Raw genomic sequence first — 132081 nt, 5'->3', positions numbered from 1 at the left:
TGGACACTTTGCTAATGTTTAGTGATTTATTATTATATATTTTTTATATATATATATATATATATATATATACATATATATATATACATTTTTTTTTTTATTATTTTCCTTTTTTTTTTGTATTTTTATACCATTTTTCCTGTAAATGAGATGTGTAGTGCTCCTCTCTTATCAGAATGTTCGTCGATGCACTAGTTCAGACAGTTTTCCCTGTTACTTGTTCTTGATGAGTAAAAAAAAAAAAAAACTGCAGGGAAATAAAAACAAGAAGAAAAAAAAAAAAACAAAACATGAAAAATCTCAGATATTTTTGCACAAATTTATTTTCTGCCACCGTAAAACATTTGAGGTCACAATGAAAAGATAAAACCAACGTTCGGTATTTTTTTTTTTTTTTAATTTAAATAAAAGTCTATTCATTGTGTAATGAAAAGTTCTGTAACTTTTTCCCCAATGATCTCTTCTTGCATCAGGAAACCTGCGCCAATCATGATTAACTAAAAGGTTTTTCACAAAATTGCATCAGTGATTGAGGTCCGGGACCCCCCCTCCCCCCCAACTCTGCGGAGCCCCTTCTTGACTGGGAGCGGAGGTACCGTATCCTCCCTTCTCTGTTCGAAAAAGTCGAGCAGCTTAACATTCACTGACTGCAAGCAGAGATCTGTAAAGAGACAGACGTAAAAAGGGTGACATTTATTTATTTGGTGCAAAAAAATAAAAATAAAAATTGTAAATTTTGCCGCACGACCTTTTTGCATTACAATTTACAATTTTTATTTTTTTTTTTGCTGAGGTCGGGCTCCACAAGAGCCACTATTGTCTCAGCAGAGTTACTGCACTAATTACATTAGTTGAAAATGTTAATATTTGGTGCATGGACAGCCAAAGAGATAACAAATTTAATTAAAGGCTTTGCACCTCTGAAATTTGGTGCATCTTACTCCATTGCTGCTTCGGTAAATCCTTCCTATGGTATATTGCAGAACTTTTTATTATGCAACAATTTAAAGACGTTTTATGACTTTAGACCACAGCGCCGCTCTTCTCACGGGCTTGTGTCTGGTAATACATCATCTTTCAAATGAATACTGCAATACCAGACCTTGCCACAGACAGCAGTGGCGCTGTTTCTGATGAAGAAAAAAAAAAAAAAAAAAATCAACTCTTTTATTTACATAGAATCAGAAAATCCCTTTAGAATGATACGTATTGTATAATGAAATAATTACCCGTCTATAAAGCTACTTTATATGTGTAATATAAGTTTGCTGCCGGGTGTGTGGATTACGATGGTAAATGCTCCACCAGTGATACGACGTCAGCCCGACCCACTGGCACCTGATTTATTGCAGTGAATTATTCATCAGATGTTCTATGAAAATGTGATATCGCCGAAACGGGCGGCCGCCAATGTGTCAGCTTCTTCCTATAGACTGCTCTTTCAACTTTTGGCCGGTGGGGGTTGTAGTTTAACAACTTTGTCCTAAATTAAAGGGGTTCTAAAAAGTGGTGTCATTCCTTCTGACACCGTGGCCCTGTTCTGATTTTAAGGAGTGAGCAGAGCGCTGCATTTCCTTCCTTATTTTTTGGTCACCTGGTTGGGCGAGACCCTGCAGCATAGCCCTAAGTGATTGGGGTAAGTTGCACATACGGGTGGGGGTTCACCGGAAGAACAGCCGCAGTGTAAATCGATGCTGCCATGCCTTCGTTCTCAAGAGCGGTCCAACTCTCCCTGATGATAAAGTGATGGGATATCCCATCACTTTAGGAGATGGAAAAACCCCTTTAATTTAGAGCATGGTTAGGGCACAGTCATATGGCCATAGAGAGCGGACCGCAACGCAAGGAGCGGCCACTGCTCTCCTGACCCGAGAATGACAGCTGCACAGAAATATATGAAGCTGTCACACTCTGGTCAGGAAAGCCGCGGCAGTCCATGCCGTCCACATTATACGCCCTGATGATCGGTGGAGGTCCGTCTGAACATGCAGGGGGCCCTCGGTGCTAGGTGAGCTCCCTGCTACCAGCTTGTAAACGGAGCCCACTTTGCTGAAGATCCCGACCCAGGGGGGCACAGCGCTGAATCTGCAATATCTTCACTTTCAAGATCGATGGGAGTATCGATTTCAGACCCCCTGCTGATTTTTATAGTGATGGCATATCTATCGTATCAAGATTGGAAAACCCCCTTTAAGCAAATATTTTGACAACCTTCATACAACCAGTAGGGGGCACTATTCCATTAAGATTATAAAATGTTGTTCCAGTTATAATAGCAAAATCCTCCCGGAGTCATCTAATTCCCATCCAGGTGATATAGTGAAATTATTAAAAAAAATAAAATAAAGAAATCAAATCTTTACACTGCTTGTATATTTTCCCCAATTTAATGCCGGGTTATGAAAGATGAACATGAATTTCTTTTCCAGAAATATTTTAATAAAAGAAATCCTGTCTGAATAATACAGCTGGAAAATCTGTGTTATTATCTGTGCTTATATCAGATACCAAAAATAATGTAAGATTAATAGCATCTGAATATAAAATTAAATATGAAGCTGCCTGCGCTCCATGATGGATGGTACAAGAGTTAGGAATCGAGAGACAGAGGATGATGGTGGTGGTAGTAGTAGTTGTGATTGGATGGAGCGGTGAGGATCCAATGACACCTGGGGTTCAGAAGGCCTTATTTACAGGGTTGTAGTTTTGGTTAATGTTACTGATCTTTTTATGGTGGATTCAAACATGCAAGAAGAAATGGGTTCACACACTGCAAAGTGAAATAATAGTTCATGTGAAAGACAATAAAAGTATATATACGGGACACCAATCCATGAGATACCCAATAATAAATCTACATTATACTCGGCCTCATTCATTTCATCTGGGGGAAGCCCCTCTTATACACAAGCACCACAATTTTATCCAGTGAGGGTAGGCTTAACGCTCTGCACACTTAGTTTAATTTATGGCTCATTTTTTTTCTCCAATCAAAACTTCTATATTGTTGATGCTTTGGGGGCGATTCATTAAGATTCAAGCGCTCCCTGGAGTACAGAGACCCAGCGTGCGCTGTCGCCAGAAGTGCTTTTGACGTGTGGAAGCACTTCCCAAGCCTCTGTTTCTATTGGACTGACAGCTGCTTTAGGCCACGGCCCCACTATCAGTATTTGGTCAGTATTTTTTCCTGGTAGTGGGTGATAAATGCAGAATTGGTGACTTGTTTCTATTATACCTTTTCTCTGATTGTTCCTCACCTGGTTTTGGCTCCCACTCCTGAGAAACAATACTGACCTAATACTGATAGTGGGGCTGTGGCCTTACGGTGCAACTTGAAGGAAGGGAGCCGTCAGTCAAACAGTAGACGGTAGCGATTAGCGGAGACTAGAGCTAAAACGTCAGAGGTCTGGGAAGTGCTTCCATATGCCCAAAGCACGTAAGCCTCATTTACTTATCGATTTAAACGCTAATTTCTCAGTAATGGAGGAATGGACGGTCTAGCTAGAGGTATGGTTGGACTTGTCTTTGCAAGACTTACGTGCACATATATATAGTTTAGGTGGTGAAATCCTGCTGACACATTCCTTTTAAATACTTTGGAATGTCCTTGTTCTAGAATATCTTGTTACATACAATTAAAGGGGTTGTCCAAGATATATTTTTTAGTTTGTCCCTAGGCTCACCCACAGTGTGCGATCCCCAACTCCTCTCTTCCGCTCTCAGCGGGACAGAATAATTAGTTGGATCACGCATGTGTAATTTTCGCTTGTTGCAGGGATCGTGCATCAATGAATGAGGCGTGCGATCATCGCTACTCTGGACTCCTGATTATCTCTGCCCAGCTGCAGATATTATGCTCCTCATTTATTCATGTATGAGAGATATACACTGCACAATGTGGCTGAAGGAAGAGATGTACTGCTATATAACATCCTTTACTGCAGAAAGGGGATGAGAGGAATGATGTAATGCAGGATGGTACTGTATACAAAGATTCTGAAAGGAATGGCTGAGAGGAGCCATGTATTGCAGGATGAGGTCTACAAGAGTGATGTACTGCACGATGGTACAGTAATATAGAGGGGCTGAGCGGAAACTATTTGTTGCAAAATGGGGCTATATAACAGCCTGGGAGGAGCGATGATCTGCTTGATGGGGCTATAGAGCAGTGATTTTCAACCAGTGTTCCGCGGCACACTAGTGTGCCGCGACACATGGTCGGGTGTGCCGCGGGGAAAGTTCCCCAAACTATGGTGCCCCCTGTGTTTTGTTTCCCGGCAATGCGCTCGATGCGCAGTCACGCCTTCTTACAATGTAGGAGACGTGTACAATAACACATGCGCAAGCTTTGAACCTCGCGCGACTTAATTACGTCACCGAGGCCGGCGCGTCATCCTGAGAGCGGAGAGACTCTCGCATTTGCCCGCCACCAAGGTAATGTCCACCAATAATGCTGACTATATGAGCTTTTGCCTGAGTATATGAACTGTTGGCAGAATACTCAGCATATGAGCTGGTACTTTTAGTACTCCAGCAGTATACTGCATATAACAATGAGAAATGTAAAATGAGAAATACTACAGTCATGAGGCTGGAGTACTACAAGTACCAGCTCATATGCTGAGTATATGAGCTGGCACTTGTACTCTGGCCTCATGGCCATAGTACTTCTCATTGTACCCCTTTATATTGCAGTATATGAGCCACATAATAATCAGCACCATATACTGTGGCGCTGTACAGTGCACATCACCACAGTATATGATGCTGATAATCATGTGCTCATATACGTGGGACTGTATTTATGAGGTTACATGGGATTGAATATATGAGGGGGTTATCCTTTTTTATTTCACCTTTTTAAAATAAATAATTTATTGAAAGGACCTCTGCCAGGCATATTTCACTCTTGAGGGCTAAAAAAAGTAGCTCTTGTGGTGGTAAGAAGCTGATTTAAAACCCCCAAGAGTGAACTCCGTGCGAGTTGTATGTATGGAATAATAAATGATATTAGTACCGTTCTTCAGCAGTCATGTCCTGCTTGAATTGACTCTAGTGGCGTAGCACTTGGCAGCCGGCTCTATTCTACTTATAGAGAAAGCTGAGTGCTACGTCACTAGTGTCAATTCAAGCAGGAAATGCAGACCGTAGTAATAGAAGTTATTATCACACACATACAGCGCTCGCGAAGTTCACTCTTGGGGGGTTTAAATCAGCTTCTTGTCACCACGAGAGCTGCTTTTTAAGCCCTCAGGAATGAAATATGCCTAGCAGAGGTCCTTTAAGTGTGGCAGATAATGTAATACTCTTCTATTTTAGTGTGTGGCTGCGCACACTATCTCAGCAGTGATGGAGAAGTATTTGAGAATGGAAAAGGCAAATGCCGAACAGGACCCTGGACACAATTCTAACCCAAATGAAGGCCCTAGTATGAGAGTTCGACAAAAGAAAAAAGACAAGACGGTGAGCTCAAGGCAATACAGTGAAAGCTATCATTCATTTGGATTTACTTCCACTGGGGATGCGACAGCACCAACACCACTGTGCTTGGTGTGTGGTGAGAAGCTTTCCAATAGCGCTATGGTGCCAAGCAAACTTAACCGCCATCTCCAAACGAAACACCCTTCCGTTCAAAATAAACCGATGGAGTATTTTGTACGCTTACGTACAAACAATGAGAAAGGGGCAACTTTTTTGAGAAAAAGCACAAAGGTAAATGAGAGAGCCCTCAAAGCTAGCTACCTTGTTGCTGAACTCAGCTAAATCAAAAAAGCCCCACACTGTGGCAGAAACATAAATACTACCAGCTTGTAAAGCTATTGTAAATGAGATGCTTGGCCCTGAAGCAGCTAAAGAGATAGCTAAAGTGCCTCTCTCTGATAACACAATTGCCAGACGGATTGATGACTTGTCTGTGGACATTGAAACAGTTGTTTTGGAAAAGGTGCGCATCAGTAAGAAATTTGCCTTGCAACTTGATGAGTTGACGGATATCAGTGGACATTGTCAGTTGTTGGCCAATGTGTGTTTTGTGGATGGTGAAGCCATTAGAGAAAACTTCCTATTTTGCAAGGCACTGACAGAAAAATCAACAGGAGAGGCAATATTCCAAGTCACATCGGAATATCTTGATAAAAGTGGACTTACATGGGAAAACTGCACAGGTGTCTGCACTGATGGAGCCGCAGCCATGGTCGGGCGCATCAAAGGCTTTGTAAGTAGGGTTAAAGAAAGAAACCCAGATGTTCTTGCTACCCACTGTTTCTTGCACCGTGAGGCCCTCGTTGCAAAGACCTTACCAGCAGATCTAGCTCCTGTGTTGGATGATGTTGTGCGCATAGTGAACTTTGTGAAGACGCGACCTTTGAGATGTCGCTTATTTGCGTCTTTGTGTACAGAAATGGGAGCGGAACATAAAATCTTATTGCTCCACACGGAGGTCAGGTGGCTGTCACGCGTCAAAGTGCTGGCCCGTGTGTATGAGTTGCGAGAGGAACTTAAAATATTTCTTACAAACGAGAGGTCCGATTATTCAAAGCTGCTTGCAAGTGATGAGTGGTGTGCAAAGCTGGCATACCTGGCTGATATATTTCAATATCTGAATGAACTAAACACACGGATGCAAGGTCGAAATGAAAACCTGCTTACAAGCACTGATAAAATGAACGGATTCCGTTTAAAGGTGCAGCTCTGGCAACAACATGTGCAGGGTGGCAACCTTCAGATGTTCCCACTCACCGAGAAACTGCATGATGACAATACTGCTGCAATGTGCGAAGCGATTGGCAGACATTTGAAAACTCTTGAGGAGAAGTTATCGTTCTATTTCTCTTCAGCCTTCACAGAATGCCTTGACTGGGTTAGGGACCCATACAGCTCATTATCCGTTGCTGGAAAGGACATGACTTTAAAGGAGCAAGAGGAACTCGTTCTTTTTTAAGCTTTTTTCTCTGTTTTCAGAACATTAACAATAAGAACATGGAAGAGTCCAGGAGCCATTTGGTGAGCTGCATATCCTGCTACATGTTCACAGACTTGCCAGTGGAAAAGCCAAACTTCACATGCCAGAAATGCAAGCTTGTGTCCCTGTTGGAGGAAAAGTTGCGAAATCTAGAAGAGAGGTTAACTACCTTGAAAATCATTAAGGAAGGTGAAGAGTTCTTAGACAGAGCAGAATTATCTCTTCATGATTCAGAAAGAGAAGAAATTCGAACTGCACCTGACGAAACAGAGGAATGGAAGCATGTGACCCACAGAAGCAGGAGGATCGAGAGGCAGTCAGCACCCATACTGCTCAGGAACCAGTACCAGGCTCTCACGCAGGAGAACCATGAAGAAATACAGCAAGATAAGACTTTGCCAGCAATGAATAACCTTGTAAGCCCTCAGAATCCTCCTGGATGGAGAAAGAAGAATGTTGTGAAGAAAAAACGGAGAGTGGTGGTCATGGGGGATTCCCTGTTAAGAGGAACAGAGGCCGCTATCTGCAGACCAGACATAACCTCAAGAGAAATGTGCTGTCTTCCAGGAGCAAAAATTAAAGATGTGTCTGACAGGATATCAAGACTCTTCAGACCTACAGATCACTACCCATTCCTGCTAATACATGTGGGGACAAATGACACCGCAAGAAAGGACCTGGAAACCATCTGCAGTGACTTTGAAGACTTAGGCAAGAAAGTGAAAGAATTGGGAGCGCAGGTGGTCTTCTCATCCATCCTCCCAGTGGATGGCCATGGAACAATGAGGTGGAATAAGATTCTACAGGTGAACAACTGGCTACGTCGATGGTGCCGTCAACAAGGATTTGGATTTCTGGATCACGGAATGAATTACCTATATGATGGACTACTTGCTAGAGATGGGGTGCACCTTACGAAGACTGGAAAACATATATTTGGAAGTCGCCTTGCTACACTCATCAGAAGAGCTTTAAACTAGAACAATGTGGGAAGGGAAGCAAAAGGCCACAAAAAGCCATACAGCTGACAAATACTATTGAGATCTCTGCTACTGGAAGTGGAAAAGAAGAACAAAGACAAAAAAATCTAAATAATAAAAATATGGGAGGAAGAGAAACCAATCACAAACTAAAATGCTTTTATACAAATGCACAAAGCATGGGCAACAAACAAGGAGAATTGGAACTACTAATGCAGGAAAAGGAATATGATGTCATTGGAATCACTGAAACTTGGTGGGACGATACACATGATTGGAATAAAAGGCTAAAAGGATACAACTTATTTGCAAGAAACAGACTTGATAAACGAGGAGGAGGTGTTGCATTGTATGTTAGAAAAGCGTATATCTGCACAGAGATTGATGCTTCAGAGACTGGGAGTTCTGTGGAAACTGTTTGGGTAAGAATACAAGGAGAGAACAACGGAAAGGACACCATTGTAGGCATTTACTACAGGCCACCTGGGCAAGCTGAAGATATGGATGAACTCTTTATGTATCAAATGACCAAGTTCTCCAAAAAATATGACGTAGTGGTCATGGGAGATTTCAACTATCCAGACATTTGTTGGGAATCTCTCTCAAGTAAAACTAACAGGTCAAGCAAATTCTTATCCTCTCTTGCTGACAACTTTATCTTCCAAAAGGTAGGGGAGAAAACAAGGGGATCTGCTACTTTGGATCTAATCCTTATAAACAGGGAGGAAATGGTTGAGGAGGTAAAGGTGGCTGGGACCCTAGGAGGCAGCGATCATGCTATTATAGAATTTTGGATAACTAGAGGAGGAAGACATGTGAAGACTCAAACTTCAAGGTTAGATTTTAGAAAGGCAGATTTTAAGAGACTCAGAAAGAGAATAGGAGGGATCCAATGGCTGGATGTCCTTAAGGACAAAAATGTCCAGGAAGGATGGGAAATTTTTAAAAATGAGATTCTCAAAGCACAATCGTTAACAATCCCGAAAAGTAGGAAGAATGGGAAGCATTTAAGGAAACCAGGATGGATGAACACAGAACTTAAACACATGCTAAAAAGAAAGAAAGAAATGTTTATTAAATGGAAAGAGGGAGGCATATCTAAAGAAGATTATAATGCAGTCTGCAGATCCTGCAGGGCACGTATCAGGTTAGCTAAAGCTGACAATGAATTAAGGCTTGCAAGAGATGTCAAAAGCAATAAAAAAGGATTTTGGGGGTATGTCAAAAGTAAAAGAAAAGTCAAAGATGCTATAGGATTTTTACAGGATGAAAATGGAGAAATGGTAAGAGAGGATGTTGAGAAGGCCGAACTTTTTAATTCCTATTTTGCATCTGTTTTCTCTCAGAAAGAAAATGTAACATCAACTGATCTTCACTGTCCTTTTAAAGGAATAGAGGAATCCAAGTTATCTGTAAACAGAAAGATTGTGAGGGAATATTTAGCTAACATAAATGAGTTCAAGTCTCCAGGTCCAGATGAATTACACCCCAGAGTACTGAAGGAGATCGTAAAAGAAATTTTAGAACCACTCTCCATAATCTTTGAAAATTCTTGGAGAACAGGAGAAGTCCCAGAAGACTGGAGAAGAGCAAATGTTGTTCCTATCTTCAAAAAGGGGAAGAAGGTGGACCCAGGGAACTATAGGCCGGTGAGTCTGACTTCTATACCAGGAAAGATCATTGAACAAATTATTAAACAACATGTATGTAAGTACATGGATAAGAATGAAGTGATTAACCAGAGTCAGCATGGGTTTGTAACTAACAAGTCATGTCAGACTAACTTAATTTCCTTCTATGACAGAATCACTGACTGGGTGGATCAGGGAAATGCTGTAGATATAGTATATCTTGACTTCAGCAAAGCATTTGACAAAGTATCTCACACTATCCTTATTGAAAAAATGACCAAGTATGCAATGGACCAGGCAACTGTTAGGTGGATTCATAACTGGCTTAGTGATCGGACTCAAAGGGTGGTTGTAAATGGCTTCACATCCAGCTGGATGAATGTCTCAAGTGGGGTACCACAGGGCTCCGTCCTGGGACCTGTATTGTTCAACATCTTTATCAATGATTTAGATGAAGGAATTGAGGGTAAACTGATTAAATTTGCTGATGATACAAAGCTAAGAGGGATAGCTAATACTAGAGAAGAGAGAGAGAGGATTCAAAACGACCTAAATAAACTGGAGCAGTGGGCAGCAACCAACAGAATGGTTTTTAACAGGGAAAAATGCAAAGTGCTACATCTGGGCAATAAAAATGAAAAAAGCATATACAGAATGGGAGGAATAGAGCTAAGCAACAGTACATGTGAAAAAGACTTAGGTATACTAATAGATCATAGACTGAACATGAGTCAACAGTGTGATGCAGCAGCAAAAAAGGCAAATACAATTCTGGGATGTATTAACAGAAGCATACAGTCTAGATCACGTGAAGTCATTATCGGTCTTTACTCCTCTTTGGTCAGACCTCATCTGGAATACTGTGTACAGTTTTGGGCACCACATTTTAAAAAAGACATAGACAAACTGGAGCAAGTTCAGAGAAGAGCGACCAGAATGGTGACTGGTCTGCAAACCATGTCCTATGAGGAACGGTTGCAGGATTTGGGAATGTTTAGCTTGCAAAAAAGAAGACTGAGAGGAGACTTAATAGCTGTCTACAAATATGTCAAGGGCTGTCACATTGTAGAAGGATCATCTTTATTCTCATTTGCACAAGGAAAGACTGGAAGCAATGGGATGAAACTAAATGGGAGGAGACACAGATTAGATATTAGAAAAAACTTTTTGACAGTTAGGGTGATTAATGAGTGGAACAGGCTGCCACGAGAGGTGGTGAGTTCCCCTTCAATGGACGTCTTCAAACAGAGGCCGGACAGACATCTGTCTGAGATGATTTAGTGAATCCTGCTTTGAGCAGGGGGTTGGACCAGATGACCCAGGAGGTCCCTTCCAACTCTACCATTCTATGATTCTATGAACTGAAGCAAGATCGCGGTTTAAAGCTAAAGTTTGCTGATCTTCCTTTGGACAGTTTTTGGTTATCTGTTGCCAAGGAGTTCCGCATTCTGGCCAACAAAGCTATTTTGACATTGCTCCCATTTTCAACCACATATCTATGTGAGCTGGGTTTCTCAAGCTTGACTGCTATAAAAACTAAAAACAGGGAGAAACTGAGAACTGTTGAGGAAGAGCTTCGTGTGTGTCTTTCCACCATTCCTGCCAGGATATCCCTTTTGTGTTTATCGAAGCAGGCCCAGGTTTCACACTGAGTGAGTAAAATAAATTTAGAATCTATATTATTAACTATATGTATAATATGACTGTTTTAGTGTCATTTTGTGCTATTTTGGTTGGTGGTGTGCCCCAGGATTTTCTAAGTATAAAAAGTGTGCCGCGGCTCAAAAAAGGTTGAAAATCACTGCTATAGAGGAGCAATATTCTATAGGATGGTGCTGTATTTAGAGGGTCTGAGAGGAGTGATTGTCAAGAAAACACACTTGGTCAGATCTTGCAGCCCTCTGGCGCCCCCTTATCCTGCTGGTCAAACACGGTATTGACCGAGGATAAGCACGGGCGCAGCTGCTCTAATTTATGTCGACTATTGTGGCACGTGATGTGACAGGACGTATATATACCACCCGTTCCTTCCAGGAACGTATATATACCTCCGTCCAGCCACCCTCAAACCACAATATCACATAAATACTGGTATACTGCCACCAGCAATCGCTTAACAGGTGGATCGGGTACCCGTTAGGTAACGTGAATTAGCGGGTGAGGAACGTGTTTGCTCGACATAGGACAAGAAGAACGAAGCTGGTAAATAATAATGATTTACTCCCGGAAGTGGGCAGTGTTTACAAAAGATATACAAGATATTATAAAAGAGACAATTTACATATATGCATAAACAGTTATTAAAATAAAAGGGATAAGTGATAGCAAAACCTGCGCCACGAGGTGATGGTCTCAGATTCTTTGGGGGGGATGGCTCCCCGGAAATTAAATGTGATTCTTCCACGCAGCGAGGAGGGCATGCGTCTGACGTCCCGGGCAAGAATGAATTAAAATGGCCGTTCTGGTTTTTAGTAAGGGGCCAAAACATTAGGAGACACCCATGTTGTTCACCTCACACGGGGCTCGGTTTTATGAACCCACCCAGCTGCATAAGACATAAAAATCCTTCAGATTTCATATCTTGGTATGGGGGGGTCCCACATCCAAGATGAAGACATCATGTTTGCTGTCACCACTATTCATGAAGTGAATATATGATATCTCTATGACGCTCAGAATCCATTTCCCCGGTTCCTGGTGGTCTCCCAGCCACGAAAACCACACCATCACAATTGGAAAAAGAAGAACATCTCAAAAATGTGGCCCCTGTGTTTGTGACAGTCATGTGCATTATTAAAATCGACATTAAAAGTTTGTACAGTTAGACAATAGGATCTTGGAGGGAATTTCCAGTTTAAACCAGAATGCTTGTTCTCTTTGGCTGAGGGTTTATGGGGGTCATAACAATTCCTGATTTGGGGGGGAGCAAGAGTGAGTTCTATGTCGGTCTCTTCCAAATGAGCAGGGGGTGGAGATTTAAGACATCTCTCATTTTTAAAACTAGGACAAAAATACATTTTGCCTGACAGTGATGTACTACATAATGGTACTTTATGTAGAGGGGCTGAGAAAAGTAATGTACTGCAAGATGGGACTGTTATCTAGGGACTGAGAGGGGTGATGTATTGCAGGATGGTACAGTATATAGGCTGAGAGGAGCAATGTTCTCTAGGATGGTACCGTATATAGAGGGGCTGAGCGAAGCGATGTACTGCAGGATTGGATCTTATATAGAAGGACTAAGAGAAGTGATGTACTGCAGGATGGTACAGTATATAGGCTAAGAGAAGCGATATACTGCAAGATGGGGCTATAAATAGAGGAGCAATGTTCTATATGATTGTACCGTGTATATAGGGGCTGAGAGGAGTGATGTACTGTAGGATGGGGCTATAAATAGAGGAGCAATGTTTTGTAGGATGGTACCATATATAGAGGGGCTGAGAGGAGTGATGTACTGCAGGATGGGGCTGACTTCTGCAGGGGGCCAGAAGTGGAAAGCAGCGGGCAACAGAGCATTGGTGACAAGGGCTGTATAGAACTTGGGAGGGGGGAGGTGAAAGGTCTCAAAAGGAAAACACTGGTAGGATACGTTTGTGAAGACACAGGAGCGCGCATCCTCGGATGTCTGCAAATAACGGTGAGGTTGTGTTTACCTGCATAAAATTATTTTCTCACTATATAAAATATAAGTCCTGAACTTCTGAATATTACAGGAATTTTGGAATTTTTTTTGATTTTGACATCTGTATCAGAAACCGCCCTTTACAATCACCTTTCTTAAAGATGCCCATACACCATAGAAAAGTGGCTGAGCCCGACCACCACTGAGCAAACACAGAAGTACAAGGTGTTCAGTGCAAAGAGACAAGGCCGAAGTGAGGAGGCTGAGCCCGACCACCACAGAGCAAGACACAGAAGTACAAGGTGTTCAGTGCTCAGAGACACTGCGGAGGTGAGAAGTCTAAGCCCGACCACCACTGAACAATACACAGAAGTACAAGGTGTTCAGTGCTCAGAGACACGGCGGAGGTGAGAAGTCTAAGCCCGACCACCACTGAGCAAGACACAGAAGTACAAGGTGTTCAGTGCTCAGAGACACTGCGGAGGTGAGAAGTCTAAGCCCGACCACCACTGAACAATACACAGAAGTACAAGGTGTTCAGTGCTCAGAGACACGGCGGAGGTGAGAAGTCTAAGCCCGACCACCACTGAGCAAGACACAGAAGTACAAGGTGTTCAGTGCTCAAAGACATGGCCGAAGTGAGAAGTCTGAGCCCGACCACCACTGAGCAAGACACAGAAGTACAAGGTGTTCGCTGCTCAGAGACACGGCGCAGGTGAGAAGTCTAAGCCCGACCACCACTGAGCAAGACACAGAAGTACAAGGTGTTCACTGCTCAGAGACACAGCCGAGGTGAGGAGGCTGAGCCCGACCACCACTGAGCAAGACACAGAAGTACAAGGTGTTCAGTGCTCAGAGACACGGCCGAGGTGAGGAGGCTGAGCCCAACCACCACTGAGCAGGACATAGAAGTACAAGGTGTACAGTGCTCAGAGACACGGCCGAGGTTAGGAGGCTGAGCCCGACCACTACTGAGCAAGATACAGAAGTACAAGGTGTTCAGTGCTCAGAGACATGGCCGAGGTGAGGAGGCCGAGCCCGACCACCACTGAGCAGGACATAGAAGTACAAGGTGTACAGTGCTCAGAGACACGGCCGAGGTTAGGAGGCTGAGCCCGACCACTACTGAGCAAGATACAGAAGTACAAGGTGTTCAGTGCTCAGAAACATGGCCGAGGTGAGGAGGCCGAGCCTGACCACCACTGAGCAAGACACAGAAGTACAAGGTGTTCACTACTCAGAGACACGGCCGAGGTGAGGAGGCTGAGCCCGACCACCACTGAGCAAGACACAGAAGTACAAGGTGTTCAGTGCTCAGAGACAGGGCCGAGGTGAGGAGACCGAGCCCGACCACCACTGAGCAAGACAGAGAAATACAAGGTGTTCAGTGCTCAGAGACACTGCCGAGGTGAGGAGGCTGAGCCCGACCACCACTGAGCAAGACACAGAAGTACAAGGTGCTCAGAGACACGGCCGAGGTAAGGAGGCTGAGCCCGACCACCACTGAGCAAGACAGAGGAGAAGAGTCAATACTGAGCCAAGAAATATCTGATACAGATTGTTCACAGGTTTTACGACTGATGAGATGAGTGTGACTCTTGTTGGAGCAGATGGACGGACTGTGGCTGGATCAGTACCGGGCACAGACCTCCACTTCCACTCAGGCACCAGCGAGGTGCAGGTGCGCTCTGCTACGGGCAGATATTATTAAAGGTGAGCTCGGACTTTTCTGGGTTGAAGATGGACTCATAATCACCTCCCAAACCTCCTGCCGGTGTTTAGAAGACACTTTCTTCCAGAAGTGGAACAGGGAAAAGTCTTCAGCTTTCAAGAAAACCAGGATTGTTCTCCAGGACGAGGCTCCATCGCAGCATCGGAGTCTCCACTGCTCGGGGCCAGGAAAGGCCTTAAAGATGGAGAATAATGACCGGCCCCATCCTCACCGGACCTATACCCTAGTGAGAACTTGTGGCCTTTCTTACATGGGAGATTTACAGTGAAGGAGAACAGTCTCTGATCAGTGTCTTGGGCTGTGGACGTCAATATTTCTCCTTGTGACATCCATGTTTTTACGAATAGCACTCGCACCTTTGAAAGTCTCAGGGCCTGTTCACATTTCCAATTTTTTTTACTCGCATCGAGAGGTCTGTACAAAATCATAGACTAGCCTGATATTGATCCAAGTGTTAGATCAAACCGCCAAAGCAAAAAATAAATCAGCAGGAGGTTTGTATAAATCCCATCCACTGTGCCCGCTCGGATGTGTTTCGCCCCCTCCACCCCGGGTGCACAGCTCACCAGAAATAGTTAAAAAATTACATCTGATCCCTGATTGGCTGCTGAGGCCGTAAAGACCAAAAGACCGTTCTGATCCGCTCCAATACTTGGGGAAAAAAATAAAATAAATGCAAAAAATGCCCAAGTGCGGAAACGCTGCGTATTTTCTATTTATTTAGACTTTTTGGGGTTTTACTTTTTTTTTGTAATTTCCTTTTTGATGCGTTTGACGTGATGCAACATTTTAATGATTCATTTATTGGTGAAAAAACGCTGAGATTCGGCACATTCGCATTTACAACATTTTCCCATGAGGCTTTTGCCCCTTCTTTCCCATAAACAGCAATGAGGGAAGGGGAGGACTAAACAGCGCAGAGGTAGGGGGCGCTCACAGAGCCACATCCACTACAGGCATGAAGAAAAGCACGGAAAAGTGTCAAAAATGTATAATAGAAACGCAACATAAAAACGCTGCAAACATGCAAAACTTCAAAAAATACTGGAGGTGATGATGGCAGCCAGGACAATTTACCTGCAGTCTGATCTTCTCCAACTGCTGCAAACTGCAGCCCCTGATGAAAGCCGTCAGCCGGCGGTGACTGTCCGCAGACCTCTGTGTAGGGCTCTGTGCACACGCAGCCTCTGCACCTGTCAGTCACCGCCCAGACTACACTTCCCGTCGTGCAGTGCGGGAGGCGGTGCTGTGGGCGGGGCCCGGGATGCAGTCAGGCTGTGGATGAGGCTGGTGCTGATGCAGGATGGCTGCGCTGCTGCTGCTGCCGGCGGCTGCTGCTCTCAGGCTCTGACCGCTCACACCGGATCCCGGGGCGGCTGCTGGGGGCACACGGCTGCTGGGGCCACACGGCGCCGGCTCTGACACCAGGACACATTGATGCGGTAATTGACTCTCAGGGAGGATGGCAGATCCCGCCGAGTGCAGCATCAAGGTGATGTGCCGCTTCCGGCCCCTGAACGGCTCCGAGATCCAGAGAGGAGACAAGTTCATCCCGGTGTTCAAGGGCGACGACACCATCGTGGTCGGGGTGAGTGCGGCGGCGACGTACGGCCAGTGTGCACAGCAACCTGCGGCGGCCGCACCGTCTGCACTGCCTGTGTGTGCGGCTGTGTGTGATGTATATAATGTATGTATCTGTGTATGATGTGTTTTATATATATATATATATATATATATATATATATATATATACACACATATGTTATATATAATGTAAATAATATATAGTGCAAGGAGCTGGCATATATATATATATATATATATATATATATATATATATATATATATATATATATACACACAGAGAGAGCGATATATCTGCAGGCTGGATGGATACACAGATTCATCAGCTATATATTGGCAGCACCTGTGTGTGTATATATATATATATATATATATATATATATATATATATATATATATATATATATCTGCCTTACAGACAGACCCCTCCTTTATATAGCGCTAAATTCATCCTCAACCCTATTGGATGTGGCCATTCCTCTCTTTCTCATATAATATATATACACAGCATCTATGCAGGAGAGAGCTTGTGGCCGAGGGAGGGGTGCAGATATCCACCAGGGCCTGGGATGTATAATACCGGGGTGTGGAGTATATATACATTGTATCCAGCACATCAGGGCCTGTGCTGTACAAGGCAGGGAGGGTGCAGTCACCTATATGCAATATAGATGGAGGGGGCTTCAGGGACCTGCGCTGTGCAGGGGAGGGCTGCAGACATAATGCAACTGTCTATAAAGGGATGGATGGTGTATATAATGGAGGCGGGCATGACTTGTATCTGGATGCTAGTGTGTGTGTGTGTGTGTGTGTGTGTGTGTATATTATATATATATATATATATATATATATATATATATATATATATAAAATAATATAATGTGTATATATTATATAATATTTCAGTGCCTGGCCTGTAATTGTCATGCACTTAAGTAAAATCTAGATGTAGTGTGTACAGGGCCTGTAAGGGATGCAGAGCTACTGACACAAATCTACATAAAGTATTGTACATATCATTGTATCATAGTCTATGATGGATATCAGGGGGAGGCAATGCTAATACACCTGCATTTAAAGGGATGGATGCCGTGTATATATCTTGTATGCGACAAGTGTAGATATGTGTTTATATCACCCACACACAGCTATACTTGTCTCATATAAGGCCGAGGTGCATACACAATATATACACAGCATTCATCTCTTTCATATATATGATGTGTACTGTATCAGTGAAGGATATAGCCCCCATGCTCCTGTATATAATGGTGTGTGCACTATGATGTACACCTATATGGGGTGGTGTGGTATATACCTGTGCTATATATGGGGCTGCATCTTTCTGCTTGTATATATTTTGTTTATATATATATATATATATATATATATATATATATATATATATATATATATATATATATATATATATATATTATAATGGGAGTGTAGGTGTCACTGGTTTATATAAGATCCGCCTATGTAACACAATTATATAACCTTCACTTACATCATATTCTTCTTATATTGGGGGAGGGGGGGTTTCTGGCTCCTGTATGTGCGGACGACTATACATTGTGTAGAGAGCGCTGGGTGCATTGTTTTTCGCTGGGGTTAATTAGAGGAGGGGGCTGTTTTTTCTTTTTCTCTTGTATTGATCATACAGGGGTAGGGGATTTTCAGGCTTTTCTTAGATGGGGGAGGGGGATGGGCAAAGTACAGAGGGTGCTGTTGTGAAGTAGGGGTTAACTGGGCGACAAGGACAGTGAGGCCATCAGAGATTTGGGACCTGAGCTGCTGACTAGTATGAGGCTGTAGATAGATAATAGCTTTCAGCCGGGTTCTGGGGCCACATGCAGGGCTAGGGGCCACAGGCATCCTCATTAGGACAGTGTGACCTTCCATAGGAGGGATGTAATTTGTATTGCTCTGAGCTCCCTTTTATCTTGGGTGCATGAGTCGGGGGCCACGCTGTCCGGCATTGTGTGCTGCTCCTCATCATCAGATTATTCCCTGGCAGCTGGAGACGTTCTGGCTGATTCTGCTGCAGCTTCGGGATGAAGTCATAGAGCTGTGGGCATGCTCAGTGCAGCTCCTGCGGAGGACCAGCTGATCCACACGGGGCTGCCAGGATGTCCGCTCTGTCCTCATAGTGTTCAATATTTTCAGATAATAACCAGCCACAAAAACACCAAAAATACAACTGTCCTATGAGCAATATCTAATAATGACATAACACAATATTAATATTTCTGATATCTTTCCAATAGCGTAAATAAAGTTTCATTCTTTTAGAATTTTTCAACTGTCTTTAAAAAAACAAAACAAAACAACAGCTCCCACCCGAGTCCTCACCATGATCTTTATTTGCTCTCTGAGAACAGACAGGAACATTTGTTACATTTGTATTCAGGATGTTGATACATTTTCCCTATACTGATACATTGTAACTAATCCGCTGATTATGGAACCATTGTATAGACTAGATACAATTGTCTGTACAATTTTTAACCCCAGGATATAAATTTAAGTTCGGTTCACACATTCACTCCATTCTGAAGCTTTGTTTCAAGTTCCGTTATTTTTGCCAGAAAAGCTCTTTACAGACATCATTACTGTCCCCATTGGGGCTCACAATCTACATTCCCTATCACTATGTCTTTGGAGTGTGGGAGGAAACTGGAGAACCAGGAGGAAACTCACACAAACATGGGGAGAACATACAAGCTCCTTGCAGATGTTGTCCTTGGTGGGATTTGAACCTAGGACCCCAGTGTTGCAAGGCTGCAGTGCTAACCACTGAGCCACCATGCTGCCCTTATATGCCATTGTAGTAAATACGTTCCATCTGGCTCCATTTAATTCCGTTGTTTGTTTTTTTTGCAAGAGTTCTGTTTTTATATTCCTTCTCTAAAAATGGTGAGCACGATTATTCTCTGAAATGTTCAAAGAAAGTTTTGCCGTGATTTTCCCAAAAAAGCAGTAAAATAGCCCAAATTTTTACTGTGCTTTTGGAAAACCTCGGCAAGTAAAACACATTGAGGACGCATCCAACTTAAGAACAGATCTTCAAAAGGGAAGGAAATGAAGCACTGAGAAGTGTCCGGAATGTTGCAGAACTTTTCCTACTTTGTGGATTGACATAACTTCATGATGGGTGGGATACTCACTGCCGGGACCATCTACAGTTATTGCCTTATGTGAATGCACTTTTAAAGGGCTCCTCCTGTTCTAGTTCTCAGAGATCAGTATTTTATTGAATATACAACTTGTAGCACTCAGAATATCTTCAGAAAATTTTCAAAATTGTCTTTCCAACTTATGTGAAGTTACCCTAAAGTTTTCTAAAGCAGTTTTTTAAAATTGCCCCCATAGTAAAAAACAAACAAACAAAAAAAACCTGCTGTTCCATCACCACCGCCCTGATGGGCATCATCATGGCCTGGTCATGAGTTATGTGTCTGTGCTGGGCTGAAGACAATAACCACAGCCGTCCCCTCTCTACTGGCAGAATGCGGATGCAGGTTATGGCCCCAAGGAAAACAGATGTGAGGAACCTGATTTCCATCTTCCTGCTTTTCTTCATTAGTGGGCTGGTAAAGGATGCAATTACTGTAATACATTATAGTACAATTTCGTTAATCCTGCATTTACTGGACTCGATGGATCCTGGAAAGTCCGATTATATTTTAAAGGGGTTTTCCACTTCTGGAAAATCCGTGTTTCTCCAGCTGCAGTTTATTTAAAAAAAAAAAAAAAAAATGCTCCCCCCTCCCCAGGTCCAGTGCCGAGTCTCCGCCCTTACTCCCAGTATCTGTTATTGTCTGCGGTGCTGACAACACGTCGACAGCTCAGCAGGTAGTCCCTGTGCTCATTTTTTCCCCCCAAGCTGATGATACAAGCTGCAAAGAGCAAGATTGGCTGCAGCGCTTTTTTTGTGACATCAGCGCTTATGACAATATCAGACACAGGGAGTGGAGGCAGAGACGCAGCATCGGACGTGGGGAGGGGGAGTAAAGCGCAGTTTGCTTTTAAAAGAAGCTGGGGAACAGGGGTTTTGGAAACTGGAAACCCCCTTTAATCACCTCTCTAAACCTGCACTATAAGTGAATAAAGCCCCATGATTTGGGCCCTGCTCTATAAAAGATCCGCAGCTGGAAAGGGGGGTTCTAAGTTTTGGGGCATAAGTGACAAGTGCCCACTATAAAATGTGTCGTGCCCCTTTGGAGCTGTTGTCCTTTTCTTGGAGCAAGATGACTTTGCTGGCCTCAGCCGTTCTCGCTGCCTTTGTGACTGTGCGCGCTGGGACTGGGAAGATTAGTTCTGCACAATAGGACCGTGCTGGAGCCTCAACCGCTCCTTCATTTCATTTTTACTTAATGATTTTTATTTATTTTTTTTTTTTCAGCAAGGAAAGCCATATATCTTCGATAAAGTTCTGCCTCCCAACACAACCCAAGAGCAGGTGTATAACGCCTGCGCCAAACAGATCGTCAAAGGTAAGCGGATCACTGCTCACAAGGGTGTGGGAAGGTTTTTGCTGGGTCTTCACTGGACATAGTTGTTCCTGTATGTAGCAGGGCGGAGGGACAGATGCTCTGCAAGGGTTAAAGAAATGCTCCTCGCTCCTGCTGTGATGTAATTTAGATAATAAGGACAGCAGTGATCCTGTATCTCAGCTTCCCAGATCTGCTGTGCAGGAGCGGGATATTGTGGATAATGCAGTCCCCTGATGTGCAAACCTGGTAACGATTATTACAGTGTACCCCGAGAAGGGGGAGAAGCACAAGCTCCTGGTGCAGAAGCAGCCGTACAATGCCGCCCGAGCAGCATTAACTGAGCATGCTCTTATCTGGGCAAAGGTCATTGTAAAGAGAAGGAGGAGGTGAGCTGTGACATCACCTATTGTGAATGGTGGATCCTGTGTTATCTACTGTATATAGAGGTATTATCAGTCATTGTACAGGAGGAGGAGGTGAGCTATGACATCACCTATTGTGAATGGTGGATCCTGTTATCTACTGTATATAGAGGTGTTATCAGTCATTGTACAGAAGGAGGAGGAGGTGAGCTGTGACATCACCTATTGTGAATGGTGGATCCTGTGTTATCTACTGTATATAGACTGTCTGAAATAATGACACTGCAAAGTCATTTGTACAGAACATGTAGTGAAGGTTTAGCATAAGGTCTAGTGGGATAATAGTAAGAGTTCTGATTTTTACATTTTTTCAAAACAACTGAAAAAATATAATTTATTCTAAAAACTTAATTTAAACAATAGGTCATTTTCTAATAACAGGTTCACAGTGTCCAGATTGAAAAGCATAGCTGCCATCTCCCAGTAATTGCGCCACACCTGCCCGTACCCGGCGTTGCAGCTTTGTTACACTGCGGTGCGTGGTGCTGGGCTGTGATCCATCGTACAGTCTGAACAGGTGCTAGAGAGCCGCCTCTGAGACTGAAGATTGGGCGGAAGAGAAACATTTAGGTGCACTTCTGTGGGGAGACGTCTTCATGTAGCTGCTGCAGAGAAGCCACTTAGTAATTTGATTTGCGTTTTTGCTTCTTCGGCTGTTTCTTCTTCCGTGGTCCGGGGATGTGGCTGGTGGGATTGTCTGCTCTCCCTCTTTACCAGGTAGTGTCGGGGCCACGCTTTGCCGGTCATCTCACTGCTTATGATCGGATGAATTATACAAAGATTAGCTGCATAAGAAGAGATTTAATGTAATTAAAGGGATTCTCTTGGTGAAGGAGGTTACCTAGCAATGCTGCCGCTCTGAGCCCGGCCGGAGTCAGGGGAGCCCTTGTGTAGGATAATATTCTAGCAGTGAGCCCCCCCGTGTGCGGCAGTTATAGGGGCTTCCAGTGTTGTTAGACCACAGCCTTTGATGTGAGTCTCTGTGTATGCCGGCCATGATTTCCTGAACTGGTTGATAACAGTAAACAATAGCTTACATGGCTGCAGCTACCAGGGTAGTGAAGATCGCAGCTGTGTGTTTTTTTTTCTTATGCTGTGATGTCCACAACATTTTTGCTTAAGGCCATTTTCCTGTTTTATGATATCAATCTGCGCGTCCCCTTGGCCGTGGCATGGCTGTGTGCGTCGTCCCCTTGGCCGTGGCATGGCTGTGTGCGTCGTCCCCTTGGCCGTGGCATGGCTGTGTGCGTCGTCCCCTTGGCCGTGGCATGGCTGTGTGCGTCGTCCCCTTGGCCGTGGCATGGCTGTGTGCGTCGTCCCCTTGGCCGTGGCATGGCTGTGTGCGTCGTCCCCTTGGCCGTGGCATGGCTGTGTGCGTCGTCCCCTTGGCCGTGGCATGGCTGTGTGCGTCGTCCCCTGGGCCGTGGCATGGCTGTGTGCGTCGTCCCCTGGGCCGTGGCATGGCTGGCTGCGTCGTCCCCTGGGCCGTGGCATGGCTGGCTGCGTCGTCCCCTGGGCCGTGGCTTGGCCGGCTGCGTCGTCCCCTGGGCCGTGGCTTGGCCGGCTGCGTCGTCCCCTGGGCCGTGGCTTGGCCGGCTGCGTCGTCCCCTGGGCCGTGGCTTGGCCGGCTGCGTCGTCCCCTGGGCCGTGGCTTGGCCGGCTGCGTCGTCCCCTGGGCCGTGGCTTGGCCGGCTGCGTCGTCCCCTGGGCTGGGTGCGTTGTCCTCCTATTTCTAGGGGAAGGAAGTCGCACACTGAGCTCCACAGCCTGGAGACAGGAGAAAGCTTGTACAGTTTCAAGGGCAGAGAACACGGACTATAACATGAAGAAGAAATTATTGCAGCATAGAAGCTTAGCTGTTGTATGAGCTGATAAAGACAGCAGTACCCTGAGTGTACACACAGACCTCACATCCAGCCTATATTAATGGGAGGAGACACTCAGACCTCACATCTAGCCTATATTACTGGGAGAGACACACACAACTGACTTCCAGCCTATATTACCGGGAGGACACACGGGCCTCACGTCCAGCCTGTATTACCGGGAGGACACACGGGCATCACGTCCATCCTGTATTACCGGGAGGACACACGGGCCTCACATCCAGCCTGTATTACCGGGAGGACACACGGGCCTCACGTCCAGCCTGTATTACCGGGAGGACACACGGGCCTCACGTCCAGCCTGTATTACCGGGAGGACACACGGGCCTCACGTCCAGCCTGTATTACCGGGAAGACACACGGGCCTCACGTCCAGCCTGTATTACTGGGAGGACACACGGGCCTCACGTCCAGCCTGTATTACTGGGAGGACACACGGGCCTCACGTCCAGCCTGTATTACTGGGAGGACACACGGGCCTCACGTCCAGCCTGTATTACTGGGGGGACACACGGGCCTCACGTCCAGCCTGTATTACTGGGAGGACACACGGGCCTCACGTCCAGCCTGTATTACCGGGAGGACACACGGGCCTCACATCCAGCCTATATTAATGGGAGGTGACACTCAGACCTCACATCTAGCCTATATTACTGGGAGAGACACACACAACTGAGTTCCAGCCTATATTACCGGGAGGACACACGGGCCTCACGTCCAGCCTGTATTACCGGGAGGACACACGGGCCTCACATCCAGCCTGTATTACCAGGAGGACACACGGGCCTCACATCCAGCCTGTATTACCGGGAGGACACACTGGCCTCACATCCAGCCTGTATTACCAGGAGGACACACGGGCCTCACATCCAGCCTATATTAATGGGAGGTGACACTCAGACCTCACATCTAGCCTATATTACTGGGAGAGACACACACAACTGAGTTCCAGCCTATATTACCGGGAGGACACACGGGCCTCACGTCCAGCCTGTATTACCGGGAGGACACACTGGCCTCACATCCAGCCTGCATTACCAGGAGGACACACGGGCCTCACATCCAGCCTGTATTGCTGTTTGAGATACTCTAAATCTGAAACTTGGATCAGACTGAAAACTCATTATCAGGGCATCAGAATACAAATAAAGGAGTGAAGATTTCAGACTGAAACTTAGCGGTTATCTTTAGTTAATAAAATTGTACTAACATATGTAAGAATAACTTTTTTAAAGGCAAATCTATTCAGAGCAGGGGAGGTGCTGCTGACAACATGAAGCTGCATGGGGACAGAACGATAATATTAACAATTGGTCTTTTCCGTCTGTTTTTTTTTTTTTTGGGAGACGCGTGATTGGGCCAATAAGTGATCGCTGATTGACTTGACGCCTAGTAAATTCCATTGATTTCATATCTGGGTCTTTCTAGATTTCCATTCTTTTAGTTTGGAAAATAGCGCAATCATTGGCGTCAAACGTTACGGAAACTATGGTGCTGGTCGCACGTTGTGAGTGTAGTCCAGTTAAGGTCGGGTGTTCACATGCTAGGAGTTGTAGTTGTATGACATTGGATAAGGACGTGGGGGGAGGTGATGGTCGCTTAGTCCCACTTTTCGCATCGTCTCCATTGTCTCGGGGGTAGTTTCCTAAATCTGCTGTATAATGCGTTTCTCCTCGCTTGCTAAATGTTAATTATTTATGTGCTCGGCCGCGTCCTCTCCTGCTTTACTTACTGCTGACGTAGCTGTTGTTGGTCGTCCCTCTCCGCCGTCGTGTACGACCATTTTCTGGAAGATAATAGGCCCCTAATTACAGGTGGAAACTGCTATTTTGTGCATAATATAATGGGGCGGGGGGATAGAATTTATGCGCATTTCATTTTGTCTGATGTGGCCATTGTTGACCGCTCTCCATGCTGACACACGAAGGAGGCGAGACCTCCGAGATAAATGCAGTGCGGGGGTGGGGGTCTTCCAGCCTGTGGGATCTGATAGCAGGTTCTGCGGTGAATATTGCACTTGGCTGTAAATCAATGATGCAGAAATGTCGCTCTTTGTTCCTTTCTGGAGACGTTTCAGGAGACGTTTCAGGAGACGTCAATACCAAAGCCGTTGACAGGCGGCTTCTCATATCCGATTTCAGCACCTGTCAGAGAGCAGATTCATTTCTCGCGGCGGCGGGGGGACGATCTGACACCAGATGGGTTTGCTACTTGTTTTCAGAAATCTGAATTATGTGTTAGAAATGCAAATTCGGCTTTCACTACCCCCGAGTAATGGCCTAAGGGCTAAAATAGTGGTGCCCCCCAGAGGCTAAAAACTGTCTTACTTCTCTTTTATTCGGGGTGTTCAAGTCTCAGCCCTTGATGCCTCTTCGTGGCATAACGACGTGTTCTGCAATTTTCTACTATACTTTGTATTTCAAGATCTCTGCTTGCTGTCAGTGAGTGGGAACCATCATTCTTTTCCGATGGTCGGTGGCGATAGCACGCGGTGCTGGGATTCCTGCAAATAATGCAACAAAATATTGCACTTAAGTTTCCCATTCAATGACTTCCAGCAGAGTTGCTGAGCTCCACAAGGGATTGACTCCTGAATTATTTTAGAAAATTTTATAATCTTTATTCAACCTCTAGTGAATGTGAAAGCCCCCTTCACCCAGGCAGGGGAGACGTAGAGATACGTCCAAACAATCTCCCATTAAGCTCATTTTTACCTACTCAGAGGATACATGGATGGTATGATCAATGGGGATCCGATGCTGGCAACCGGGGGGTGGGGGATCTGATGCAGGCAACCGCTGGGGGGTGGGGGGATCTGATGCTGGCAACCGTCGGGGGGTGTGGGGATCTGATGCTGGCAACCGCTGGGGGCTGGGGGGATCTGATGCTGGCAACCGTCGGGGTGTGTGGGGATCTGATGCTGGCAACCGTCGGGGAGTGTGGGGATCTGTTGCCAGCATCGGTCGGGGGGTGTGGGGATCCGATGCTGGCAACCGTCGGGGGGTGTGGGGATCCGATGCTGGCAACCGTCGGGGGGGGTCTGGGGATCCGATGCTGGCAACCGTCGGGGGGTGTGGGGATCCGATGCTGGCAACCGTCGGGGAGTGTGGGGATCTGTTGCCAGCATCGGTCGGGGGGTGTGGGGATCCGATGCTGGCAACCGTCGGGGGGTGTGGGGATCCGATGCTGGCAACCGTCGGGGGGGTCTGGGGATCCGATGCTGGCAACCGTCGGGGGGTGTGGGGATCCGATGCTGGCAACCGTCGGGGGGTGGGGGGATCCGATGCTGGCAACCGCCGGGGGTGGAGGGATCTGATGCTGGCAACTGCCGGGGGGTGGGAGGATCTGATGCTGGCAACTGCCGGGGGTTGGGGGGATCCGATGCTTGCAACCGCTGGGGGGTGGGGGGATTCGATGCTGGCAACCAGGGGGTGTGGGGATCCGATGCTGGCAACCGCCGGGGGGGTGGGGGTTGGGAACTGATGCTGGCAACCGGGGTGGATCCGATGCTGGCAATGGGGGTCCCGACATCCATGGTGTGAAAGGAGGAAAGGAGCAGTAGGGTATATAGTGAGACAAACGAGCACAGCTGTAGCCTCTGAGACCCGTCCTCCATTCGCTGCCAGGTTCACGTTTGTACACACATATATATTATATATATGCCACATCTATGTGTAAAAGAAATATCTTTTTTATTTTTGCATTTGCCTTTTTCCCTTTCAGATGTTTTGGACGGTTACAATGGAACCATCTTCGCCTACGGTCAGACATCATCTGGAAAAACCCACACAATGGAGGTAAATGTATTAGAGATTTGTGATGTCTGTCCCAGTTTCTATCCCCACGATAATCTGACTGCTGGGACCTCCATCGATCCTAAGAGTGCAGGTGTTTGACCCCCTTCCATCTTTCCCGGCACCACTCTATTGAGTGACTGGGGGGGTGTCCCTTTGCAAGGATAAGTGGTAAAGGGAGGCACTGCGGTAAATCAATGCTGCGCCCACTTTAGTCTCTGGATTGCAGAGCTCTGACCTTTACTGATCACAAAGTGATGGCATATTCTAGTGATACAACGTCACTTTATAAGAAATGACAGCAGACGGCTGACGTCCTAAAATGATGACACCGATCACCGTTTGAACGGGACCTTTGCCATCTTTGGTGTAGTTAGAAGGTGGAGAAATGGAAGCTGCTGATGTGCAAATCTCATGGGCTTTGCGGCCCCTTTCGGTGGGGATTTCGAGGGCATTGTATGTTTTGTGTGTGACTGTATCCAACAGGTTTGTTTTCTTCTATGAAATGGTATTTTATTCTTCCTTATGGTAATATATGGGAATAATGGACGTAGACCCAAGCGTCCGCCATGTATCCTTCTTCCGCTAACGTCCCATTTATTCTCTTCTCAGGGGAAGCTGCACGATCATCAGCTCATGGGAATCCTCCCGAGAATCGCCCGGGACATATTCGATCACATCTATTCAATGGACGAAAACCTAGAATTTCATATAAAGGTAAATCTGCCATGATTTCTGCCTCAGTCTGCAGATGACAGATCACACACAGATCCAATGATTGGAGTCGGTGATGACGGAGCGACCCCGGCCCCCTTATCTGCACATGTTAGTAATAATGGATGTCGCCTTGTGCCCGCGGCCGTCATACAGCCTCACTTTTTTTCTTACAGGTCTCTTACTTTGAAATTTATTTAGACAAAATCCGGGATTTACTGGATGGTAAGAAGCTTATCTGCGCGTATCTGTGGTGGCCGGCCGGGGGGGATGATGGATCAAGGCTGATGAGTTGTTTTTTTTTTTCTGATTTTTAGATAATACTGACTGTAGAATTTTCTAAATCTTTTCCCATTTTATTTCCGTTTTTATTATTTCCCCCCCACAGTGTCTAAAACCAACTTGGCTGTGCACGAAGATAAAAACCGCGTCCCCTATGTGAAGGTACGGGCTAATATTTTTAATGGATTAAATAAAACGAATATTTTTTTTTTTTTAGCATGGAAGCTGGATCCCTCCTTACTTACAAGCAGTATATTAATGTCTGCTCTGAGCTCGTCGGACCGTGTTCACATGTAGCGTAAACTCTACGTGTGCAGAAAAACTGTAAAGCAAAGTGGATGCGATTTCATGAAAACTCCTGCCCCCCGTTAAAGGCGCTGGTGAACTGTGTGTTTTGTTTGTTTTGTTTTTTTGGTGCATTTTTGATTCTTTTCCTATCTGTGGGAAGCCTGAAAAAAAAAAAATGCAGTTACATTTTTAAAGTGTCTGCACTAAAAAAAACCCCCAAAAAAAACTGCATCAAAATGAATATAATAAAGTAATAATTGCAGCAATCCCACTGTCCTAGATGCAAAACTAACATAGCAGATGCTTCATATGATGTGGAACTGTCCTAACCTGGGGTCCTTTTGGAAGAGTGTTGTAGCAATGATTAACAGGGTTTATTCAATTGACGTAGAGCTTTCACCATTAGTATGTATACTGGGATATGTTGAAGATCTGACTATTGATGAGTCCGGCAAAATTGCGGCGGCACGTATGTTATATATGGAAAGAAAATGGATAGGCGAAAAATGTATCGCAGATCAGAAGCCTATGATATCAGAATTTATTGATAAAGTTAACCGGCTAGTAAATTTGGAAAAAGGCATATACCTAAAAAGAGATGCTATCTGTAAATTTGACAAGATCTGGGGTCTATGGATTGATGGCTCGGGTTTGACATCTAGGGAGATGAGGGGATTTCGTCTCGTCTTGCTTTGAGTTACGTTTATATGATGCCTCAAATTAAACTTCTTTGAAAATTAATTAAAATGTTATTAGCACTTCCACAAGTTCTATGTGATTGGATTGACTATTGTTACTATGTCCAGATATTTGTTCATCTAGTTCTGCTGGTTTTCCAGAGCCAGGATGGATAAGTAACTCATGTTTAATGCTTCTTAAGGTTGGGGGGTGGAGACCTGTTTCTCCAATGTTTGTCTGGTTGTTGTTTTTTTTCCTTTTTTTTTTTTTTTATTCTTTCCTTTGTGTAAATCTTTATAAAAATCAATAAAAAACATTTGATTTAAAAAAATAAATAAATAATATTTTCAGCAATAAAATGCAGCAGAGCGGATCACTATTGTGTATTTTGGTGCAGGAGAATTTTTTTTGCACTTGTGAACGTGGACTTAGACCTCGGGGGTCTCTAAGCTTCGCTTCTTATAACTGCTCCAATGTCGGCAGATCATGTAGCTGCTATGGGGGTCCGTGAGTAGAGGTGGGGTCTTTTCTGCTGTCTACATGAGTAGTTGTATGGAGAGGGCTGGCGGGTGACGGCTATCTTTACACCTGCCAGGATCGGCTGCAATTGGAGCCAGCTTCGATCACGCCAGTTTAACTCCTTAAATGCCATGGTGAATACTGACCATGGCATCTGAGTGATTAGACGGAGGAGGGCATCCCTCACCACCTCCCATGGAGTCCCCCGTAAGGCAATCGCAATAATCCGATGACATGTTGGCAAGGGGACTCGTAGCAAATATCTAAATTTTGGGGGGGGGGGGGGGCTTAATATGGACTCTCTATGGGCCCCCATATTCTCTTGTTTCTGGGTGCTACGGTCTTCGTTTCCATTAATGAACGTCTTGCCTGTCTTCTGTTTTCTTTCGTTTCCTCTATGTTCAGGGCTGTACGGAGAGGTTTGTGTCCAGTCCAGAGGAAGTGATGGATGTGATAGACGAAGGGAAGGCGAACAGACACGTTGCGGTCACAAGTGAGTTACCGCTGACCCAGAAATCCTGCACTGACATTAATACATTAAGAGTCACACAGTGTCTGGTATTTCAGCTTCGCTCCATGCAAGTGAATGCAATACCAGGCAAAGCCTGAGAGCAGGAGTGGCGTTGTTTCCATGGAGAAAAAACAAGAAACAGACCTTTTTACAAACCCCTTTAATTGTAGCATGCTTTGTTGGATCCAGTATCTTTTTTTAGTAGTTTTTCCCCAAATTATGAAAGATGGAGCAATGCCACTTGTGTGGGGTAAAATAGGAAGAATTCATCAGTACTGTGCAAACGTGGACTAGATCGTCTTAAGGTGCGGATTTATCACAGCGGCTTTTGCATAATTTACAATTGTCTAGTATAAGTTTGAACTTTATTATTTTTAGGTCACTTTGTCATAAAAATTTGAAAGCATTTTTTTGCGCCTGTTGTCGCATGTTACACCATGCCCCTTATCGGACCAGACTACGCCCACTTGTCAGACAAGGAGCAGAAAGTCTTTAAAACGCATGATAAAGGGTGCACATCATTAAAGACAGGTGGGTTTTTTCTTTTTCATCGGCTCATTTAGTTTGATAAATTTCCTCCAAAGTTTTCAGATTCACAAGAGCCAATGAGAATCTATAAATTGTGTTATAACTTTACTATCAAATCCAAGAGTTCCCCTTTAAGGACTTCAACTATATAAATGGATTCCCAGACTAATATCAGGGTCGGTGTTTCGCTTGCAGATATGAATGAGCACAGCTCCAGGAGTCACAGCATTTTCCTAATTAACATAAAGCAAGAAAACATTGAGACGGAGAAGAAGCTCTGCGGGAAACTTTACCTGGTGGATCTGGCGGGAAGTGAGAAGGTGAGAAGGCCCCTATGGCGAGAGGCCGGGCTGCCCCTATGGCGAGAGGCCGGGCTGCCCCTATGGCGAGGGGCCGGGCCGTGGTCTGCCCCTGCGGCCAGCGCTGTCCTCCTCTACAGGGCTGGAAATATCCTTCTTTCCTCTGGGTGGATTTAATTGATCCATTACGGTTCTGTCATCCTTTTAGGTCAGCAAAACCGGAGCTGAAGGAGCAGTTCTGGACGAAGCTAAAAATATCAATAAGTCTTTATCTGCGCTGGGCAATGTCATCTCCGCTCTGGCAGAAGGAACGGTGAGTGCTGGGATCATGAGTAACAGTGGCACGGCTTATCAAAGTGTGACGGCCTCTGCCGAGTACTGCAGCACAGCTTCTATGCAAAAGTGCAGGAACTGATCTGTGGTACCCAGCAGCGGCCACTACATTTTGATCAAAGTTCCATTCAACGTGCTTTTACATCCAGCTGCTACGGGAGCAAACTAAGAGCTGATCTGTTGGGGTGCCGGGTGTTGGACCACCACCTATCTGCTGTTTGATGACCTATATACAGGACAGGTCATCAAATATCTATACCCGGACAACCCCTTTAAAACCCTTCATTCTCAGGATTGGTGCTGGATATCAGACCCCCACAGAGAGAAATGGAATATTGTTGAAAATAGTATTATTACTATATTATTGCTAGGATCTGGGGATCTATCTTCAAAGACCTACCCAGACCCTTAAAATGAAGTGAATTGGGCTGCAGCAACAGTAGAGGGGCTGCAGCAAGAGTAGAGGGGCTGCAGCGTGACCGCGGTGCTGCATTCCCTTTATCTTCAGGGTGGCATATCCTTTCATTACACTATATCTCAGCCTCGTCCTCTCCGCTTCCTAGAAAAGCCACGTTCCTTACCGAGACAGTAAGATGACAAGGATACTGCAGGACTCCCTTGGTGGCAACTGTCGGACAACCATCATCATCTGCTGCTCCCCATCCATCTTCAACGAGGCCGAGACGAAATCCACGCTCATGTTTGGCCAACGGTAAAAAATCCATTTCTATACGGCCCGTAAAACCGCAGCGCGGCTCTCGTCCTCGCCGTTAATTACAGCATCTCTTGTACCAGGGCCAAGACCATTAAGAACACAGTGTCTGTCAATCTGGAGCTGACGGCCGAGGAGTGGAAGAAGAAATACGAGAAGGAAAAAGACAAAAACAAGTCACTTAAGAACATCATTCAGCATCTTGAGATGGAATTGAACCGGTGGAGAGGCGGTAAGGAAATTGCATTAGAAAATGGATAAGTATGAAGGACACATTTAAAGAGTCCATTGTCATTTTTAATTTTTTCTTAAATGAAAAGTAGACCTGAAAATAAAAAAAACTTTGTAATATGTTTTATCGGAGAAATCTGCTTCTTTCTCCTCCTGGACTGGATCATTCATTCTCAAAATTCTCATTTAAGTGGTAAAATGTGTCTTCAGTGAACACACTGTCCCATTACTGAGATGACAGTTGGTGCTTATAAAGTTCTATGGAGAACTGTAACTGTTATTTTAGGAGGACTTGCAGCAGAATATCTGTGTCTGCCTCGAACTCCTCCCTCTCCATAGAGTCTAATAAGCACCAACTGTCAGTAATGGGAAAGTCTATCTTGTTTGCAGAAGTGAACGTAGCCTTGAAGGAGACTTCAACATTAGTGTTGAGCGAGTATGTTCTATTAACCCTTTCGCCGAGTATGCTCGGGCCGAGCTTCGAGTATTTACAGCTGCTTGGAGATATGGTTGAATCGCTCCCGTGTGCATGATTTGCAACTGTTTGACAGCTTTATTACATGTGAGGAATGACTATTTCTTACACATTCCTCACATGTAATAAAGCTGTCAAACAGTTGCAAATCATGCACACAGGAGGGATTCAACCATATCACCGAGCAGCTGTAAATACTCGGAGCTCGGCCCGAGCATACTCGTAACAGAACATACTCGCTCAACCCTATTCCCCATTAATTTCTGAATGCATAGACCAGCCATAACTTTGATCAGAGACTATGATGATCCATGTTTTTTTTTGCAGCAGTGATTTCCCCCTATGCAAAAATCTCAGCTGCTTTTTTTTCTGCCACTAGATGGCGATCTGCATACAGCTCTATGTACTCGCACCGAATCCGTATAACGATAAGTCGCCACCTAGTGGTGGAAATGGGAAAATAAAGTTGTAACTTTCATGAATGTTGGGGACGGAGTCGCTATATTCAGACCTGACTTTTCTTCCCGTACATACTGTGCCGGGGGCTAATAGCCGATAACACAATCCCAGCTGCCACCATGGCAATGTATGGCGATCTGCTCTCAGATTTATTGATTGGCGGTAATGTAATAGTCGTGTGTCTGCGTTTTGCAGTATAAGAGGGTGACATATTAACATTTAGGACGCTTTAAAAGAAAAAAATATATTTTTTTCTTTGCTTGCGTTACGTTCATGTTTTTCAAGGACAGCGCTGTCTGGGGCGGGGGAGGGGGGCTCTCGCTGACTGTATAGCGGTGGATGTTTTTCTCTGATTAGAGCAATGATGTTGCCATGGCGATGCCGGCTGCCGAGAATATTCCACACCGATGTGATTAGGGGTTCAGTGGTATCTATCGCATATGACAAAGCGGAGTAGATTTCCATGAAAGTTTCTCCGTCCCCAAAGGAAGTAAAAAAGAGGAATTTAAACATTAAATATAAAAAAAATAAAAAATAGTGTATGTGTATATGTGTATATATATTATAATTTGTTTATAATTATAATATGTTTCTTCCATTGTGTGTGTAATAAATATATATATATATACAGTACAGACCAAAAGTTTGGACACACCTTCTCATTTAAAGATTTTTATGTATTTTCATGACTTTGAAAATTGTACATTCACACTGAAGGCATCAAAACTATGAATTAACACATGTGGAATTATATACTTAACAAAAAAGTGTGAAACAACTGAAAATATGTCTTATATTCTAGGTTCTTCAAAGTTGCCACCTTTTGCTTTGATGACTGCTTTGCACACTCTTGGCATTCTCTTGATGAGCTTCAAGAGGTAGTCACCGGAAATGGTTTTCACTTCACAGGTTTAATAAGTGGGATTTCTTGCCTTATAAATGGGGTTGGGACCATCAGTTGTGTTGTGCAGAAGTCTGGTGGATACACAGCTGATAGTCCTACTGAATAGACTGTTAGATTTTGTATTATGGCAAGAAAAAAGCAGCTAAGTAAAGAAAAACGAGTGGCCATCATTACTTTAAGAAATGAAGGTCAGTCAGTCCGAAAAATTGTGAAAACTTTGAAAGTGTCCCCAAGTGCAGTTGCAAAAATCATCAAGCGATACAAAGAAGCTGGCTCACATGAGGACCGCCCCAGGAAAGGAAGACCAAGAGTCACCTCTGCTTCTGAGGATAAGTTTATCTGAGTCACCAGCCTCAGAAATTGCAGGTTAACAGCAGCTCAGATTAGAGACCAGGTCAATGCCACACAGAGTTCTAGCAGCAGACACATCTCTTCAACAACTGTTAAGAGGAGACTTTGTGCAGCAGGCCTTCATGGTAAAATAGCTGCTAGGAAACCACTGCTAAGGACAGGCAACAAGCAGAAGAGACTTGTTTGGGTTAAAGAACACAAGGAATGGACATTAGACCAGTGGAAATGTGTGCTTTGGTCTGATGAGTCCAAATTTGAGATCTTTGGTTCCAACCACTGTGTCCTTGTGCGACGCAGAAAAGGTGAACGGATGGACTCTACATGCCTGGTTCCCACCGTGAAGCATGGAGGAGGAGGTGTGATGGTGTGGGGGTGCTTTGCTGGTGACACTGTTGGGGATTTATTCAAAATTGAAGGCATACTGAACCAGCATGGCTACCACATCATCTTGCAGCGGCATGCTATTCCATCCGGTTTGCGTTAAGTTGGACCATCATTTATTTTTCAACAGGACAATGACCCAAAACACACCTCCAGGCTGTGTAAGGGCTATTTGACCAAGAAGGAGAGTGATGGGGTGCTACGCCAGATGACCTGGCCTCCACAGTCACCAGACCTGAACCCAATCGAGATGGTTTGGGGTGACCTGGACCGCAGAGTGAAGGAAAAAGGGCCAACAAGTGCTAAGCATCTCTGGGAACTCCTTCAAGATTGTCGGAAGACCATTTCCAGTGACTACCTCTTGAAGCTCATCAAGAGAATGCCAATAGTGTGCAAAGCAGTTATAAACTTTTTTATAATTATAATGTTTCCTCCATTGTATATGTATGTGTGTAAAATATATATATATATATATATATATATATATATAATGATAAGATAAGTTTAGAAATCTATAAAAATTAATTTGGTGCATTTTGTTTGCCAAATTTGAGAGAATCCATAAGAGAAGATTTTTAGCTGCATTTTCTGATTGTATTTACTCCTGTTTTCCTCCCGCACTTTGCTACAAAGTTCCGAATCCTCTGTTCACCATCGCATAGTCAGACCTTGGCTTCCTTCAGCCACCACTAGAGGGAGCTCATGGAAAGCTGATGATGATGTGTACAAATCCTAATGCAGAGCGCTCCCTCTAGTGGTTGTATCATGAATTTTTCTTATTTAGCTTTCTAGTACGAAGTAGATTTGTAGTTCAGTAAAAAGAAAAATAAAAAAAAAAAACAGTTTCTTTTATAAGTTATTTTGGTCTGTTACTCTTGTTCTATATCCGTTATAATGTGCCTTTGATCAATATAACATAGGGGAAGCTGTGCCGCTAGATGAACAAATGAGTTCGAAGGATCAGAAGAGCCTGGAGCCGTGCGACAACACTCCCATCATCGACAACCTGTCCCCGGCTGCTGCCTGCATCTCCTCCGAGGAGAAGAAGAAATACGATGACGACATCGCCTCGCTGTACCGCCAGCTGGATGACAAGGTTGTGGCGCTGCTCAGTCTGGTCTTTGTGTCAATAATGGGGAACAATTACGACATTTAACAGGAGGCAAATATAATGCACATTAGTAGATGTCAGTGGATTTCTGCTCATATAGTTGTGGTTTGAACCATGTGTTTAAAAACAAGATCCGCTTATTAGGACGATGCATTATTAGGTTTACCACCACTATCTGCAGCTCCTGGTGGTGTCGGTGTGTACACACATGTCCGGCATCTCTACACAAGAGCGCCATCTAGGGGCAGCAGCTGCAAACGCTGGGTGATCTGGAATACTTTTGTAGTTTTAAAGCTTCTTTTATAGATATTCTATTATGGAATTTTGAGTGGAAAAAGGCTAAAAAGTGCAGCTCCGGGGACCCGTCCGTGCACTATATGGACAGTGCATTGATCTCGATGAGTACTGTGTAATGTAAATGTAATTTTTAGTTCTGTTATTATGACCCATTTTGGAAGCATAACAAGTTGTTACAGCAGTTTGTATCCCTTCCTTCTGCTATCCTCCATTTACTAGATGAACTGAAAAAAAACGTAGCCTGCATAACTTTTTTTTTTTTGTCCGAAAGCAAATAAAACTGATACTTTTTAATTTACATTAATTTTTTTAACGTCTACAAATGTCTATCCTTTATAAGGATAGGGAATCCGTACTAAGTGTTGTTCCAATTTTGGAATACCCTTGTATCTCCTGCTGCAATTTTATTTAAAAAAAAAAACAAAAAAAAAAACCCACCCTCTCCCGCCTCCAGCGCTGAGTCTCCGCCACGTTTTCCAGTGTCTGGAATTGTTTGAAGTGCTGACATCACATCGACAGTGCTGCAGCCAATCAGTGAGCTCAGTGACAATAACCAACATCTAAACCAGCAGCAGAGACTTGGTGCTGGACCCAGAGAGGCTGAGAAAAGAAAAAAAACAGCCATCAAACAAAGGTTTGCAGAAACCACTATAAAACTGGGTTCCCATGTGGTACCAAGGTGTGCGTGAGATGCATTCAAAGCTGCACCAGCATGCTGATCGGCACAGACCACAGCTAATTGTACCTAGAAGCAGATTGACGGTTAATAGTTGTATGGTGCACTTCAATTACCACGCAGCTATTAACCATCACTCTGCTGTATTTTGGACACTACGCCTATCTTTTGAGTATCCGACGTACCCCTCTTATCTGACTTCTCGCTGCCTCTGTGGATCCAGCACCGCGGCAGCAGACGATGCACATTATCTCGGCTGCTTTTACTCTTCCACAGCTATAATTAGTAGTAATGATGGCCGCTGCTTCATAATTATCTGTTTTTACTGCCTGATAATTGTTGCCATTTGCAGATGGGATGGTGAGCGCACAGACACCATCTCCAGCCTCCCATGTATCGCTTGTGATACTAATAGGGAAATCCGCTAATTAAAAAGCTAGTTCGGTTTCCTTTCTCCTTAAGGCATGCTGTCTTCAAGGAACAGACCATAATACTTACTATTACTAGAAGTCTTTGCAGTCGCACTGTACCTTTCTCTATGCTGCATTCTGCACCATCAGATGGCACCATATGGCGGCACACTCAAACTTCAGCCGGAACGAGAAGGATATTAAAGGGTTATTCTCAAAATTACAAGTTCGGATGGGGGATAACTTTCTGATCGGTGGGACTCACAGCAAGCTCTAGGATGAAGACAGTGGGGTCTGCAGCCCCGTCCTGAATGGAGCGAGGTGGTGCATGTTTGCCCTCCGCTCCGTTCATTATCAATGGGACTTGCATTTCACCGCAACCCCATCAAAAGAAGAAACATCAGATTGCAGCATCTGACAGTACCTAGTTTGTTTTTTTTATGGATCCACATAGGTCTGTATAGGAGCTGCAGACACTAAACGGTAGGAAGTTTTTTAATTGACACCTATTGCAAAGTTTCCACATTTCTCATTTTACATGCACAAAAAAAAAAAATATGGTGGAAATCGTCTTAAAGGATTAACATACTGGGCAGCTGTCTACGCACTTTGTTGCTTTCCATCTTCAGCTCATATTAGAGTGTAATGGCTGCACACATCCAGCTGACAAATGTTAGTACCTGTCTCTTTAAATGGTGATAGCAGAGCTGCGCTCCGTCCCTGTAATGTCGGCTCTGACCGATTTATAGAAGTTATATGGGGTCTGTAATGTCCGCGGCTATTAATATTTCCCCTTTATTTATTCATAGGATGATGAAATCAATCATCAGAGTCAGCTCGCCGAGAAGCTGAAGCAGCAGATGCTGGACCAGGACGAGGTGAGTGGCGCTTATTATGGATGTAGTGGTGCGGTCATCACTCTATGGCAGGAGAAATGCGGCTGGTTGGGTGAAGTCCTATTAAATATCTGCTCTTAGATTCTGTGCTCTTCTGGAGGGCGGCAATATGTGCTGCGAGCCCAGAGCCTGTTATTTATCTCTCTTTGCAGGGGATTTGGACCTTAGTATCCAAAAAAATGGTGCTCATATAAAAAGACCACATCCTTATTTAGATTTTTTTTTAACCCCTCACCAGTACATAAAAGTACAGCCTAGGGAGGGTGCAGGCTCGGGAAGTGTTATACCACCAGCACCTGCCCCTAAAACGGGCCATCAGACCACCCGCTGAAGGGCACCGCCATCTTGGTGCTTCCAGCCACCGATTATTACTGCAGCTTATAGTACAAGCTAAGGAGCCAGCGCCAGTTCAAGTTCCCTAGGGAGGTGGGGGACTAAAAAAAAAGTGAAAAATAAAGAAAGAAAAAAGTTTTAAAAACTTTAAATGTTTGAATCACACTTTTTCCCCCATCCCAAAAAAACACAAACATATTCTGTATCAATCTCCAGTCCATCAAAATACAAAAGTTATTTAACCCATAAAGTAACACTGTAAAATAAAATAATTAAGCTATACAATTTCGGTGTTTGTTTTTTTATACTGCACTATCCAACATAAAATAAAAAAAAATGCAATAAAAAAAATTAGCAAATCATTTTAATTATCCTAAAATGGCTACATGAGAACTACAGCTTATCTAGGAATTTTTAAATTTTTTTTTATTTCTTTTACAAGGTTCAGAATTTCTTTAGAATCCACAGTAATTAAAAAAAAAAAACACCCTAGAAAACCTATTCAAGTTAGGCATCGCCATAATCGTTCTGACCTGGAGAACCCTATTGTCAGGTCATTTTTACCGCACTGTAAACCCGGTACAACCAAAATCCAATAGACAGTGATGGTATTGTGTGTTTTTTTTTCACTATTTCACCCCACTTGGATTTTATTCCCATTTTTCAGTACATTATAAAGGTAAAATGAGTGGCGTCAATTAAAACTACAACTCCTTGCTGTCTGGACCCCCTGCTTGTCCAATGTCCTCTGCGGATTTTCACTAGTTTTCAATTTATTCCACCCGCACCAATGATAGATTTCTTACTTATGTATTGTATAAAGCCCAGAGTTTTGCTGGGATGAAGGACAGAGGGTCCTGATTTTTTTTTTTGCTTTGACAGCTCCTGGCTTCAACCCGCAGAGATTATGAAAAAATCCAGGAGGAGCTGACGCGGCTTCAGATTGAGAACGACGCCGCCAAGGATGAAGTGAAGGAAGTTCTCCAGGCCCTGGAGGAGCTGGCTGTAAACTACGACCATAAGTCTCAGGAGGTGGAGGACAAGACCAAATCCAACGAGCAGCTGACAGATGAGCTGATGCAGAAAACGGTACAAGCCCGATCTGTTCACAACCGGCTACTGATGAACTTTAGTGCACAGTATATAACTTTCCTCTTAGTTTTAAGATTTTTTGCTCATGGATAAGTAGGAGGGTGTGTTCACCCACTGCAGATTGGTTACAGATAATTTTGAAAAATATAATCTAAAAATAAATTCCATCAATCTGAAATTTCTGCAACACTCCTAAATGCAGAGAAAATGCTGAGGTCTCGTACAACAATCTTATAAACTTTGAACAAAAGTTTGAAAAGTTCTAGAACTTTAATTTTTAATATTGATGGAGTATTTTTTTTAAAGCTGCCTTTTAAACATAACTTCAATCCTAAACAATCCGGTGACTTTCCTTCTTCACAGACCAGTCTGATCGCAACACAGCGTGAACTTCATCAGCTGCAAGAACTCAGCAGCCACCAGAAGAAGAGGGCAACCGAGATCCTAAACCTGCTGCTGAAGGACCTGGGCGAGATCGGTGGCATTATCGGCACGAATGATGTCAAAACGGTAAAGATCTTTACTGCCGTGATGCTCTTTTGGATGGACTGGGTGGTTTCAATAATTCATAGAAACATTAAAAAGGTTTTTCAGAACCTGAAAGCATCACTTTTCACAGCTCGTCCCCATTCACTTCAATGGAGCCGAAGTGCAATACCAGGCAGAGGCCAGGTGTGGCACTGTTTCCGGAGGTTTTTCGAATCTTGGATAACCCCTTTAAGACTCTCTAGTCTCATTTGGCAAATTCTATGAGCTTGGCTCTTTGCTCCTGGTGGTGTCCTACTAACCATATTCATCTCTCTTTGTTTGTAGCTGGCGGATGTGAATGGCGTCATTGAAGAGGAGTTCACCATGGCTCGTCTGTACATTAGCAAAATGAAGTCGGAGGTCAAGTCTCTAGTAAATCGCAGCAAACAACTGGAGACGGCACAGATTGAGGCAAACCGCAAAATGAATGCCACCGAAAAGGAACTTGCGGCATGCCAGCTTCTCGGCTCCCAGGTTCGTAGCCAAAGTAGGTGTAGGTGTAGCCCTGCACGCAGGCCCTGAAGCCATGGGGGGCCCAAAAGGTCCCTGTAGCCCATATGAGAAGTACTATTAATGAGCCGTGATAGTCAGCGGGTCCTGTTTTGAAGGCTTCACCGATGTGATGAATGAATGTATAAAAATAACCTGTATGTATTTATGGCTGCTCATAAGTCCCTTACCATAGGTTAATCCTATAGCATTCCCGCAGGCTGTCTGTGGTACTGCATTGATTACAATTTACTGAACAAAAAGAGACATTATACCTTAGACCTCCTGATCCCGTCAGAGGCCTTTCATCCAGCCAAATCAGGCGTCTTGCTTTGCACTGATGAGGAGGCAAACACCCCGAAACCAGTGTCAGCAAAAAGTGTGTGTGGTTTGGCCTTTATCCTAAGTCCTATGACAAGGCTTGTTAAAGGGTCGATATTGAGTTTTAGGATTGTTACCTCGCACAATAGTTGGCCCTGGAGTTTAGGTTCTCTTCCTATTTGAAGAGACAATTTGCAGAAATGTGGGGCCTCTAACTCGCTTTCTCTTCTTTGGTTTGAAGCTTTTATTTATTTTTGCCTTTTTTTTTTTTTTATCTGCCAGCATGAAGCAAAGATCAAATCTCTGACCGATTATATGCAGAACATGGAGCAGAGGCGCAGACAGCTGGAGGAGGCGCAGGATTCGCTTAACGAGGAACTGGCAAAACTCCACGCGCAAGGTAATCAGTCAGCGCCAATTATGGCTTATTAACTCCGAAAATTCTGTGTAATTCATGAGCTCTTCTGCACAAGATGCACATTTCCCCTAGTGACGGTATATATACACACAAACACATCTGTCTATCTCGATAAAAACTCTGGACGCTAGACTTATTTAGATTCTTACCTTTTGTAGTTTCAGGAAATTCACATGTACATTAGCCACAATGGTCAGACTCCTCCCTTATCTTTTATATTGAAGCATCTAATGAGCGTGTGCAAGGGTCATTGTAAAGGAAGGGGGAGGTGAGCTGTGACATCACCTATGTGTTATCAGCTGTGTATAGTGTTATTACCTGTCATTGAAACCTTGCCTCTGCTGATAAGGAGCCTGCTGAAAAGTCTTCTGTAAGAACGGGAAGCAAGTGTCTAATTTGGCCTGAGTAGCCGCTGCGAATATTTGCAAGATTTTGATTATTATTTTATATTTTTAAAGGGCATCGGTTACCAGGTTTTTACTGCCCCATTGAGAGCAACATGATGTGGGGGCAGAGATCTATCACTTACTGAGCTGCTTGCTGCAGTTTTGACAAAATCCTTGTTTTCTCTGCTGCAGATTTACCAGTTGTCTAAATGCTGAGCTCTGTATAACCCCGCCCACATCACCGATTGGCCGCTTTCTGTGTGCATAGGAAGAAAGCTGCCAATCAGTGGTGGGGGCGAGGTTATACAACACTCATGCTGGTAAAACTGTGATTTTTGATCAAAACTACAGCAGGCTGCTCAGTAAGTGATACATCGCCGGAATCAGGGCCTCTGCCCCTACATTATGCTGCTTTCATATTAGGCAGCAAAAACCTAGTGATAGATTGTGATCTAAAAAAAGAAACATTCTAAAAAAAATATATACATTTAACACGAAAACCTGATTTACATAATAGGTCACTTTCTGAGAATATATTCCCTTTCACCTTAGAAAACTAGCTGGGAGTGAACTGCACATGAATGGGGATATATTGAGGATCGCAGCAATATAGCAAGCTCAATTGGTCCTTCACTCTCTTGATTGTAGATGGTATCTGGGTTTGGACCCTTATAGTATACACACTATCTTATAGAAATGCCAACTCTTTTATTAAAGGGGGTCTCCACTTGGTACAATCCCTGCTTATTAGAGGGTTGTCTTTTGACTATAGAGTGATCACAAAGTGCCCGAACTCCAGAAATCAACTGTGATCTCAAGGAGAATCCTGGCAGTGAGTGTTCAATTTCCAAACAGTGCCTCTAGAGGTGACATGAAGCATTACACATTGTCCATTCACATCAATGGGTTGTACAGGACAGGACAAGTCCTCCAGAGCGAGAGATGCTCTTTACAACTATTTGTTTGGCCAAGAGGTGAAAATCCTGAACAAAGGGTTTCCTCATTAGGGTATCCAAAAAATGGGTTTGCCCCTTTTACTATGACTCTCCATTAAAGGGGCCTGTCCCATAAGCCCTATCGGTACCTAGCGGTGCAGTAGGGAGGCTCTGGCAGGCCTGGCGCATCCACGTATAACACACAGGTTGACTTTTTGTATCCATTGAAGTCAGTTCGCTTTTCCTACGCCGTTGCCGTATCCGGTACCTTTGTGCATTTCCTCTTTTATAGCATTTCGGGAGTGTTAATGTCAATAGCAAATATGCTAAAATATGATTTTCGAGACGGGTACGAGTATAATGTATTCAGTGACGTTTATCCATTTGCAGAAAAAATGCACGAAGTCTCCTTCCAGGATAAAGAGAAGGAGCACCTGACCCGTCTCCAAGATGCCGAAGAGATGAAGGTCGGTCACTTCTTGTCTTATTAGCAACGTATAATGTCATCTATTATTATTTTTTTATTATTATTTTTTTTTATGAGACTATTGCAGACATAGAATAGAAATTATAAAAAAAACACAGGATACTGCCGACTTTTTTTTTATTTTTTATTTTTTCAACCCTAAATAGTCGCAATTTTATGGTGCCATAGAATGTAATAAACCCGACACAGGTGTCCCGTACCGGCCCCCGGAGCAGATATTTGGCTGTTTTAATGACTGCTGGGAAAAGCGAGCGCTTTATTTCTGACTGTTTAACCCTTTAGTTGATCAGAGAGAGCTCTCGCTGTACATTTGGGTCACCGGGTGCGAGGAAACACCGCTAGGACTTCAGAAAATGGAGTGCAGGCACGGCATACAGCGACCTGCGCCTTCGTGTCATAATGTATCAGCATGTTATAAGCGTAAAATAAAAATATTAAAAAGTAATGTTATAGACGTTAAAAAAAAGTAGTATAAATGTGTTAAAAAAAAGACAAAAAAACCCCACAATATTGTATTGTAAAGTACAATTTCTGCCCGTACTTTACATAAAACATTGACCTACAGAATCAGTATAACATTATAATGACTATTTAGAGTAAATGCTAAAAAGAAAATGTTCCCCAAACAGCAAGGCCTATAAAGCCATGTAAATATAACTTCGTGAAATATTACGAATGTGAATGTAATATTTGGAGTTAATGGTGTTGTCCATCTTTGGCGACACTTTTTTTTTCCCCATTAAATACATGTATTTGGGGCTAAAAATCCTTTTTTTGCAATTGACAACATTTTTAAATGAAACCCATTCAGCTTTTACAGGTTTTGTTTTCCTACACGTTCAAATTTGATCATAAATCATCTGAGGGGAGGACAGAAAAAGGCATAAAACAGTTAACAAGCTCCCTGTCAGACCATTAGAATGAGTTCACTGGCTGATTCTAAGTTAACTCGCTCTGCAGCCAGCAATAGACAGTGCAACACAAAGGTTATAGAAGGCAAACAATGCAATATTTTTAATTAAATCCAATTGCAAAAATGACCCAAATCCATGCATTTAAGTAAAAAAAAAAAACACAAATGTCAACTCCTTTTAATGGTGACAGCTATGTAGGTATAATGATGTAATAATAGCACAATAAATAAATCGCTATAATGCATAGTGCCGGAATCGTCTCTGTTGTCTGCTCTAATGTGAGGATGGATGTTCAAAAATGTTTGTGTTGCCATTGACCAGAAAACTCTGGAGCAACAGATGGAAAGTCACAGAGAAGCGCACCAGAAGCAGCTGTCTCGCCTGCGCGATGAAATCGAAGAGAAGCAGAAGATGATCGATGACCTCAAAGAGTAAGTACGGCGATGGTGGCACTATTAGGGTATTCATAGCGGTATTAAATGCAATAAATGTTCCTTCTCCATCATGAAATCCGAAAGGCAAGCTAAACCTAGAAACAAATGGTGAAAGAAAACAGGACATAGTTGTGACCCCGTTATTTGGGAGTCTGTAGGGGGCAAATAACCTTGTAGAGACCCTGCGTAAAACATAAGGGTTAATACCTTACTTACCAGTTCCATTTTTTGGCTGCGGAATGACTGAGGGGCGGGGCTTGGCCAAAGGAACACTGCTCTACTGCAGACAGGCCAGAGGGGGGAGGCTCCTGCTGCAGCCAGTTATCTCACAGCCACACTTAAGAAGGAGAGGTAGATATATATGTGTATGTGCATATATACAGTACAGACCAAAAGTTTGGACACACCTTCTCATTTAAAGATTTTTCTGTATTTTCATGACTATGGAAATTGTACATTCAAACTGACGGCATCAAAACTATGAATTAACACATGTGGAATTATATACTTAACAAAAAAGTGTGAAACAACTGAAAATATGTCTTATATTCTAGGTTCTTCAAAGTAGCCACCTTTTGCTTTGATGACTGCTTTGCACACTCTTGGCATTCTCTTGATGAGCTTCAAGAGGTAGTCACCGGAAATGGTCTTCCAACAATCTTGAAGGAGTTCCCAGAGATACTTAGCACTTGTTGGCCCTTTTGCCTTCACTCTGCGGTCCAGCTCACCCCAAACCATCTCGATTGGGTTCAGGTCTGGTGACTGTGGAGGTCAGGTCATCTGGCGTAGCACCCCATCACTCTCCTTCTTGGTCAAATAGCCCTTACACAGCCTGGAGGTGTGTTTGGGGTCATTGCCCTGTTGAAAAATTAAATGATGGTCCAACTAAACGCAAACCGGATGGAATAGCATACCGCTACAAGATGCTGTGGTAGCCATGCTGGTTCAGTATGTCTTCAATTTTGAATAAATCCCTAACAGTGTCACCAGCAAAGCACCATCACACCTCCTCCTCCATGCTTCACGGTGGGAACCAGGCATGTAGAGTCCATCCGTTCACCTTTTCAGCGTCGCAAAAAGACACGGTGGTTGGAACCAAAGATCTCAAATTTGGACTCCTCAGAACAAAGCACAGATTTCTGCTGGTCTAATGTCCATTCCTTGTGTTCTTTAGCCCAAAAAAGTCTCTTCTGCTTGTTGCCTGTCCTTAGCAGTGGTTTCCTAGCAGCTATTTTACCATGAAGGCCTGCTGCACAAAGTCTCCTCTTAACAGTTGTTGTAGAGATGTGTCTGCTGCTAGAACTCTGTGTGGCATTGACCAGGTCTCTAATATGAGCTGCTGTTAACCTGCGATTTCGGAGGCTGGTGACTCAGATAAACTTATCCTCAGAAGCAGAGGTGACTCTTGGTCTTCCTTTCCTGGGGCGGTCCTCATGTGCGCAGTTTCCTTGTAGCACTTGATGGTTTTTGCAACTGCACTTGGGGACACTTTCCAAGTTTTCCCAATTTTTCGGACTGACTGACCTTCATTTCTTAAAGTAATGATGGCCACTCGTTTTTCTTTACTTAGTTGCTTTTTTCTTGCCATAATACAAATTCTAACAGTCTATTCAGTAGGACTATCAGCTGTGTATCCACCTGACTTCTGCACAACACAACTGATGGTCCCAACCCCATTTATAAGGCAAGAAATCCCACTTATTAAACCTGACAGGGCACACCTGTGAAGTGAAAACCATTTCCGGTGACTACCTCTTGAAGCTCATCAAGAGGATGCCAAGAGTGTGCAAAGCAGTCATCAAAGCAAAAGGTGGCTATTTTGAAGAACCTAGAATATAAGACATATTTTCAGTTGTTTCACACTTTTTGGTTAAGTATATAATTCTACATGTGTTAATTCATAGTTTTGATGCCTTCAGTGTGAATGTACAATTTTCATAGTCATGAAAATACAGAAAAATCTTTAAATGAGAAGGTGTGTCCAAACTTTTGGTCTGTACTGTATATGTATGTATATATATGAATGTACTGTATTAAAAGACATATCTGCATGTTTTTCTCAATATCTGACATGAAATCAGAATAAACCTTTCCCGTTTTAGGCCAATTAGGATTACCATAATTTTTAATATTTGCCAAATGCCAGAATAATGAGAGAGAGAGAGAAGTCATTTTTATTACTTACTGCAAAGTCAAAAGTTTCCATACATTTCATTAGTATTTGGTACCGTTGCCCTTGAACTGAATGACTTGGGTGAAACGTTTGGGATCTCCTTCCACAAGCTTCTCACAATAGTTGGTCGGAATTTGGGCCCATTCCTCCTGACAAAACTGGTGTAACTGATCCAGGTTTGTAGGTCGTCTTGCTCGCAGCCTTTTCAGCTTTGCCCATAAATTTTCAATAGGACTGAGATCAGGGCTTTGTGATGGCCACTCCAAAACATTGACTTTGTTATCCTTAAGCCACTTTGTTACCATTTAGGCAGTATGCTTCAGGTCATTGTCCATTTGGAAGACCCATTTCCGCCCAAGCTTTAACTTCCTGGCTGATGTCTTGAGATATTGCTTCAGTATTGCCACATAATCTTATTTTCTCATGATGCCATCTATTTTGTGAAGTGCACCAGTCCCTCCTGCAGCAAAACAGTCCCACAACATGAAGCTGCCACCCCCGTGTTTCACAGTTGGGATGGTGTTTTTAGGCTTCCAGGCTTCTCCCTTTTTCCTCTAAATGTAACGATGGTCATTATGCCCAAAAGTTCAATTTTAGTTTCATCAGACCACAGGACATTTCTCCAAAAATTAAGGTCTGTGTTCCTGTGTGCATTTGAAAACATTAATCGGGCTTTTTTGTGTTTCTTTTGGAGTAATGGCTTCTTCCTGGCAGAGTGGCCTTTCAGCCCATGGTGATACAGTACTCGTTTCACTGTGGTTATTGGCACAATCTTACCAGCTTCCGCCAACATATTCACAAGGTCTTTTGCTTTTGTCCTTGGGTTGATATGCACATGTCGGACCAAAGCACGTTCATCTCAGGGACACAGAATCCGTCTCCTTCCTGAGCGGTATGATGGCTGGACAATCCCATCTTGTTTGTACTTGCGTATAATTGTTTGTACAGATGAACGAGGCTCCTTCAGGTATCTTGAAATTGTACCCAAGGATGAGATATACTTGTGCAGGTCCGCAATTCTCTTCCTGGTATCTTGGCTGATTTCCTTAGACTTTCCCATGATGCTACACAAAGAAGCAGTGTGTTTCAGGTGTGCATTAAAATTCATCCATAGGTGTCTCTAATTAACTCAGATGTTGCCAAAAAACCTTCCAAACACATGACCTCATCATATGGGCAGTCCAGAATTGTTTAAAGGCAAAGTAATCTTAGTGTATGTAAACTTTTGACTTTGCAGTAAGTAATAAAAATGCCTTAAAACATTCTCGCTCTCTCATTCTGGCATATGGCAAATATTAAAAATTATGGTAATCCTAATTGACCTAAAATGGGAAAGGTTTATTCTGATTTCATGTCAGATATTGAGAAAAACATGCATATGTGTCTTTTTATATAGTGTATGGAAACTTCTGGTTTACAGTGTGTGTGTGTGTGTGTGTGTGTGTGTATGTGTTTGTATATATGTGTGTGTGTATTTATTGGCCGCAATTGCAAGTCTTTTTGTCATACACGGTGCATCTGTATAATGGAGTTTTATATGGTGTCATGAAGTGGATTTCACTCTTTTTATTTTTTACATCACTTTTTCAGCCTCAACCAGAAGCTGCAGCTCCAGAAGGACAAACTGACCTCGGACTATGAGAAGCTGAAGGCTGAAGATGAGCAGAGAGAGATGGAACTGCAGAAACTGATGTAAGTGCCCCCCGGAGCCTTAGATCAACCAGTTTAGGCCGAGCTCGGCCCTATAATAGAGACAACTCAGTGGTTGTCTGAGGAAGGGATTCAGTGCAGAAGTTCTGCGGTGCGGCCCCAGTATAAAACCACACTGCCTAGATATTGGATATCCTTGCTTCGGTGCTAGCTATTATGCTGCCCCTTGTGGTCGGGAGCGGTAGCGCATATCACTCTACATACTGAGATTTGCAGGTAATGTGGGTTAGTAATGGAAAGTGATGATATTAATGCACAAGAGAAACGGGAACGAAATAAAAGTTTATAATCTGATGTATAAATTGTTACTCAGTTACAAAATGTGGAGAGGGTTTTTCCCATTGATGAAGTGAATGTTGTGTTTATATGATCCGTTACTGTATATGGGGTTATTGCCTGTGTCTTATATCCATAGGGAGCTTAATGAGAAGAGGGAGCAATCACGGGAAGATCTCAAAGGCCTGGAGGAGACGGTGGTATGTAAAATACAATTACATCTGACTACACCTCTAATTCCCGAGTACAGGCCCTAGGTTCTTCCCCGATTAGTCACATCATGGCAGCTTCCATTTTCCAGATAAAAGCCTTGTCACTCCCCCATTAGATAAATTATATCTCCCCCCTCAATTCTCCAGCACAAGCCCTACATCACTTTCCCTATTAGTTACATCAGGGCAACTTTCCATTTCTCCAGAACATGGCCTACCTTGTTTTCCCCCATTAGTTACATCAGGACATATCCCAACTATCCCCATTAGTTAGATCAAGGAAACTTCCATTTTCCTAGTACCGGGCTTTTATGACTTCCCCCAATTAAGAATATTTAGGCAATTTCCATTTCTCCAGTACAGGCCTTACCTCACGTTGTAATATTAGTCACATGAGGTCCACTCCACAATTCTCCTTTACTAGTCCTATGGCTCCCTCCATATCTCCTGGTATCTGCTCCATGCTCTGGACTCTGTGCTGACAGACACAGCTACCCTTCTTGCCACAGCTCGCACTGATGTGCCATCCTGGATGAGCTGCACTACCTGAGCAACTTTTGTGGGTTGTACTATAGACACCGCCTCATGCTACTGTACCTCTAGGGGTGAAAGCAATGGCAAAATGAAAAAGTGACCAAACCAACAGCCAAAAAGGATGAGAACAGAGAAATGGTCTGTGGCCCCCACCTGCAGAACCACTCCTGTATAGGTGGTATCTTGCTAATTGCCGATCATTTCTACCAGTTGTCTGTTCCATTTGCACAACAGCAGGAGAAATTGATTCACAATCAGTGTTGCTTCATAACTGGACAGGTAGATTTCACAGAAGTGTGATTGACTTGGAGTTACATTGTGTTAAGTGTTCCCTTTATTTTTTTGAGCAGTGTATAAACCACTTCCCATATTAGTCACCTCAAGGCCGCTCCCTATTACCCTAGTATAGGCCCTACAGCATTTCCCTATTAGTCAAATCAGGGCAATTCATTACTTAGTACAGTCCCTATATTGTTCTCCCGCATTAGTCACATCAGGGCTATTCATTACATAGTACAGGCCCTATATGTAAGCTCCCCATCCACCATTAGTCACATCAGGGCAGCTCCCCATTTGCCCAATACAAGCTCTATATAAATCATTTGCCCCATTAGTTATATCAGGGAAACTCCCTAGTACAGGCTGTTACGGGACCGGGTGGTGGAACCTCTGTGCCGCGGTGCAAGGAGGGACCCAGAGGGGCGTAACTAGGTATCAACCCGAACCAACCCTGGTCGGACGGCGGCTAACGACTCCGTGACCAAGGAGGGACCGAGCAGAGGGACCAGGTGCTACTCTGGGGACGACCTTGTAAGAGAGCAGGTGGCTCCCACGGGTCAGATGGCTGGGACTGACCGGTATGACGGATGGACACAGCAAGCAGGCAGAAGTCTCTGGTTAGCTGACAGGTGGTCACGGCACGTGACAGCAGAGCAGGTAGCAGTCTCTAGGTTTACCAGGCACAGCAAGTGACAGCAGGAGCCTCCAGGTAGGCTATCAGGTGGTCACGGCAAGTGACAGCCAAGCAGGCTGAAGTCTCTAGGCTAGCAGGCAGGTGGTCACAGCAAGTGACAGCAGAGCCTCCAGGTAGGCTAGCAGGTAACAGACAGGTAACAGGCGAGCGCTCCCAGGTGAGCGGGTTAGCAGGCAGGTAACTGGCAGGTGCTTCCTGGTAAGCAGGTGGACTTGCCCATAGACAGACTGGGGATGACCGGAGACAGACTGTTGGGCTGGAGAGTAGACGAGCTGGCAGACAGGACTGGTAGTCAGGCTGGGAACGGGACCTGAGGGCTGAAGCAGAGGTAAGTATACTTGTGCAACAACTTTTGCTCAGGCACCTCCATTTTGGAGGAGGTGCCTTATATATGGGAGGTCCTCCGGCTATTGGCCGGGGACTCCTTAGGACGACGCGCGCGGCCCCTATAAGAGGGAGGGAGCGCGCACGCGCCCTAAGCACAGTGCCCGGGAAGCTGCGTGCGCCGGCCGCAGCAGGAAGAGGAGCACAGGAGGACGCCGCGTGGGGAGCGAGGAGGTGAGAGGGACGGCGTCTCTGCCTGGCAGGGGGCTGAGACGCCGATGCTACACAGGCCCTACATCACCCCCCATTAATTACATCGGGGCACCTCCCCATTTTCCCTGTCGTTTATTTGTGACATGTATAACTCTTAATATGTAATAATCCTAAAACTTTTGGATGTCTTTCCTCTGTAGGCTCGGGAACTCCAGACGTTACACAACCTGCGCAGACTTTTTGTTCAGGATCTCACCACCAGAGTGAAGAAGGTTTGTGTTTTCCACCATATTTTGCCATCAATATCAAAGTCCTAAAACCCCTAAGAGGAAATGCAGCGAGTTTACTGGTAACCCCACAGAGAATACAAAATCCTAATATTGAGGTGAATTTAGCCCATTAACAAACTCCGCTCCACCGCGTGTAGCAAACTCTGCTCTGCTACAACCACAGATAAAAGTTTATGGGAATGTCCGGGAGCTGCACTTCTATAGTATTTGGCCTTGTTCACACTGTGGCTGCACAATGTGAGTGGGACCTCCCCTACATGACCGCTGGCGCTGTCTCTGGGCGTGGAAACGCCCTTCATCCTGACAGTCATGAGTGCTTGTCTTCTTCTCCTTTCTTCTGCTGGATTAAGCTCTCGCTGTGTTTGCAGAGCGTGGAGCTGGACAGTGATGACGCCGGGGGGAGCGCTGCGCAGAAACAGAAGATCTCCTTCTTGGAGAACAATCTGGAGCAGCTGACAAAAGTTCACAAACAGGTGAGAGCTGAGCTCCGCTGACTGACGAGCTGTTCTACGCGATGATCCGCAGCGGAGCACATGTAGGCGCGCGTATATAGTACGTCCACTAGGTGTCGCCAGTCCAGAAACCAACGCAGATCAGTGCTGCAGCCGACTCTTAAAGGGAAAGTGTCATCAGACAGTGACCTAATGTTTAAATCTGATTTTTATGTTAAATGTATTTTAAAATCAATTTTGCTAATGTTTTTTTTCCAATTTTCCATATCAAAAAAATATTCAGAAATTTCTCACTAGGCTTAACGTTAGACTCGTACTCACTGCTCAATTCAGCAGACTACAAGAAGAGGAGGAGGTGAGCTGTGACATCACCTATTGTGAATGGTGGATCCTGTGTTATCTACTGTATATAGAGGTGTTATCAGTCATTGTACAGGAGGAGGAGGTGAGCTGTGACATCACCTATTGTGAATGGTGGATCCTGTGTTATCTACTGTATATAGAGGTGTTATCAGTCATTGTACAGGAGGAGGAGGAGGTGAGCTGTGACGTCACCTATTGTGAATGGTGGATCCTGTGTTATCTACTGTATATAGAGGTGTTATCTGTCATTGTACAGGATGAGGAGGTGAGCTGTGACATCACCTATTGTGAATGGTGGATCCTGTGTTATCTACTGTATATAGAGGTATTATCAGTCACTGTACAGGAGGAGGAGGAGGTGAGCTGAGACATCACCTATTGTGAATGGCGGATCAATCATTATTATCCTGTCTTTGATGACAGTGTGACTGCTGAAATTCATGTGTACTGAACAGGAAGTATGAGTCTAGTATTGGATTTAGTGAACAGTGAAAACAGCAAGATTTTATGATTTTGTTTAATATAATAACATGGATTATATATATATATATATATATATATATATATATATATATATATATAATATATATTAAAGCTGCGATCGTCTGATTGCTTGTGCTATATACAGCGCTGCCACAGCACCTCTGCATATAATAAAAATTAGGACCACACGAGCAGTATACCTACAGAACTCAGATTGACCGCTGGGCTCGCCAGATCCGGACGCGGTGATGCCATAAGCCGTCCGCACGTCGTCTTCTCCCGTGAATCTCTCGGCTTTCTCTTGCAGCTTGTCCGTGATAACGCAGATCTGCGCTGTGAACTTCCCAAGTTGGAGAAACGTCTTCGGGCCACAGCTGAGCGAGTTAAGGCTTTGGAAGGCGCTCTGAAGGAAGCCAAAGAGAACGCCATGAGGGACCGCAAGCGATACCAGCAGGAGGTGGACCGCATCAAGGAGGCTGTGCGGGCGAAGAACATGGCGCGGAGAGTGCACACGGCCCAGATTGGTGAGCACCGACACCGCAAACCAGTGGTAAAGCCCAGATCCATCAGTGAGCAGCTCTCACGCTGACCGTAGATGCCGGATTTATGTGGTCGTGATCGGAGGTGGAAATCGGCAATAACTAATGTACCCGCTGCCTTCCTGGGCGGTGACGCTGGCAGCTCGCCTATGTGATCATTGTACGCTTTTCTGTTTTATTCTAGCAAAACCAGTTCGCCCCGGCCATTACCCAGCATCCTCTCCTACCGCCGTACACGCCATCCGAGGAGGCGGATCCGTGCATTCATCTTACTACCATCACTCAAAATAAGTGACAAGTAAGTCGACGGGTCCCATCCATTATTGCATTTGCGGCTTTTCTTGTCTAGTTGTTGGCGTTTTTTTCGTCTGTTTTTAATTTGTGCCATTTTAAGGTCTATTTTATGTTTTCGTCTGTTTTTTTTTTTGATATATAGATTTTTATTTTTCTTTGTTTTTGCCTTAATGAGCGAGGTTTGGGTTTTCCAGATGTTTCTGCCGGATTCATCAGGGTGTTTTTTTGTTTTTTTTTGCGTGAATGTACCGCAGTTCCCCCGCACGGAATTTTTGCCCCAACTCTAAAAAGTCACAAAAACTGTTTAAAAAAAAAAAAAAATTATTATGGTTTTTATGTTAGGCAAAATTCGTGAGCCGCTTGCACCACTTAAAAAAATTTGGTGTAGAAAATAGTCAACGAATACCAGGAAAAGACGAAAAAAAAAAAAAGTGACTTTTAAGCCAAGAAAAAGGCAAATGATGAATGGGGCCCCACGTGTCTGAAACGGCAGCTATTGGGGTTATCTAGTCATGGCTACTACTGCACCTTCATAAATGGATGCTAGTCAGGAGCTGCATTCACAATTCTGCAGTTTCAGAGCTGAACTCTCCCAACCATGTGTGTAGTATATCACTCCAAGTACAGAACAGTATATTATGTAGGGAAAATAACTATACACACAAACACACTGTATATATAGAAATACATACATAAACATATATATATAAATACAAATACGCATGCATACACACACTGGAGCTGAGCATTGCATTTGTTTTGCGACAGTCTTGTTGACTGTTTCCTTTGGCAAGCAACACTACTGTGAGTGCAGCTCTGGAGTATAATAATGTAATACAAGATGAATAAAGCAAGTGACGCGCCCCTGGGCCTGTGTCGCGCTGCGTTGCGCACGCGGGAGCTTACCCGGAGCCGGATCTCTTGAGGGTTGTAGTCTCGTGGCGGTGATCCGGTCCGTGCCCAGGGAGTCAGACTAAGTGGCGCTGTATCAGCGGTAGATGATGGACGACTACGCCACCCGTTGAATGCAGCTATGGAGCTGCCGCTGCAGGGCAGACCGCTGAGGCCGGTGGAAGGATGGTGCAGCGTGGATGGTATAACCCCCAACGGGAGGGGTATGGCCTCAGGGCAGCCGACGTGGATGATGGGGGTAGCAGGAACCACTCAGAGACGATGCGGTGTAGTTCAGGGTCTTTACTGGTGACAAAGATAGACCCTCCCGGAGTACTGGCTAGCGGTTGGGGCCTGGTCAGTCCTTGAGCAGATGGGATCTCCCCTGGCCAGGCGGAGTTGTAGGCCTCCCAAACTAACGATACTCTTCTGGCTACCTTGCTAGAAGCGAGTATAAGTAGCCCACGTCCATGAGTGTACTGTGTGGTGCTCACCCGTATGGCCGGTGACTCGGGGCCTTCTAGTAGCTTCCGCTCCACGACGGCGGTGCTGGTCCCATGCGTGTGACCGTGCCTTCGGGTTTCTTGGCCAGAGGACCTGAAATCCCCTGCCTGACGGATTCTGCTGCTGGGTAGGAGTTAGTCCCCACAGCCTCGGACTCCGGGTCCGGTAAGAAATCTTCTCAGTCAGGGCGAGCTCTGCAGCTGCCAGCCCCTGACTCCTTGTAACACTGCTCCCACAGAGCTCCTGTTGTTTCTTCCCATAGCTGCTTCTCTTCTCTGTCTCTACTTCTGGCATGGCCCAGGAGCTGGGCCCAGCCGGAGCCACAGCTCCCTGTCAGCCCTCCTGGCTGAACTCTCCCTCTGAACTCTCTAACCCTGCCTCAGCCCCAGGTTTATACAGGGGAAGTTCTTCCCCTCCCAGGACTGGGCAGGAGGTGTGGCATGCATAGGATTCCTGACCAAGAGACCTCCCACCTGCTCTCAGACATAACATTGCTGTTACTGTGGAAACCAGACCCCTGGGGTGCCACATTCCCCCCTAGTGAAATTTAGTACTCCGGGACTAAACATATTTTTAAACATAACAAGGTATAAACAATACTAGTACAATAAGGAAAACACATAAAGATGGTTACGGCGTGTCCGCAACCGGGTGCAGTTTTGAAGAAAAGCAAGGTGTCCATTTCACCAAAACAGGGAGACGTAACCAGGTAGGGGTCTGTCCTGCCCCGAGTCCTTAACAGTCTTTAGTCCGTCCTGGGTTACGCTCCAACTATGTACAAAGGATTCCCGGCAAATCCACCAAAGACTCCCATAAATTACTAGAAACACATAATTATTTACAGGATATGGCCGCTCTCAGTCCTCGGCCAGTGGGGATAAGGAATGGCTGCTCACAGTCCTCAGCCTGGTAAGGGATAGGGGATGGCTGCTCACAGTCCTCAGCCTGGTAAGGGATAGGGACACACGGGGAACAATTCACTAATCCCAATGGGGACCATATTTTAATTAGCAGCAGTCCTTGTACCCTAACGGGTAACTATGTACAGCTCTTTATTCACGCTACTTCCCTTCAGTAGCTATGTCCTCTTTGTGCTCCCTCCTGAGGGTAGTCCTCAGACCCGTCCGGGTCCTCTTGGCTTTCCTCGTATTGGTAGTACTGCAGCTCCTCCTCGGTTAGCTGGGTTAGTATCTCTGCGACAGTCCTCCTCCCAGGTGGCCAGGACTTTACCTCCCTTTGGGCTGCCCCGGTTAATTGGGCCACCAGGATGCTCACTTTTTGCTCCTCTGTGAGGGGGTACACCTGGAAGAGGCTATCCAGCTTTTCTCTAAAGTCACGCAGGGTATGTGACTCCCCTGAGTACTGGGGTAGCCAGGCTGCCCCCGGGATATAGGGCATGGTGAAAGGCATGACCGCAACGGCGGTGGCGCTGGCGGGGGTTGAAGCGGTGAAGCTCTCCTCCGTATCCGACATCCTTCTCCCCACTAGTGGACCGTGGCCTACCTTGCGATGATCCTCTTCCGTAGGCCGCGGCTCCGCAGTGGATCGTCAGGGTTGAGGACCTTCCGTCGCGCTCCTGTGACGTCAGCGTCTGCTGGGCTCCTTCCAGGACCTTACGCGACGTCTGGACGTGAGGCGGGGCTTCAGTTCTCACGCGCTTTTGGAGTCCACGCCCCTCTTCTTCCCGCGCGGCGTCCTCAAGATGGCGTCCAATGGCGGGAAAACTCCACGTATGGCGGGAAGAAGGCCGAAGATGGCGCCGGATGGCGGGAAAACTCCACCGATGGCGGGAAGGAAGCGGAAGATGGCGCCGGATGGCGGGAATCTTCACCACTGGTAAGTTTGAACAGTCTTTTTCAGGCACGCAGTACCCGGTGGTTGCGGGCACGAGATCCTGCCGACTACGCCAAAAGTTGACGCGCCCCTGGGCCTGTGTCGCGCTGCGTTGCGCACGCGGGAGCTTACCCGGAGCCGGATCTCTTGAGGGTTGTAGTCTCGTGGCGGTGATCCGGTCCGTGCCCAGGGAGTCAGACTAAGTGGCGCTGTATCAGCGGTAGATGATGGACGACTACGCCACCCGTTGAATGCAGCTATGGAGCTGCCGCTGCAGGGCAGACCGCTGAGGCCGGTGGAAGGATGGTGCAGCGTGGATGGTATAACCCCCAACGGGAGGGGTATGGCCTCAGGGCAGCCGACGTGGATGATGGGGGTAGCAGGAACCACTCAGAGACGATGCGGTGTAGTTCAGGGTCTTTACTGGTGACAAAGATAGACCCTCCCGGAGTACTGGCTAGCGGTTGGGGCCTGGTCAGTCCTTGAGCAGATGGGATCTCCCCTGGCCAGGCGGAGTTGTAGGCCTCCCAAACTAACGATACTCTTCTGGCTACCTTGCTAGAAGCGAGTATAAGTAGCCCACGTCCATGAGTGTACTGTGTGGTGCTCACCCGTATGGCCGGTGACTCGGGGCCTTCTAGTAGCTTCCGCTCCACGACGGCGGTGCTGGTCCCATGCGTGTGACCGTGCCTTCGGGTTTCTTGGCCAGAGGACCTGAAATCCCCTGCCTGACGGATTCTGCTGCTGGGTAGGAGTTAGTCCCCACAGCCTCGGACTCCGGGTCCGGTAAGAAATCTTCTCAGTCAGGGCGAGCTCTGCAGCTGCCAGCCCCTGACTCCTTGTAACACTGCTCCCACAGAGCTCCTGTTGTTTCTTCCCATAGCTGCTTCTCTTCTCTGTCTCTACTTCTGGCATGGCCCAGGAGCTGGGCCCAGCCGGAGCCACAGCTCCCTGTCAGCCCTCCTGGCTGAACTCTCCCTCTGAACTCTCTAACCCTGCCTTAGCCCCAGGTTTATACAGGGGAAGTTCTTCCCCTCCCAGGACTGGGCAGGAGGTGTGGCATGCATAGCATTCCTGACCAAGAGACCTCCCACCTGCTCTCAGACATAACATTGCTGTTACTGTGGAAACCAGACCCCTGGGGTGCCACACAAGCATTTATTATATTACTCAACTTTGTATGTATAGATTATATATAAATTGCAAAATGGTGCTTACAAGAAGACATGAGTCTTACCTTAACTCTTTTATACCAGATATGGCCACTAGGCGGCAGTGTTGCTTTAGGCTTTTTCATGTTGTGACTTTAAAGGGGTTGTCCGGCCTTAGGCTACATGTCTGCGGTGACTCTGTGACTGCAGACTTGTGAATCCCCACATCGCACTCACTGTGTGCTGTGAGAATTCTCCGGGGCCAGTAGCGAGCACGTGACTGCGAGTATGTGATTGGCATACATGCGGTCATATGCTGACTAGACGTGCACGCGAGGCCGGATATAGTCTAGTCACAATATGACTGAAAGTATGCAAATCACATACTTGGGGTCACCTGACCGCCCGCTCCTGGCCCCGGAGAATCCTCACTGCTCGCAGTGCACATGATGTGAGGATTCACAAGTCTGCAGTCACATAGTCACTGCAGACTTGTAGCCTAAGGCCGGACAACCCCTTTAACTAAAAGGTGTAGATAGGTTTTTCAGATGCGTCATTTGTGGGCCAGCATTTTCCCATTAAAAGGAATCTGTCACCAGGTTTTTGCTATCTCATGTGAGAAGCATAATGTAGGGGCAGATACCCTGATTCCAGCGCCATCTCGCTTACTGGGCTGCTTGCTGCAGTTTTGATAAAATCTGTTTTCTCTGCTGCAGATCTAGCAGTTCTCTAAATGCTGAGCTCTCTATAACCCCGCCCACATCCCTGATTGGCTGCTTTCTGTGTGCATAGGCTGAAAGCTGCCAATCAGTGGTGGGGGTGGGGTTAAACAGAGCTTATGAATATGGAGGACTATGTGGCAACAGGTTTATTTCCTGCTGATAAATTGGTGATTTTATAAAAACTACAGCAAGCGGCCCAGTAAGTGACACATCGCTGGAATTATGGTCTCTGCCCCTACATCATGCTGCAGTTCTATAACATGATGCAAAATTTATCCTGAAATAATGGATTTTGTATTGGCCGATTTCAAAGGATACGAAGCATATAAGGACTCTTCAAATAAGAGGGTCTGTGGGGGCGAATCTTTGCAGAAATAAGGTTGCTTATATTTATGGACTGTATTTGACGATGCAGCTTGAACGAGTGTTCTCTGTTATCGGCCATATCTAATGATTTTCAGTGGGATAAATAAATAGAAAATTCCCTGCCCCCATACCTGGCGGTGATGTGAATCCCCCTGGTTATGAGCTTCTCCTCCATGGCAGATGTATTAGTCTGTGCGCCCTGGACCTTGTCTATCACGTGCAGATCTCGCGTCTCTGGTCGGCGCGCTTCCTTGTTAATCCTCCCCGGGCTAATGAGATTGGGTTAGTAATTGCTCCCGCTCAGTGCAATCTCTGATGGCTGCCTGGTTAATATTTACTTGTAGTAACCGGACGGCTGTGCGTTCAGACACTGCAGGACGGGAACATGGGAAATGTGTAACTAACAAAACACCGGAACTCGCGCAGGAGCGCAGTGGGGCGCGGAGACCCCGCAAACCTAAGGTCTACATAGGGGACTTGGCCCCAAACCAGTAACATACATTTTAGTTGTGTAGTTGCACACAAATTCACTTTCAGTCCTTATGCAAATGAGGGCTCTCCGGAGCACCCTTAGTGTGGCCAATGTTTCGGTGCACCTTTACACCCTCTGATTTGCATATCTAGCACGGTCCCTAAGCTTGATTGACAGTGCTCGCTTTCTCACAGCAATTGCTTGCTACACTCAAATCCCTGTTCCTGCGCACCGACACTGCAGGAGCCCACCGTGCACTCGGTTTAGGAGCGGGTATGTTCCGGCTTTTCTCTGATGCCACTTGGAAATGTAGCGACTGGCGGCCACAGACTGTCTGGAGTCAGATTAGAGTGTGTTTGCACCCACATAGGAGTGTGCGCCAGCCCTGACACTGAGCGCCCCGTTGGACTCCTCCAGTGTCGGTGTGAGAAAGCAAACACTGTCAATTAAGCTCAGGGACAGTGCTAGATACAGAGGACGTAACGGTGCACCGAGACATTGGCCACACCAAGGGTGCACTGAGGCGCCCTCATTTACATAAGGATTAAAAGTGCTTTTTTTTTTTTTTTTTTTTTTTTACAATTTCACCACTAAAATGTATATTACTAGTATGATCCTTATAGGCTTTAAATCCCCTATGATAGATGTTTAAGTAGCAGAATTTGCAGTTTGAGCTCCCCTTTAAGCAAAAAAAATCCCCCAAAATTAGGATCTGCAGGTGCATATTTAAGTGTTTTTAAAAGCTGCCAAACTCACTACATTGTTGCCACCAGGGACATTATCTTTCTCCATAAGTCACCCCGAGACTCGCAGTGGCTTCTTTTCCCCCTTCCTGTATGGTCTGTATTATATACATTAAAGGGGTATTCCCATTTCCAAGATCCTATCCCAATATGTGGTAGGTGTAATAATAATATTATCAAATATCTCCAATTAGAAATGTAGTACACTTCTTCTGATTCGCTATGTCGCTTACCCCATGTGCAGGGCATTGCCGTAGCTTAGGTATCCATGGTTATGACCACTCATATAGTGACAGTTGGTTAGTTAGACAGATCTTAGAGGTCGTAACCATGAAGACCTAAGCTACTGCAATGCCCTGCACATGGGGTAAGTGACAGAGCGAATCAGAAGAACTATACTAAATTTCTAATTGGAGGTATTTGCTAATATTATTATTACACCTACTACAAATTGGGATAGGATCTTGGAGATGAGGATACCCCTTTAAATCTGATGAGTGGGAACGTCGGAGCGTCCATAATTAAACCTGCTTTTCTCTCTCTCTGCAGATTAGAAGATCATCGATAAGCATGTGGTGCCACCAACTTCACGCTCACCGATCGTACACATGTCGTCGCACCTTTCTGAGCTCTTTACAATCATGAAAACCAGCCCTGACTCGCACATTTTCTCCAGCTTCGTCCATTTACAGAGTCGCGCTTATCTCCGCTGCCTATGTAATGTATAGAACATGTTCATTTACAGAATTCTGCCGCTGTGACCTTAAGTAACTGGCTGTACCGCCAATTTAGGTGCTGTTGTATTGTTCCATATTTGCTCTCGGGGTGTAATATTTACCCTCTGATGGGGTCAGATGGCCTAATAATGGGATCATTGCTCGGTTAAATGTTATACTCGTCTTCTCCTAGATTCAATAATAACCTTTGGGGACAGGTTTTTACTTTTAAATGTATGAATTTTGGGCTAAATATCGTTTTTGCAATGAGGTTTAGTTAAAAATGTCCTCTATGTTACATTGTCCATTGATGGCTGCAGAATGAGTTAACTGAGAATCTGTCAGTGAGATGAGATTGATCAGTTTGTAATATTTTTATCTGTCTTCTTTTTTTCTTAAACTCCTCTCAGCTGACCACAGACCACATCAAAGTTGAAGAGCGTGTAAAATCCATATGGTGAAAAAATGTTAATGAAACAAACCCCAATTGTAAAAATGATTTTTAGCTCCATATACATGAACTCTGGCACCCGCAACGATCAGGCAATTTTGTATCCACCGTTACGAGATTGGGTGTCATTCGGACGCCCGAACTCCGCTCCATTCATTCTTTATGGGGCTGTGGAAAAAGCAGAGTGCAGTGCTTGGCAGCCCCATAGGGAATGAATGGAGCACAGGTCAAGCATGTGCACTCATGCTCCGTTTTTATCTGGGATTAAAGTGCCCCGTTCTGCTTATCAGTGCGGATCTCCCACCAATTTAAAAAGTTATCACTTGCCTTGTGAATAAGTGATATGATAGCTTTAATTCGACTACCCCTTTAAGTCCCTCCTTTTGGCTTTTACTTGCTTTTTTCTTTCTTAAACTTTCAACTCTGATGTGGTCTACGGTCATAAATCAGCTAAGAGGCACCCAAAAATTAGAGTGAGATCCACAAACTGTTAGAACAAAGTCACTGATGGATCCTTAGTTAACTCATTCTGCAGCAAGCCAAAGACTATAGAAGGCAAACGGTGCAAAACTCCTAATGAAACCCAATTGCAAATATTATTTTTAGACCCAAATACATGCATTTAAGTAAAAAAAAAAAAGAAAAGAAAAATAAATGTCCCCTTTAAGGGAAAAAATTGGCTAGTGAAATCGCTCAGCCTGGTACCTCTACGGTAGTTTACAATGAGTAGTTAATATTGTAACCAACGTGAGGACCTGTTAAAGTGGAGGACGGCGGATGATTTTACGAGGAACCCCCATCTTTGTCAGCTAAACATCTTAATGGCGAGTGACGCCTATGGAACCTCCGGAAATAATTTCGCGGTCACAGCAGATACTTTTTATTTTCCAAGCACATTGCAAAAGAGATATGAATGTATCCAACAATCCCTTTACTCCTGCAGCCGTTATGGCTGCACCAAGGGGACGCTTGACACCATTTACATTTGCAAAGATGACTTTTATGCCTTCTTTCTAACCCTTATGTGCCAGTTTAAAAAAAAAAAAAACACAAAAAAAAAAAAGTTTCCTAAAGAAGTAACTGCCAACGTTAGAGTCCGTGTCTTTACCTACAGAACTTAGGACTTAGATTAGACAGTTTGCAGTGAAGGAAGTGGAAACTGGTGGAAGGGTCTGTCCTCTATTAGATGCTCTTGGTGGACAATATTCTAATAATTTCTTGTAGCTTTTTTTTAAAAAATGTATTCTTTTGGAATTTTTTAATTTTTTTTTTATGTTCATTTGAAATGTAAATTAAGCTCATACTACATATAAAGCAGGTACAAGTCTACACCATAACTTTATAAGAGGGGAAATGTAATATAGATTTTTTTGAGGAGGTGCAAAAACAAACAAACAAAAAAAAAAACTGCCCCTCCCCCCACGTTATTAAAACATTTTAATTGGGTGCTCCAGGACTACAAAATTGATCGTTAGGATTAAGCTTGCCATTAAAAGTCGGCCAACCCACCAATTCCAATTTAGACGGGATGGGACTACATGATCGGCCAATGATCTAATGTCTTGAGGGCCTCCAGACTTTTCCCCAACAAATAATGTTGGGGAAGAGAAAGATCTGATCTTTTGGTTTGACAGGAAGATAAGCCGCTGACAGATGACTCGGACAGCGGCTCTCTCATAAGGAGCACAGGAGAGCCGATCATAGCTTTCATGTGTATGAGAGAGTCGGGGAGGAGAGCAAAAAATGTTTTTTTTGAGGGAGGCTTTATGGATCCAAATCTCGGCTTCCCCAACATTCAGCCCATTGAACGAGACACAGTGTGCCAGAGAGGCATGACTACTTATGGCAAACTAAAAGTACAGAGCTGTGCATGGAAGCCGCTAATTATCAGAGATGCTGAAGATAGGCCATCAATTTTGTAGTCCCTTTAAGGAGGACTTTTCACTGGATTTTTAAATTTGAACTGAGTGCTTCTTCCAGTTGCCGCTACTCCACTGATTCTGGAACAGTTTTTCTTTTTCTTCTGTACCCTTCCATTCCAAAGTTATGCCCCTTGGTAATAATGGTATAAATTTTTCCCTTCTACTAACTGGGCGTGTACTGTAGAACTTCTCTGTGAGTGTTTGCTTTTGCTTCTCTTGTCCCTGGCCAATCAAAACACGGCCACACCCACAGATAAATTCTGTAGTATACGCCCACCCAAATGGAAAAATTTGCACCTTTTACTACCGGGGGGCATAACTTTGGAACGGAGGGGCACAGAAGAAAAAGAAAAACTGTTCCAGAATCAGTGGAGTAGCGGCAATTGGAGAAGTTACTCAGTATAAATTAAAAAATCCAGTGAAAGTTCCCCTTTAAGGAACAAGTATCTAATGTACAAACCTTAATCATTCTCAATTGGGAATTTGTATTTCTAAATTCTAAAGAATATTTTTCATTCTTAAGAACTTTTTTTTTTTTTTTATATATTTCTGCTGCCCTAGAAAAATCAACGTCAGGCTGGTTTCAGACATCCAATATTATGGCTGCCTTTTTACGTGGGTATTAGTCACCCAAGACTCTTGCAGTTTAGACCTTGGATGATGTTTTAGGATTTTTTTGGGGACCCAAAGATGGCCATTCCCATGAGAAGACTGTCGGCCAAAAGTTTGCTTCATTAAAACCGCATAGTGACTTTGCACCATACTATGGACCTCTGAATCGGCCTAAGGCTGTGTGCCCACGTAGCGTTTTTCAAGCGTTTTTGATGCGGAATTTCCGCAGCGGAAACGCTTGTAAAACGCTTGGTAACCCGCACCCCATGGTCCCCAATGGGATTCCGCAAGTTCTATGCACATGCTGCGGATTTTTCCGCAGCGTTTATGCTGCGTTCAAAAATCCGCAGCATGTCATTTAATTTTGCGTTTCCGCAAGCAGAATTGCCTTTGTCCAATGCATAAAAAACGCAAGGCAATTCCGCATGTGGAAAACGCGTGATAAACGCGCGATAAACGCGTGCGGAATTCCGCATGCGTTTTTCCGGGAGGGGACTTGCAGAAATGAAGCAGAAATTTTCTGCTTCATAAATGCAACGTGGGCACATAGCCTAAGAATTCTGTTTGTGGCCTGTTGAGAAGACAACTCTGATTTTTCCACAGCGATGCTAGTATCTGATCAGCCAGTCAGATTTTCTGGTTCATCGTGAAATATTTTTCAGAGTTGGAAATTAAGTGAGTTGTACAGAAATATAAAAATAAAGTTGTTTTTTCTAACGACAGCACCTAGAGGTTGTGTATGGTATTGCAGATCTGGTATTCTGGCGTCGCTCACTTCCACATCGGGACGTCACGTCTAGTGTCACCTGCAGATCGCGCACGCACTCCGACAGGCATCAGTAGACATGTGCAAAAGTGAGCAGAGTATCCCTTTAAATAGAGCCGAACTGCAGTACTACACACAACCCGTGGACAGCAGTGGCGCTGTTTTTCTAAATCAAAGCTGCCTAATCCTGGACGAAACCTTTTTAGCCAAGAATTTAATCCTCATAAACTTTTACTGTAATTGACCTAAATCAACTCTTTGCACTGCGGTCACTTTTGAAATATTGCAAGAAGTTATGGGAATTTATCAAAGCCGAAGTTTTTTCAGAATTTCTTTAAAAAAAAAGTTACTTTTTTTTAAATTTATTTATTTTAATTATTTATTATAAATTGAATCTATTTTAAATGATTTTATCCATTCACAATGTAATTACAAATTTCGGGTCAAAATCTGTTTAATTTTCTATTTTTTTTGTGTATTTAATTTTTTAAATGTATATATTTTTTGTTTTACTAAAAACAAACCTTTTTTTTTTTTTTCCCCCCAATATTCATCGTTTGGAATAGATGAAGAAGCTTTTTGTAGCGCTATTCATGTCCTATTGTGATTGTGTCACGTGTATGTGTATCGTAGCATTCATTTTAGGGAATAAAATAAAGGAAACGTCATTTTCAGATATGAAGATCTAACTTAAGGAAACATCAGAAAGTCGCTCTATAAAGAACTATTTTTTTTTTTTTGCCTTTTGCCGACAGATTAATCTGTAACTTATTTCATACTGTTCTGGCTGCCGAGGGTCTTGCAGGAATCCCCCCCCCAGGATACGACTCCAGCTCTTACTATGACAGATGTATGATACACTGGCAGATTGCATGGTATTTTATCTGAAAATGTCAAGCTAAAAAAAAATAAAAATAAAATTGAATTACAGTTTACATCCTGCGTCAGGCCCTTCTTCTAATAAATTATGGGTTGAAAGCACGGAATAGAAAATTTATTGCTGATGTGACAGATCCCGGTTGCATGTTCCTACATAACACGAATGTAATGTTTTTCAGTGGGTTGACTGACAATTCAGAAATATCCCTGCCCCCATAATCTCATCTATGTCTACTGTCTGAGGAGCTCCTGAGACCTCTCCATAGAAAACGAAAAACACAGACCGTATCATGGATTATTTTAAAATTGGCAAAAGTTTTTCAAACTTTTTTTTACATTACTCGTTGGCAATGTACTGCTACTTCCTTTTTGATATGGCCACTATTAAATATGTTACCAGTAGTTGTGGGTGATGGGGACAGAGCACGGGTTATGGTGAGGGTAGGTAGTGATTTAGAGAAAGAGGTATTGAAGTTTTTTGTTTTTAATCTCATCCCCCACCCAATTATGTAGGAAACGCCCCAATCTACGCTCTTTCAGACACCCATAAATAGACAACCCGACCCATTCCCCTAAACTAATACATTACTCAAATCAGACCCCCCTATACTAATATTGACCCCTGACTGGACTCGCTAGACTAATGCCGACCCCAGGCCAGACTAAACTACTACTACCGACCCCAGGCCAGACTATACTAATACTGACCACAGGCCAGAGTAACTAGACTAATACCGACCCAAGGCCAGACTCCCTAGACTAATGCCGACCCCAGGCCAGACTAACTAGACTAATACCGACCCCAGGCCAAACTAACTAGTCTAATACTGACCCCAGGCCAAACTAACTAGACTAATACTGATCCCAGGCCAAACTAACTAGACTAATACTGACCCCAGGCCAAACTAACTAGACTAATACTGACCCCAGGCCAAACTAACTAGACTAATACTGACCCCAGGCCAAACTAACTAAGCTAATACCGACCACAGGCCAGAGTAACTAGACTAATACCGACCCCAGGCCAGAGTAATTAGACTAATACTGACCCCAGGCCAGAGTAACTAGACTAATACTGACCCCAGGCCAAACTAACTAGACTAATACTGACCCCAGGCCAAACTAACTAGACTAATACTGACCCCAGGCCAAACTAACTAGACTAATACTGACCCCAGGCCAAACTAACTAGACTAATACTGACCCCAGGCCAAACTAACTAGACTAATACTGACCCCAGGCCAAACTAACTAGACTAATACTGACCCCAGGCCAAACTAACTAGACTAATACTGACCCCAGGCCAAACTAACTAAGCTAATACCGACCACAGGCCAGAGTAACTAGACTAATACCGACCCCAGGCCAGAGTAATTAGACTAATACTGACCCCAGGCCAGAGTAACTAGACTAATACTGACCCCAGGCCAAACTAACTAGACTAATACTGACCCCAGGCCAAACTAACTAGACTAATACTGACCCCAGGCCAAACTAACTAGACTAATACTGACCCCAGGCCAAACTAACTAGACTAATACTGACCCCAGGCCAAACTAACTAGACTAATACTGACCCCAGGCCAAACTAACTAGACTAATACTGACCCCAGGCCAAACTAACTAAGCTAATACCGACCACAGGCCAGAGTAACTAGACTAATACCGACCCCAGGCCAGAGTAATTAGACTAATACTGACCCCAGGCCAGAGTAACTAGACTAATACTGACCCCAGGCCAAACTAACTAGACTAATACTGACCCCAGGCCAAACTAACTAGACTAATACTGACCCCAGGCCAGAGTAACTAGACTAATACTGACCCCAGGCCAGAGTAACTAGACTAATACTGACCCCAGGCCAGAGTAACTAGACTAATACCGACCCCAGGCCAAACTAACTAGTCTAATACTGACCCCAGGCCAAACTAACTAGACTAATACTGACCCCAGGCCAAACTAACTAGACTAATACTGACCCCAGGCCAAACTAACTAGACTAATACTGACCCCAGGCCAAACTAACTAGACTAATACTGACCCCAGGCCAAACTAACTAAGCTAATACCGACCACAGGCCAGAGTAACTAGACTAATACCGACCCCAGGCCAGAGTAATTAGACTAATATTGACCCCAGGCCAGAGTAACTAGACTAATACTGACCCCAGGCCAGAGTAACTAGACTAATACTGACCCCAGGCCAGAGTAACTAAACTAATACCGACCCCAGGCCAGACTAACTAGACTAATACCGACCCCAGGCCAGACTAACTAGACTAATACCGACCCAAGGCCAGACTAACTAAACCAATACCGACCCCAGGCCAGAGTAATTAGACTAATACCAACCCAGGCCAGACTAACTAAAATAATGCCGAGCCCAGGCCAGACTAACTAAACTAGTGCCAACCTCAGGCCGGACTAACTAGACAAATACTGACACCGGGCTAGACTGAATAAACGAATATCGACCCCAGGCCAGACTTCCAAAACTTGTACAGACCCCAAACTAGTTTTCCTAAACAATACCGACCCCAGACGAGACTCTCTAAACTAATACAGGTCCACCCCACAGTGCAAAGCATCGGATGGAGTGGTGTGAAGCAAGACATTTAGGACAATTGTACCTTCCAGCTTCCTGGGAATAGTTTGGGGAAGACCCTTTTCTGTTCCCCATGACTGTGCCCAGTGCACAAGGTCCATACAGACGTGGAGTTTGGTGGGAAGAACCTGACTCACAAAGCCCGGACCTCAACCTTGTCCAACATCTTTATGATGAACTAGAACGGAGATTGTGAGTCCAGCCTCCCCCCAACATCGGGGTCGGACCTCACAAATGCTCTTCTGTTAAAGCTGCAGAGGGGCCGACTTCATATTAATGTCTATGGATGTAGAATGGGCGGTCAGAAAAAAACTTCTGTAGGTGGAATGTGGAGGGGGCACATATTTTTGTCCATATAGTGTATCTATAATATACATTTTTGGGGTTTATTGTGTCAGCAGAGCCTTTTTCCTGGTCGTTTTGCAGCAGATTCCGTGCTGACAATGTCATGATGAATGCCGGCTCCTTGCCCGCTCACATTAGCGTTATCATCCACCATCAGCCACTTGTCTTATCTCTGACGTGTCTCTCTGATGGATGGGGCGAGTGCAACTTCATTTCCCTTTTTACAGCTTTGCATGAAACTGGTAAGACATCACAATATTTTCCTACTGCCGTATTTCCTGATGGCGCAGATCTCCAGCCTCAAACTATCAACTTCTTTCCCGTAAGTGGCAGCTTTGGATATGGCGTATAGTCGCCTCCTAGCAGATGCCTTTGGGCCCCGTAGCTTTGTATAGGACTTTGTGCCGCGAGGCTGGATACGGTATAAGTCTGCAAGCTAGGCCTCACGTCATTGCTTTGCTTACAGCCCGGCTCTGGTTACCTCTCATCCAGGTCTCCGGTTTCCTGCACAATGTTTTATCTATGTGACTCGTCCACGGCTCCTGAGACTGAAACACTTTATATGTTATGGGAAAGTCAGGTGAGATAGTTAAAGGGATTACCCAGATTTAATATATTTTGTATCTGTACATTTAAGTGAAAAATGCTGTGTCTTTTCCAGGCCAACATTCCGTTCTGATTCATTTAAAAAAAAAAAAACCTTAAGGTAAGTGTTCCATTCATTTCCCTGATATAGAGCTCCAAATCTATTTTGCCACATAGATAAATATTATATAATTCTGGCTGCCTGTAGTCACCACTAGAGGGAGCTTACTGCGTACTATTTATCTTTGAGTTCCATATACATTCAATATGCGGAGAGCTCCCTCTAGTGGAGGCTGTGTATTGAAAAAAAAGCTATAGCAGATGTAAAACGTACCTTTTTTTTCACACATTTTTATGGTCCTTCCTGGTGTAGGACATGTAAATCGTTTAAACAGTTTTATGCAAACTCTGTAATATTAGTAACTAGCAAGTGATTGATGACATGTATTGCATGTATTGGAGTGTTACGTTGCAGGGAGAGCGGGTGTATGTGGCATATGTTTTCGTATTTGGTATATGTTTTCATATACTAAAATGAAGGTTTCTCATACTTCACAGTGAAAAGTGGACAATACATGGATGGTATTTAAGTGCAGCATTTTTTTTTTTTTCATGGACCCATAAACTTTCTTTGGCGAGTTTGAACTGTGACTCAGATCTCTGTTTTTGCGTTGGCAACTTGATCTGCAAAAATACACGGACATTTGAACAGCTCCATAGAATATAAAGGGTATTCAGGAAAATCACGGATAGAACTCGAGAAAACATTAAAGTGCATTTAAAAGCTGTCATTATTGCTGCGCTGAATGATGAAGAAAGATCAATAAACCCATTTATTTGTCTATTTTCTGCCATAACAACCTGCCACATTACAGTATACATAGTATTTTATTTCCACTCTCCTACACAACAATCGTAAGGGAAGGTTCACATGAGCGTATAAAAAATAATTTCATCCAGAAAAGTGGGATGATTTTCTTTCCTCACTTGTCCTCCATTGTACAATCCATTTTTTTTTTCAGTAGCCGCTATTAATCATTTACAGTTTCCTATGTTACACAATTGCAATGTATCAATAAAAATCGGAAGTAGTAATGTGGTTCTGATCGGCATCACATTTTTTTTTATTTTTTTTTTACACACCCATAGACTCATCCAATTTATGGAAAAACTAGTGCATTCTGGCATTTTTTTTTCACATGTCCGTGAAAAAATGTTGCTCATCTGCACTGCCCCATTGAATAACATTGGTTCTAGTGCGGTTTGTTTTTTTTGTTTTTTTTGCAGGCAGCACTCGGACTGAAAATATGGTTGTATGAATGAGCCCGAACAAAAGATTTCTGCAATTAATATGCCAAATATAAATTCACCCATGAGTCTTGTACAGACTAGCGTATAATTGCTCTGTATGCCGTCCCTGGGCGCGGAGGACCCATTATAGTCAGTGCACACGGCCAATTTGACCATCTGGAAAAACAAAAATCACAGCACGCGCTACTTTTGTCCGCTTTATAGACCAGCATGATGCAGGCAATGTAAAGGCAGTTCCTGCATCCATCTGCAATGTGGACGAGCGCACAGAGTTGCACACATCCGCAATTTGCAGTTGCGACTGTCCTGATTTTGCAATACGGTTGCCTGAGCCCGGCCTTACACCGGTCCCAGTTGTGTGGACTCCCCGTGGGTATCCTGACCCAAACTCATCAGCCTCATTGGAATATATGCGGCTCTTGAGATCAGGTCAAGAAACCCGCAATCGGTCGACATATAATGGTCCATACTCAGAACATGAAACAAGACGATGCTGAAGGTGGTTTCTTATTTGTCCAGTACCAAGGATGTGAGAAACCGGCATTAGGTTCCTGCAGTCTTTGCAGTACTGGAATAGTCTATGGCCTCTAGCATTTCTAGCAGTCTAATGTCAAAAGTCAGATATCGCATAATTCTCACGTATGTTGGCAATCCTTGGTGAACGTGGTGGCTGTCTCCAGGTTTTGAACAGTGTGACAGTCACACACTACACCCCTGGGCTTAGCCAAAAACTCTGGTAGGTAAGGGGTAAAAGAAGTTCAGTTGCTGAGCTATGACCAGCGCATACATGTGCCGCAGATATATTATGTATATGGCGGGTCACGTCCAAACAAACCAGTAAAATTGGTCTTAAACTACTTGTGCCCTAGGGGGAAACTGCTGAAACAATGGAGGTAGTTTATCCTAATGAATGGAGAGGTAATTGTCTGTATCTCTTGAACTACTCCCATCATCCTGCTGCTGCTTCATGTTGATGTAGGGCAGGTGGATATGGCACCATAACAATCTTTGTATTTATATGATGCCAATGTATTCCACAGCGCTTTACAATTCAGACAATCTACAGACATTATCATCACTGTCCCCATTGGGACTCATTATCTACATTCCCTATCAGTATGTTTTTGGAGTGTGGGAGGAAACCATGCAAACATGGAGAGAACATACAAACTGCTTGCAGATGTTGTCCTTGGTGGGATTTGAACCCAGGACCGCGGTGCTGCAAGGCTGCAGTGCTAACCACTGAGCCACCATATAGTGCTAAGCACTGAGCCACCGTGCCACCATAAATACATAAGCTCTAATCTATAGGACATCTCCTTCTCAATGGTGATATCAGGTCAAGGTAAGGTGCATTTAAGTGATCCGACCATAATGAATGAACGTTCCTATAAACACTCATAGTGTAAACAGGCTTGTTGAGGTGAAATAATTTTTGAGCAAGCTTAAAAATTATCATTCTTGGCAGCACATCATCTAGTGCAAATAGGATATGTGCTGCCGAGAACAATGACCGCCTATGGGCACTGAGCCATCTATTAGTGATATACTAGACCACTGATCGGCAAACATGTAGCAGTTTAATGCCACATGTCACACCAGCGTAAACGCACCCCAATACCGCAGTCACGTTTGATGCTTTTCCCAATACGGTTATATTAGGATGTGGAAAACTGCTACACTGTAACGAGCTCTGCACCTGTGTCAGCTGGACAGTACCATGCACACAATTGTATTATTATTTGTGTCTGGGTCCACACTGCCCTTATGTACCGGGACATCGTCCTGCGGCTCCCAGTAGCTATAGCTCCATCATATAGGTGTAGTTCCATTCTAGGTAATATTTCAGTTGCCTCTGTGGATATGTTGAGGGTTGTAGTCCTACATTTGGACTATTAATTTTGAAAGTCTAATATGAAATTCAGAATAAAGAAGAAATACCCACAGATCACGGGACAGCAGGCTGGGAGCTGAAGCCACTGCTGTGTCGCTGTGTGCCTGCTGGGATTTCTGGTTCCTCCTCATTTCTATGATGAGCAGTGTAGTACTTTTTGTTATACCTTGCTTCTTTTTCTAGATCACTAAATCTACGCCAATAGCTGTCCTCTATGCCGTGCATCTTGAGGAACTACAACACCCAGCATATCAAAGCTAACACAGCTGTTCTTTGCATCAGATTGAATCTAACTGTATCTAAGCGTACAAAACTTTTTTTTTTTCTACATGGCAATGTATCTAATATCCCAAAGCTGTTCCCACATAGTGATACATATAGGCCTATCCGTCTGTTCCCTCCATCACAGGCTAACAGGTGAAGAACTACAACAACCATCATATCTACATTGCAGGGTACTTAGCTCTGTGCTTCTGCCTCACAATATACAGTATCTAAGCTTACAAACTTGTTCTCTACATTACTAATGTATCTAAGCTTTCCAGTCTTGTGTGGCAGTGTATCCAATGTATCTGAGCCTTGTAGTCCTGTGTGACAGTGTATCTCAGCTCTGTAGTCTTGTGTATCTCAGCTCTGTGGTCCTGTGTATCTCAGCTCTGTGGTCCTGTGTATCTCCTGTATCTCAGCTCTGTGTATCTCAGCTCTGTGGCCCTGTGTATCTCAGCTCTGTGGCCCTGTGTATCTCAGCTTTGTAGTGCTGTGTATCTCAGCTTTGTAGTGTTGTGTATCTCCTGTATCTCAGCTCTGTGGTCCTGTGTATCTCAGCTCTGTGGTCGTGTATCTCAGCTCTGTGGTCCTGTGTATCTCCTGTATCTCAGCTCTGTGGTCCTTTGTATCTCAGTTCTGTAGTCTCGTGTATCTCCTGTATCTCAGCTTTGTGGTCCTGTGTATCTCAGCTCTGTAGTCTTGTGTATCTCAGCTCTGTGGTCTTGTGTATCTCCGCTATCTCAGCTCTGTGGCCCTGTGTATCTCAGCTCTGTAGTCCTGTGTATCTCATCCTGTATCTCATCTCTGTAGTCCTGTGTATCTCAGCTCTGTGGTCCTATGTATCTCAGCTCTGTGGTCCTGTGTATCTCCTGTATCTCAGCTCTGTGGTCCTGTGTATCTCAGTTCTGTAGTCTTGTGTATCTCCTGTATCTCAGCTTTGTGGTCCTGTGTATCTCAGCTCTGTAGTCTTGTGTATCTCCTGTATCTCAGCTCTGTGGTCCTGTGTATCTCAGCTCTGTGGTCCTGTGTATCTCAGCTCTGTGGTCCTGAGTATCTCAGCTCTGTGGCCCTGTGTATCTCAGCTCTGTGTATCTCAGCTCTGTGGCCATGTGTATCTCAGCTCTGTGGCCATGTGTATCTCAGCTCTGTGGCCCTGTGTATCTTAGCTCTGTGGCCCTGTATATCTCAGCTCTGTGTATCTCCTGTATCTCAGCTCTGTGGTCCTGTGTATCTCAGTTCTGTAGTCTCGTGTATCTCCTGTATCTCAGCTTTGTGGTCCTGTGTATCTCAGCTTTGTAGTCTTGTGTATCTCCTGTATCTCAGCTCTGTGGCCCTGTGTATCTCAGCTCTGTGGCCCTGTGTATCTCAGCTCTGTGTATCTCCTGTATCTCAGCTCTGTGGTCCTGTGTATCTCAGTTCTGTAGTCTCGTGTATCTCCTGTATCTCAGCTTTGTGGTCTTGTGTATCTCCTGTATCTCAGCTCTGTAGCCCTGTGTATCTCAGCTCTGTGGCCCTGTGTATCTCAGCTCTGTGGTCCTGAGTATCTCAGCTCTGTGGCCATGTGTATCTCAGCTCTGTGGCCCTGTGTATCTCAGCTCTGTGGCCCTGTATATCTCAGCTCTGTGTATCTCCTGTATCTCAGCTCTGTGGTCCTGTGTATCTCAGTTCTGTAGTCTCGTGTATCTCCTGTATCTCAGCTTTGTGGTCTTGTGTATCTCAGCTCTGTGGCCCTGTGTATCTCAGCTCTGTGGCCCTGTGTATCTCAGCTCTGTGGCCCTGTGTATCTCAGCTCTGTGGCCCTGTATATCTCAGCTCTGTGTATCTCCTGTATCTCAGCTCTGTGGTCCTGTGTATCTCAGTTCTGTAGTCTCGTGTATCTCCTGTATCTCAGCTTTGTGGTCTTGTGTATCTCAGCTCTGTGGCCCTGTGTATCTCAGCTCTGTGGCCCTGTGTATCTCAGCTCTGTGGCCCTGTGTATCTCAGCTCTGTGGCCCTGTATATCTCAGCTCTGTGTATCTCCTGTATCTCAGCTCTGTGGTCCTGTGTATCTCAGTTCTGTGGCCCTGTGTATCTCAGCTCTGTGGCCCTGTGTATCTCAGCTCTGTGGCCCTGTATATCTCAGCTCTGTGTATCTCCTGTATCTCAGCTCTGTGGTCCTGTGTATCTCAGTTCTGTAGTCTCGTGTATCTCCTGTATCTCAGCTTTGTGGTCCTGTGTATCTCAGCTCTGTGGCCCTGTGTATCTCAGCTCTGACCTCTAGAACTGGCTGTGACTCTTCTGTGTGGCCACGCCCATGTGTGGGTGTGTCCCGCCGGACTCCTCCCCCTGCTGGCAGAGGCGATGCTCCCGGGGATCGCTGATTACTCGGAGCCGGAGCAGGAGGTGGTCGGTGCCAGAGCGGAGCTTTATTACCAGGGTGAGTGCTCCCCTCCTCTGGGGTCTGCAGCCCCCCGTCCTGGTGCAGGCAGCAGCGCGTCTCTCTGTGCGGTCATTGCTTTGCACTGAGATCGGGGCTATTTTGGTCACTTGTGGATGTCAGGTGCATTATACTGTACTACAGGCCAGAGAGCTGGGACCCCGCGCCCAGCAGCTGCATCACCAGCACATGCTACCAGGAGCTTCTGTGTCATACTGTCCTGCAGCAGTGGGGGCCCCTTCCATCCATATCCAGGGGCCACGCTTTATGAAGCTGTGGCCTCATTAATGGGTCAGTATGAGGCTGGAGACTGCCTGGCTGTAGAGTAGTGCTGATCACCTAATGTAAGGTGGGACCCCAAAATACAATATTCATTTTACGGAGGAGGGTACTAGATTTTCTCTCTTTTCCTCTTTTGATTTATGTTGTCAGCCTGGGGAAGACTTTTTTTGTTTGTTTAGAGATGAGTCACTCATAAGTGAGAATTTAAAGGGAGCGTGACAGTATTTAGATATAATGTAATTTATTTATGTTTATTAAGTAATACTACTTCTGCTTAGTTCCCTCAGTGCATATTAGGAATAAATGAGCTGTGCAGGTTTTAAATCTGCAAAACTACAACTCCCATCATGCCCGGACAGTGAGCTGCTGAGAGTTCTAGTTTTGCTAGTTGGAGATTGTTGAATCAATATGGAATAAAAACAAAAGATAATGGTCAAGAAACTAGTCCTAGTAGAACTGTATGGGCAGCTGTCAGATGGTGTAAGATATGGGTACTCCTCCCACTTAGAGGAGTAGCAGCAAATCTTTTTTTTTGCTTAGCTCCTAGCAATATCTGATCATATCCTTTTAGCTTTTGAATCACTGACGCAATTTTTTTTGTGCCGAAGTCAGAGGTTGATCCATTGGTTTTGTTTGAACCCACTGAATTGACTAAAAGAAAAAGCTGTGAAAAAATTGCTGAATTTAAAGCAAAAAAGACTGAAATTACAACTAGGTTTAATTTTTTTTTTGCTGGTCTTTTTTCACCATACAGAAGCCTATAAGAAAAAAAAAAAAAAATAGCTTATTAAAAAAAAAAAAAAGAAAAAAAAAGAGAATGCATATAAAAGTTGTCAAGTAGCCCAAAATTTCCACAAATCGATGCTGATTTTAAAATACACACGTTTTTGTGCTGCTTTCTTTTGTTTATTTTTTTAAAGATATTTGGGAAGGAAACATGTTGATGTTTTCTATCTAAAGCCTCCTAAACACCTACATAAAAAACCTGCATCAGTGTGTTGTGCATCAGTGTTTTTCCGGTATAGATAAATTATAAAGCTTCTTCTATACTTTGCAATGTTAAACAACGTACAGCACACAGTCTGTTCACGGATGCCATCTGTGTGCTGTGCTTTTCACTGACCCATAGACTTGTATTGGCCCTTGTCATCAGTGCTGCTGGGAAAAAAAAAAATGGACATGTGCACAGCACCATAGGTTATAATGGGTACTGGAAACACGGACGTGTGGAGGAGGCCTTAGAGAGGATGCTTTTAGGCTACGGTCCCACGATGAGCATTTGGTAAGTTTTTGGTGTTGCAGATTTTCTGCATCTATTAAGTAAGTTACTTGCATTTTTTCAAAAATACGCAACGTAAAAAAAACTCATCGTGGGAACTTAGCCTTAGGCTTGCGCTTCACATGCCGCTGCAAAATTATGTGCTATATCGGTCCTTGTCTGTGGATTGCTTTAAGTGCAGATGAAGCATATGATTTTTATGTTGAACTTTTGCAAAATTTTTGCAAATTACATGTGAGAACCATGCAACACACAAAGGCCACACAAAAGCAAAAGGGTCCGTATTAATGCAGTTTTTTTTTTAAATATGAGACTAGGAGTGAAGACAAAAAATAGAAACTTTCCTATATACACGCTTTTCACTGTTTTCAAACTAATGAGTAGACTGGGAATAGAGATGCACTTGTTTCCATGTCTTCTATTTTCTTAGGGATTGTGTTGTTACATTTTTCACCTCTAGGTGGCAGCGATATGTTTCCTAGCAGTCTTTACCGCATGGGATAAATGTGGCTTTCCTGGGAATCCTACAGTAGGATCTCCTTGAGCAAGTGACATAAACTACTGTGAACAGTGTTTTGGTTTTATGGGATTTATTGCCTGCATCTGGCAGATGTGGTTGCAAAGGGGGATGGGGTGGATTTACTGTAAATTGCCACTTTCTAAGACTAAGAGAAAAAAAAAATCCTCTTTCCTGCTTCATCATTTTAGGATCGACGCTAATTCACTCACGTGTTGGGAAATTTGGTATATAATTTGCACAGGCAGTCAAGAATTTTGAAACCTTTTAATGTTTGTGTCCAAGTTTTATCAGAAATGTGCAGAAATGGCTTTAATATACACTGCATTCCTGTATCCCTCATGTACAGTAGATAGACTGCAGTTCTGTAATAATCGTGGTCAAAATGCCAATATTTTGCAGCATTAATTGGAAAATGAAAACTCTGATCTGATTGGTTATTATGAACAAACTTTTCCTGTGCACCAGTCGTGATACTTATGATGGGGTGTGAAGATCAAACCTACTCTTATCCTTTAAATAGTAAAAATAAACCGGCAGTACAAAAATGGGACATGGATGACATCCGTTTGATATGCATTTTTTTCACACTCCCATTCACTTCAAGAGGGCGATTTTTGATCTGTGAATCACATAAAAAACATGCGTTTCCTTTAAACTTCTAAGGTTAAGTTGACATCTTGTTTTATCCGCTCATTGGTGGACAAAGACAGAAAAGGGCCCCTGTGCAAGAACAATATATGGGCCCTTTTCAGCCCAAGAGCTCCTAAAAATGCAAAATTGCACATGCTTAGGAGGTAGAAATGTGCGCTCTTGCCTCTCGGGCCCCTGTGCACCAATGATATGTCCGCCCCTGTATCCACTTGTCAGCGGCTCCATCGGGGCTCATGTCTGAAGCCCTAAAAAATGCAATTCAGACATTTGTGCTGATGGGGGCATTGCCTTTAATAATTCAAGCGGAGTCGCTGTGTGCTCTGTCGCACATCATTTTTGGCAGTAAACGCCTACTTGAAAGGGGCACCAAAAAAGATGGTTAATTGCATTTTGGTGCCTGCCTCAAATAGGCCAATACTGCTGAAAATGATGTGCGACAGAGCACACAGCGACTCCGTCTGCATCGTTAAAGTTAATGATCCTCTCAGTGCAAATGTCTGAATCCCTTTTTTCAGGGCTTCAGACCTAAACCTTGATGGAGCCTCTGACAAGTGGATAAAACGTGATGTGAACATAACCCTAGGGCGCATTTAAACAGGATGGGTGCTGCCAAAAACAACTATATTTTATGTGCACAGAACGATCACATTAACAATCGTTCTGTGCACATGAAAATGCGGTTAACCTGTGCAAACAGGATATTAAAAGGTCCCCTTTCGGCTCACATGTAGGTGATCGGCAGTTGTGGTTGGCCATAGTAAATGCACCCTAAGGGCTTGTGCATACAGGTGGATTCTGCTCCAATAGCGCCTAAAAAAGTGCTAACAAAATGCTAAAAAGAATGAGCACATGAATTTGTATGTAAAAACAACTTGCTGTGCATATGTTCAGGCTTTCGAGTGCCAAGCAGTAACATTCAGGCATTTTCAGCTTGAAAGACACTCTCTACTGTACAATAAATATCAATGGGAAGGAGCAAAAGACACCCTTGTGAGTTTTTTGGGCATTTTCTCTGTGTTTTTATTTAAATTTTTATATGTATAGATAGTTAGATATCTGTTTCTTCATTGTGGAGTGGAGTTAAAGAAAAAGTCAGGAAAGCCCCAGTACATATGATGCTCCAAAAAAACTTGAAAAAGTGTCCAGGAAACGACTAAGGAAAAAAAAGGACTTGCGTTTGAAAAATGGACATTTTTGGCCACTTGAAAAAGACATTGTGTGCACATATCCTTGAGTTGCATCTACACACAAGCTTTTTTTGTTGTTGATTAGCTCCAAAAACTTTTTCCCCAAAAAATAACATTTGCAGCAAAGTTACTGCAAAAAACGTCAGAAGACACTAACAAAAATATACGTCAGGAAAAACGCTGCCACTGTTTTCTTCAAGTGTCTTTTGCAGGACAAACTCCGTGTCTAAAAGACGGTGTGTGCACACGCCCTAAAGTCAATAGGAGGGTTATTCAGAGTATTTTGGAATCAAGATTGATGTAACCCTAAAAAAAAAAAAAAACTTGTGTGAAATAACCTTTTAGCTAGAAATTTACCAAGACCGCACGAGGGTTAATTGTCAATTTTACGAGTACGCACAACTTTCTAGTATGATGAAACCTCTTTGTGCCTGACGCTCCCTATTTCTAAACAGTCTCGGGCGGCTCTGTGACCTTACATTGTGCTGCTGGGAGGATCGTGTTTGTTTTTTCTCTATTTATTACTGTGTTTTTTTTTAATGCTGTTTAGTACATATTTAACTTCTCTTTTCACACTGGTGCCACAGACTTGTACAAGAACTGTTCTCACATTCGTCATGTGTTAAGACCAAACTCAATAAAAATGACCATGTCTGGCCATCCGACTAGGCCTCGTGTGTGAAAAGTCATGGTTTTCATAGCAACCAATCAGATCGCTTCTTTCATCTCATAACCTACCTCACAAAAATAAAAGCTGATGTACGATTGGTTGCCATGGGCAACACCTCGACTTTATATGGCTGCTCTTGTTTTGTTTTTTTATTTATATATATATCACATCACATCACATCACATCACATCACATCACATCACATCACATCACATCACATCACATCACATCACATCACATCACATCACATCACATCACATCACATCACATCACATCACATCACACAGACACACACAAAGGCTTTTGGGGCAAATTTTTATGATGACGGGAAGTTTTCAGAAAGAGTTTAAATGAGGGTAACATAGTAAGGGGCGCCATAAAGGAGAATGAACCGTTTACTGTATGTCATTTTCTGCTCTGATTTTCACCCAGAGGAGAGAAAAAAATAATTAAAAAATCGAACAGTGTGTACAGAGATATAAAGAAATGTTGCTTCCTTGGAGAATTTCTTAGTCATGTAGTTATAAACAGGGGAACAACTCCAGGTTGGGTGAAATAGTGGGGAAAAAAAGGAAGTTTGGTGTTGTATTTTGTTTTTTAGTTGTTTCTATTTTATGTTTTTTAGCATTATATTCTGCTTTGAAAATGACTTGGTTATTTTCCAGGTCAGTACAACTATGGCGATACCTATGCTATAAGGGTTTTTTTTTGTGTTTTTAAAATATCTATATCTCATTGGTTAAAAAGTCAGAACTTTTATTCTTTTTTTCATTTTGATATGTATTATCTCTATTTTTTTTTTTTCATTGATCGAGCTATGTCGGTGCTTGTTTTTTTTTTTGAATAGGAGCCGTCAGTTAATAATAATAATAATAATAATAATCATCTTTATTTTTATATAGTGCCAACATATTCCGCAGCGCTTTACATACGTTATGCGCACTGTCCCCATTGGGGCTCACAATCTAAATCCCCTATCAGTATGTCTTTGGAGTGTGGGAGGAAACCGGAGTACCCTGGAGAAAACCCATGCAAACACAGGGAGAACATGCAAACTCCTTGGAGGGATTTGAACCCAGGACCCCAGCGCTGCAATGCTAACCACTGAGCCACCGTGCTGCCCGTCAGTTTTTAAATATAAGGGATCGCTCTCACTTGCGATGTAATCAGACGAGTGTAATCCGCTAAAAAATCGGATTGCACTCCGCTGAATGTTAACCTTTGGGGCAGCGCACATCTGCAATTATTTTCTCATGCCGATTCGCCATGCGAAAACAATTGCAGCATGCTGCAATTGCATCCGTGAATCGGATCGAACGCACCCATACAAGCCTATGGGGGCGTGTGAAACATTGCACTGCACTCGGATATCACCCGAGTGCAGCCCAATTTTCGCAGACGCCGGCAACAGAGAAGATGGAGAAATTAATTCCTCAGTCTCCTCCACGGCTGTGCTGCGATCCTCTCATGTGAGAAGAGATGATCAGAGCACTGCCACTCGCAGATGTCATACGCTAATGTGGCTCCTGGCTAAGTTTGACATGCGTATGATATTTTTTTGGGGGGGTGGAAGTACAGATACTGAAAAACTGCAATTTTGGCATTTTTAATTTTATTTTTAGCGCTTAACATACGATTGAAATAATTTTATATTTTGATCAGACTTTTATGGACACGACGATGCCAAATGTATTTTTTCTTTATTTTAACTAGGGAAAGAAGGATAATTTAAACTATTATAATTTTTTACTTTATTTTTTAGACTTTCCCCTTCCTCAGAGACTCGAATCTGCAATCATTTGATTGCTTGTACCGTATACTATCTGCATCATTACAGGATTGCTGAATATATCAAAATTAAGATTCTCCTATGAATTTTGTAGGAAAACCAACATTAAAGTGACCTTCAGATGGCCACTCTCCTCCTTCCATGGCAACCCAATGGCATTCTGCAATTGCCGATGTGCTTTGGTATCCAGTCCTTTTAAATGCCCGTCAGTGATTGAGCTCATTTAAATGGTTAACTAACAGTGATTGGTGCTTGCTCCGGTTGCTGCTGGTAGTAGCAGGTGCCACCTGTATAACACAGCTTGCACCTGATCTTAAGCCCCCTCCTTGCACCCACAGCTGTCAAAAGGCTTCTTTACGTCCTACCTAGGGAACGGGGTCAAGTGAATAATTGGATTACCCATGATATAACAATGCTGGAGCATTTTTTATTTTTATTTTTTTATTTTATTTTTTTATATAGAACTCTTCATTGTGCTGTTCCTCTGTTACTCCTCTTGGAAATAAATGAAAAAAAAATGACAACTTGGCGTGTCCTACTTTTCTGTAAGCCATTTTAAATACCCAGCACCTTATGGTCGTCTTACATGTATGCATCAACCACCAGCACTCGACTAAAATGATTGTGTTGGTTGTAACCTCTGCCATGATAACGATGACAGACAAACTTTTGTGCTCCTTGGTGACCATCGCTGACCCACACCGACCTTCCTGTTACTGCGGTCTCGGTCAACAAACTTGTAATGACAAGTGACTAATAAATAACATGTTTTATAAATATTCCGACAAGCCTCGCACATATCACGGGTTAATATGTCGATACACACCGCACGATTATCGTACACAAAAAAGTGATACAATTCTGTTGGAAATTTTACAAAAATAATGCCTTGGTTGTGCCAAATTTATCAAGCTTCAGACACATTTTAATCCAGATTTAAAGAAAAAAAAAAAAGTTGTGTCTGTCATTATAGGTGCAGCAACTAGACATAGGTTGTCCCTAATGACTGGACTTCCAGGAACAATATGAATTTACCATTGGCCTCTTCTCTAGGCCACCAGGGAGTTTCACTGTAGGTTTTACCGCACAGGAAAAAAAAGTGGCATCTCTTCCTTGAGGCGTATTTCTCCTGGAATTTGCTCCAAATTTGACAGTCAAGTCAAAAGACTGCAAACACCATATGGGAAAAAATCTTTCAAAAGCCAACAAACTCCATCTGAACATACAGTGCCTACAAGTAGTATTCAACCCCCTGCAGATTTAGCTGGTTTGATAAGATGCAAATAAGTTAGAGCCTTCAAACTGCAAACGAGAGTAGGTTTTATGAACAGAAGCATAAATCTTACAAACCAAAAAGTTATGTTGCTCTGTTGAATTTTATTAAATTTTAAACATAAAAGTGTGGGTCAATTATTATACAACCCCTATGTTTAATATTTTGTGGAATAACCCTTGTTTGCAATTGCAGCTAATAATCGTCTTTTATAAGACCTGATCAGGCCGGCACAGGTCTGTGGAGTTATCTTGGCCCACTCCTCCATGCAGATCTTCTCCAAGTTATCTAGGTTCTTTGGGTGTCTCATGTGGACTTTATTCTTGAGCTCCTTCCACAAGTTTTCAATTGGGTTAAGGTCAGGAGACTGACTAGGCCACTCCAACACCTTGACTTTTTCCCTATTGAACCAGGCCTTGGTTTTCTTGGCTGTGTGCTTTGGGTCGTTGTCTTGTTGGAAGATGAAATTACGACCTATCTTAAGATCCTTGATGGAGGAGCGGAGGTTCTTGGCCAAAATCTCCAGGTAGGCCGTGCTATCCATCTTCCCATGGATGCGGACCAGATGGCCAGGCCCCTTGGCTGAGAAACAGCCCCACAGCATGATGCTGCCACCACCATGCTTGACTGTAGGGATGGTATTCTTGGGGTCGTATGCAGTGCCATCCAGTCTCCAAACGTCACGTGTGTGGTTGGCACCAAAGATCTCGATCTTGGTCTCATCAGACCATAGAACCTTGAACCAGTCTGTCTCCGAGTCCTCCAAGTGATCATGAGCAAACTGTAGACTAGCCTTGACATGACGCTTTGAAAGTAAAGGTACCTTACGGGCTCGTCTGGAACGGAGACCATTGCGGTGGAGTACGTTACTTATGGTATTGACTGAAACCAATGTCCCCACTGCCATGAGATCTTCCCGGAGCTCCTTCCTTGTTGTCCTTGGGTTAGCCTTGACTCTTCGGACAAGCCTGGCCTCGGCACGGGAGGACACTTTCAAAGGCTGTGCAGGCCGTGGAAGGCTAACAGTAGTTCCATAAGCCTTCCACTTACGGATGATGCTCCCAACAGTGGAGACAGGTAGGCCCAACTCCTTGGAAAGGGTTTTGTACCCCTTGCCAGCCTTATGACCCTCCACGATCTTGTCTCTGATGGCCTTGGAATGCTCCTTTGTCTTTCCCATGTTGACCATGTCTGAGTGCTGTTCACAAGTTTGGGGAGGGTCTTAAATAGTCAGAAAAGGCTGGCAAAAGAGATCTTTAATCCACACATGTGAAGCTCATTATTCTTGGTGCCTGAACTACTTCTTAATACTTTAGGGGGACCAAACAGAATTCTTGTGGTTTGAGGGGTTGAATAATAAATGACACTCTGAATTAACTTTTTACGTTTTTTAAAAAAAAATAAAAAAAAAAAAATTTGCTGCAGTGCATTTCCCACTTCCAGGCTGATCTACAGTACAAATGTCACAATGCCAAGTTAATTCCGCATGTGTCAACCAGCTAAATCTGCAGAGGGTTGAATACTACTTGTAGGCACTGTACCTTTTTGAAGTGGATGCATTTAAAAATCAGCATCAAAGAGTATTCAAAAAGAAAAAAATACCGCAAATTCCCTTTCAAAACTGCTTTAGAGCCTGTGCACACGTTTCAGATTTGTCAAGTTTTTTTTCTACGCATATTTGTCACAACCTGAAGGGGTTTTTTTATGTCAGCAAAGTGAATGGGAATCCTGAAGTCTCATTCACACGTTGCTTATTTTTGACTTGCAGATTTAAATCTGCAAAATGTAAATTTTTTTAACGTTTTTGCTGTAGATTTAACGCATATTAAACAGGGGAAAAATCTGCATACAAAATATAGCAAAAGCGCACCTATTTTACTCTGCGTTTTTCCTGCCAAGAGATGCAGAAGTGATGCCGACATTTTGGAACTAAATACATAATTTGCGAAATTCTGAAATTTTTCTGTGTAAATGTGCGCTAATCCCCCTCTCTCTCTTGTTCTCTAGAATTTTTTTGCGCAATTTTACAAAGTGCAACTTTTGCACTAAAAAGTCGGCAAAAAGTTTAAAGACAAAAATAAAGATTATTTTTGGTTTTCGGCAAAATTCATAAACCAAATGCGCCATTTTGAAGAAGTAGGCGCAAAAAAAAACTGCAACGAATGCTCAAGATGACAAAGAAGACTGGTGACTTTAAAAATACGTAAACGATGAGTTGAGTCTTTTTGGAGTAGAAGCGTGGAGTTTTTGAGGAAGATTTTGCAGAGTATTGGTGAGTTTTTTACATCAGTATTTCTAAGCCAAAACCGGGATTGGGTGAAAAATGCAGAAGTGGTGACTGGTGACGTGTTTCTATTATACTTTCCCTCTGATTGTTCCTCTCCAGGTTTTGGCTTACAAATACTGATGGAAAATACTGACCATATACTGAACGTGTGCACGTGGCCTAAGACGGTGTTCATGTTCATACTGTGCATTGTGGTGACTTCATCAGGTGCTTTTATTCCAAGTGGAATCTGCCAGAAAAATGTCATGTGCACATAGCCCAAGAAGAAGGGAAAAAAACTCGATCAAAAAGGAGAATCATCTTGAAAACCTCATTGGTTTTTACTGCCTTAATAAATACTTTGTGGGAACCTAGTGTTATATTATGAGAAAAATTGAAGAGGCCAAATTTTATATTTCTTTCTATAATACCTTAGATAACCCCATACTAGTTGACCTTGACAGGTTTACTTACTCCACTCTGCCATGTTAGACGTTCGGATAATGCTCTAATTGGTTGCTTGTGTCAGACTTTAATTATCGCATTTACAGCGGAGCATTTTCCCTCTTACTGTACTCATGAAGGCCACTTAGTGACGGGAGGATTTACCATTGCAGACACGAACAATCTAGATACGCCTGATGTCAAAAGCTAGTGTGAGATTAGGCAGCCATTACAATCAGCGCACATTCACTGTCACACTTGTGATTACGTTCATTGTGGGCGCATTATGTCTGCTCATTTCTGCCCTGATGCCGGGAGTGACTGGAATAAGAAGAAGCTGCTTTTTGTACATTTTTCTATGCTCTTTGCGGGGCCTGTAATTAGCCTTTCTGTAGAAAAAACAAACAAACTGTAACTGTTAAACCGAGCCTCCTATATCCAGTTTACCCATGCGTTTATTGAGGTCTCTGAGATTCATAGGGATAACATTGACATTATCGTAGCTGAGACATGAGGTCGGCGGCGCTACGTGATATAACTTAATGCATGTGCACGATAGTTTAGGTTGCTTTTTTTTATTTGGTCAGGGCTGGCATTCGTGTGCTGGGGTTTATGCATAATTTAATCTGGTGTAGCAAAAAATGTAAAATTCTGATATAGGTACAACCTTTCCCTCTGACAAATGTTCGGCATGGAGAGCCGCCACCTGAAAGTCTTATTATTCAAAAGATTTTGCAACTAATCCGTAGATGGTGTACGCCTGCCACTGCTGCTCCCATGATTGTGCCTCTACCTAGGATGATGTGCGCCTGCTGTGCCTGCCCCTTGGATGATGCGCGCCTGCTGTGCCTGCCCCTTGGATGATGCGCGCCTGCTGTGCCTGCCCCTTGGATGATGCGCGCCTGCTGTGCCTGCCCCTTGGATGATGCGCGCCTGCTGTGCCTGCCCCTTGGATGATGCGCGCCTGCTGTGCCTGCCCCTTGGATGAGGCGCGCCTGCTGTGCCTGCCCCTTGGATGAGGCGCGCCTGCTGTGCCTGCCCCTTGGATGATGCGCGCCTGCTGTGCCTGCCCCTTGGATGAGGCGCGCCTGCTGTGCCTGCCCCTTGGATGATGCGCGCCTGCTGTGCCTGCCCCTTGGATGAGACGCGCCTGCTGTGCCTGCCCCTTGGATGAGGCGCGCCTGCTGTGCCTGCCCCTTGGATGAGGCGCGCCTGCTGTGCCTGCCCCTTGGATGAGGCGCGCCTGCTGTGCCTGCCCCTTGGATGAGGCGCGCCTGCTGTGCCTGCCCCTTGGATGAGGCGCGCCTGCTGTGCCTGCCCCTTGGATGAGGCGCGCCTGCTGTGCCTGCCCCTTGGATGAGGCGCGCCTGCTGTGCCTGCCCCTTGGATGAGGCGCGCCTGCTGTGCCTGCCCCTTGGATGAGGCGCGCCTGCTGTGCCTGCCCCTTGGATGAGGCGCGCCTGCTGTGCCTGCCCCTTGGATGAGGCGCGCCTGCTGTGCCTGCCCCCAGGATGAGGCGCGCCTGCTGTGCCTGCCCCCAGGATGAGGCGCGCCTGCTGTGCCTGCCCCCAGGATGAGGCGCGCCTGCTGTGCCTGCCCCCAGGATGAGGCGCGCCTGCTGTGCCTGCCCCCAGGATGAGGCGCGCCTGCTGTGCCTGCCCCCAGGATGAGGCGCGCCTGCTGTGCCTGCCCCCAGGATGAGGCGCGCCTGCTGTGCCTGCCCCCAGGATGAGGCGCGCCTGCTGTGCCTGCCCCCAGGATGAGGCGCGCCTGCTGTGCCTGCCCCCAGGATGAGGCGCGCCTGCTGTGCCTGCCCCCAGGATGAGGCGCGCCTGCTGTGCCTGCCCCCAGGATGAGGCGCGCCTGCTGTGCCTGCCCCCAGGATGAGGCGCGCCTGCTATGCTATTCTGATCCGAGTTTCTTGGATGTGGGGAGAGGGAAAAAAATATATTTTTCTCTATTTTCTCCATTATGTTAGTCCCTGGAAATCGGCCCGCACTTGGATGTCATCTGAATGCAGTCCGATTTTTTTCCACGGACCCATAGACTTGAATGTGCAAGTGCCATCCGAATCTCGGAGGAAAATTGGACATGTGCACAGACCCATAGAATAACATGGGTACAAGGGCTATCTGTGAAAATCATGGTTTACACTCATTTGATTTAAAGGGCTCTTGTGCATTTCACCCCGTGACGTTGTGGCGCTGGCTGTTAAACATTTGTTTTTTTTTTCTTTCTGGAATTAAAGGGCTTGTCAGACAAAGGTGCCTTAATCCGAATAAATCCATTTTGGACCTGCATTCAGCAGCTTCACTTCCGGTTTGTGTTTGACAAAGGAGAGTCTTTCCCGTGTCGGCTCATAATCAATGCAGTGTTGTGAAGGAGGCTGGCTGACTGTTCATTTTAATAGCTAAGCCAGACCCCTTCTCTGTATCTCCTATAAGGAGATGGCTGGCTTATCTATTGATACGACCAGTCAGCCAGCCCCCTTAACACACAGCACTGGTCACTTGTTGATACAGGAAGCATTCTCCAGAAATGGAGCTACCAGGACTGGCACGGATATCTTCAGATTGGGCCTTTTTTCTGGAAGTATGACGGTAGGGTCCCATGATGCAACCTCCAAGTGCAGGCAAAGATCTCGTCCACAGGCAGGAGTGAGTAATGGCATGACGTTGCTGATAACAACCTACTAATTCCTAATTTCAAGCTAGACAATCCCTTTAAGGAATTTTCAAAAATAAAAATCAATCATTTTGTAACAAATGTCAGAATGCAAAAAAAGAGTAGCAGAAAGTAAGCTATACTCAGGTGGGAAGCAGCGACCTGCACAGTGAATGGTTCTTAAATCTCCCTCTTAGATGGGCTTGCAGTCTCAGGTGCTCTGGCTCTCTGCCTTGAAGATGTTTGTTTTTCTTCTCCTTCTTAAGGGCAATCAGAAAGTCACCCATAGGAAAGCTGCTACCTGTGTCATCCAGTTCTATCCATACAAGTGCAGGATTATCAGACTTTCTGATTTCCCACATTTCTTACTCCTTCTCTGAATATTAGTTTATGAACTCGGGTTCCTGAGCGGACATATCATTGGTGCAACCTGTGCGGCCGCATAGGAGCCCATAGGGGGCCCATTTATACCTCCAAAGCAAGTTATCCCTATCGCAGGTGCGTGCTCTTTGATCACATTTGATGGAAGCTATTTTGCAGGTATAATAAAGAAAGTCATGTTCTTAGCGCTGACGCAGGTCTGTGACCATTGTTATGCAGTAGATAGATATTCGGTGCTGGTCCTCATTTCTTCCTTTTTATTTTTGCTGCTCGTCCTCTGTTAAATTTTGATTTCGGTAAATAAGTTTTATGGAATTTGTTGAAATACAGACAAATAGTTACTGACTGATACATTCCTCCAAGATGTCACCGGTCCACTCTGCAAATACAGAGGCTAAACGTTCCCAGGATCCCCTGATGTGACACACCTTCATGTCATTTCCCTTTTCCTTCTATATCCGTGGCCCCCTAAAGTACAAACTGACTTGACCTGAATTAGCAAATATCTGTGTATTTGGAATAAAATTGCAATTCTGGATTATTTTTTCTTTTTACTTCTTTCCTTTTGAATTTTCCATTGTGTTGTTAATCTGTAACACCTCCTGCAAATGTCTGAATAATTTAACAATTTGGCGTCATCATTCCCTTTATCCAAGGGACATGTCCCGTCACTCCGGCAGCATCAGAGTATATGATGATACCCCCCCCTGTGACAAGTAGAATGGACCAAGCAATGGCATAAGACAGAATATAAAGGGAACTGGACTGTCATGAATGACACCAGGGGGAATCACACACATACCACTACTGCCACCAGTTGTCCAGGAATACCAGCCACGGGGATCACGCAGATCCCACCGCTGCCACAGTTTGTCAAGGGATACAACTCTTCTGCCTCCAGTGGTCTGGCCAATTATGCAATTGACTGACGAGTGATGGACGAGGCCTTGGCTGCTTCCACTACTAGGTCTGTTATTGGGGAACTCACAGTGAGCGTATGGTATATACTGCCAACTCCACAATAACAAAAGGAGCTGCAAGCTGACACCACCAATCTCTTATGGCCGATTGGACACCTGCTACAGACAGCGTATGGCTTTGGGGTGCGGTTTACAGAGCAAGAGAAACAGCTATTAAATTATATATATTTAATGTGGAAAGATAGGCAGTGTTTATAAGAAATATACAAAGATGTTAAAAAAATGGGAGCAAAACAATACGGTATATAAAATCACATGAGATAAAAAGGAATAACGAAAGAAAACTAAACTTGATGTTGCAGGAATGGCTCTTATCTTTATGGAGGGAAGTGTTCTGATTTGGGAAAATGGAACACTCTCACAGCGAGCTGTCTCTTCTAGAATGACAAAATACACAAACCCAAATTCTGCTTTTTATTAGATCAAAGTTATGCCCACATACCTCCCCTTGGTGAGTTCATGTGGGGGCTGGTTGTGGGATCTGCTAGGTCTTTCAGAATTTTATGAGATCCACAATTTACAGAATATCTTTTCCCCTGGAGGTCCCAGGCGGTAGATATTGTCATGTTTCTTATTGGGATTTTACTTGTCTATAGAGATGAAACATGGCCTAGATAGCATCATCCATCTGACCAATATTAAGTTGAAGGAGTTCTGCTGGCCTTATGGTGATGTGAGTGAATGCGTTATGCTTGTCCCATCGCTACGACGCCGAAAATATTTCTCCCATAAATATCGGATTGATGCAGACCCCAATATTCATCACTGACCACTGGCTCCAAAAGGTCTAAGAATAAAATTCTTTGAATAGAGGAAGCCCCTGTACTTCTCCATGTGCATAAACAAATCTCAGTCTTGGTGTCTTTTTCCCAGAGCAAATCTCCTGTGGTAATTACCTGGTCACTGCAGGAGGCCCCTTCTTCAATGGAGATGTAAGTGTCTGCACCCTCTCACTTCCCCAATTATAATTAGTTTCACTTCCCCAGCCACAATTAATTCCATATGTTCAATGTGAGGGTGATATGTCCCCTCTCTGGAGATGCCTTTATGAATTTTAATTTTTCTCTATGACACGGACATTATATTTATGCTGCCTGAACCACGGACAGCACGAATCAGGCACTTGCTGCACAATTGCAGCCAGGTATGTTTTATATGAAAATGTTGCGTCGTATCAGAAACAAACGTTCACAAAGTATTTTAGAGTAAAATCTTCCTGGCTGCAATCATGTGGCAAATGCCTGATTGGTGCTGCTCGTGGTTCGGCCAGGATTAATCTGACGACTAGTTTCCTTTAAAGACCAGGTTGTTTCACAATTGCAGTTTCATGGACAAATGCAAGTATGCAATGAACAGAAGTTGGGGGGGGGGTGTCTTTTTAAGTTTGTCTTTTTCTCTGATAAGCAAACAAACATGCCTTTAATATGTTGGAGTTTTCTCCTTTCAAGGCCTACTGCAATGTGAGACATTCATAGGCTGGGCTTTTTCACAGAGCTGATTTTAAGTACATATTTTCCGCACGTAAAATCCATGACATTTTACAGAACCGGGCAAAATGGATTCGCTTTAATGCAGTCTCACCCACATACTTCATTTTATATGGTGTGGAATCCGTGTGGGAATTTGCTTTCATTGCATTTTTTTTTTTTTTAACCACATCATGCCTTTTTCTGTTGCGAAAAGGCGCTATTTTGGTGCAGATTTTACCCGGTTATTTCAGTGGGGTCCCTTAATTTGCAAGTTAAACCGCTGGCCTGGCATTTTTTTGTTACCTTTCATTTTTGTGCAGCTGAATAAGTGCAGAAGATATGTGCAGATTTTGCAAACAGAAATGCTGCAGATTTCAGCACCAAATATTCAACCTAGCCAAAGGGCATTTATTTTTATTTATTTTTTTCTTCAAAAGTTTATACTTTTGTAATGCAAAACCAGTATGCTCTAAACAGGTCATACAATTTCTGATTGCTTTCTTTTTTTGCTTTTTTTAAAATTAATATAATTAACCAAAAAAAATGTTTCAGTCCCTCTAGATCTTTTGCCCTCCTGTCCATAACACTACCAAATATATGTAGGGCGCCCAACATGCAACCGATGCTGTAACACTAAGGGGTCCTTGGAGTGGAAAAAAAAAGTAAAATGGTTTTAAAAAAATTATTTTTTTTAGCATATTTATATGAGCAGAAATTTTTGGTTGTTTCGGGGGGACTGTTGCGATCGTGCTCATCCAATTTCTTGCTTCGAAAATCTGATTCATAACTTTTAGTGATGAGTCCTGCACAAATGTTCTAGTCATTATGTAGCCGTCATTTCGCACCCTGCCCCCGCCGTGATGTCTCCCAGCTGCCGAATGCACAGTGATTGAAATAAAGTGATGATTAATGTATCTTGGCTGTGACCAGTGTGGCGCACTAATTATATGATGCTGATTTAATGAGGCCCACTTGTCACAAAGCGTCTGCTCTCTGAATCTGGAAAAAAAAATACAATGTTGCATGATTACTGGTGATCTCCACCTTGTGTTTTCTGTTATCAACCATGGGTTTAATAAAGGCTTAGTAGTAACATTTATCCCTTGTAAGTCCTCATTCAGACTTAGTTTTCTACCCATTCTAGTCTCAGTGGCTGTTCACATGTCTGATATATATATATATATATATATATATATATATATATATATATATATATATATATATATATATATATATATATATATATATATATATATATATATATATATATATTTATTTATTTTGTTTTTGCAGAACGGGTGTCCAAACTGTCTTTTCTTGATCCAAGTCATGGATCATAATCTACCCATTCAGATCAATGGGTTCATGGAAAAAAAAAAAAACGGACAGCGCACGTTTTCCGGCAGTCTGTCATCCAAGTCATGACTGTGATCTACTGTTAGAAGCTTGGAAATTATTTTTTCATTTTTTTGCATGCAAGAAAGAGAGATGCCACACTGATGGGGGCAAATGAACCAAAAATGGATGACAAGCGAATCCGTTTTTTTTTTTTCTCTATTCAAGAAAGCCGGACCCAAGATGAGTTCATAAAGGAGGGGTGGGGTGCCCTATGCTGAGTGTCCGCCCCTCTGACACCGCAAGGTTTATATATTGCTCTGTAATGTGACTTAGACGATGACAAAAATGGGGGTAAGTGTTCTTATGTCATAGCTACTAAGTGCCCAATATTGGACCATTTTAAGCTCTGTCTTCTGGGACTTGTCCATAAATGACCCCAGAATGCTCCGAATTATCTACTTGTGGGTTGGATTAACAGAAGCCAAGCCTCATGTCTGGTTTGGATGGTGGAGTTGCCTTTGCAAAATTGTGGCGGATAGCAAGTGTAGATGTTCTGCTGTGCGTGTCATGTGCGCCCTTTTAGTAATGCACGGATGGCAGACTGATCCAAAACACTGATGGTTTACCGGTACCGGTATTATACGGACCTGTGAAGGAGGCCTTACTGTGTATTTGAAGGCTACTGATTGATAGCCATGAGTGTTGCAATTCTCAATAATGGGAGCTGCTCTTTTTAGGCTACTAGTGAATGAATTTCTCATCAATTCTCCATGGTTTACATTGGCACTGTCCCTTTCATGCCAGGCTTCTTTTGGGGTAGGAATAGGCTATGTTCACCCAGAGTTTTTTGAAGTGTTGAAATATTCTTCAGGCAGAAACCTATTTTGCAGAGGTGTTTTTTTTTTTTTTTTTAAATATATATATATATTTCTTTTTTGCAGCCGCTTGATTTGACAATGCCTAGTTTAGAGCAGTTTCTACAAGGAGACACTTTGAAAAAAAATGGCTGGCGGGAAAACAAAGAGTAAGTCAGTTGTTTGAACGTTTTCAAGGAGAAAATTAAAATAATAATAATAAAAAAAAAAAAAATCATAGAAATTAATAGGAAGAATTTTGCCAGCTGTTTTGAAGCCATTTCTGAGAAGGATTTTGTGATGGATACTCTAAAAAATATATGTTTTTATAAAAGCAAACAAACCAGTATGAGCATAGGGTTAGGTTTCGCCAGTGTATGGGTTTGTTCACACTGAGTCTTTTTGCTGAGTTTTTGGAGCGGAAAGTTTCCAAAATCCTTCTCAAAAAGTTGGGAGTTTCTGAGTTTCCAAAAATTCAGCAAAAAGATTGTGTGAACAGACCCTTTGGCGGTATTTTAGCAGATCTTTCCTTGCTTTGTAACTTAGTTTTGTATGGGGTATGACCTGTGCACATGATGTCTTTTTCTAGCGAAGCCACCGGCGAAACTGCTTCATGAAAATGACCGCCGACGTTTTCCAGAAGCGTCTTCGTCTGGGGAAGTTCAGGGGCTGCGCTGGCGTTTAATAGACGCCGTGTGCACATAATGATCAGTGAATTTCTGACATTATAGGATGATGGAGCAGAGGTGATCGTTCACACTGGAGGTTCCTCATCTCGAGGGTCTGTCCCATTTCACCTTGAAGGAAGCGATTAATTGGGATGTGCACAGACTTGCCGGTCGGTGAGACTGGGTGTGGATGAGGTCTCAGGCTTTCAGCTTTTGCCCGCTTTTCTGAAAGAAATGAAAATCGCCCTTTTAATGGGAAAGTGCTCCGCAGTTATGTGTCTCCTACCTTTAATACCTTTTTTGTTGGTGTCCCTTTTGTGGTCTGATTTCTGGTAATAAAATCCCCTTTCTTTTGTGCTGCCGGAGATGATGGACACGCCTTGTTATTCTAGACTTTTTTGACCTTTCTTTAGAGGATAAGAGTCAGTTACTGGGGGTCTAGAAACTCCTACATTGTACCCCAGGAATGTACAAATTCATAGATTTCCCTTCCATTTCTTAGAAATAAGTCACAGAAAAGCTTCTGTACTTAGAGGCAGGTACGTGAAAATCCTCTGAGCTGCTTATTATAGGATAAGGGGGCCTTGGGCAAGTGACAGCCTTACACAGGGTAAACGTGGCCGTACATTTGTTAGATAGCTGTGCACCAAACGCATGCACTCTCATTCTGGCGGAGTGTGCATGTATTCTGTTTGAGAAGTGATGAGTGAAGGCTTCCATGCACATCAGATAAGTCTACTAAACCTGCTGGTTTTCGGTGGGATCAAGCGGCCATCTAATGGGTATGGGGGCCTCATACAAATACTGTGGAGGGAGAGAAGGATCCGGCATGTTGGCGGGGAGATGGGAAAACACAAGATCACTGTGTCCCGCAGACCGTACTTGTATATGGGGGAGCCGGTTGAGATACACATGCACACTCGTCTCGGCCGAGCGTGCATATGTATCCAAATGGGTAGACTAGAAGATCATTCACATTGGATAACTGTCGGCTGAACACAGACAGCTGTCTCTTTCTTCTTTCCCATCTATAGGAACCCTCAGCTCAACCGTGAGCTCTAGCGCTTTCTAAGTAAGACGCTGTCAGAATTATATTCCCTGTAAGCAAAATGATCAGGTGTTGGCCGATCCTTCTCTTCCCCCGACATCATCTGTTGGAGGAGAGTCAGTGCCCCCATAAGTATCAGATGGTCGTTTCAGCATTTTTTATAGTCGTGTGTATATGGGAGCTAGCGATGAGCGAGCATGCTCGTTTAACCCTTTATCCAAGCACGCTCGGGTTCTTACCGAATATCTCTGGCGTGCTCCTATATTATGTTCGAGTCCCTGCGTCTGTATGATTTACAGCTGTTAGCCTCAACACACACAGGGATTGTCTGTTTGTTAGGGAATCCTCACATGTGTTGAGGCTGTCTTGCAGTCATAAATCATGCGGACGCAGGGACTCGAGCATAATATACGAGCACACCGAAGATACTCGGAAAGCACCCGAGCATGCTCAGTTAAAGGGTTAAACGAGCATACTCGCTCATCACTAATGGGGTCCTAAAGCTGCTGCTCTACGTCTCTGGTGGCAGCTTATCTTCCCTGAGAACAGAAGGATCAGGCATATTAAAACAAAACAGCCCAATCCTTCTTCCATTGGTGGGTACAGTCAGCTGATATAAATCTGATGTGGGTTTCTACTTTTTTTGCCTTTTGTACCCAACGCAGCCGTATGCAAGGAGGCTGGATGACCTCTACAGGCACAGTCAGGTGCCATATATACAGACACATCTCCTGGAAACAATGCTTTTACAATGTATACTGTACACATAGTATATGCTCTAGGTGTGGTGTTTTTGAAGTTTTTTCTTTATTGATTTAATGAGGCGCAAAAATTCTAAAAAAAGAAATGTTTCCCATAAAACTGATGCCGTGTAACAAATCCACTGTGGAAGTCGACATGTTTTCGGCTTGTGAATGCAAACACAAATTTTTACCATTGACTGATTGCAAACAGATTGTGAGCCTGATGATAAAATACAAGATGGTAAGATGCAATATACCGTTTTTTTGATGGCAACAAATGTAGCTGCCTGCAAAAAAAAAAGTGAAAATCCTTTATGGCCATGTCCAGAATTTCCTATGAGACGTTCTCTTCTCCCAAAGGGAAATTTATTCTATGAAGTTGATTTTTTATTTTTTTTATTTTATGTGGTAATGGCTTTATCCTCCTACCTCAACTTTATTACTTGGATAAGGATCTTCAGTTCCTCCCCTAGTCATCGGCCATCAAGAACTTGACCCTTTTTTTTAGATTTCAAACCCGTAATGAATGGACTATGGGAATTTTCCAAAGTGTAACAATAGAGTGCAGTTAAGGTATGCGATACTCGGATTTTAATTCTGGTTATTCCAACATGTTATTAAAGTATAAAATATCCGTAAGAAAAAAAAAAAGACTTATTAGGTGTTCTGTTGTTTGTGTAATGAGGGCGGGGAGGGGGGATAAAACAAAGATCTACAGTGTTTCTCCAAGACAATGTACTCCCCGTCAACAACACTCGATAGAACAAAGTCCGTCTGGTGTAATTACGGTGTAATGTTCTGCAGGTATACGGAGGGAACTGTGAAAAATCTGCTCACTTCCAAATTTTATATATTTACAATATTACTGTATTGTATGTTATGATGACTATTTTAAAAGAAATGTCGCCCTTTTAGAAAACAATATCAAAATTGGTATTAATTTGCCTATAGGGGTTACCCAGAGCTTCAAAGTAGATGTCTTGTCCTTAAGGCCCCCGAAACCACTGATTTTGATGGATCTGGTCAACCATCCGATGTGTATGCGGTAGAGTAAGATGATTCACACAACCCTGAACCCGTGTCTGCTGGACCAGAGCCCTGCAAACATCCTACTACTTGTGCACCGCTCTCAATTCGTAGGTCCTTGCTCACGTCATGATGTGCTTCCCACCATGACATTGTGGGAACTTACTAACCAGAAGTGATGCCGGAAGGTAGTAGGAAGTTTGACTTGGCCAGTGGTCTTGGGACTTGTAAACTATTTTTCTCAACTCTAGCTCTCCCCTCAACATTATATGTCGAACAGTGATGTTTTCTACCCACTGAAAACCACATGAACGTTCAGTCAAGCTGCTGGAAGAGATGTTTGTCCACCGAACTAGCAGACGATAATTCTCGTGTATGGCCATAAATATTAGATCCTACTATCAGCAACTGTGCTATCAGTTGTTTCATGTGGCCGCAATTCTTGGTGGTCTAGGGTGGTGGTGCTATAGCAGAAGATGAGGCCCCTCAAATTCAAAGACCCCATCTATGCTATATAAGTCTGAAAGTTACTTTAGGTCAAAATAACACCAGCAGTGAATGTTCCTTCTTGAATCAATAATGCGTCCTTGCTAGTCATCAGAATGTATCTGATTAAATGTGTCTAATAAAATATGTCCGAATAAATGTTTCAACACAAGCATAGACATCACAAGAAAAGAAACTAGTCTTTGTGTGCTAAAATTGTATAATCAAACCATATATGGTAAATCCGTTTCCTGCCTTCAGAGTGGATATAAACCCATGCTTTGTAATAAAGTTTAGAGCTTGTTTGACACACATCCTGTCCCGTGTCTCAGTCTCTCCGAGCTTGTAATCCAAAGGATAGAAGACTCAGAATGCAGTGACCACAGTGGCGATCAGGGTTTCCCAGACACCGCATACTACTGGTATCACTGCACTGAAGAAAGTTCAGAGATTTCTGCTTTCCAGGAGGTTTCCGGAGACTACTGCAGCCATACTCTTTTATAATTGGCCAAAACCACCAATTTTCGGCAAAACTGCCAAACTTTCTACAATATATATGGGTGTCCTGTCTTTTCCCCAAAGACAGATATCTGTGGAAGGATGGATCAGTGACTTATTCCACTCTCGGCCAAGTTAAGCATGCGAAGTATGTGGTGGGTCAGGAGAAATACTGTCAGCCAACAGATATGTAAAGGGTATGGCCAACTTTTAGTATCGTGGGTAGAGACCACTCTTGGCTTTCTTGGCTCTATGTAAATGCTCCAGGCCGATTTGCCAACATTATCTACGGGGACTGATAGACTTTTGCCTTAGGGCTAGTTATAGATTAAGGGGTTCTCCTGGACTTTAAAGTTTACTTTTAAGTCCTCCATACACATTAAACTAAAGTTGTCTGAACCCACTGATATATCAGAAAGATCGGATGACCATCTGTGTAAGGGGGACTACCAATTCTCTGTTAGTATATGCCATACTGCTGAAACATACATCTATCTCAAGAGCTGGACTCTGTGCGAGGAATGGAAAGGTGGTCTCGCATGCACAGCTCTTTTCATCTTTTTTATAGAACTTCCTAAAATTGTGGCGTGCGTTGGCCCAGCAGTATTTGTAACTTGCATATAAGCAAATGGAGAGCGCTGCGCATGTACTGCCATGTCTTTCTTCCTAAGTGACATGCATTGGGGCCCCATTAACAAAACAGAGGTGCATCCCAGCAGTAGGACCATCATCTATTGCACACATGTCAACTCTGGCCTGCAACGTGGTTTTATTTGGCCCGAGATACCAGAACCACCACCCCTATGTGGGGCCATTATTCTGTATGAAGGACTATATTGGACCCATTATTCTGTATGGAGAACTATGTGGGGCCCATTATACTGTATGGAGAACTATGTGGGGCCCATTATACTGTATGGAGAACTATGTGGGGCCCATTATACTGTATGGAGGACTATGTGGGGCCATTATTCTGTATGGAGGACTATGTGGGGCCATTATTCTGTATGGAGGACTATGTGGGGCCATTATTCTGTATGGAGGACTATGTGGGGCCATTATTCTGTATGGAGGACTATGTGGGGCCATTATTCTGTATGGAGGACTATGTGGGGCCCATTATTCTGTATGGAGGACTATGTGGGGCCCATTAGTCCTCCATACAGTATATGTTGGGCCCATTATACTGTATGGAGGACTATGTGGGACCCATTGTACTGTATGGAGGACTATGTGGGACCCATTATACTGTATGGAGGACTGTGGGGCCCATTAGTCCTCCATACAGTATATGTGGGGCCCATTATACTGTATGGAGGACCATGTGGGGCCCATTATACTGTATGGAGGACCATGTGGGGCCCATTATACTGTATGGAGGACCATGTGGGGCCCATTATACTGTATGGAGGACCATGTGGGGCCCACTATACTGTATACCGGTTGGCCCACAACTTTGTCTAAGTTTTGCATTTTGGCCCTCTGTGTGTTGGAGTTTGACATTCATGATCTATTAGGACAGTTTTGACATAAATGTACCAATTGGAAGCTGCACTTGCAGGAACGCCGCAGTCCCTCTAATATGCTGGTCAGGGGGGGTCCTACAGGTCTAGACCCCGATGAGACATTGATGGCTTACTTTAAGGTTATGTTCATACAACTGATTTCTCCACATTCAAGAAAAATGGACCGATTATTCTGATCAGACTTTGATCAGAGTGGTATCAGTTTTTCTTGGAAGTGAGAGAGAGAAGAAAAAGTATCTCCACCTTGTCCATTCTATCAGTCTGTGAAAATCGGACCACACTCTGATGTCATCCAAGTGCACTCTTGTGTTTTTTTTTTTGTTTTTTTTTATATGGACCCATTGACTTGCATTGCCGATTTCGGATCAAAATCAGACATGTCTCCGATTTTGTTTCCACGGACCGATCGGACATGTGCACAGCCCCATAGAATATAATAGGTACGGGTGTTATCCGTTCAAACCACAGATAGCACTCTTACGACAAAATCTGTCGCGTGCACGAGCCCTGAGGGTGAGAATATTGGGAAGGCAATCTGCTGGCTTTATGTGAGTGTTACGTGTTCATAGCCACTAAGCACGGCCTCCGGATTAGTTTTCTTACAAAAGCTGGAATTCTTGCACAGGTATTAATCAGCGTAGAAATATAATACACGAGGGCTTGGTTAAGTGTGACTGCTTCATTCAGCATGAAATTCTGGCACAGATCCGTACACCACAAATAATACGAGGGGTCAAAAATTCACTCGGGCTGCATCTGTAGATATAGGCGATTTGTGCCGAGCAGCAAGTGTGTTCCTAAGCCCGTAATCCGTCTCCTATTGTGCGAGGGATCGGTCACATCTCGGGGAACATTCCTTATAGAATGAATAATTCATCGTCTATGTAAATGCACCATTTAATCCCTCTCAGGTGCGCTCTCCGTGAACGAGGGCCTGTTCTCGCGCTGCGACGTTCTCATCACAAAGTCTAATGTTTGCATCTAACGGCTGGTGGATCTGAATTTCTAGAAGGTATTGCATTTTTTTTTTATTTGTTTGAACCTTTTTTTTTTTTTTTGAAAAATGGTGAATTCCTTTTCTTCAAAGCCAGGATTAAAAAAAAAAAAAAAAAAATGGCTGCTATCTTCAAAACGCAACATCACACACCTGTCCTTAGGTTGTGTCCACATTGCATCTCCCAAATCTGCCCCATTTACTTCATTATAGCTGAGCTGCAATACCAGACACGGCCTATGGAAGGGTGTGGCGCTGTTTTTGGAGCCATGTTTTATACACAGGTTTTTTCATTCTCGAAGAGAAATAAATGTTAGTGGACTCCATGTTAGCTTCCATTTCTCTGATCATTATTACTCGAGTGCCTTGTTTGAGGAAGCCCTTCTGGTCACTTTTGACCTCTCCCCTCCACCTGTGGACAAATGGACTCTCTTTATAGCCAGAGGTTGCGGAGAAACCATGCCCCAAATCTTATCATACGTAGAAAGAGACTCTTCTTTCCAGGCATGATCCTGTCCAACTAAAAAGTAGCCGTCATTTCATAAAACTTCTTTTGTCATAGTGACAGGCCTTGGTCAGTTGAGGGTTATGGTGCTGAGACCCTCACCGATTTCTAAAAGGAAGGGGCAGAAGCACTTAGGTGGAGAAAGGTTGAACTTGATGGACCTAGTTCTTTTTTTCATCCCATGTAACTATGTAAGTGCTGCTCGACTCAAACTTTCTAAAGTTTTGGAAAGGAGAAGAACTTGGTTGAGTCCTTCTGCCTCTTCATTTTAGTAGTGGATGAGGCTCCTACAATCGAGACCTCCACCAATCAAAACTTCTATGTGCCCATATTACAGATGCAAGTCCTGGCCCAATCATAGGTCTATGTAGCCAGACTGACCGCTTCATAAGGGATCTATGAGTTTGAGTCCTTAAACTACGGCACAAAACTAAACCTGCAACACCCCCATCTGAAACCAGGTTAAAACTTATTTCGGATGTGCATAATGTAGCTGCATCTTTGCTGCAATTCCCAGCCCGACCCACTATACTACCGTCGGTTGTAGTTATCAGACCTGTGGTCAGGTCACGATTTCTGGCCGCATTCTACAGTTTTGTTGGCAGCTTCGTATAGATTTTCCCATTCAATGGTTCCATTCTCGCTGATGGGTTTGGCTTCTTCTAGAATGACTAGATTTCTGGGGCAACATCTGGAACTATCCTGATGAAACCAAGATTCTTGAGTATGACATTTTAGATGACCCGTTTCGGATGGCATTTGTAGCCATAACCTGGGCACATAGTATTACAATTAGCCATCGTTTGCCATTTCACTCCTTGGTGGCTCCACGGAGTCGCATCCAGTCTCAATGACTTATTAGGAATAGTCCTCTCGTGGTAGTAATATGTCAGATAATTTATGGGATGAAATGGTTACATACATGCTTGGGAACCCAAGAAAAATATAGTTCTTGCTACCCAAAGCCTTCTCATTGAAATCCACTGGTGTTTTGTGTTTTTCCTCTAAGACTCTTGAACTGTAAATGGATAGAGTGGCACTATCTGAGCTGTCGATTGTGCTTAGTTAGCATAGATGTCAATAGAAACAAGCTCTGCTGCGTTGGACGAGTGCCACCGCCGTCAGCTAACCTCACTGTTGCACAGGAATGCTGCCGGGGTCGACATCCGAGACTTTTTCTTCCAGGCATATTAGCAAGAGACTGAAAGCGTCTCGCTTACTGTCAGGTGCGCACAATGACTGTCTTGTTGGAAGAAAGGTAGGAAATGGTCACTTTATGGTTGGTGGCTTAACTAATTTTCCAGTGGAGGGCACGAGATGTAATCAGGCTTCACATTAAGGTGACCCCATTTCTATCTCCTCTTGTAATGATGTTACAGGAGCCCCGGAGAGATGTATGTGCTCTGGTAGAGAATGAGCAGGTTAAGTGGGGACAGATCTCCCGTAGGACGCTTGTAGTTGGAGAATACGTGTCAGGGCAGATCTGGGTTACGGGTGGTGTTTGCTAAAAAACTCCTTTAGTATCGGCATTGGTGGTGGAGACTTGATAACTTACAATTAACTCAAGAACATTTTTTTCCTAGATAAAAATCCAATAACCGTAATTAAAGGTAACTTGTTAGGACAATTTTAATAATGAAATTAGACGTGTTGATGCACTTCAAGTACATTGACACGCCCCTAGTGCACCGCTAGACTAATTTGCATGTGGCTTCAATGCTTGGTTTCTCAGCGCTGGCGCATCGGATTGCTACAAGACCGGTATCATTTTTATTGTTCTACTAGGATCTATACAGCCATGGCACTAATTTCATTAGTAAAATCGTCCTGACAGGCCCCTTTAAAAGGTGTTTCCTTAAGCCTTAATAGGGTCTAAAATCTTAAAAGTGAAACTAACGCAGTGAAATGCTCTGTTACATGGCAGCCATTCAGGTTACTAACTATCGGGGTAATATACGGACACGCTGGGTCTGCCAAAACTAGAACACAAATTCTTTAGTTTTTCCCACATCCTAAAAACACAGAGAAAAATTGTTGCAGAGTGAATTTTAATGTCTGAAATTAGTGAGTCTCATTGTTGATGTGGCCCTTTTGTATTTTAATATATTGGGTGGAATCTACTATTGTAGTTGTGCCACTTTTTGGACTCGACTACATCACTTTGTCTACATTTTTTAAGCTTTTTGCTACCGTTTTTGGGGCATTTTGCACCTATTTTTGCAGTTTTGGTCCCATGTTGTGCCATCCTGTGTGTTAAAATGCCAGATGTGCTGTAAAGTTTCTCATAAGAATTTGGGAAAGTTATGAAATGTCGTATAAATGGCTGTTCTGTTCCTGATCTAAGGCTTTTAGTTGAGATGAATCTGTGCTGCACTTTATGTACACGCTCAGTAGTGAGGTAGGGCTGTGGAGTCGGAAGTCAATGAAATTGAGGAGTCGGACTCTGAGGTTTGGCTTACTGACTCCACGGCCCTGGTCTGTGATGTAAAAAGTACGGTACACGCTGACTTTTGGGGTACCCTATGGACTACATATCTACTGCTGTGAGGGTGCAGGCAGGAGAACCCACTGTGTATTAAATGAAATCCACTAGAAAATATCTGTAGAAATTGGCCGTGTGGACCCTATAAATGCCTTGGATGATAAATTCTCCCCATTTGGGCTGTGGACTATGCGAAGTACAGGTGTTTCTTAAAGGGGTTGTCCAACATAGAAAAAAGTTCGTTTTTTTTCAAGTTCTGCGGATGACTTGCTCTTGTGCAGCAGTCTTGTCTTCTGAATGGAGCAGGCATCGCATCCGGAGCAGGTGCAGATTTCTGGAGTGAACTCCACTAGATCTGCAGGGGCATCGGAAGGTAAGCATTCACCGTTCATTCCTCCGCTAGACCTGCCGGGCCACGGACGGTAAGCATCCACCGTTCATTCCTCCACCAGATCTGCGGGGCATGGAAGTTAAGCATCCACCGTTCATTCCTCCACTAGATCTGGGGGGGCATCGGAAGGTAAACATCCACCGTTCATTCTTCCACTTGATCTGCGGGGGCACGGAAAGTAAGCATCCACCGTTCATTCCTCCACTAGATCTGCAGGGGCACGGAAGGTAAGCATCCACCGTTCATTTCTCCACTAGATCTGCAGGGGCACGGAAGGTAAGCATCCACCGTTCATTCCTCCACTAGATCTGCAGGGGCACGGAAGGTAAGCATCCACCGTTCATTCCTCCACTAGATCTGCAGGGGCACGGAAGGTAAGCATCCACCGTTCATTCCTCCACTAGATCTGCAGGGGCACGGAAGGTAAGCATCCACCGTTCATTCCTCCACTAGATCTGGGGTGGCACGAAAGGTAAGCATCCACCGTTCATTCCTCCACTAGATCTGGGGTGGCACGGAAGGTAAGCATCCGCCATTCATTCCTCCACTAGATCTGGGGGGGCACAGAAGGTAAGCCTCCACCGTTCATTCCCCCACTAGATCTGCGGGGGCACGGAAGGTGCATGCCATCGTTTATTATTTTAAACATATCCATGCTTTAAAAAATGTATTTTTCTATATCGGTCACCCCCTTTACGAGTGGGTTCACACTTATTCGTTGCAATTCTGCAACTGTCCCATTCATCTAAAACAACCAATGGAACCGATTTCCAGTTGCAGAGATTTCTGCAACAAAATTTCCCACCTTTGAATTTATCATAAAAGATTTAATGATAATTCGGGTGTTATGAAACCTAGTCACCAGGTACAGTAGGACCGAAACCTGATAACATTTAACCTCTTGCTAATTTATCCAGTTATTCGTTGAGCCCCCTGGCCAGCAGCAGCCGCCGGGATTACTGAACCCAAACGGCCGCCTCTTGCTCTCCTGTCTATTGTTCTGGCCGGAGTGTGATCTTCCACATGGGACCATTTGTCAGGCTTTGTAAGACATTTTTTAGATTTATGACCTCTGACTGCACGTCCGCTTGTGGCCAGGATGAGTAAACCGGACATTCGAGAAGGAATCCGGACACTGGACTTGTGCAGCTTCAGGCCACATTCTCTGCAGTCAGAAGCAATCATTCCTGACAGATGGAGACAGCGCGTCCTGAACACTTAATAAATATTTTGCACAACTTCTCGTGAAATAAAGAGGTTGGGGTACACTGCGCCCCTTAGATTGTATATTGCCTGTATGTAACCCCTTTTTTTTCCTGCAGTCGGTGGCAGTATTTATGACATATTGAGCAAAATGTGTCTTCTAAAATGCATGTCTGCTTTTCAAGCCTGTATATACAGTGAGTACGGGAAGTATTCAGACCCCTTTACATTTTTCACTCTTTGTTTCATTGCAGCCATTTGGTAAATTCTAAAAAGTTCATTTTTTTTCTCATTAAAGTACACTCTGCACCCCATCTTGACTGACAAAAAGCAGAAATGCAGACAATTTTGCAAATGTATTAAAAAAGAAAAACTGAAATATCACATGGTCATAAGTATTCAGACCCTTTGCTCAGACACTCATATTTAAGTCACATGCTGTCCATTTCCTTGTGATCCTCCTTGAGATGGTTCTACTCCTTCATTGGAGTCCAGCTGTGTTTAATTAAACTGATAGGACTTGATTTGGAAAGGCACACACCTGTCTATATAAGACCTCACAGCTCACAGTGCATGTCAGAACCAAATGAGAATCATCAGCTCAAAGGAACTGCCCAAGGAGCTCAGAGACAGAATTGTGGCAAGGCACAGATCTGGCCAAGGCTACAAAAGAATTTCTGTACTACTCAAGGTTCCTAAGAGCACAGTGGCCTCCATAATCCTTAAATGCAAGAAGTTTGGGACCACCAGAAGTCTTCCTAGACCTGGCCGTCCAGCCAAACTGAGCAATCGTGGGAGAGGAGCATTGGTGAGAGAGGTAAAGAAGAACCCCAAGATCACTGTGGCTGAGCTCCAGCGATGCAGTAGGGAGATGGGAGAAAGTTCCACAAAGTCAACGCTCACTGCAGCCCTCCACCAGTCGGGCCTTTATGGCAGAGTGGCCAGATGGAAGCCTCTACTCAGTGCAAGACATATGAAAGCCCGCATAGAGTTTGCTCCAAAACACATGAAGGACTCACAGACTATGAGAGATTAGATTCTCTGGTCTGATGAGACAAAGATGGAACTTTTTGGTGATAATTCTAAGCGGTATGTGTGGAGAAAACCAGGCACTGCTCATCACCTGCCCAATACAATCCCAACAGTGAAACATGGTGGTGGCAGCATCATGCTATGGGGGTATTTTTCAGCTGCGGGGACAGGATGACTGGTTGCAATTGAAGGAAACATGAATGCAGCCAAGTACAGAGAGATACTGGATGAAAACCTCTTCCAGAGTGCTCTGGACCTCAGACTTGGCCAAAGGTTCACCTTCCAACAAGACAATGACCCTAAGCACACAGCTAAAATGACAAAGGAGTGGCTTCAGAACAACTCTGCGACCATTCTTGACTGGCCCAGTCAGAGCCCTGACCTAAACCCAATTGAGCATCTCTGGAGAGACCTGAAAATGTCTGTCCACCAACGTTCACCATCTAACCTGATGGAACTGGAGAGGATCTGCAAGGAAGAATGGCAGAGGATCCCCAAATCCAGGTGTGAAAAACTTGTTGCATCATTCCCAAGAAGACTCATGGCTGTACTAGCTCAAAAGGGGGCTTCTACTCAATACTGAGCAAAGGGTCTGAATACTTATGACCATGTGATATTTCAGTTTTTCTTGTTTAATAAATTTGCAAAAATTTCTACATTTCTGTTTTTTTCAGTCAAGATGGGGTGCAGAGTGTACTTTAATGAGAAAAAAATGAACTTTTTAGAACTTACTGAATAGTTGCAATGAAACAAAGAGTGAAAAATGTAAAGGGGTCTGAATACTTTCTGTACCCACTGTACCAGTATTTTACTTTTAATATATAAGGGTGAAATCTGGAACGGATCTGCAGCAAAATCCACCTGCAACACGTGCGGATTTTGCTGCTGAATCGCCATAAATTTGCGGGAAAAAAAATCTGGCGTATGTGGACAGTTAGGGATGTCCTGCACCTTCCGACCTTCGGCTCTGACCCTGTTGTGACTCTGTTCTGCCTTGACCAGTTCTGACAACTTTGAACCTGTTTTGCTTTTTTTTTGACTAATGTCATGATTGAAGCTCGCTGCCGGCTATACATGGCCTCTCTGAAGGCCGCCGCTCAGATAAGTGCGAGAGGTCAACTGCAAAGAGTGTAAACGAGTGCAACGTGCCGCAGAGAATCTGTGTCTGGGTATATTTCATTTATACAGTGTAACAACTTTAATAAATATTTTTATTAGATATTTATCATTATATATAAATATTTTTTATTGTATATTTAGTGGTTGTTTCTATTATTGAAGAGTTTGTCATTGAATTCCTAGTTAATAGAGGGGGTCCTTTGTTTGGGATCTTCATCCCTCTCGGCCTAAAAAGCTAGTAGTTTTATATATATATATATATAATATATATATATATATATATATATATATATATATATATTACATAGTGTCCATTCAAACTAATAGGTTGCCTATGTAATGCTCAATTCCCCCTCTGGAGGCGCTGCAGTGAAATTGAATGATTACTATCAGGTTCCGAACAGATAATGGTTAGCGGTCCTGGGATTGTACAAGGTGGCGCACTCCTTTTATTAGAGGAAGTCTGTCACACCAAACCATATTAAACTACACAAATAAATAATACATAAATAAAGATACATATCTCCTAAAAAATAAACATGCATTTTTAACTTTTCAAAATTACCTCCTGTTATGTCCAAAAATAGTATTTTTGTTACATCTGTTAATCAAAAGCGAGGTAGGCAGCTTCATGCAGTGGGAGGATGGGGGCACTGAGCCACCCTGCCATACTATGGGGGGCACTGAACACCAGCATTAACATATGGAATAAAGTGCATTTTCTGGACTCCCTTTATGAAGTTCTGTCTGTTTTTTGGGGGCACTTTGGAACATATTACCTGCTGGATACCCCCAATAATCTATGGAGAAACTCTACCGCCGGTGTTGTGTTTCCCTGCAGCGCCTCCGCTGGTGAACTGAAGCATTGCATAGTACATCAAGTCTCTATATACTGAAGTACATGACTATGGCCATAATTCTGGGAACCAGACAGACACAATAGAGGTCGTCTGTGTTGAGTTTCACTGTTTGCTGCACTCGTATTCCGGGGTGGAGGCCATTGGGGATTTTTAGTGAATATTAGGGAGTTTCTTCTGCTTTCTTTTTCGTCGTATTTACATAGTTTACCCCGGTGTTCTCAATCAATAGAGGAAGCGGCTGAGCTTTTATTCTGAGGCTTTTGTATCTTCCTGTTCCTGTTATTAAGGTTTATTGCTTCCTATAGAACTGAATGGGGTGACACACACTCGCTAATTGTGTTCTCCGGAGCTATTGTGCTCTGCACCCTGCCCAGATGTAGCAGAGCTCACCTTGGCATGTACCACTAGTGTTATTTAACATAAGATTGCATGGAAACCTATAACAAATAACAATCTAGTGTTCATTCGACCCATCTGGTGGAAGCAGAAAGGGACTGGGCATGTTGAATATCAACATGGCCAATTCTTTATTTTCAAGGTCAATAAGCTACCACTAGAGGTGTGTGGCCGTGGGTAAAGCCAGTCATGCCCATGAGATAACTGGCATGTAGACTTGAGCAAAAAAAGACTTAAAATAAATAAAAATAAGACTTGTAGGACCCTGGTCCAGCCGTCCCATCGGTAGTCGGTGAATACTGGATCAGATCCCTACGAACCTCCTCCTATCTGCCAGCATCCCCTGCAGCAGTTCTTCTGATTAGCAGGCCAATGCTGCGGACTGGTGCTTCTTTAATTGGTTATTAGTAATTATCCACCACCACTCCCCCAAAAAATAAAAAGTTATCCCCTATCCGTAGCCTGATTTACTTTTGGTGAACTTATGAGAAAAATAGATAAATTCATAATACCGGAAGAAGAAAAAATCCAGCATCATGGTCTTCCATAAAAATCCAAGTTTTACTGTGAAAAAATATTCCAAAGGGAACAAATCGCAGCCGAACCACACAGCTAAAAATGTATTAAAATACAAGTGAAACGCGTTTCGGACATCCTAATATTATTATATTCTATGGACCAGCAAGTCAACGAAACTGCGATCCTGTCTGATGCGAGAGCAAGGTTCCACTTTACCATTCAGTTGCTGTATAGGATCACACCCAGGCTTGGACTGGCCCACAGGAGAGCAGGAAAATCCTCCGATGGGCCCCCATGTAGGAGTGGTCTATCACCCTCTTGAATCACTATGTACAGACAAAGGCGACATCTTATTCATTTATCAATCTACTCAGCTCATTGTTATATAAATTTGTTAATGAGGATAAAGAACGATTTGCATGTAGCTGAAAAGTGGGGCCCTGGAGTAGGTTACCGGTGGGCCCTTGGCACCCCAGTTTGACACACCTCCATCATAGTTGGTATCTCGCTAGATTTTGCGTTCACGCTTTTAAAACTAAAGTAAAACCTTAACGTCTGTATTACCGAGAGGAGCATCCGTATTTGCTCATGACTTATATTTGAAAAAAATGTTATAATTTCATCTACCACCATTTTTGATATTTTTCTTCTATCCGGTAGTGTCCACTTTAAGTATCGGTAACAACTGAAGCGGTCATTAATGGACTTTTTTTTTTTTTTTTTTTTGGCGGACAGTATTCCTAAATTAGAGTTGTTGTTTAAAGGAATGGTGCATGTCTAGTAACTGTAAAAAAATTTATGTATTCTGTTTCAATTCCTTGATTTTTAATTTTTTTTTTTTCTTCCAAGATCTCTGCTGGATAAAAATCTCTCCTGGTTATGTGATAGATGGATCCAAAGGTAGCTACTGCTCTGATTGCTGCATGTTCATGAGGGCTTAAACCTGTAGGCAGTTGCATAAGTATTAGACCCCTCTGTCGGCACTGCCAGAACACACATAGCAGCCGCTTGTAATTGAGAAATGCGTTGCCAAATTGGTCCCTAATCCTTATAAGTCCATTATAGGTGGAGTAACACTTACAAAGCAATCTCAACCAGATAGCAAACAAATGACTTTCCTTGATTAGTGATCGCCAATGAAGGTAGAAATGTTTATTTTTTTCTAATCTCGAGTATTTTTTCAGGGGTAATCCAATAATCCCTTGTAGTTTTTAGGACGCCAGCGCTGCGGGCTCACGCCCAGTGTTCAGCCTTCTGTATATTAAAATATGACTCAGGTAGGATTTTAGAGACATTATAATTAATTCTTCAAAAGCTCGGGTTATTATAGTATGATGTTCCCAGGTTCACTTGTTGCTGCAGACTAACTTGCCATTACCTATGCTCTCTATTAAGATCGATCTTCCGGAGCCTTCCTGCCTCCAGGGGCAGCGCACTACTGGTGCAATTTTACCTCTTCAACATTGGAGGAGTGCAGGGATACTAAAGCCGGCTGGATCCGGCGGAGCTTGCAAGCTCGATTGTAAAAAGCTTGTAAGCGCTGTGCTTCTTACCTAGGAGACCAGCCACCTCTGATCTGCAGCGGTGGCGGCTTACCAGGGCTATGAGCAGTCGGGTATATAATTTAGCTTGCGAGAATTAAGAGGATTTTTTAATCAGAGGTAAATTTGCAAAGTTGACAGTTGTTACAAGAACTTTTGTAATTTAAAAACATTTCTTATGTCAGGACGACACCTGTAAATGTACAGTATAGTACTAGGACATGGTCACATGTCATGGATTTGCAAATGTAATGGATCAGCAAATTTAGGGAAATTTGCAGGAAAAACTGTGCGGCAAATCCTTACCAAATTGAGCTGATTTTTATGCAGATGAACGTCTAAAGCAAAAAAATACAGCATGGCAACACCTCCCTGATGGTGTACAGAGACAGGCAGGGGACCGAAGGAAGGTTTTGTGATTCCTTTATTATAAACTTATAATCTGCTCTAAAAGCTGCAGGAATATGATTTGCTTGTAGATTCCCCCCCATCCCCTTCATTGACAAATCTGCAACAAATCCACAGCAGAAATGAACATAGTGCGGATAGAAATATCTGTCAGATTCTCTGCGGACGTGTGGTTGAGATTGGTTCATATTTCATCCACTTTGCTACTACTGTTTTTATGCTGATTTCCCACCCTGAAAATCCAGATGGAAAATCTGCAACTTTTCCATCCCGTGTGTCGTCGCCCCCCCCCCATTGTTTTTTTTCCTCTAACCTTGAGGATCTGTTCGGTCTGGTGACACCGCTTGTATTCTCCATCCAGTGACCGTTCTGTAGCATCTCTGCTCCCTACTGTTCCTCTGTTATTCCTCCTGGAAATGTGTGAATAAATTGACAACTGGGCGTTTCCCTTTTGGATGGGTTGTAAATTCATATTGTCCGACCATTTCCATTCCGCCAGGACTAATAATGTTCCATGTAAAGCGTGTATAATCTAATTATATGACACCATTACCGTACACCTCGATTAAATCTGCGGAGGGAAACATTACTTTGTTTATTTAACAAGCCCGCTAATAGTTGGTAACGACTTACACTGATAAAGCAAAATTATCTGTTTGACTTGGCAACGCCTTGCCGAATTGCTATTGGCACTCCTCCTCACCGTGCACATTTAACACTTTAATTGCTGAGGGTGCATGGAAGTTTTATCATTATTTACTATATAGAGAGTTGAGCAAAACTCTTTTCAGAACCCTGGTCCAGAGGCCGCGTCGGTGCCCCAGTAGCAGCCGGACCAGAACCCTGCGAATTGCCAACTATTTTCTGGCCAGGACTATTTCTGTATAGACATCGCTGAGCGACACACGCTAATCGGAAGAAGCACCATGGATACTAGAAAGTAGCACGCTGTTTGCAGGGCTCTGGACATTTTGCTCAAATCTAGCGTTGTATTATATTTACACTCCATATTATATATTTTTATATTCTTCTTAAAAACCTTCTAAAAACTATTGGTTAGACCCCCTCCCCAGCTCGTGGATTGTTGATTGCACAGAATTGTGCATGCGCGTTGCCACCCCATTGTTTGTCTGTGGGTCGTCCCTTGGAGCGGTGGCGTATGCTCAGGCACCACTCCACTCTAACGGGACTCTTCAGAGCCCAGTTCTCGTGAACAGTTGTGTAACAGATTTCGATCGGTTGCAACAAGTCTGACATTGGTGGACTTCAGTTGTATATTATGTTCTAAGAAGGAAACTTCTGGGACAAGATATAATGATGTACAATAAAAAATGATATTGTGGTATCGGGTTAGCCAGAAAAAAAAACAATGTAAAAATACTTTTATGCCCAAAAATGACAGAAGTATTCTAGGAGTGATACATTTATTGGCTAATTAGAAGAATTATGTTTGCAGCTTTCAGAGCACAGAGTCTCCTTCTTCAGGCAGGTAATTGATTTGTAAACCAACCTGAAGAAGGAGCCTCTGTGCTCTGAAAGCTGCAAACATAATTCTTCTAATTAGCCAATAAATGTATCACTCCTAGAATTCTTCTGTCATTTTTGGAAAAGATATACAAATTTACTTATCCAGCTTAGATAAATGTAGGCTGAACACTAAGGCCTCGGCCCCACTATCAGTATTCGGTCAGTATTTTTTGTCAGGAGTGGGAGCCAAAACCAGGTGAGGACCAATAGGAGAAATGGTATAATAGAAACAAGTCACCAATTCTGTATTTATCACCCACTCCTGGTTTTGGCTCCCACTCCGGAGAAAAAATACTGACCGAATACTGATAGTGGGACCGTGGCCTAATAATGTATTGAGGTCTCCTGACTCTCACCGTAATGGAGGATTATTGGACATATTTGACTTCTGCACGCCCTATTCTTGGTTTCCACAGGAGATATCTTCTACCAGAAGTATCAGGCAGCCGCTTGTGACACATTGGCACCCTCAGGATTCGGATGCAGATGGCGTTCGTATTGCATAAGGTTCTTTTTTTAGTTTTGCATAGTTGAGATTTCTTGGAGACACTCCTGTAAAAACTGAACAGACAAGTGCATGCTTCTGGGTCTATGTGGAAAAATGCTCATCTGCACCGTTCCTTCCACTTCCATTGATCCTTGTGATATTCGTTGGGCACACAGACCATGCAAAAAAGGACAGAAATGTTGGTGATTTAAAGCCTCCTTTAAGCGCGCCGCTTGCACTTTTTGCCCCATAGGGTAAGCGCCCTTTAAGCTTTGAGTTATGAGATAATGTGTATCTACTATCAGCATTTTAAGTGCATGCTCTATGACAACCATTTGACTTGCACTTAAGTGGAATTAGCACATGCATTATGCGGCCCATACGACCTGTGAACAGTATAATAGAGTGCAGGGAGCTGATTAATTGTGGAGTGATAATGCGTTTCCTGTTCTAGGGTGTATTTGCACAGCTGAGATCTCTGGCTGATACATTTCAATGTGGTGGAGAACAGGGTGCGGTGCTGGAGTACCAGCGGTGGATCAGGACACTGTTGGGTAGACTTGAGACAACCATTTTTGTAAACCCTCGTAGGGATTTGTAATGTGAGGCCCCATGTTCAGAACACTCATTTCTTGGCCCAGGTGGTTACAAGGAGTGTCTCCATCTCTGGAGGACCTGCCCTGTCCTGCATTATGCATATGGGCACCGTGCAATACTTTATTTTGCCTGTGGGGGCACTGTGGGGAAATTGAAAACTTGGTTTTCCCCACAAATTATAGCAGATCACTGAGGTTACTTTGTGATCAACTAATCCCTTTTAACCAACAGGGATTGTAAAATCTCTGTTAAAGGGGTTGTCCGGGACTTTTACAGTGATGGCCTATCTTTAGGATAGGTCATCAGTATCTGATCGGTGGGGGTTAGACCAGCTGTTCCCTGTGCCCGATGGCTGGAAGTACTCTGTTGTGGCACTGCACAGCATAGCTCCATCAACTGTATAGTGGCCACGGTCAGGTACTGCAGATCTGCCCTCTATTCAAATCTGTAAGGGGCCGATATGAAGCACGCGGCCGCTGTACAGTTGAGCAGTTCCAACCAACATTGGGAACAGCTGATCAGCCGGGGTGCCAGTTGTTGTAAGAAAAGAGGAGAAGAAAATCTAGCAGTCTTTGAAAAAAAAAAAATTAGATGTATAAATAAAAACACCTTTTATTAGTAGAAAAAGACGATTAAAAAAAAAGCAGCACATGGAGAAGAGAACAAACTGACGCGTTTCGAACACAAAAAGTTTTCTTAATTGTAGCCGGCTGTTGTACCCCCACCAATCAGAAACTGGTGAGCTGTCTTAAGGATAGGCCATCATTATAAAAGTCCTGGGCAACCACTGTAAGGTATTTTTGTTATGACATGGGTAAAGGCCTAAAGGTTTTTTGTTGTTTGCTTTTTTGAGGGATGGGTTTTGTCCTTTTTTTTTGTAACACTTTTTCTTTACCTTTCATCAATAGATCTGTATGAAGGCTCGTTTTTATGTGCATCCAGCAGTAATTTTTATTGATACCATTTTGGGGCACATACGACACTTTGATTGCATTTTTATTTAATTTGGGGGTTGGGGGGGGATTGTGGAAACCAAGAAATGTCATTTTTGGTGTTTAAATCCTTTTTCCCGTTTCAGCTTTCACCCTAAGGGCAGATTTTTCCATTGTATTAGTTCAGGTAATTACACTAGCAGCAATACTAAGTATGTACATTTAAAAAAAAAAAAAAAAAAAAACGTTTCGGTATGGAGCGGGCTCTACTGCTGCGCCCGATCCATACCCTGATAGTGCTTTGCTGATGAACATGTAATAAAGTCCCATTTATTTAACTTTAATCAATTATAATTGAGTCTCATCTTACCAGGTCCAAAAATAAACACCAGGTCCAAAAATAAACAGTTGACCATGACTCCATTGCATAAAAAATATTAAAGGGGTCAACTCTTGTACAAAACTTCGTAACAAAAAAAAAACTTACTTACCTCCCGGACCAGTACCGCCACTTCAAGGACCTGTGAAGGCTGCAGCCCATCGGTGGCCACTGATGAGGCTGCAGCGCTCCCGTGACTGCCAGGAATCGCAGGGGCAAAATCACAGGAGCGGCACCGATCCGGTAGGTAAGTCTGTGTTATTTGTTATGTGAGACTATTAAGAAGTGGTTCTCCGGTACTGGACAACCCCTTTAATTTGGCAAACCTGATAAAGGGCCACTTCCGTGACTTTATCTACTGCTTGTCCTACACTTGGCATAAGATGCCTAATCAGACAACTGATGATAATCTTTGGCGTGTGGTTGACAATTTTTCGACAGTTTGTGTATTTACAATTTCCTCTTCGAAAAGGAACAAAGGAACCAAACCACAAAATACCTGCGAGCCCTTAAAGGGGCCCGAGCGCGGACAGTCATTAATGTTTGGGCATCTGCCCATCTATAGTTGGGTTTTCGGCTGCCAACTCCTGGTCAGTGAGTTTTGCTGTGTGCCATTGTTTTGCCCCTCCAGCAGCAGTAATTCTCATGACATGTGCCTGCGCTGGTGCCAGGACTCTGCGAGGTGTGTCCGGAGGAGGTACGTGAATGCTTTACCATCTCCCCATGTAGACAATTAAAGCTTCGCTCGGATGATTTTTCTTGGCTTCACGTTGAGATTATGCTCTAGATTGTAATTTCCTAGATCATTTGGAATGAACGACAGAAACTTGAATGCAGAGGCGAAATGACAGCTTGTCTGTCTTTGGGGACCATTTATTAATTTTTTTTTTTTTTTTACTTAAATGCATGTATTTGAGGCTAAAAATCATTTTTTGCAATTGGGTTTCATTAAAAATGTTGCACCTTTTTGGCTTTTACAGGCTTCTTATCCCTTAGCATTCCACTTTGTTGTGGTCTGTGGTCCTAAATCAACTGAGAAAAAGATAGAAAAGAATTACATACTCCTTATGACACTATCATAGCAGACTTACTGACTGATTCTCAGTTAGCTCATTCTGCAGTCAGCAACACAGAAGCAAAATTTTTAATGAAACCCAATTGCGAAAATGATTTAAGTAAGAGTTTTTTTCTCCAAAGAATCTTATTAAAGGGATTGTCATGGATTTAAAACACAATGCAAAGATGAGTATAACATTTCATATTCTTTTACCCTGGGTGGAGCTTTCTCTTGTGCACATTGTCTCCTCCTTTGGGTAATGCAATTTGCATGAACAGTGAAGCAGAATGGATGGTGGGGAGTGACCACTAACCCCATTAGTCAGATGTGCAATTTCCTCCAGATTATTTTTAATTGTTCATTTGTTTCTTAAATACAAAGTTAAGTAACTTTCTAAATATTCTTAATTAACAATTTTCTATCATTTTGCTTTTGCAGAGTGTCTAGAAGGCCACGGCCCCAATATCAGTATTTGGTCAGTATTCTTTCTCAGGAGTGGGAGCCAAAACCAGGTGAGGCACAATCAGAAAAAAGGTATAATAGAAACAAGTCACCAATTCTGCATTTATCACCCACTCCTGGTTTTGGCTCCCACTCCTGAGAAAAAATACTGACCAAATACTGATAGTGGGGCCGTGGCCTAAGTCCCTTATCTGGCTGAGTGTTCTGCAAAAAAATATGCAAATCATGGTTCTAATGTCTCTCTGCTCTCCCCTCTCCCCTTGTCTCATAATTAGAGAGCACAGCAGGAAGAGGGCTGTACAACAGATCAGCAATGGAGAGGGGAGAAAGCATCTCAGGGAGGGCAGAGAAAACAGGCTATTAGAAAGGCGGAACGCAGGTGAAAAGGAAATAAGTGCAGGATAGAAACTGCTGTCCATCGAGTTTAACCTGTAATACTAACGTGTTGATATTGAGGAAAGTGAGCAAACACTCCCTTCCCTTCCTTTACAATGAGGCTGAAATTGTATTGGGGCTACATTAAAGGGATATTCCCATTTTGGTTCCGGCTGCAGATTGTTAAAACAAACAGTGCAGGATGGAGGGAGGGTTAAAAATGCACAAAGTCTCTGCCACTGCTCGGTGTTTGTTGTCTGCACTGCTGACATCTCGCCCCTTGCCCGCTTGGCTCACTGATAGGCTGCAGCGTTGACGGAATGACATTAGTGCTGCAGACAATAACAAACACTGGGACCAACGGCAGAGACTCTGCGCTTAGCTAACCATCCCTTAGTCCAGTTTTCTTTAACTGGGGACAATGGAGTAAATTCTGATGATGCATCCTGTAATTTTATTTGCCTTCTGCAGCAGCTGCCTGACACTGGTCACTAAAGTGCATTTCACTGCCCACTATTATCACTGTAGCCTTTTTTTTTTTTTTTTTCGGTGGCCGATTTACCCAGTGTTTTACTATTTATTACTCAATTCACACCTTTAACGAAGCAGAATATCTTCAGTAACAGTGGACTGTCCTCATGATGGATTATTAGGAGGGCGGCTGTATTTAGGGCTCCCGCATCAACGGGGGCACCGACTTCCATTTTACATGGGGTGATTTAATATGTTTTGTTCATTTTTTTTATAACTATTCTCATACAGTTGAGTGCAAGGAAACTAATATATTTTAAAAAAAAAAAAAACAGTAGCCAGTGGATTCCTCTGAAAAACCTGCTGATTAACCTGGCATCGGATCAAGGTGTCATGGCTTGACTTCCTGAAATACTCCCCCTGACCAAACAGGAACACCCAGATTATTTGTTTGAGATCTGGTGTCTGGGTTCAGCAAGCAGAAAATCTTAACAATATGTGGATAGCTCTGCCAAAACAATGGCAGGCTATGCTCGACTGGCCGCTCCGAGAAGGAATGTGGAACCCTGGGACATTCTTCATGATGCCAGTCAGTGTTACATTGTAGCATTCCACCAGATACTATGAACTGGGGAAACTCTAGAAATATCAAACCAGTTGGTGCATTTGTTAGCAACGTAAATAACTACTGTGCCAAATGTCGATCATGGTGACAGACGCTGTACGGGAGCACGACTCCGCGAGGACCCATTATAGTCTGCCAAGGACAAGGCGCATCTTGTCTTAAGAGAAACGTGTATTAGTCCAGGATCATGCTTGGTGTTTTTGCTGGCTGTTGGCCTACATTCATACTAGTGTTTTTTATTACAAAATCTTACCCCCATCTGGTAAAGAATCTGGATTTTATACCCTATTTTTTTTTTTAATGATCATGTTGGAAGTCATTTTCAGTTTTTGTACTTCCGTAGTTTTTGCGTTCGTTTTTCCTCCCTTTCATCCAAGTATCATAAAAAAATGTTTCCATCGAAAGCCATTTCAGGGCATGTTGGTTTTTTTTTTTGGGGGGGGGGTGAGTTGTAATTTTCATTGACACCATTCATTATACCATAGAATGTACTGAAAAATTAGAATAAAAATTCCAAAAGGGGGGTGAAATGGGGGAAACGAAAAAAAAAATGATCCCGCCATTTGTTTATTTGCTTTCAGGAACATTTCATTGTAAAATAATCAGCAGTGTTTACCTGCTCAGATCTTCAGACCAAAATGCATTACCAGGGTGCAGCAGACCCAAATAAAGATGGCTGCTACAAAGGTGCAAAATACTGATGAGACAATCAGTCACAACCTACCAGTTCATGGAGGGGGTGACTGATTAGCATTTGAATTGCACACAAAAAGTCTTGTATAGGGAGCTGTTCACACTTGAGTAGTGCACAGTATCCGGCTTACAGCCTATTAGTTACACCCATACTATTAGATTAGGCGGGCTGCCCAGTACTATCCAAGTGCACCCTCTGGGAACAAACACCCCAGTTTACAATGCAAGCACTAATGGGCCCGGCTGCACCCCAGAATAAAAAAAGTGCAAAAATGCATATATATATAATATATGAGGTATTAGTCGATATTTTGGCCAAAATATGTAACCCGCAAACAATTATGTGTGCAATTCAAATTTAAGCAATCACCACCTCCATGAACTGGTAGGTTGTAAGTGATTGTCTCATCAGTATTTTGCACCTGTGTAGCCGCCATCTTTATTTGGGTCTGCTGCACCCTGCTAGTGCATTTTGGTCTGAAGATCTGACCAGGTACAGTGGGTCCGGAAAGTATTCAGACCCCATTAAATTTTTCACTCTTTGTTTCATTGCAGCCATTTTGGTAAATTCTAAAAAGTTCATTTTTTTTCTCTTTAAAGTACACTGCACCCCATCTTGACTGAAAAAAAAACGAAAAGTATAAATTTTTGCAAATTTATTAAAAAAGAAAAACTGAAATATCACATGGTCCTAAGTATTCAGACCCTTTGCTCAGACACTCATATTTAAGTCACATGCTGTCCATTTCCTTGTGATCCTCCTTGAGATGGTTCTACTCCTTCATTGGAGTCCAGCTGTGTTTAATTAAACTGATAGGACTTGATTTGGAAAGGCACACACCTGTCTATATAAGACCTCACAGCTCACAGTGTATGTCAGTCCAAATGAGAATCATGAGCTCAAAGGAACTGCCCAAGGAGCTCAGAGACAGAATCGTGGCAAGGCACAGATCTGGCCAAGGTTACAAAAGAATTTCTGCATTACTCCAGGTTCCTAAGAGCACAGTGGCCTCCATAATCCTTAAATGGAAGAAGTTTGGGACCACCAGAAGTCTTCCTAGACCTGGCCGTCCAGCCAAACTGAGCAATCGTGGGAAAAGAGCCTTCGTGAGAGAGGTAAAGAAGAACCCCAAGATCACTGTGGCTGAGCTCCAGAGATGCAGTAGGGAGATGGGAGAAAGTTCCACAAAGTCAACTATCACTGTTGCCCTCCACCAGTCAGGCCTTTATTGCAGAGTGGCCAGATGGAAGCCTCTCCTCAGTGCAAGACATATGAAAGCCCGTATAGAGCTTGCTCAAAAACACATGAAGGACTCCCAGACTATGAGAAATAAGATTCTCTGGTCTGATGAGACGAAGATAGAACTTTTTGGTGAAAATTCTAAGCGGTATGTGTGGAGAAAACCAGGCACTGTTCATCACCTGCCCAATACAATCCCAACAGTGAAACATGGTGGTGGCAGCATCATGCTATGGGGATGTTTTTCAGCTGCAGGGCCAGGATGACTGGTTGCAACTGAGGGAAACATAAATGCGGCCAAGTACAGAGATATATCCTGGATGAAAACCTCTTCCAGATTGCTCTGGACCTCAGACTTGGCTGAAGGTTCACCTTCCAACAAGACAATGACCCAAAGCACACTGCTAAAATAACAAAGGAGTGGCTTCAGAACAACTGTGACCATTCTTGGCTGACCCAGCCAGAGCCCTGACCTAAACCCAATTGAGCATCTCTGGAGAGGCCTGAAAATGGCTGTCCACCAACGTTCACCATCCAACCTGACGGAACTAGAGAGGATCTGCAAGGAAGAATGGCAGAGGATCCCCAAATCCAGGTGTGAAAAACTTGTTGCGTCATTCCCAAGAAGATTCATGGCTGTACTAGCTCAAAAGGGGGCTTCTACTCAATACTGAGCAAAGGGTCTGAATACTTATGACCATGTGATATTTCAGTTTTTCTTTTTTAATAAATTTACAAAAATTTCTACATTTCTGATTTTTTTTCAGTCAAGATGGGGTGCAGAGTGTACTTTAATGAGAAAAATAATGAACATTTTAGAATTTACCAAATGGCTGCAATGAAACAAAGAGTGAAAAATTTAAAGGGGTCTGAATACTTTCTGTACCCACTGTAAATACTACTGATTATTTTGCTGTTTTTTTCTTGAATTTTTGGGGAATTTTAATTCTTCTTATTGTGACTTTGCTTTTTGTATTGAACATTTCATTGTGCGTTAAAAAAAATAACCCGAAACGCGATTCTTCGGGTCAGTATGATCATGGCGATGCCAAATTGACACAGTTTTTTATATTTATTTTAGTGGTTAAAAAAAAAATCAGAACTTTGTTACAAAAAAAAATTGGTTTGTGTCGCCATTTTCTGAGATCTGTAAAAAAAATTTTTTTTAATTTATCTGTTGCTGGAGCTTAGTGAGGACTTGAGTTTTGCCTTGATTTTTGGTGTACATGTGATGTTTTATATGCTTTTTATTGTATTTTATAAGGGAACTCGGGGACTATTTTCTAAAAGGTAAAGACAAGGAATCCGGCACTCCAAAATAAACATAGAATTATGATTTAGGCTATGTTCACACATTGTGGTTTTGATGCGTTTTTTTTCCCCGCAGGCTAAACCTGCTCTTTTGTCAGTAAAGAAGCAATGTAAAAAAAAAAAAAAAAAAAAAAAGCAGGTTTTGCTGAGTTTTGCACTTTTTTATGGCACGTTCTTGCTGCGTTTTTTGTTGTTGCTTTTTTGTCAGGGTACATTTCTCTCTTGTGCATGCTGATACATTTTAGTGCATAAAAAAAAATAACCTAATCAACTTCCTCAGGTTTTGGCGCCAAAAACACAGCAAAACCTGATACCTGCGTTTTTTTTTTGCTCTGTTTTTGCACTACCCACTGCTTTCAAAGGGTAAAAAACGCTGGAAGAAGTGATATGCAGGTTTTTGACAAAACAGTCAGGGAAAATAAAAACAAGGTGTGTGCATGAGATTTCTGAAATCTCCTAGACTTTTCTGGTACTGTAAAATGCAGATGAAAATTTGCAAAAAAAAACAAAAAAACGCACCGTGTGAACGTAGCCTAATTGTAGGTCAATCGAAACAAAAAAAGTAACATTTCGGTCTTATAACTTAGACCTTGATCAGACTAGAAAAATACATACAGGAAAAAAAAGACATTGAATAAAAATGATAGCAATGAAATTCAGTATATAAATAACTCCACATACAGTGGTAATATAATGCATATAAAATTGGAAAAGAAACCAGTGTAATTTATGAGAAATTATTAAATGAAGGGCAGTCCTCATATAGTAGCGATCAAGACGAGAAACGCATAGTTGAACAGAATGCTTAGTTCATTTTGGAGGGGCGGATTCCTTGTCTTTGGATAGGAAGCCACACCATAAATTATACAATCAGTTACACGGAGAGATTTTTCTGCACCAAAAACAATTGTGGGAGCAAAAATAATGCGTAAAATAATTTTTTTCTTATTCATTTGACTGGGTGAAAAATGCCGCAAAAATGATGTAAGCATTAACATGCTGCAGGTTTGAAAAAACGCACCACAGCGGTAAATACGCAAGGAAAAAAATGAAATGCACTGCATGCATTTCTTCCACGGTAATAAAAAAAAAAAAAAGCGTCGGACAAAAAAACACGAGAACGCAACATGTGAACATGTTCTAAATGGAAGCATTTTCTCAACTTTTCTTTTAAGGAGTAACATCTTTATGAGACTAGGGAAGCATGTCTAGTATCATGACCGTAGACTTTTGGGGGGTTGGAACTCAGTCCTGTTCACTTCAATGACAATGAGCTGCAATACCAGATATATCCCATTGTTAAGAGTGGCGCTGTTGTTAAAGAGATCAGTAATGTTTTTCTAGCCTCACACAACCCATTAAGCTAGGGGATGTGTCTTCCGTAAAAGTGACAGCTCCCGTTGCTGCTGGGTACCCTTGATCGCGTGCCAAGGACACAGGACACAGGACCGTGGTCTGAGATTGTTGTGTGATAGAATAGAGCGGAGCGGTTTAGGGATATAATCTCCCTTACCTGATGGTATTACTGTTTACCTTCTCTTTGCTCGCTTCCTGTTTGCTGTGTACTCTGTGGTCACGTCTTGTTTTGGGTGTGTTTTCCTGATGAGACTGTCACCTGTAATCTTTCCTATAGAAGTCGTGTCCCATCTTTAACCCAATTTCTCAACCGTAATCTTCAATGAAAGGGAATCTGTCAGCAGAATTTCACCTCCAAACTATTTATATGCACATCTAGCTCTTTCAAAGACAAGTCCAGCAATATCTTTACACGACCGGTCCGTTGCTCCATTACTGAGAAATCAGCGTTTGAACTGAGGCTGCAGGGCTCTGGTAGATCTGAAGCCTCTGTCACTCCAGCTCTATTCCCCGCTCAATGTCGCCTCCCCCTGATTGACCGAGAGCCTCTATGCTGTGTGACTTCAGACAAATGAGCCATCAGTCAAGTAGGAGGAGTTGATGCTGGGCGGGGAATAGAGTTGGAGTGACAGTGGCTTCAGATCTATCTGGAGTGACAGAGGCTTCAGATCTATCGTAGCCCTACAGTCTCAATTCAAATGCTGATTTTTCAGTAATGAAGGAACAGACCGGCCATGTAAAGGTATTGCTGGACTTGTCTTGGAAAGAGCCACATGTGCATATAAAAAGTTTTGGGGGGTGAAATCCAGCAGACAAGTCCTATAATTTAAAGGGAATCTATCGCATGAATAAAACCATTGTTTTGAGCGGATTTCTGTGTATTATACTCCCATGTACTTAAGACTGTAGAATCAGATGAGGCATAAAGTTTGTTTGTAGTCTGTTACCACGGAGACGCACAGGTCTGTACTGGAGCTGTAGACACAAAACGGTGGTACATTTTTAATTAAATTGTATCTCTCATTACCCTCAACAGGCTAAAACTGCTTTTGGTGGACATGCCAGTCTAATATATCCAGGGACGTTCCTGATTTTCATGCTCTGTAACTTGCCATTCACTTTTTTTTGAGGGAGCAGTGCTGGTGGCTTCTTCCAAGAGGAGATGTCACTTGACTGCTGCAGCCAATCAGCCGCCACCGATCAGCTAGAGTTTTAATAATAATTTTATTTTGGAAACTGCACCACTCCTGACCATGGGTAGTCTCTGGCATTATGTATTTCCTTCGCCCCATCCTTTTGTTCTCAGGGAAGATAAGCCACTGCCAGAGGTGTCTGACATCGGCTCACTCCTCTCTCCCAATTCTCTGAGAACCCGTGCACGCTCGGACGAGCCAAAGATGCAAGTTTGAGATTTGGAAGAAATGGCCATTAGGCACTTCACCTTCCGACCATCAGCTCTTGAATTAGTATGAGCACATTAAGGGGGTTGTTCACTTTTTTTTTTCTTAAATGCCTGTATTTTCGGCTAAAAAAATTGTGAAGTGCTGCGGAATATGTTGGCGCTATAAAAATAAAAATTATTATTTTTGCAGTTGAATTTCATTTAAAATTTTGCACCATTTGACTTCTATAGTTTGTGTTGCACTGTCTGTTGCTGACTCCAGAATGAGTTAACTAAGAATCAGTCAGTGAGCTCGTTCCTGTGCAATGACGGGAAAGTCTGTAACTATTGTCTTTTCTGAGCTGATTTAGTTCCACAGGCCACATCAAAGTTGAATGTACAGCGAAATAGAGAGACTGTTAAAAAAAAAAAGTTACATTTTTAATGAAACCGAATTGCAAAAATGATTTTTAGACCTAAATAAATTCATTTAAGTAAAAAAAATAAATAAATAAATAAATAAAAAATTCCTCCGTTTTGAGAGTGATATAACTTATCTTTTGTGGGCCCAATGCTAAATTTGCAACACTGCCCCCGGCTACCACAGGTCTTCAATAATGTTGGTTTTCTTATGTGGCCCAAAGTGACCTTTTAGGCTCCTCTAGGGCACAGGTTTAACTGCAAACCCCCCACCCGCCCGGCACCCTCTATCGTTGCACCCTTGCACACCACCATGTTTGTTGCAGAGTGAGAAGATCACGGTCATATTCTTTTACTTGTAGATAAAACCATCCAGGTATCCGGCAGGTTGTGCCACGATGACCCCACATCTGCTGCTCCTGTGCACCATCAACTTCTTCATCACATTTCAAAACGCTGCTTGTGCCAAAAATGTAAATTCCCATAATGTGAGACCTCCCTTAGACCGTAAGTACCCTCCTGTGTTACTATTCTGTGAATATATCAGTGTTTTATTCCTCTTGCCAATACCAGCAAATTCCATGCAGCCACCACAAGGGGGAGCTTGGTATCTTTCTGCATACTGTGAACTCAATAATAACAAGTATGCAGTGAGCTTTTAAGCTCCCCCTAGTGGTGACTGCAGAGAGCAATTTTATCATATAGCACCATGCTCTGTATCAGAAGAACAGGACTCTGAATAATCATGTCTTTGTATTGTTATTTCCTTTGCAGCTACACCGTTCCCCAACAGCTTCAAATGCTTTACATGTGAGAAATCGGCCGATAACTTTAACTGCAACCGCTGGGCCGAAGATAAATGGTGTCCACTGAGTAAGTCACAAGTTTCTATATTCCCTTACTTAATTTCTTACTACCGTAGTCACCAGAGCCAGTGTGTGTGTTGACTTTTTCTTTAGGTACAGCGCCACTCATGGCTGCGTGTGGGATTGCAGCCAAGTGGCAGTTGTAAAAACAGAGGATCAATGCTCCATAATAAAGAAATCGAGAACTGACAGTATAAGTCCTCCACTCCATTCAAGATGGGGCTCCCCGACCTCGGGATCACCGGGGGTCCCAGCGGTTGTATCCCCAGTGATCAGCAAATTACCCCCTATTCTATGTATAGGACATATTAACTTTTAATTTTGGGAATAATGCTTAAAGAAATCTCAAAAAAAATTAAAGGGCTAGCCATCTTTTGGCTTTTTTTATTTTTTAAACATAAATGCATGCAATTGTGGCTAAAAATATATTTTTTTTTCAATTGGGCTCCATTACACATTTTGCCCAGTTTGCCTTCTGTGTTGTATTGTCCATTGCCAAAACGAGTTAACTGAGAACCAGTCAGTGAGTTTGTTCTGACGGAATGACGGTGAATCTCTCTTTTATTTGTCTTATTTTTTATGAGCTCCTCTCAGCTGATTTATGACCTCAAACCACATCGAAGTTGAATGTGCAGGGAAACAAAAGGCCTGCAAAAAAACAAACCGTGCAAGATTTTTAATAAAACTCAATTGCACAAATGATGTTTTAATCCCATTTTTTTTTTATAAATAAATAAAATATATAAAAAAATTGTCCCCTTAGGTGGCCAACCCATTTTAAAGCAGTTTTCCACAATATTTGTAAAAGTTATAAATATGAATGGAATCTATAAATAATAAAGAAAGAAGTTACTTACTTACACCAATCTCCTGCTGTAACGGTCTCTGGTGGGACTGGAGTCACTCGGTGGCTGAGGTCTCTGATTGGCTGCAGATTGACTGATGAATCGGGTGATCGTGGCAGAGACCGCTGGAGCGATGGGGGAAGTGGAGTAGTAAGTTACTCTTCTTTCTGTATTTTATTACTAACCCTTCCTTTGAAGCCAATTGTGCTACTACGTGTTTTTTTTGTAACGGGAGCAATTACTGATTTGGTCTTCCCTGCTCACATTTTATTATAGTCTGGTGACAGATTATCAGATTTTATGGATTATCAAATGCCATGTTTTATTGTGATGGACTAAAAAAGTTTTTAAAACTTTTTTTTTTTTTTTTTTTAAACTGTACAGTGTTGAAACAGGAAAATAATTTTACAACCTTACGACGCTGTACTTTGCTGGATTACTTTGTGATGTGAGTAGTAAGGGTTGCTTTATATTTGTGTTACAGATACACATTACTGTAAAACTGTTCACCACTTCAGCAGCCACGGAAAAAGTAAATCGGTGACTAAGAAGTGTGCGACGAGAGAAGAATGTCAAAACGTGGGATGTCGGCATCATCGAGACACGGGGCATATGGTAGGAATATCCCATACCGAATAGTGATGCCGCACACGCCATACACCTTAAAGGGGTTGCCCCATCAACAAATTGTATAATTTATCATAAGGATAGGTGATAAATGCATGATTGATGGATGGAGGCCTGCCTGATCATAAGAGCAGGGTCCAAAAATCTCCTGTATGAATGGAACTGAACTGAGCATGTGCGACCACTGCTCCATTTACAAGTGGTGGTCACACATGCTCACTATCACTCCATTAACATCGGGGGCTTAGACCTCTGTTCTGGGGATCCTGGACCTCCAGTATGAGACTAAGTTTTAGACACCCAACTAGCTGTTATGTCACTATTTTAGAGCGGTGATTTGGCTGTAAAAAAAAAAAAGAAGACCCCCGTAGAGGCAATTTTGCACTTCACATCACGATCTTCATGTTGCCATGTCGTTCTATTCTTAGTGCTGCACTTATAATGATGCACCCTTCTTTTTCTCTAATACTTTGGCTATCTCCATTTTTTTTTTTTTTTTACAAAATACATGGCTTCCTTTACCGCTACTTATGATATTTCCTTCTTCCAGGAGTGCATTTCCTGTTGTGACGGAATGATCTGCAATGTGGACATACCGACAAATCAAACAAATGCCGTATTAAACCTCATGAGATCCCATCGAAAGTCCGATGCCCACAGGGTGACGGCTTTCTTGCCTGCTGTGGCTGCCTCCATACTAGTCCTAGTGATCCTCTAGCACAAAAGTGGGAAACTTGTCGTTGACTCTTCTGATCACATTATGCCGAAAAGATGGTGAAGCCGTCCTATCAGCGGAACATGGAAGGTGACACTTTGGTTCATTTACCTTTAGCTGACCTTCTAAATGCACCATTTTCGAATACAGATATTTTCCATATTTTGATGGAAATGTTTATACCCCTGGAATTGTGACCCAGGAATTATGGACAATCAGCCTTCTTATTGTGGCTCCTATGCACTCCACTTATTATGCATCAGGACAAATCCCAGCTGAAACATTTCAAGTATGGGAGGACACAACTGGATCCTATATTACAGACCATGAGCGAGTATTTGCCCCCAAGACTGAAGTGGAGCGTGGAAACAAAATATAACATTTTTATGAATTTTGTAAAATATTATTTACCAAAATTTTGCTCTAGATTGAAAGTAGAGACAGTGCGCACATAGGGTGACAGGGAACAATTGTAATAAGACCATGCTGACCTGTTCAGGTTGTGATAGGTACAACACCCTCTCGGACATACAGATGACCGGTACTGCAGATCCGTGTGTAGAAGGGCCGAGGTTCTTCAGCAATGAGATTGGAGCAAAATGTGGATGTCCACGACTGTAGTGCTACGCTGCTTGATACAGATGACTTTTCGGTTGGAGAAGCAATCTTTTTGTACTTGGGCTTGTTGGTAAAAATCAGCATTGCCACTAAAATTCTTCCTGATCCGCTTGTATTGGCTAAATGGCATATCATTTAGCCATTTCTTTTAATGTCCACTTTCATAATTTATATAGCTCTCAGCATCGACCTCTTTAAAAAAACGTCTTATTGACTAATATGTTGTTTTGCAAAGAGATAGTAATGTCCAAGAAATCAATTTGACACTTACATTGGGGAGTAAAAGTGATTTCCCCATTTGTTCAATTTTAATTCCTCTACAAAAGAGCCAGCGTCTCCAGATAAAAAATAGGTCGTCAATAAATCTCTTGTAAGTAAGAATGTTATTGGCACATTTTGACTTCTAAATATGTGCATGTTCAAATGCACCCATAAACATATTTGCATAGTCAGGGGGTACAAAAGTGCCCATAGCGGTGCCTTTGATCTTTTGATACGTCATATCTTGAAACACTAAGTTATTTTTCAAGATAAATCTTTAGCTTTCAGATACACCGTCTGTATGCAATATTCTGTCATCATTAAGTATCTCTCAATGCATTGTAGACCAATTTGATTTTGTATATAATGCTGTGACATCCAAGGTAATAAAAATAAAGGCATTTTCCCAATGTATATCCTTAAGTATTTTGATTAGATGTGCTGTGCTGAGTCCCTAAGGTAGCTGGGAAGGGCTGTGACATGAAACTGCAATATGTTATCCAGATAAAGAGATAAATTGTTTGTTATGAAATTTATTCATAAGATTGGTTTTCCAGGGGAGTTACTGGGGGGGACTTGTGGATCTTCTGGAGTTGATAAAAGAAGGAAATGTGGGGGGTTACTGATGTTGAAAAACTTTTTAGTTTTTAGCTATTTAGATTGAACAGAAGGAAAGGGGTCTGTAGTTCTAGTTCTGTGGATTGGATCATATATTGAGGGCTTCTTTTATGTAGTCAGAGAAATCCTGAATGGTGACTCGTCCTCTGATAACTATATCTTTAATGTTGCAGAGGGAATTAATGGCTTGCTTCTCCCCTTTAGTGAGGTTGTCAGAATGGCGTGTGTGGAGTGAAGAGAGGTTTTTTTAAATGCTGTAGTTTGGTCTTGAAAAGCGTTGACCCAATAAACTGCTATTCGATCATATACCGCAATCCTGTGTGAAGAGTCATCTGTACCACGCAGGGCAGCACTATAGCCGTGGTCATCCACATTTTGTTCTATTTACCATAATTTGTGTTTAAGACAATGTTTATATTTTAATTTTATTTATTATTTTCATACTGTCGATCATCTTCCATAACATACTGGTTCATTATTATTTTTTATTTCCGCTTTACAAAGATAAAAAAGAATTGTCTGAATAAGCATCAATCGGTAGCAATCATGGTTAAATTATTATTTGCATTATTGTTGGCGGCGGGTCACTGTTTATACGGGGAAATGGAAAGATAATTGTTATGCTGACAAACGAGCATTTGCTTGTTTACTGGCTAGAGATGGTCTGAATCATTTCTTGGGACCTAGCCCATTGGCCACGTCAGTAATCTGTGGCTACTGGCCTGAGCCCAGTAAACTGCCTCCTACTTGCCAGCATCCTCGGCTTTTGTTTTGATTAGTCGGCCTGGCACAGTGTCACATGCACATCACATCGCAAGGATGATGTCGCACCATGCCAGGTAGTCGAGAGGAGCGGGCAAAGCAATCAGGTAGTAGGTTCTTTGCTGGGTTATCGTCCAGCAGCACTGGATTGGGTTTAGGGAGTCAATTCACCCCATCTCTATTATTGACCGATTAATCGACATATTTTCATGGGCATTGAGTATTCCCATGAATATTCATTAAAAAGCCTTTTAGGAAAATATGCATTAATACCATGATAGATGTTAATATCGAGTGTGTTAACTATGTCATCTTAAATGTTCATCTACCGTTATAAGATTACACTCTACTGTCTCTTTAAAATCCGCTATAAGTATATAAACCCTTATTAGTATCTAAGTAGTGAATTTCAAAACTATCCTCCTTACCTAAAAAGGCCTAACCACTACATGGATCTCATACCCATGTTTTCCTGAGATATTACTATTGTAAATGCTAAATGTAATATATATGTTCTATGCGTTTCATCCTCTCTGAATCATTATGAGCCAATATAAGTATAGTACATTTGCGATAGCAGCTGTGAGGCCCCACTGTGCCTAAATAAGGAAAATCCTCTCGCTGTGTAAATGGCCCGAACCTGCAGCCAGACAGTTGCCAGCTGTTTCCACACTACCTGGATACCAGGAAAGAACTCTACCAAACCCCCTTGTGGAATGTGTCTCCTGCTTCTGGGTTACAGAACACTACATCCCTTACTACTTAAGTAACTAGCACAGGGTATACAACTGCTCTTATACAGTGCTACAAAGCCGAAGCTTTGGTCAACATTAGGTCTACAATTCTTTGGTTCTAAAACTGTTTAGATTTGTGCTGAGGCATAATTACTTCCTTTTTATGGGGCTTCTTCCATAAGCTAAGGGGTACCGCAATGGGGGTGTCACTATCCCCATTGCATACAAATTTGTACCTGGTTTGGAGAGAGGATACGATTGTGTTTGCCGGTGTCAAATTGGCCATTATACATTAATCTCTGGTTGAAATTCATGAACGAAATGTTGATTAATCTGGAATGAAAGCATCTCTCAATGTAATGAATTTGTAGAAATCTGCAATGTCAGTTAGGGAGGGTTTTCAGAAATGTACCTTCCTGCATCTGCAGACTGAGATTTGGTAACTGATAACTGAGCACCAACGTATTATGCTACTGTTGTGGAGAAGGCCCCAGAGTATAGTATAGTTGCCCCTGATAGTGAGCAGAATGACCTGATTTTAATGGTGATGGTAGGCAGGATTTTTTTTAATTGTCTAAAAACTGCAAAGGGTGGCAAATTACACTTCAAATGGGCCAACTTGTTGCAAACCACACACCCCCCCCCCCCATAAATGTGACTGGTATTTTCAGTTGTAAAGTTAGCAACCCCAGATCTGACAATGATCTCCTCTAAAGCCCCGTTAGTTTGGAAACAGGGACCGGTGCCAGGCTGATTGGATATGGGTTCAGTTGTATTTTTCAGTGGGGAGGTTTCTTCCGTATGTAATGGTGCCTAGCAGATTCTGGCAGTAATATGTGTATTCTTGCCAACACTCTTTATTTTCCCAAAGCTGCTCCTAGAACCAGATCATGAGAAGGTGGACTTAAAGGTGGCCGTTTTGGTATCTTTTTCAGGAGTGGAGTGTAATTTTTTCAAAATTTTGCAATGTAAATGTTGGTAAGTATGTGCAAATATATAATCCTTATTCTTGTACTAACCTTATTACATCGGCTCCTGATCATACAGCATATTTGAAGGCTACTGGTAACTTTCAAGATCCACGTGTTTAGAGTAGAAATGCCTCAGGGAGACGAAGGGCATGAGGTCTCTTGATACTTTCTATTCCACCTGTGCCTATGAGGGTAAAAATACCTCTACAGGGACAGACTTTCTTCTGTCAACTTGAAAAATTGAAAACCCCTGTAGGGAAAAAAATTCCGAGACAGACGAAAATGTAGTCCTGTCTAGTGGTGCGCCCTATCTGAGCAGGGAGAATACAATGAAGGATAGTTTGTAAATTCTCGAGGGGGGTCCATGGCTCCATTATTAGATACCAAGAAAACTATCTTGGACTTATTTGTCTTTTGGAGTTTATCAAACCTGACAGAATAGGGAACACTTTTTGAGACTCTTCAGGGTTTTCATAGTCCTAAAAAATGTTGTAGTTTACAAAAACAGAAGACAATGGGTATAATTTTTCAAAAATAACAGGACTGGAGGACATTTTTCTTTTTTAGCTGCTTTCTCCTGTAAACAGTACCATAACGTCACATGGTTGTGCTTGATATTGCAATGTAATACAACATATGGGAAAAGGACTAAACTGCAATTCCACGCATCTTTTGTGGACAAATGTGGCATTGTTTTTGTTAGAAAATAATTTTTTTGGAAAACTTTGCCATCATATTTACATTGGACTCATTCTCATAATTAAGCAGCCATTCACCTCTCTGCACTGCCCCTTTTGTAATACCACGGTCTTCTTTTCTAGCTGAGGAGCCTTTGGCATATTGCTGTAGCCCACAGGTGTCAGACCCCTACTCTGGATGTACCATGTCCATCTAAACTTTATAAAAAGTTAGTATTGTGTTGCTTATCTATTAGTGAACCCAAGTTACAGCCGCAATTCTAGTCCAGAGCTGCATTCATAATTCTGTAGTTTGCTGTTGGAAACCAACAACAAGCTTATTGACAAGCCAACCTCACATTGGCTCCTATAATACATTGGCTCCTATAATTCAGAATGATAGGTTTTCTGTACAGCATGGAAGGTCAGAGGATTGCAGCTCTGAAGCCTGCAGAATTGGGAATGTAGCTCCGGAGAATTACAAGCTTTAAGAAAGGTACAGTACAAGATAGGTAACCTTTATAGCAAAGGTTCCTTTCATTTAGATTATTATATTTGCACTGTACAATAGTGTTTAAAGATGGTTATACCCTATAATCTGTTCACAGTTGATGTGATTTGTCTTCCATATCTTAGAAAAAAAAATCTCATAATTTCCTTTTTTTGTCTGAGATATACCGGTATGTACAAAAAAATGCTTTATTCCCTAAGTGGCCTTATTGATCATGAGAACCAATCAGAATTCAGCTTAGTTTCCCTAAACCGCACTGGAAAATAAAGTGTGGACTCT

At 43.3% G+C, this 132081-nt stretch overlaps 2 protein-coding genes across 2 annotated transcripts; both read left to right on the top strand.

Annotated features, from left to right (window-relative positions):
• Positions 1 to 16159: 16159 nt before the first annotated feature.
• Positions 16160 to 63451, top strand: KIF5C (kinesin family member 5C). Its single transcript, XM_073647218.1, has 26 exons — positions 16160 to 16517; positions 20922 to 21012; positions 27044 to 27117; positions 27727 to 27831; positions 28005 to 28053; positions 28217 to 28272; positions 30001 to 30088; positions 30830 to 30954; positions 31142 to 31246; positions 31830 to 31978; positions 32062 to 32210; positions 35700 to 35875; positions 38083 to 38151; positions 39385 to 39591; positions 39958 to 40104; positions 40408 to 40596; positions 41215 to 41332; positions 43062 to 43138; positions 44394 to 44503; positions 48270 to 48371; positions 48805 to 48865; positions 51122 to 51193; positions 51580 to 51684; positions 52817 to 53033; positions 53233 to 53346; positions 60574 to 63451. The coding sequence occupies exons 1-25, from the start codon at positions 16392 to 16394 to the stop codon at positions 53337 to 53339; spliced, it is 2874 nt and encodes a 957-aa protein (XP_073503319.1). The 5' UTR covers positions 16160 to 16391; the 3' UTR covers positions 53340 to 53346; positions 60574 to 63451.
• An 11228-nt stretch (positions 63452 to 74679) lies between these two features.
• Positions 74680 to 131124, top strand: LYPD6B (LY6/PLAUR domain containing 6B). Its single transcript, XM_073647217.1, has 5 exons — positions 74680 to 74792; positions 123960 to 124104; positions 124372 to 124470; positions 125793 to 125923; positions 126486 to 131124. Exons 2-5 carry the CDS (start codon positions 123996 to 123998, stop codon positions 126651 to 126653), a joined length of 507 nt encoding a protein of 168 aa, XP_073503318.1. The 5' UTR covers positions 74680 to 74792; positions 123960 to 123995; the 3' UTR covers positions 126654 to 131124.
• The last annotated feature ends 957 nt before the right edge of the window (positions 131125 to 132081 follow it).

The sequence above is a fragment of the Phyllobates terribilis genome, unplaced genomic scaffold (genome assembly GCF_046119375.1).
Source record: "Phyllobates terribilis strain yellow unplaced genomic scaffold, ASM4611937v1 Scaffold_9__5_contigs__length_417890890, whole genome shotgun sequence".
Lineage (NCBI taxonomy): Eukaryota > Metazoa > Chordata > Amphibia > Anura > Dendrobatidae > Phyllobates > Phyllobates terribilis.
Note: the sequence above shows the minus strand (reverse complement) of the source record. Positions and strands in the feature narration are given on the sequence as shown.

Bases quoted from the DNA above. Each gene is read 5' to 3' on its own strand.
- KIF5C (XM_073647218.1), top strand. From the start codon at position 16,392: ATGGCAGATCCCGCCGAGTGCAGCATCAAGGTGATGTGCCGCTTCCGG. The intron at 31,979-32,061 runs GTAAAAAATCCA...CTCTTGTACCAG, and splicing joins ACGCTCATGTTTGGCCAACG to GGCCAAGACCATTAAGAACA. The intron at 35,876-38,082 runs GTTGTGGCGCTG...ATTTATTCATAG, and splicing joins ACCGCCAGCTGGATGACAAG to GATGATGAAATCAATCATCA.
- LYPD6B (XM_073647217.1), top strand. From the start codon at position 123,996: ATGACCCCACATCTGCTGCTCCTGTGCACCATCAACTTCTTCATCACA. The intron at 124,105-124,371 runs GTAAGTACCCTC...TTTCCTTTGCAG, and splicing joins TGTGAGACCTCCCTTAGACC to CTACACCGTTCCCCAACAGC. The intron at 125,924-126,485 runs GTAGGAATATCC...TCCTTCTTCCAG, and splicing joins ATCGAGACACGGGGCATATG to GAGTGCATTTCCTGTTGTGA.